At 49.7% G+C, this 141,777-nt stretch overlaps 2 protein-coding genes across 2 annotated transcripts; one reads left to right on the forward strand and one right to left on the reverse strand.

Moving 5' to 3' along the window:
- Positions 1–7,805: 7,805 nt before the first annotated feature.
- Positions 7,806–25,301, reverse strand: LSM4 (LSM4 homolog, U6 small nuclear RNA and mRNA degradation associated). The gene is made up of 5 exons (XM_060233427.1): positions 25,203–25,301; positions 21,882–21,923; positions 17,384–17,482; positions 10,136–10,319; positions 7,806–9,146 (listed from the first exon to the last, which is right to left on the reverse strand). The coding sequence occupies exons 1-5, from the start codon at positions 25,203–25,205 to the stop codon at positions 9,055–9,057; spliced, it is 420 nt and encodes a 139-aa protein (XP_060089410.1). The 5' UTR covers positions 25,206–25,301; the 3' UTR covers positions 7,806–9,054.
- Positions 25,302–30,637: 5,336 nt separating this feature from the next.
- Positions 30,638–95,209, forward strand: PGPEP1 (pyroglutamyl-peptidase I). Its single transcript, XM_060233428.1, has 5 exons — positions 30,638–30,771; positions 50,117–50,169; positions 86,683–86,799; positions 89,542–89,774; positions 94,388–95,209. The coding sequence occupies exons 1-5, from the start codon at positions 30,738–30,740 to the stop codon at positions 94,578–94,580; spliced, it is 630 nt and encodes a 209-aa protein (XP_060089411.1). The 5' UTR covers positions 30,638–30,737; the 3' UTR covers positions 94,581–95,209.
- Positions 95,210–141,777: the final 46,568 nt, after the last annotated feature.

Below are 141,777 nucleotides of genomic sequence, written 5' to 3' on the forward strand. Positions count from 1 at the left end.
GGTCCACCGTCTGTATCCTTTCGTGCGAATTCGTGCAAACCGAAGAGACATAACATGTCATGTGAGCTCTTGCCTTAAGCACGGTCCCAGAACATAAGGCGGCCAAAAGGAGGGTGCATGAAACATAGACTGAACCTGTTGCCGCACCTGTTGGATTTCGGACTGCTACCCAAGCAAGAAGTAGCACATTTATTGGTACTGTACACGTCTATCAACGAAAGGATACAGAGAGTGGACTTTGGTACCATTACAGCAATCGGAAATTAATTTGTATTTCGAGTTGTGCTGCACTCATGGACATTTGTAAGAATTTTGGTGAAGAATACATGAACAGGATATAAGAAATTGTGGAGCAATTATTTGCAGTATATAAGTTACGCAGTGGTTTCTTTCAGTTGTTACCCGCCTGTGTAGGGCTGCCAAGTCCAATTCAAGAAATATCTGGGGACTTTGGGGGTGGAGCCAAGAGACTTTGGGGGTGGAGCCAGGAGACTTTGGGGGTGGAGCCAAGATCAAGGCTGTGACAAGCATAATTGAACTCCAAAGGGAGTTCCGGCCATCACATTTAAAGGTACAGCACACCTTTTCAATGCCTGCCTTCCATAGGAAATAATGAAGGATAGGGGCACCTTCTTTTGGGGCTCATAGAATTGGACCCCCTGGTCCAATCTTTTTGAAACTTGGTGGGTATTTTGGGGAGAGGCACTAGATGCTATACTGAAAATTCGGTGCCTCTACCCCAAAAAACAGCCCCCCCCCCCGGAGCCCCAGATACCCGCGGTTCAATTCTCCATGATTTTCTATGGAATAAATCTCCATAGGGTATAACAGAGTTCCCAGCAGACATTTCCCTCCCCTCCCCCCCCCCCCGCTTTCTGACAACCCTGAAGCGGGGGGAGGGCCTCCAAACCGGGGGATCCCCTGCCCCCACCTGGGGGTTGGCAATCCTTGCCCCCCCCCCCCAGCCTGAGTTGTCCCTCGGCCTGGCCCCTTTGCACATGGCGTCTCCTCCCCCTCCCCAATTGGAGGCTACTAAATGAAAAGCAGCTGGCAGCAGGGTCTGCAATCTCTCCCAGGCCTCTCTTGGCAGCCACCCAGGGATGAGAGCAGCTTTCGGAGAGGGAGGGAAGGAGAGGGCCCGGCCCCTGCTGGAGTTGCTATTCGACTGCCCAGGCACCTGGCAATTAAACAGCAGGCGTTCCCCGCTCTCCCCCTCCGGGGAGGCTGGCAACGGCCCTGGGTGTCCATGGCAACCAGGTTGCGCCAGAGCCCCGCTGGTGATGCCTTGGGATCCCGTCTTCCCCCGGCTGCGGGGGTTCGGAGACAGGCAACTGGGGCAGGGAGAATGAGGCTCCAGCAGCAAGCAAACAGGCCGGGGAGCCAAGAGCTGTTTCTGGCGGGGGGGGGGGATCTTATGTGCGTGCTGGGGGACACACCCACCCCTCTCTGGTGGAAGTCAGCCCAAAAGTGAACAGATGGTGGTAGGGGGGAGTGCAGTATGAGGCCAGAACTTTTGGTGATGGGCCATACAAAAGCAGCAACGGACCGCTGGCTATTTCCAGCTCGACAACTCAAAGCAGGCCCTGCTGGCCGTTGTTGTTTCTTTTCCTTCTTCTCCTTCTCCTTCTCCTCCTCCTCCTCCTGATGTAAGATTCAGGGACACTTTCCTTTGGTCAGCCAGGCCGGTGTAGTGGTGACGTGCGCAGACTCTTCTCTGGGAGAACCGGGTTTGATTCCCCACTCCTCCACTTGCACCTGCTGGAATGGCCTTGGGTCAGCCAGAGCTCTTATCTGGGAGAACCAGGTTTGATTCCCCACTCCTCCACTTGCACCTGCTGGAATGGCCTTGCGTCAGCCAGAGCTCTCTTATCTGGGAGAACCGGGTTTGATTCCCCACTCCTCCACTTGCACCTGCTGGAATGGCCTTGCGTCAGCCAGAGCTCTCTTATCTGGGAGAACCGGGTTTGATTCCCCACTCCTCCACTTGCACCTGCTGGAATGGCCTTGCGTCAGCCAGAGCTCTCTTATCTGGGAGAACCAGGTTTGATTCCCCACTCCTCCACTTGCAACTGCTGGAATGGCCTTGGGTCAGCCATAGCTTCTCGGGAGTTGTCCTTGGAAGGGCAGCTTCTGGGAGAGCTCTCTCAGCCCCACCCACCTCACGGGGCGTCTGTTGTGGGGGAGAAAGATAAAGGAGATTGTAGGCCGCTCTGAGACTCTGTCCTTGAAAGGGCAGCTTCTGGGAGAGCTCTCTCAGCCCCACCCACCTCAGAGGGTGTCTGTTGTGGGGGAGGAAGGAAAAGGAGATTGTAGGCCGCTCTGAGACTCTGTCCTTGGAAGGGCAGCTTCTGGGAGAGCTCTCTCAGCCCCACCCACCTCACAGGGCGTCTGTTGTGGGGGAGAAAGATAAAGGAGATTGTAGGCCGCTCTGAGACTCTGTCCTTGAAAGGGCAGCTTCTGGGAGAGCTCTCTCAGCCCCACCCACCTCAGAGGGTGTCTGTTGTGGGGGAGGAAGGAAAAGGAGATTGTAGGCCGCTCTGAGACTCTGTCCTTGAAAGGGCAGCTTCTGGGAGAGCTCTCTCAGCCCCACCCACCTCAGAGGGTGTCTGTTGTGGGGGAGGAAGGAAAAGGAGATTGTAGGATGCTCTGAGCCTCTATCCTTGAAAGTGCAGCTTCTGGGAGAGTCCTCTCAGCCCCACCTGCTTCACAGGGTGTCTGTTGTGAGGGAGGAAGGGAAAGGAGATTGTAGGCTGCTCTGAGGCTCTGTCCTTGAAAGTGCAGCTTCTGGGAGAGCCCTCTCAGCCCCACCTGCCTCACAGGGTGTCTGTTGTGGGGGAGGAAGGGAAAGGAGATTGTAGGCTGCTCTGAGCCTCTGTCCTTGAAAGTGCAGCTTCTGGGAGAGCCCTCTCAGCCCCACCTGCTTCACAGGGTGTCTGTTGTGGGGGAGGAAGGGAAAGGAGATTGTAGGCTGCTCTGAGACTCTGTCCTTGAAAGTGCAGCTTCTGGGAGAGCCCTCTCAGCCCCACCTGCTTCACAGGGTGTTTGTTGTGGGGGAGGAAGGGAAAGGAGATTGTGAGCTGCTCTGAGCCTCTGTCCTTGAAAGGGCAGCTTCTGGGAGAGCTCTCTCAGCCCCTCCATAGGGAATAATAGAGTTCCCAGCAGACATTTCCCTCCCCTCCCCCCGCTTTCTGACGACTCTGAAGCGGGGGGACGGTCTCCAAACCGGGGGATCCCCTGCCCTCACCTGGGGATTGGCAACCCTACTCTGGGGTGACATCGCTCTCACAACGTTTTCACGGCAGACTTTTTATGGGGTGGTTTGCCATTGCCTTCCCCAGTCATCTACACTTTCTCCCCAGCAAGCTGGGGACTCATTTTACTGACCTCAGAAGGATGGAAGGCTGAGTCAACCTCGAGTCAACCTGAAAACCCAGCTTCCGCCGGGGATCGAACTCAGGTCGTGAGCAGAGCTTAGGACTGCAGTACTGCAGCTATAACACTCTGTGCCACGGGGCTCTCTAAGATGGCTGCAACTTGATGGCAAAAAAAAGCAAGCACCCAAAGTAAAAGCTCCTCGACACGGATGGGAAGAAGGGGAGAAACGGAGGCCGGGGCACCATGGATCTGATACCAACCTCTTACTGTTTAGAACCCAGGGCCCTTGGCCTTCAGCTGGGTGGCATTTCCTGGCCTCTGTGGCTTAAGAATCTTTTCGTTCTTTCTTTGGAGGTCTGGGTGGGACATTTCTGGCCCCAGAACCTGGGGGTATATATTGCGTCTGCCTTTGCTTCTGTCTGATGCCCTCGTGCCCCATAGGACATGACCATCCCATACCTGCCTTTGCCGTTGTTTGGGGTTTTTCAGACTAAGAAAAAACAGAGAGGGAAAAGAAACTTAACCCAAAAACTGGCGTAAGAAACCTAAAAGGTTCATATGCAATCAGAGGGCCAAACATTAAAAGCAAACTGTATAATAAATCATATGCAAATGTACATGCATTTATTATAGAAAGCTAAAACCGTTTAGCCTCTATAGAGCCCCGTGGCGCAGTGTTAAAGCTGCAGTACTGCAGTCCTAAGCTCTGCTCACGACCTGAGTTCGATCCCGGCGGAAGCTGGGTTTAGGTAGCCGGCTCAGGGTTGACTCAGCCTTCCATCCTTCCGAGGTCGGTCAAAGGAGTACCCAGCTTGCTGGTGGGGGGAAGCGTAGAGGACTGGGGAAAGCAATGGTAATCCACCCTGTACAAAAAGTCTGCGTGAAAATGTTGTGAAAGCAACGTCACCCCAGAGTCGGAAACGACTGGTGCTTGCACAGGGGACCTTTCCTTTTCCATTACCCTCTATCGTTTGAACAATCAAAAAAGCACAATGGGAACCCCCTTAACGTAACCTGACTTGTCAGGTCGAGTTAAGTGGGTTCCCAAGGTCCCCCAGCTCTTGCTCCCCATTCCTGCTCCCCTCCCTCACTGGAGACAAACCTTCCTCCTCCCCGCTCCACATCCTGAGGGTGAGGTTGCCAAGTTCCATTCAAGAAATCTCTGGGGACTTGGGGGGTGGAGCCAGGAGAGTTTGGGGGTAGGGCCAGGAGCAAGGTTGGGACAAGCATCAAGGAACTCCAAAGGGAGTTCCGGCCATCACATTGAAAGGATTTGCACACCTTTTCAATGCCTTCCCTCCATTGGAAATAATGAAGGACGGGGGCACCTTCTTTGGGGGCTCATAGAATTGGACCCCCTAGCCCAATCCTTTTGAAACCTGGAGAGTGTTTTGATGATGATGATATTGGATTTATTTCCCGCCCTCAACTCTGAAGAGTCTCAGAGCGGCTCACAATCTCCGTTACCTTCCTCCTCCACAACAGGCACCCTGTGAGGTGGGTGGGGCTGAGAGAGCTCTCTCAGAAGCTGCCCTTTCAAGGACAGAGTCTCAGAGCGGCTCACAATCTCCTTTCCCTTCCTCCCCCACAACAGACACCCTGTGAGGTGGGTGGGGCTGAGAGAGCTCTCACAGCAGCTGCCCTTTCAAGAACAGAGTCTCAGAGCGGCTTACAATCTCCTATATCTCCTCCCTCCACAACAGACACCCTGTGAGGTGGGTGGGGCTGAGAGAGCTCTCCCAGAAGCTGCCCTTTCAAGGACAGAGTCTCAGAGCGGCCTACAATCTCCTTTCCCTTCCTCCCCCACAACAGACACCCTGTGAGGTGGGTGGGGCTGGAGAGGGCTCTCACAGCAGCTGCCCTTTCAAGGACAACCTCTGCCAGAGCTCTGGCTGACCCAAGGCCATGCCAGCAGGTGCAAGTGGAGTGGGGAATCAAACCCGGTTCTCCCAGATAAGAGTCCGCACACTTAGCCACTACACCAAGCTGGCCCTCCACTACACCAACCTGGATGCCGTGCTGCAAGCGCGGTGCCTCTACCTCAAAAAGCAGCCCCACCAGAGCCCCAAATAATGGCAGGTCAATTCTGCATTACACTGTATGGGAATTGGTCTCCACAGGGAACAATGGCGTGTCCGGCAGACATGTCCCCCCCCCCCCCGTCCTGCTTTCTGATGACCCTGAAGCAGGGGGAGGGTCTCCAAACCGGGGCACCCCCTTCCCCCACCTGGGGATTGGCAACCCTATGGGGGGGGGGAAGGGAGGGCCCAATGCCACCCTCCCTGGGCTTGCTAGGCAGGCGGAGACGAAAGGGCAGCAGCAGGCGGCGTTATTTTTAGCCCCCCACCGCCAGCAGCCGGCGCCTCCCCCCTCCTGGCCGGCTGGGAACGGCTGAGTCACCACCAAGCGGAGCCCCCGGGGACAGGGGTGGGGTCAAGAGGCCCAGGCGTCGGCAGGGTTGCCAATCCCCAGGTGGGGGCAGGGGATCTACCGGTTTGGAGGCCCTCCCCCAGCTTCAGGGTCATCTGAAAGCGAGGGAGGGGGAGGGAGATGTCTGCAGGGCGCTCCGTTGTTCCCTGTGGAGAGTGCTTCCCATAGTAGAATGCAAAACTGATCCGCGGGTCTCTGGAGCGGCTGTTCTTTGAGGTAGAGGCAACAAATTTTCAGGGTAGCATCCAGTGCCTCTCCTCAGAACACCCTCCAAGTCCCAAAGAGATCGGACCAGGGAGTCCAATTCTATGAGCCCTCAAAGGTGTAGCTATTTTACATTATTTCCAATGGAGGGAAGAATTGCAGATTTATACTCCATCCTTCTGAATCAGAGAGGCTCACAATCTCCTGTATCTTCTCCCCCACGCAACAGACACCCTGTGAGGTGGATAGGGCTGAGGGAGCTCTCCCAGAAGCTGCCCTTTCAAGGACAGAGAATCAGAGCGGTCACCATCTCCTTTCCTTCCTCCCCCACAACAGACCCCCTGTGAGGCGGGTGGGGCTGAGAGGGCTCTCACAGCAGCTGCCCTTTCAGGGACAACTCCTACAAGAGCTATGGCTGGCCCAAGGTCATTCCAGCAGGTGCAAGGAGCAGAGGAGTGGGGAATCAAACCCAGTTCTCCCAGATAAGAGTCCACATACTTCACCAAACTGGCTCTCTGGAAGGCATTGAAAATGTGTGCGGTCCCTTTCAATACGATGGCCAGAACTCCCTTTGGAGTTCAGTGATGCTTGTCACAACCTTGCTTCTGGCTGTACCCCGAAATTGGACTTGGCAACCCTGGGACTCTGATTCCAGCCCAGGAGCCCCCAACACGGTTTTTTGGGGAGGGGGAAGGGGAGGTGTACACTTTTCAGATTCAAGGCCTGGATTCTCAACAGGTCCTATTCCCCAGATCTTGTTAGCCTCTAAAGTGCTCCCAGGCTTGAATCTATACCTTTGCTTCCACTTTTGCATGTGATATCATTTGTCACCTGCCCTCTCACAGGGTCTCTAGGCTGATTGCATTGTATGAGGAAGATGATGATATTGGATTTATATCCTGCCCTCCACTCCGAAGAGTCAGAGCGGCTCACAATCTCCTTTCCCTTCTTCCCTCACGACAGACACCCTGAGGTGGGTGGGGCTCTCCCAAAAGCTGCCCTTTCAAGGACAGTGTCAGAGCCGCCTACAATCTCCTTTACCTTCCTCCCCCACAACAGACACCCCGTGAGGTGGGTGGGGCGCGAGAGGGCTCTCACAGCAGCTGCCCTTTCAAGGACAGAGTTTCAGAGCGGCCTACGATCTCCTTTCCCTTCCTCCCCCACAACAGACACCCTGAGGTGAATGGGGCTGACAGAGCTCTCCCAAAAGCTGCCCTTTCAAGGACAGTCTCAGAGAGGTCTACAATCTCCTTTACCTTCCTCCCCCACAACAGACATCCTGTGAAGTGGGTGGGGCTGAGAAAGCTCTCCTGGAGGCTGTCCTCAGTAGCCTACAATCTGCTTTTCCCCTCCCCCACAACAGACACCTTGTGAGGTGGGTGGGGCTGCAGAGGGCTCTCACAGCAGCTGCCCTTTCAAGGACAACCTCTGCCAGAGCTATGGCTGACCCAAGGCCATTCCAGCAGATGCAAGTGGAGGAGTGGGGAATCAAACCCGGTTCTCCCAGATAAGCGTCCACACACTTAACCGCTACACCAAACTGGCTCTCCAATGTGGGGCAATCAAACAACACGGGGCGTTTAGGGTTGCAGAAGTCTGGAACTGAAAGCAGTCCACATGAGACACACTCCGTGACTTCAGCCTCCACACTGGCAGGGTTGGGCTTCATTGAGAACATGAGGAGCGGGGAGGGGGGCACCTCACTGCAAGTCCATCCCGAGCGAGGGAAATGGGGGGGGGGGCACCTCACTGCAAGTCCATCCCGAGCGAGGGAAACAAAACAAAACAGGAGAGACTTCAAATTAACAAAGTTTATTTCACTCCCAGTGGGTTAAGAAACCTAGTTAACAACAAAAAAGGATCTTTTTACAAACAACGTGAATGTGGTAGAATGTTTATTCCGCTCTAACAGCAAATGGCAGAGTGATGCTTGTACAGCTGGGATGCCACCTTTGACGTGGTGGGGGGGAGGAAGGACCTGATTTCCCTCCTGTCCTTGCAGTCAAGCCCACCCAGGGGCTCTCTGAGCATCAACAGGCCGCCTCTTCTGCCCTCAGGATGGGAAAAGGGAAAGCGCTGCTGGATCCCAAGGGCAGGCCCCTCCCGCAGAGACCGCTCACCCAGGAGGTCCTTGGGGAAATCTCCATCTGATTAGGTGATGCAGCTCTGGGTAGATGCCCACAAGTCCAAAGGCAAAGCATTCCTGGCACTGGAAGCGCTGAAGTGGAGTATCAAACAAGGCTCAATGCAAAGAGATCTGATACGGACACGCTCGCCAACGACGGCGAGCCAGAAGGAAGCCAGATTTGTTAGATGCAAACACAGGCATGTACACGCAGAGGGGATGGCTGGTTTATCCGTCTGCCTTCACAAGAAGCAACGGCCTCAGTTCATTCTTTTAAGTGAGGGGGGAAAGTCGTATCTGGTAAGAGCTCTTAGAAGTCCTACTTGGAGGCCACCTTGCTTTATTTTGCACAGTGGTGAGCACAGATTGCCTTTATGGGGCCAAGCCTGTAAACAACAAAAAGGAACGACTTGGTTTAAACATAGTTTGCACAAGGGAGAAACTCAGGCGTGTTCGTAAATATGGCAACCGTTTTCAGTGCCACTGTTTCGAAAGGTTACTAACCTCCGTTTGCACCAAAGCTATCCCAAAAGAGAAACAAAGGGGAAATGTCCCTGAAAGACTACAGAATCCAAGTTATACTGAACCAAACAGGGCTTGGTGGGGGGGGGGGGGGGAGAGGGGAGAAACACAACCAGGCACAATGGCAGGTGTCTACTGAAGCTGGCTTTTGGAGGGAAGCAAGGAGAAAGGACCCAGAATATCCCCAGGAATAATTTTTCATTACAAATTTTGTCTAAAATCTCTAACAAAGGCTTTGTGTGTAGGGTAGGGTAGTGAGCCATCACTTCTGGACCTCTGAAAGAAACACTGAAGAATCTAGAACTTGTTTTACGGGGAGACAGCGGGAGACGGCAGCTCCGTCTCTCGTAAGCACACGGGACTGGAATCCAGCGCAGTCTTTGAGAATCAGCCGCCTCTCACTGTTTCGCTGGCTGCCTCCCTGGCTTCTTCTCTTGCTGTCCTCGGCCACTCCCAGGAATCCCACCTCGGCCACGGCCACCAAACACCCCTGGGAGGAAAAAGGAGAAAAAGAAGGTGACATTGGATTTGTATTCCACTCTCCACTCAGAGTGGCTCACAATCTCCTTTCTCTTCCTCCCCCGCAACAGACACCCTGTGAGGTAGGCAGGGCTGAGAGATCTCTCCCAGAAGCTGCCCTTTCAAGGACAGAGTCTCAGAGTGGCCTACAATCTCCTTTCCCTTCCTCCCCCACCACAGACACCCTGTGAGGCGGGTGGGGCTGAGAGAGCTCTCCCAGAAGCTGCCCTTTCAAGGACGGAGTCTCAGAGCGGCCTACAATCTCCTTCCCCTTCCTCCCCCACAACAGACACCCTGTGAGGCAGGTGGGGCTGAGAGAGCTCTCCCAGAAGCTGCCCTTTCAAGGACAGAGTCTAGAGTGGCCTACAATCTCCTTTCCCTCCCTCCCCCACAACAGACACCCTGTGAGGTGGTTGGGGCTGAGAGAGCTCTCCCAGAAGTTGCTCTTTCAAGGAGAGAGTCTCAGAGCGGCCTACAATCTCCTTTCTCTTCCTCCCCCACAACAGACACCCTGTGAGGCAGGTGGGGCTGAGGGAGCTCTCCCAGAAGCTGTCCTTTCAAGGACAGAGTCTCAGAGCGGCCTACAATCTCCTTTCCCTTCCTCCCCCACAACAGACACCCTGTGAGATGGGTGGGGCTGAGAGAGCTATCTCAGAAGCTGCCCTTTCAAGGACAACTCCTGCCAGCAGCTGCAAGCGGAGGAGTGGGGAATCAAACCCGGTTCTCCCAGATAAGAGTCCGCGCACTTCACCACTACACCAAACTGGCTCTGATCCAGTATTCAGTGCTGGCAGGGTCTAACTCCTGAAAGCATCTGAAGTGGCCTTTTCCACACCTGCCGCAGGGCTGCCCAAAGGGGGCTGCAGCAGACGGGCCAAAGAGGGCCAGGCCTGGTCTGCTCTGAAGCAGGAGGCTCTCCTGAAAAGCTAGGCCCCCCCCCCCAAAACGCTGAGGTGCTACCTCGTCCTGTGCCGCCGATCCCACGCCCCTTCTGCTGCTTCTGCTGCTGCATCCCGCCCCGGCCTCGGCCCTTCGACACCACTTCCTCTTTCACCATGTCGATGATCTCGTCTGGGATGCGCAAGTACTTGATGGTGCTGCCGCGGATGTAGCACTCCGGCATCCTCCAGAACTTGTCTCCGTCCTGCCAGGGAGAGAGAAGAGGAGGGCAGCACAAAATTACCCCCCTGTAAGAATCAGCGAGAGAGAGAGCATGACTCTAGAATAGGGGTGTCAAATGTGCAGCCCAGGGGCTGAATCAGGCCCCCGAGCGACTGGCTGTCATCTGCTTCCTTCTGCATCACAGCTTGCTTTGCCAGGCTTGCTCAATCGCACAGGAGCTACGGAGCAAAGCCTCTATTTTCTCCATTGGCTCAGGCTCCTCCTTTGGGGAGGAAGGGGGCAGAGGGATAGCTTGCTTTGCCAGGCTCTCTGAATTGCACAGCAGAGCTACTGAGTCAAGCCTCTCTTCCTTCTATTGGCTGAGGCTCCTCCCCCTCCCGGTCCCCTGGGGAAGGAAGGAAAGAGCCAGAGCTTCCTTTGCCCAGTTCCCTGGATCCCAACGGAGAAATACAAAGAAAACACCTTTCAGACCAACAAGTGCTAACATTTTAAGAATGTTTTAAGTTTTTTTTTTTTAAAAAACCTTTGTGTTTGCCTGTCCTCTATAAAGTTTATGTCTCTGCTACCTAATCTTAAATAGGTACACACATGGTTTGATCCAACATGGGCTGGCCCAGCCCGACAAGGTCTCATTTATGTCAGATTTGGCCCTCATAACAAATGAGTTTGACACCCCTGCTTTAGGCTGATCCTGCAAGGACTCCGGGTGTCAAACATGTGGCCCGGAGGCCGAATCAGGCCCCCGAGCAACTGGCTGTCACCTGCTTCCTTCTCCCTCTTGCTTTCTTCCTTTTGTGTTTCGGCTTGCTTTGCCAGGCTTGCTCAATCACACAAGAGCCTCTATTTTCTCCATTGGCTGAAGCTCCTTCCTTAAGGGGGGGGAGGGACAGCTTGTTTTGCCAGCCTCTCTCAGTTGCACAGCAGAGCTACTGAGCCAAGCCTCTCTTCCTTCTATTGGCTGAGGCTCCTCTCCCTCCTGGTCCCCTGGGGAAGGAAGGACCAGTTCCCTGGATCTGATAGGAGGGATAAAAGAAAGCAACTTTAAGCCTGGCGAGTGCTGTTTTAAGCATTTTTTTTTATTTTAAGTTTTTTTTTTTAATCTTTGTGTTTGTATGTTTTACAAAATTTATCTCTCTGCTACCTGGCATTACATTTTATGACACACCTGGCCTGGCAAGCTCTCATTCACGTCAGATCTGGCCCTCATAACAATTGAGTTCGACGCCCCTTCTCTAGAAAGTGACTGAAGGAACACCAGGGCATACAATGACCTGTCATAAAGGTCAAGGTAGCCCCCTGTGCAAGCACCAGTCGTTTCCGACTCTGGGGTGACGTCACATCATGACGTTTTCACGGCAGACTTTTTATGGTGTGGTTTGCCATTGCCTTTCCTGGTCCTCTACACTTCTCCCCCAGCAAGCTGGGACTCATTTGACCGACCCCGGAAGGGTGGAAGGCCGAGTCAACCTCGAGCTGGCTACCTGAACCCAGCTTCCACCGGGATCGAACTCAGGTCGTGAGCAGAGAGCTCGGACTGCAGTATTGCAGCTTTACCACTCTGCGCCATGGGGCTGCCCTGAGCAAAAAGAGTTTGTTCGTTACCAGCCCCAGTCTTATCCAACCACCATCTTCCCTTTGTTCATCCCTCAAACAAAAGAGTGGTAAAGCAGCAGTACTGCAGTACTGTGATCTGAACTCTCTGCTCGCGACCTGAGTTCTATCCCAGCGAAAGCTGGTTCAGGTAGTCGGCCCGAGGTTGACTCAGCCTTCCATCCTTCTGAGGTCGGTCAAAGGAGTCCCCAGCTTTCTGGGGGGAAAGTGTAAAAAAGACTGGGGAAGGCAATGGCAAACCACCCTGTAAAAAGTCTGCCGTGAAAACGCTGTGAAAGCAACGTCACCCCAGAGTCGGAAACGACTGGTGCTTGCACAGGGGACTTTTCCTTTCCAAACAAATGCCAAAATTACTTTGGTCTTCAGAGGATCCGGCCCCTCCCCGAAGGCTCCTCACGTCCCACCCAACAGCTTGTCCTTTGCTTGCTTCTGGAAGACTCAACCGGCAGACCTGTCTTGCCCAAAGGGGAACCTGAAGCCTTCCACTGCCCCCTAGTGGAAACAAAACCAGGACAAGTCAGACTCCTAAAGGGTAAGGCGGGGTGTGGAGGGAGGCTTGTTTACAACGCGCCCCACGTCAGAGATTTTAACCACCTGACTTTACATTAGGGCGACAGCTGCTAGAGAAGGCAAACCACCTGGCAGTTTCTGGCTGCCGGGCTTCCTGGGACGGGCGGCACAAGCAGCTCACACCCCAACCCCCACCTGGCCGTCACTGCTGCCGGGCAGCCATCTTCTTCTGTTTCGAAAGGCACTGTTGCAGCCGGGCAACGAGGCTGGCAAGCGCCTTCTGCCTCTACCCTCAGGTCTGCTGTAGAAGCAGAAGAGCCTGCCTGCACTTGGAATATGCGCTTCTCAAAGGCGGCAGGAAAAGACTTAAGAAAAACTAAAGGGCAGCAAACCGAGTGGCAACCCGGTATATTACAGGGGTGTCAAACTTATTTGTTATGAGGGCCGGATCTGACATAAATGAGACCTTGCTGGGCCAGGCCATGTGTGCATCCATTAAAGATTAGGTAGCAGAGATATAAACTTCATAAAGGATACAAACAAACACAATTAAATTTAAAAACAAAAAACCTTAAAATATGCTTAGAACGTTAGCACTCATTGGTCCTAAAGGTGCTTTCTTGGTATCTCTCCCATGGGATCCAGGGAACTGGGCAAAGGAAGCTCTGGCTCTTTCCTTCCTTCCCCAGGGGACTGGGGGGGGGGGGCGACGAGCCTCAGCCAATAGAAGGAAGAGAGGCTTGACTCAGTAGCTCTGCTGTGCGATTCAGAGAGCCTGGCAATGCAAGCTATCCCTCTGCCCCCTTCCTCCCCAAAGGAGGAGCCTGAGCCCATGGAGAAAACAGAGGCTTTTAATAGAGGGGGAGGAGCCTCAGCCAATAGAAGGAAGAGAGGCTTAGCTCAGTAGCTCTGCTGTGCCATTGAGAGAGCCTGGAGAAACAAGCTCTGCCTTTCCCAAGGGAGGAGCCTCAGCCAATGGAGAAAACAGAGGTTTTGCTCTGTAGCTCCTGTGCGACTCAGCAAGCCTTGCAAAGCAAGGTGTGATGCAGAAGGAAGCAGATGACAGCCAGTTGCTCAGGGGGCCTGATAGGAGCCCTCCAGGAGCCTGATTTGGCCCCCAGGGGGCATGTTGACACTCCTGGTATATTGCACAGTAAAACAAGCAGCAGCAACTGTGTAGATAAATAAAGAATTTATAAATTCTAACTGAAAATCTAACTGTTCTTTCTTATCAATGATACCACAAAACACAGAATGAAAATATTTCTACAAGAGGGTGGTGACTCTGCTGTTGAAATATATAAACTCCAGTATCATTTGAAAAACAGTCCAAACTCCTATGTACCGCAAGGTGATCGTTGAGCTTTTGCCTAATGGAAAAGGCATGAAGAATTTTTTGCTTGACGGCCATTGATTTATATTACAGCTATGCTTTGTCATTGGTTAAAATATTTTTTTAACTTAATGGAATCTTTTCTAGTTTGGATTGCTGCATTCTATAGAACAGACGGGCTCTAGAAAAAGCATTTCTGCTGCGAAATGTGGTCGTTAGTCGACTGGCACATAAGGAAGAACTTTTGCCTTTAAGGAAACTGGATTCCACACAGAAAAATTCCTGCGAAGGACTGTGACAGACTGTATGTCTCTTGTGAACTATTTAATGTATGAGTTTGGACTGCTTTTCAAATGATATTGGACTACGCACGTTTCAACAGTGGCGTCACCACCCCCTTGTAAAAATATTTTCATTCTGTGTATTGTGGTATCGTTGATAAGAAAGAACAATTAGGATTTTCAAGATTTATAAATTCTTTATTTTTATATACACGGTCGCTGCTGCTTGTTTTACTCAAGAAAAATTCAAGAGCAGAAAGTCTGTACAAAACGGCCACCCCTGAGTTTTTCCCAGCTGGTGGGGGAGACAGAGACAAGTTGGCAGGATCTGGGTGTGTGAACCAAGAGGACAGAGCGATCGATCGCTCAGCCTCCGTCAAGGCATTCATTATGAGTCAATTTGGAAATCCCCTTCATTATCTTCAAGGATACTCAATATTAGATATCAGCGAAAATCTTAAGGTGGTATATACCCCCTACAAAATATTTTCATAAAGGTACCTTATACAACCCCTGGTGTCATAAGAAATGTAGTCAAAAAGTCATATATTTTTTTCATAACTGGTGGACATGTCCAAAGATCCAAGCCTACTGAACTATAATAAAAGGAAACTGAAAAGATTACTCAACTGAAAGTACCACTGAAGCCTGAAGTAATTTTAACAGATCTTATAAAGAGATTTCAAAGGATAAGAAATAATTTCTTGACTGATCACCGTTGCTCGACTAGTGGTAGCCTCACATTGGACGTCAGAACATCAACCAAATAGGGACTTGTGGTTTCAAAAATTATGGGATTATTTCGTAATATATAAAATAACAGCAAAGCAAGAAGGGGATTATACTAGCAATCAATATCAGACGTTCTTAGATGTATGGTATCCGATACACTTATCTGACTGAAAGAGATATCCTGCCAGAAAACGAAAAGTTAGAGTTTTTTTGTATCTTTAAATGTTTAGAATATTCACATTGAGAGGAGATGGAAATAGGTCTTATTATGTAAATTCCCAATTCCCCGAGATAACTATATGAGATGGATTTGCTTGGAAGAAACTGATTTGAAAGAAGGTTAAACGTTTAGCTGTGGGGAGGGAAAGTGGCTCAGTGGTAGAGCATCTGCTTGGTGAGCAGAAGGTTCCAGGTTCAATCCCCAGCATCTCCAACTCAAAAGGGTCCAGGCAAGTCGGCGTGAAAAACCTCCTCTTGAGACCCTGGAGAGCCGCTTCCAGTCTGAGTAGACAAGACTGACTTTGAGGGACCGAGGGTCTGATTCAGGAGAAGGCAGCTTCATATGTTCATATGTTCAATATAGTGCTACAGGATAGATTATAGTTTTAAATAATGTGTTGTTTTTTACTATCCTTCTTGTTATCTCCAAATAGTATTTTTTACACAATTTAGTAAATAAAATTTATTTTAAAAAAGAGTTCCGGAGGCATATCAAGGGCAAGCAACTGGGGGCAGGGCTCCACCAGCCCTGCATCCGGATCTGTGTGTGGCAAGACAGAGACCTGGGCTCGAATCCACACACCCTCTCAGCCTACCCTACCTCACTGGGCCAAGCGTAAATGAGAACGGGACAATCCAATACGTCACAATGAACTTCTTAAGAGGAAGGGTGGGACAAATATACAGTCACTAGTCATTGTTCCAAGAATTTTGGCCTTTGTTTGCAAATCCAAAATATGGAAGTAGACCATGTGGATTCCAGTAAAGACAAGAAACAGATTGCACAGGACGAAAGTCAGCCCGCAGTGTTCGTGGCATTCCTTAACAATTGTTCATTAGCCGACCACGGCTGCCTGACCCTTCAGGGAGACATCAGCTTCACAACAGACGTGCTAGGCAGCCAAGGCCCCTCCTTGAAAATGGTACAGCTAAACAGGGATTGGGACACAGGCCTCCTCACCTGAGCCCTGGACTCCCCCACAGTGGACTAGATCCTGGCACCAACCATTTTACACAGTTCCAGAGGGGGGTCCTGTTGGTCTCTAATGGATAAATGGGTCCCAATACTAGTCTCTGAATGGCATTTTAGCTCTTTTAAGTCATATATTCCGAAGTATTTACATCATAGTCTGATATTGTTTTTTTGATCTGCTATTATCATATTTTGAATTGAATTATGGCATGGATTCCTTTTCTTTCTTTTGTCCTCCTTTTTGTTAATAAGTTATGCATTAACTGATCACAGTATATAAAGAACATAAGAGAAGCCATGTTGGATCAGGCCAATGGCCCATCCGGCCCAACACTCTGTGTCACACAGTGGCCAAAAGCCCCAGGTGCCATCAGGAGGTCCATCAGTGGGGCCAGGACACTAGAAGCCCTCCCACTGTACCCCCCCCCCCCAAGCACCAAGAATACAGAGCATCACTGCCCCAGACATAAGAGAAGCCATGTTGGATCAGGCCAATGGCCCATCCAGTCCAACACTCTGTGTCACAGAGTGGCCAAAAAACACAGGTGCCATCAGGAGGTCCACCAGTGGGGCCAGGACACTAGAAGCCCTCCCACTGTTGCTCCCCCCCACAAGCACCAAGAATGCAGAGCATCACTGCCCCAGACATAAGAACATAAGAGAAGCCATGTTGGGTCAGGCCAATGGCCCATCCAGCCCAACACTCTGTGTCACACAGTGGCCAAAAAACCCAGGTGCCAACAGGAGGTCCATCAGTGGAGCCAGGACGTTAGAAGCCCTTTCACTGTCCTCCCCACGCACCAAGAATACAGAGCATCACTTGCCCCAGACATAAGAGAAGCCATGTTGGATCAGGCCAATGGCCCATCCAGTCCAACACTCTGTGTCACACAGTGGCCAAAAACCCCAAGGGCCATCAGGAGGTCCATCAGTGGGGCGAGGACACTAGAAACCCTCCCACTGTTGCTCCCCACCCAAGCACTAAGGATACAGGGCATCACTGCCCCAGAGAGTTCCGATGATACAGTATGGCTAATAGCCACTGATGGACCTCTGCTCCATATTTTTACCCAATCCCCTCTTGAAGCTGGCTATGCTTGCAGCCGCCGCCACCTCCTGCGGCAGTGATTCCACCTGCTAATCACCCTTTGGGTGAAGAAGTGCCTCCTTTCATCCGTTCTAACCCGACTGCTCAGCCGTTTCATTGAACGCCCACGAGTGATGCGATTTATTGATTTATTGATTTATTACCTGCCATGTATGCCGTTATGCGATTCTATTGATTTTACTAATAGTTTGTTTTCTTCTTTTAAAAAAAGGAGCAACACCCCTTTCCCCAAGCTCGTTTCCCTGTTCAGCTGCTTAGAGGCTGCAGCCTCCGTCCACACTGGCAGCTACCCAATGGCCACGAGGGAAGCCGGCCTTACCCTGGAGGTACAGATGACTTCTCGGAGGTTGATGTTCATCCAGTTGTCACAGCTCACCAGGTGACCGTTGTAAGTCTCTCCGTTTTTCAGTTCCACCAACTGGAAAGACAACGTTACTAAATCTACCGTAAGAGGCCGGAGCAGCCTTAAGCCCAGTTCTCCCAGACATAAGGAGGGCTTCAAACAAAGGACGGGGGGGGCTCAAAGGAAGGAAAGCTCGCAAGAAACCACCCGTTGAAAATCTCTGCACAAAGAAAAATAGCCTATCGTGGAGGAGGATTCCAGCTCCGCACTCTCTCGTACGTCAGCTTTCTGTGGGGGAGCAGCCCTTAATTCGTAACCTCCCCCCACCCCCGCCAACTTGTAGTTTGAAGCAATGCAGCCTTGGCAGTCTCATCTGCTGGGTGGGAGACACAAGCCCGACTCACCAGCTTTCCTGCAGCTTCCTCGTTCGGGAGTTTGGGTACGATCCTTGATGCTTTCCTCCTATTGGAGGTTCGGGTCACAAATATGGCCGGGACAGTGTTTTTCCATCTCCACCAAGCCCAGCGACTGATCTGCTACCTGTTCTGCACTGACCTAGCCACATTGATCCGTGCAAAGGTTATCTCTAGATTAGACTACTGTAATCCACTCTACGCAGGGCTGCCCTTGAACTTGCTCTGGACACTGCAACAGGTCCAAGATGCAGCAGCGCGAGTCCTTGGACACTGCAACAGGTCCAAGATGCAGCAGCGCGTGTCCTTGGACACTGCAACAGGTCCAAGATGCAGCAGCGCGAGTCCCTTTGAGAGGTCCTATATAACTTCTGCCCTATCAGCTGCAATGGCTCCAGACTGAGTATCAAAATCAGGTTAAGTCAAGTCTTCTTATTTTAATCTGTATGTATTAAGAGATAGCTTAAATTCGTTGTGTTTAACTTGATATGTTTTATTTATTGTTACTCTACTGTTTTAACGTTGTAAGCCGCCCTGAGCCCGCTTTGTGGGATAGGGCGGGGTATAAATCGCCAATTAAATTAAAATTAAAAAAAAATTAAAGGTTTTGGTACTTACCTTCAAAGCCCTACATGGTATGGGACCATCATACTCATGGGACCACCTCTCCCTATATACCCTTCATTGAAGAAGAAGAGATTGGATTTATACCACGTCCTTCGCTTGGAATCTCAGAGCGGCTTACAATCTCCTTTCCCTTCCTCTCCCTGCAACAGACACCCTGAGGCTGTGAGAACTCTTTTGAGAAGTGCCCTTGAGGGCAGTTCTTTCAAGAACTGTGACTGACCCAAGGTCACACAGCAGGTGAATGTGAAGGGAGTGGGGATTCAAACCCAGTTCTCCCAGATCAGAGTCCAGTTCTCCCAGATTAGAGTCCAGATTAATCACTACCCCAAACTGCCTCTCAAGCAGTGTTCCCTCTAAGCTGAGTTAGTGTGAGCTAGCTCACTGATTTTTAGCCTCCAGCTCACACTTTTTTGTCTTAGCTCAGGAAAAATGGCCCCAGAGCACTATAATTTATGCAGCAGCTCACAACTTTAATGCCAGTAGCTCACAAAGTAGAATTTTTGTTCACAAGACACTGCAGCTTAGAGGGAACGTTGCTCTCAAGAGAACATCATGCTCATTTAGTAACAACTTGCTGGAAATCCCTGGCCCCAGAACCGTTTGGCTGTCCTTGACAGGGCCTTTTTGGCTCTGGCCCCAACCTGGTGGAACAGTCATGTTAGAACTGAGCCCCAGCTTTGCAGGACCTGTGAGACTGAAATGTTCCACCAGGTGTATGGCTGAGGACAGTGGTGGCTAGAAAGACTACCTGGCCCCTGCCTTATTGGGCTGCGTATCTTGCTGTACTGGCTGCCCCGTAGTTATTCACCCTGAAGGCTTGTGAGGGCGCCATCTCATGTGACAGACTTATTAAGCTGAACGAAGCAGGAGTCGTGGCACCTTTAAGACCAACTAAGTTTTACTCAGAACGTAAGCTTTTGTGTGCTAAAAACACACCTCATCGGAAGAAGTGTGTTTTTAGCACACAAAAGCTTACGTTCTGAGTAAAACTTAGTTGGTCTTAAAGGTGCCACTTGACTCCTGCTTTATTCAACTGCTTCAGACCAACACGGCTGCCCGCTTGATTATTAAGTTCTAACTGCAGGTTTTTAGCTTGAATCCTGATGCTGATTTTATTGTATCCCCCAACTGATGGGAGCTGCCCTGAGTGAGCCCTGCGTGGAGAGGAAAGGAGTGGGATAAAAGTTGGGTAAATAAAAACAACTTTATGCTGTGAAGCTACAACCAGTTTATGGCAACCCCATGAAGTTCCTCACCAAGAGATATGCAGGGGGGGGGGGGTTGCCTTTGCCTGCCTCTGTGTAGCAACTCTGGACTTCCCAGGTGGTCTCCCATCCAAGTACAGACCAAAGCCAAGACCACCCAGCTTTCAGGCTCTGACAAACTTGGCCTAGTCAGGGCTGTGTAGGCTGCTGCAGCGCTGATTGTGAATTCATGTACTGCAACAGCAGTTAAGAACATAAGAGAAGCCCTGTTGGATCAGGTCAATGGCCCCTCCAGTCCAACACTCTGTGTCACATAAGAACATAAGAGAAGCCCTGCTGGATCAGGCCAGTGGCCCCTCCAGTCCAACATTCTGTGTTAGATAAGAACATAAGAGAAGCCATGTTGGATCAGGCCAATGGCCCTGCCAGTGTAACACTCTGTGTCACATAAGAACATAAGAGAAGCCCTGATGGATCAGGTCAATGGCCCCTCCAGTCCAACACTGTGTCTCATAAGAACATAAGAGAAGCCATGTTGGATCAGGCCAATGGCCCATCCAGTCCAACACTCTGAGTCACATAAGAACATAAGAGAAGCCATGTTGGATCAGGCCAGTGGCCCATCCAGTCCAACACTCTGTGTCACATAAGAACATAAGAGAAGCCATGTTGGATCAGGCCAGTGGCCCATCCAGTCCAACACTCTGTGTCACATAAGAACATAAGAGAAGCCATGTTGGATCAGGCCAGTGGCCCATCCAGTCCAACACTCTGTGTCACATAAGAACATAAGAGAAGCCATGTTGGATCAGGCCAGTGGCCCATCCAGTCCAACACTCTGTGTCACATAAGAACATAAGAGAAGCCATGTTGGATCAGGCCAATGGCCCATCCAGTCCAACACTCTGTGTCACATAAGAACATAAGAGAAGCCATGTTGGATCAGGCCAATGGCCCATCCAGCCCAACACTGTGTCTCATAAGAACATAAGAGAAGCCATGTTGGATCAGGCCAGTGGCCCCTCCAGTCCAACACTCTGTGTCACACAGTGGCCATAAAAAAAGGAGGTTCACAAGTGGGGCTAGAAGCCCTTTCACTTTGCCCCCCCCCCCAAAGCACCAAGGATACAGAGCATCACTGCCCCAGACATAAGAACAAAATAGAAGCCATGTTGGATCAGGCCAGTGGTCCATCCAGTCCAACACTCTGTGTCACACAGTGGCCAAAAAACCCGAGTGCCATCAGGAGGTCCATCAGTGGGGCCAGGACACTTGAAGCCCTCCCACTGTGCCCCTCCAAACACCAAGACTACAGAGCATCACTGCCCCAGACATAAGAACATAAGGAAAGCCATGTTGGATCAGGCCAATGGCCCATCCAGTCCAACACTGTGTCACACAGTGGCAAAAAAAAAGGAGGTCCACCAGTGGAGCTAGAAGCCCTTCCACTTTGCCCCCCCTCCCAAGCACCAAGAATACAGAGCATCACTACCCCAGACAGTTCCAATAATATGCTGTGGCTAATAGCCACTGATGGACCTCTGCTCCATATGTTTCTCCAATCCCCTCTGGAAGCTGGCTATGCTTGTAGCTGCCACCACCTCCTGTGGCAGTGAATTCCACGTGTTCATCACCCTTTGGGTGAAGAAATACTTCCTTTTATCCGTTCTAACCCGACTGCTCAGCAATTAAGATAGTCATAGTGTTATATAAACACACACAAATAAAGGATTCTTTTTAAAGACTGCACCAACTTAGAGTGGCCTCCAGGCCTCTTCTATTCAGGCTCCCTTCCTTCTGCACCACCTTAGTTTAGTTTATTCGATTTATATTCTGCCCTCCCTCCCAAAGCAGCTCAGGGCGGCTCACAGTTCACAGTAAATCACAATAAAACAATGTAGATAAACATTAAGTTAAAACAATTTGATGCTAATTTCCATTTAGTAGATGGCATGCGATGTTCTTAGACGTCCTTCCAGCAGCAGGGGCTCCCAAGCCGCCTACAAACATGGGGCATGTACGTGCATACATGAAAAGGAGCAAAAGTCGAACAGAAATGGGGAGGTGGGGGTCAGGGAAGATCAGGTGGACTTCCCATAAATTCCTCTTTCCGAAAGAGGGACCTGCGGCAAGCATTTTGGATGCTGATTTTCAAAAATCCACAAAACTGGCTGGGCCCCACAAGCGCCACAAATTTTGGGGGGGCTGAAAACAGCCCTGGTTACTCACCATGGGGTGGTTCTGTGCCGTCTTCAGCAAGGACAAGGGAAGCTGCAAGGGGAGACGAATTGGAAAGCTGGAGAAATAGGCCAACAGAACGAGTCAGCTCCCTGAACCTAGCGCATGTCCTAAGGCATGTTTATGTCCTCTCCAGTATGTGAGCAGAGTTGGCACAGCAGACCTCTGCCACTACTGTTGCCAGGATCCCGCCCTCAGCTTTTACAAGCAGCCCATTCCCTCCCACCCAAGCCTGGAGTCACAGCCTGCCAGTACCTACTATGCCACCAGGTTTCTTCTCCACAAAGAACCCACATTAAGAGGACATCAAGTCATCCTCAACCATTCAAGAGGCCAGAACCCCAAAATGGCTCTTCCTGCCTCTTTTGCCACTCAACAGGGGATATTGAGTCCTTGCAGCAGTCAGTGGCAGAGCATCTGCTTGGTAAGCAGAAGGTCCCAGGTTCAATCCCCAGCATCTCCAACTAAAAAGGGTCCAGGCAAGTAGGCATGAAAAACCTCAGCCTGAGACCCTGGAGAGCCGCTGCCAGTCTGAGCAGACAATACTGACTTTAGGGATGGATGGTGGCTCAGTGGTAGAGCATATGCTTGGCAAGCAAAAGGTCCCAGGTTCAATCCCTGGCATCTCCAACTAAAAAGGGTCCAGGCGAGTAGGCGTGAAAAACCTCAGCTTGAGACCCCGGAGAGCCGCTGCCAGTCTGAGTAGACAATACTGACTTTGAGGGGGGGCGGGGTCTGATTCAGTATAAGGCAGCTTCATACGTTCATACACAAGAGCTAGAACACAGTCAGAGCACTGCAGTTTATTCATCTGAAAACACCAAGAAGAGATTGGATTTATACCCCACCCTTCACTTGCAGTCTTAGAGCAACTTACAAGCTTCTTCCCTTCCTTTCCCCAGAGCAGACACCCTGAAGTAGGTAGGGCTGAGAGAGAGAACAGCTCTGTAAGAACTGCGGCTGACCCAAAATCACCCAGTAGCTGCATGTAGAGGAGTGGGGAATCAAACCCAGTTCTCCCAGATTAGAGTCTGCACATTTAACCACAACACCAAACTGGCTATCGGATTCCTCGTCTGTGCTTAGACAGCACCCAAAAGCTTACGTTCTGAATAAAACTAAGCTGGTCTTAAAGGTGCAACTTGACTCCTCTTTTGTTTGGCTACTCCGAGCAGAGCAAAGTCTGAGGCCAGGGGGCACCTTGCAGACTACAAAGCTTCAGCGTGCGCACTCTTGTGCGGCAACTTGCAACTAAGGTGCGCAGAAAAGCTTCTCCCTAGAATAAACTCTGCTGGTCTTAAAGGCGCCCCCTGGCCTCAAACTTTGTCAAAAGAAAAAGCCGCTGCATTATTACCTGGTTATTACCTTTAAAGCCCTATATGGCTGAGGACCTGCCTACCTGAGGGACCGTCTCTCCCCATACGAACCCCAGAGAGCACTGAGGTCAGCAGGGAAGAACCAGCTGGCTATCCCTGGACCAAAGGGGGCCAAACTCCAAACCACCCGTACACGAGCCTTCTCCATCGCAGCTCCACAATTATGGAACCAGCTCCCGGAGGAAGTGCGAGCCCTGCGGTTCCTTGACCAGTTCCGCAGGGCCTGCAAGACCACCCTTTTCAAAATGGCCTTTGCTGGCTGAGAGACCGCTGTTGGGTGACTTTCGCTATTATCATTTATAAATGGAATTAGCCCCTGGAAACTTGTATAATACTTGATTAATTGGAATGTTTTAAAGCTAATGTGATTTTAAACTCTGTATAATTTTTATGAAATGTTGTTAGCTGCCCTGAGCCCGCCTTGGCGGGGAGGGCAGGATACAAATAAAATTTTATTATTATTATTATTTTGTGGGGGAGTTGGTGCAGCTTAGCGGTTGAGATGGGAGCCCAGGGGACCTAGCCTATTATGTTGTTTATGCTAGTGCTCTGTATAACAATGAACTGAAGTTAACTTAGCATAGTCATATACTTAATTTTAGTGTGGGTTCTTATGAGCTTAACAGCAATCCTTTCAGGGAGGCTAACATAATTAGTGTCGTAGGAGGAAAGGGCAGGGTATAAATCTTCTTCTTCTTCTATTACTTAAGACCAAGCCCCTCTTTTTAAGAGCATCTAGGCAGAGTTTCTCCAACTGGACACAAAAGCTCCTCAGAGCAGGCACCAGGCTGGCATGGTCTTAGGCAAACCTCCCACAGCACCGCAATCAGTAACACAGAGAAGGCTCCACCTCCAGAGCAGACCTCCTTGAAGCACCCCCTGCTATGGCTGTCAATCCCCAGATGGTGGTAGGAGATCATATGAACATATATGAACATATGAAGCTGCCTTATACTGAATCAGACCCTTGGTCCATCAAAGTCAGTATTGTCTTCTCAGACTGGCAGCGGCTCTCCAGGGTCTCAAGCTGAGGGTATTTCACCCCTTTTTGCCTGGACCCTTTTTTGGAGATGCCGGGGATTGAACCTGGGACCTTCTGCTTCCCAAGCAGATGCTCTACCACTGAGCCACCGTCCCTCCCCAGATCTCCCAGTTTGGAGGCCCTCTGCCTGCTTCAGGGTCATCAGAAATTGGGAGGGGGGGGGAATGTCTGCTGGGTATCCCATTATTCCCTAGGGAGACTGATTCCTATAGGGTAGGGGCCCCAAAACCCAGGCCAAGGACCAGTACCGGTCCATGGCCTGTTAGCAACCAGGCCATGAGTTGTGTAATTATTTCATTATATATTACAATGCAATAATGGAAATAAAGTATACAATTGTATCATCCCGAAATCATTGCTCCCATCTCTGGTCCATGGAAAAATTGTCTTCCATGAAACCGGTCCCTGGTGCCAAAAAGGTTGGGGACTGCTGCCATAGGGTACAATGGAGAATTGATCCGCGGATATCTGGAGCTCTGTGCAGGCTGTTTTTTTGAGATAGAGGCACCAAATTCGCAGGGTAGCATTCAACACCATTCCTAAAAATGCCCTCCAGGTTTCAAAAAGGTTGGACCAGGGGGTCCAATTCTATGATCTCCCAAAGAAGGTGCCCCTATCCTTATTTCCAGTGGAGGGAAGGCATTTAAAAGGTTCCCTTTAAATGTGATGGCCAGAATTCCCAATTATGCTTGTCACACCCTTGCTCCTGGCTCCGCCCCCAAATATTTCTTGCATTGGACTTGGCACCCCCACCCACTGCATGCACGACCACCCCTCTGCTAACCCCAGCCCCCTTCCCCTCACGCGCCCCCCCCTTTAAGAGCAATGGGGCGGATTGGGGAAGAAGCGCGCCGAGGGGGCCACGACAGCCCCTCTCCCACCTCCCAGCCTCACCATCTTCCCGCTCAGACACCGGCCCAAGCCACGCCAACTTCCGTTTCCGGCGCCACTTCCGTTAGCTCTAGGCTTCCCGGTGCACCAGCGAGCTCTTGAGTGCCCAGCCCCGCCTATGGGAGGGAGGGAAGCTTCGGAACGCGATGACGCAGCAAGCGGGAAACGCCTTTTACCCACAATGCTGCGCGGTGAGCCGCTAATTAAAGGAGACGCGAGAAGGGGCAGGTTACCCACAATGCCCCGGGGCAGGAGACGCTTAATGGTCGCTGTGGCTTTCTGAGGGGGAATAAAATCGCCTCCACTGCTGTCAACACATGTAGACCACTGTTCCCTCTCAATCATTCAAATACATCAAATGCATAATAAAGCCAAAGTACATACAAATTATTTTTTTTGCCTACTCTGTACATAAATAGGGTGTGTTACAAATAATATATCAAACTAAGGGAATAAAACTATTTAAGCAATTGGTTTCTTTTGATACATGTTAGCCCTAGACAACTTAGCATAAAACTAAAAGTGAGAGGTATTCTTCATGGGTTAATGAGGATGAATTAGCGTGAGCTAGCTCACAGATTTTTAGCCTCCAGCTCACACCTTTTTGTCTTAGCTCAGGAAAAATGGCCCCAGAGCACAATCATTGATGCAGGTCACAACTTTAATGCACAAAGTAGAATTTTTGCTCACGACTCCGCAACTTAGAGGGAGTATTGCTTGTGACCAGTGTTCCCTCTACATTTTAGCCCTAGACAACTTAGCATAAAACTAAAAGTGAGAGGTATTCTTCATGGGTTAATGAGGATGAATTAGTGTGAGCTAGTTCAGTTTTTTAGCCTCTGGCTCACACATTTTTGTCTTAGCTCAGGAAAAATGGCCCCAGAGCACAATTTATGCAATAGCTCACAACTTTCATGCCAGTAGCTCACAAACTAGAATTTTTGCTTTCAAGACTTCACAGCTAAGAAGGAACATTGATGTAGACATAGATTACTTATGTATTTACTTAATTTAGATCTGACTTTTCTCTCCAACGGGGACCCAAAGCAGTCTTCATCATACTCCTTTCATACATTTTATTCTCACTACAACCTTGTGAGGTGGATTAGCCAGACAGTGTGAAGGGCTCAAGGTAAAAAATATAGCAGCTGCAACACACGTATTTTTAAACTTATTTCAGTTATGTGAGAGATACACAAAGCATACATGCAGAAAACGGCAGTCAATAAAACCAATAACACAAATACTAAATTAAATGTTAACTTTTTTTTACAGTTATTATATGATTTGTTTTGCAGTTTTACAAATATGTGTTTATATATTCACAAAGTTTGTCTCCAGCGGCACCTTTAAGACCAACCAAGTCTTACTCAAGGTATATGCTTTTGTGTGCATGCATACTTCTTCAGTTACAATGAAATGAAAATTACCAGCCCCTACATATAGAAAGAGGGTGAGTAAATTAGCATAATGAAGAAGTTTTAACAGATTCAAGGATCAAACAGCTTAGATTATATGTTTTTATTTATCTAAACAAGCTTAGATTATATGTTTTTATTTATTTATTTAGTGAATTTATATTCCTCCCTTTCCCATAACAGGCTCATAATGGTTACAATTTGTTTGGGATTAATTCTGGGGGGGAAACATATTGAAGGAAATAAATATGTCAGAATTGGAGACTGATGTGTAAATGTACCCTTTTTAATTGTGGATGCTGAGAGTAATTAATTGAGACATTGTTGTTATGCTCTATCAGTTTCCTCTCAAGATGGAGGCGACCTTACAGCTAGGGTTGCCAAGTCCAACCCCAGAAATATCTGGGGACTTTGGGGGTGGAGCCAGGAGACACTGGGGTGGAGCTAGGGGGGAGGGGGGAAACGGCGCCGGGGAGCATGGCGAGCCGCCCCGCAGCTGCCGCCTCTTCTCGGCTCACCGTGGCTGGTCCTCTGAGATGGGCTCAACCTGAGCCCATCTCGGAGGAGCAGCGAGCGGAGAAGAGGCGGCAGTGGCGTGGCGGCCTCTTCTCCGCTCGCCGTGGCTGCTCCTCCGAGATGGGCTCAGCCTGAGGAACAGCCACGGCGAGCCTTGGAGGAACAGCCACGGCGAGCCGAGAAGAGGCGGCAGCGGCGCGGCGGCCTCGCCCGCTCGGCCTCTGGGGTGGAAGCGGAGGGGGGGGGTGGAGGCGGGCCGGGGGCGTGGCGAGCCGCAAGTCCGGGTCCTAGAAGGGCCCGGATTCGCGGCTCGCCATGCTTCTGGTTTGCCTCGCCCTCCCCTGCTGCCGCCTCTTGGCTGCTCCTCCGAGATGGGCTCAGCCTGGGCCCATCTCGGAGGAGCAACTGCGGTGGGCGGGGAGGGGGCGGCAGCAGTGCGGCACGGCGGCCTCGCCCGCTCCAGGATCGGGCGGCTCACCGTTTCCCCCCTCTCCCCCCGCTTCCATTTTTTTGTGGAGCGGGGGAAGAGGGTGGAAATCCTGGGGTCCCCCGCCAGGGCGGGAGGGTTGGGAAGCCTACTTACAGCATCTTCTTTGAAATGGGGTGATTGGCTGTGTAGAATTATCCCCCCTGTTCCCAGACCAGAGAAATCTATCATTCCAAATTATGTTACATTCTACTATTCATCATGTTACATGACCATCTACTCTTCTAATCTGTTATTCTAAATAAGAAATAAAATAAAGAGGATATATGGCCCTGCTGGGAGATTGGTGAGAATTCAATTGTAAGGAATGGAGGAGGTTAGCATATGTAGTGAGATAAGAAACCAATATCCCTGTTAAGCCCTGGGGATTCTGTTGTGCTAAGTGCTGTAATCACTTGTAATTCAGCAATTCCCCTTTCTGGTCTAAGCGGGCAGCTGTATTGGTCTGAAGCAGCTGAACAAAGGAGGGGTCAAGTTGCACCTTTAAGACCAACCAATTTTTATTTGGAACGTAAGCTTTCGTGTGCTCTTAAGCACACTTCATCAGATGAGGAATCCGGCACAGATTCTGGTCTGTTCTTGAAGTCCCTTTGCAATAAAATGGCTACTTTGAGGTCACCTGTTGAATGTCCTTTGTTCAATACTGTGCACACATACATAACATCCTGGAAGGTTAAAGAGTTCTCCTACAGGCTTCTCAGTCTTGTGATTCTAGATGTCAGATTTGTGTGCATTTATCCTTTGTCATAGGCTAAGGCTGATGGACTATACCATTTCAGACTGCTGGAGGGGGGAAAGAGAAATTGGATTGTGTCTCAGTGTTCCCTTATGTTGAAATCTCCTACAAACCATTTGAAAAGAAAGCTGGTAGCATCATCTGCTGGTCAAAACTCCCATAACACTAATTAAAGGGAGCTTTCACTGTCACTGCCCCGTGGCGCAGAGTGGTAAAACTGCAGTACTGCAGTCGGAGCCCTCTGCTCACGACCTGAGTTCGATCCCAGCGAAAGCTGGTTCAGGTAGCCGGCTCCAGGTTGACTCAGCCTTCCGTCCTTCTGAGGTCAGTCAAATGAATCCCCAGCTTGCTGGGGGGAAAGTGTAGATGACCAGGGAAGGCAACGTGACCCCAGAGTCAAAAACGACTGGTGCTTGCACAGGGGACTACCTTTACCTTTACTTCACTGGGGGAGAGAGGGGGTCTTCAGGGAGTCAACTAAGTGTTATCTCAGCGCATCCTGGAGTTACACTGGTGTATTAGGTCTATACTACTTATTTTTGACTATGTTGCTTATAATACCACTGTGTATACATCCAACTGGGCAGCCATGTTGGTCTGAAGCAGTTGTACAAAGCAGGAGAAGTTGCACTTTTAAGACCAACAAAGTTTTTGCTCAGAACATAAGCTTTCGTGTGCTAAAAGCACACTTTTTCAGATGAGGGGATCGGGTACAGTGTGCTGAAATACATACAGTTTGTCGATTAAGAGGGCAAACTGATACAGAGCTGGGATCGCATGGTGGAACAGTGTGACAATTCAGAAGGCCATTTGGTCTGGATAGCCATAAGAGGTAATAAAAGTTGCCTGCCAATTGGTGTTTTTGCAAGTCTAGGTAAATCGCAGAAGAATAGATGCTTTCGAGCTGTGGTGCTGGAGAAGAATCTTGCGAGTCCCTTGGACTGCAAGATGATCCAATCAGTCCGTCCTAAAGGAAATCAACCCAGACTGTTCCCTGGAAGGTCAGATGCTGAAGCTGAAGCTCAAATCCTTTGGCCATCAAAGCAGAAGGGAGCACTCACTGGAGAAGACCCTGATGCTGGGAAAGACAGAAGGCCAAAGAAGAAGGGGACAGCAAAAGAGGAGATGGCTGGACAGCGTTACTGATGTAACTAACACAAATTTGAGCAGACTTCAGGGGATGGTAGAAGACAGGAGGGCCTGGCGTGACTTGGTCCATGGGGTGGCAAAGAGTCAGACTCAACTGTGCAACTGAACAAGAAAAAACGGTAAATTACAAAAGGACATGTATTTTGGGCTCTTCTTCCTTGGAGGTTTTGAAACAGAGACTAGATGGCCATATGACAGCAATGAAGATCCTGTGAATTTAGGGGGAGGTATTTGTGAGTCTCCTGCATTGTGCAGGGGGTTGGACTAGAAGACCCTGGAGGTCCCTTCCAACTCTAGGATTCTACGATTCCTTGTTGTCCACCTAATTTACTTCTCAACATCAATCTGTACACTCAACATACAATGTATACACGATATCACCAGGCCTCGGACTCAGTGGGAGCTCACATGGCGCAGAGTGGTAAAGCAGCAGTACTGCAGTATTGTGGGTCTGAAGTCTCTGCTCATGACCTGAGTTCGATTCCGGCGGAAGCTAGATTCAGGTAGCCAGCCCAAGGTTGACTCAGCCTTCCATCCTTCCGAGGTTGGTAAAATGAGTCCCCAGCTTGCTGGGGGGAAAGTGTAAAAGACTGGGGAAGGCAATGGCAAACCACCCCGAAAAAAGTCTGCCATGAAAACGTTGTGAAAGCAACATCACCCCAGAGTCGGAAATAATTGGTGCTTGCACAGGGGACCTTTCCTTTCCACAGGAGCACAGCTCCTGAACCTTTCTGAGAGTTCCACCTCCTTGTCCATTGAATAGTAGGCGCAGCTGCATAACAATCCCTGGATGAGCTCCACCACCTGTTTTTCTACAAAACGACCCCTGGATACCACCGTGTGTATTTATTGATTTCTTTATTATTGTCTTGCTTATTATTGTTTCTAAATTATCCTTTAATGCTTTGTTTTGAAATTTTAAAACAATTTTTTTTTCAAACTGGAAAGAAAAACAACTGTTTGGGACTTGTCGACACTTTCCTTTGGGGGGCTCTCAACAGAAGGGGAAGGGGAGCCACGCACAGCCGTTCTACTTCCGCCAAGTCCTCTCTATGGTCTTCCTCAGACCGTTACGGGCCTGCTGGGCGGGGCCGGGCGAGGTCACGTGGCCGCCTGGGGGCGGGGCCCGCGGGCCCTGAGGGGGGCGGGCGCGCCGCTCAGTTAGTCAGTCAGTCGCCTCAAGTTGCTCGGGCAGGAGGAGGAGGAGGAAGGCGAGGCAGGGAAGGGCGGCCATGGACAAGCCCCGGCGGGCCGTGGTGGTGACGGGTAAGGGAGGGGCCCGACGGTGGGGGGGGGGGTTTAGAAACAATTCGAGGGGGGGACATTTTCCAGCAGGGGACTTTTCGGTCCCTTCTCAAAACTCTCCCCCCTTCAACGAGGTCCCCCCCGGAACCGTTCCGCCCGATTGTCGTTCCCCCCCCCCCCCCCCCCCCTGGAAATCTCCACCCTGCCAGAAACTTCGGCTGCGGTGCTGCGGCAATTCAGGGTGGGGCGGGGATAAACTTGGTGGGTTAGCTGCCCTGCTTAGTGGCACGTAACGGTTACTACTAACAAGCCCCACCCGAGAGTTAATTGTTTGCAACTCGCCACCTCTCAGACTGGCGCCTGACCTCCGTTTGTCCCACTTGCTCACCGCTTCTCTCCGTCTGCCCTGGCCCAGCAATCCCTCCTTGGAGCAAGAAGGGCTGCCTTGATTTTGCTGCCTCTGAAAACTTTCCCATGCTTTTACCCCCCCCCCCCCGCGGATTTTATTTCTGATATGGTTTGTCTTCTAAAAAGCCTTCAATAAGTGAGCACCTTACTGCATTGCATGCTCCCCGCCCCGTGGATCATTCCCCTTCTCTTTGCTCCAGCATAGGGTGGCCAAACTGTGGCTCGGGAGCCACATGTGGCTCTTTCACACATGTTGTGTGACTCTTGAAGCCTGCCCCGCCCCCCCATAACCCAGCTTGGAAAAACATCTCTTTAAATCAGGGGTGGCCAATGGTAGCTCTCCAGATGTTTTTTTGCCTACAACTCCCATCAGCCCCAGCCAGCATGGCCAATGGCTGGGGCTGATGGGAGTTGTAGGCAAAAAACATCTGGAGAGCTACCGTTGGCCACCCCAGCTTTAAATCATTTCTCCAAGCCAAGTCAGCTGGTGGCTTAAAAATGTATTTAAAGTTGCTTTCTTTCCTCCTCCCCCTCCCGCCTCCATCTTTTTGCTTTTCTCCCTCCCTCTCTTCCTTCTTTAATGACGTGGCTCTCAAACATTTGATGTTCATGTCTTGCGGCTCTCAAACATCTGACGTTTATTCTAGTGGCTCTTACATTAAGCAAGTTTGGCCACCCTTCTCCTAACTTTCTGTACCAGGGGTGTGCGAACTTGCTTAACGTAAGAGCCACATAGACTAAACGTCAGATGTTTGAGAACTGCAAGACATTAATGTCAGATGTTTGAGGGAAGGAAGGAAGGAAAATAGGGGGGATGGAGAGGTAGAAAGAAAGCAACTTCAAATGTATTCTCCAAGCCAGTTGATGGGGCAGTGGAGGCTTTGAGAGCCACACAATATGTGTAAAAGAAACCCATGTGGCTCCTGAGCCACAGTTTGGCCACCCCTGTTTTGTACTTTGATTTTGTCCCCTCCCCCCATATTTAGTCCTAGACATGTTTTTGTGGAGGTGATGGAGAGCTGAGTGGTCCCATCTGAAAAGTCAGCAGTGGGGCGGCTTGTTGCTGGCTCCACCACTCAGTTTTTTTCCTTATCTGTGGGAAATAAAGGGCGAATTATCTTGTCTAGATAAAGTTGTCTTGCTTACTCAGTGGGTAAAAAGAACAAGTGGGGAGAGATGGTGGCTCAGTGGCAGAGCATCTGCTTGGTAAGCGGAAGATCCCAGGTTCAGTCCCCCGCATCTCCCAACTAAAAAGGGTCCAGGCAAGTAGGAGGGGAAAACCTCAGTTTGAGACCCTGGAGAGCCGCTGCCAGTCTGGGTAGACAAGACTAACTTTGATGGACCCGGGGGGGGGTCTGATTCAGTAGAAGGCAGCTTCATATGTTCAAGTTCCTTGTTCTCCCGGAACATGATTGTGCATGTATTTGAGAAGCAAGGCCCCTGCAACCCTTGAATGCAAGAGGGTAACCTGGTTTCAGATCCTCTGCAGTCACCACCCTGCTTTTGGGTCGCTTTCTGTGGGTTGTAGAAAGCTGGGTGTCAGCTGGCACTTTGGGATGGGGTGGAGCGAGTCACATGGTATGTTTCTTGGGGAGGGACGGTGGCTCAGTGGCAGAGCATCTGCTTGGGAAGCAGAAGGTCCCAGGTTCAATCCCTGGCATCTCCACTAAAAAAGGGTCCAGGCAAATAGGCGTGAAAAACCTCAGCTTGAGACCCTGGAGAGCCGCTGCCAGTCTGAGTAGACAATACTGACTTTGATGGACTGAGGGTCTGATTCAGTATAAGGCAGCTTCATATGTTCATGTGTTCCCCTCCTTATCCCTGACCCCCAAGATCAGCACCCCCCTCAAACCACGTCCTGGGAAGGAGGCGCTTTGCAAGCCATATGGACTGCTCCTGGCTGGTTGTTGGCTCCCCCAGGTCTTGTCTGGAAGGACGCATTGTATCTGGAGGAGGAGCAAAAGCTGAAGGGATTTGTTTGCCAGCTTGATTTATAGTCCACTTTTCTTGCTGAGACTGAAGGTGAATTATGAAATAGAGAGCAGGGCACTCAGACAGCCTAAGACAGCCAGTGAGCAGTTCTGGCTGGAGCACAAAACAGTTCAGGGGTGTGGGGGGTAGTTGGTGGGAACTGCCTGTTGGCTCTGTGTGTGTGTCTGCGGGAGGGGGTGAACTCAGGAACGATGCAGTCCCTGGTCTGTCTGCACGAGCCATGTTAGTGGGCCAGTGCCTTCCTGTTTGGTGAGAGCCAGTTTGGTGTAGTGGTTAAGTGTGCAGACTCTTATCTGGGAGAACCGTGTTTGATTCCCCACTCCTCCACTTGCACCTGCTGGAATGGCCTTGGGTCAGCCATAGCTATCACAGGAGTTGTCCTTGAAAGGGCAGCTGCTGTGAGAGCCCTCTCAGCCCCACCTGCCTCATAGGGTGTCTGTTGGGGAGGAAGGGAAAGGAGATTGTAAGCTGCTCTGAGTCTCTGATTCAGAGAGAATGGCAGGGTATAAATCTGCAGTCTTCTTCCTGAGCCCTCAAGTGCAGGCCTGGGAAAGTTGGGTTAGCTCTTGCCAGGGAACAGGTGTGAAGCATCTGGCCAGATGTGGAGCCTGAAACAGGAAAACTTGACAGGCTGAGACCTGCCAATGTTCTGCTGCCGATGTTCTGGCACACCTGCGGAGTGTGGCTTCACCAGCGTGCTCTTGTCGACTTGTCAGGCTCATTTGTGTATTTGACAGTATAATTTGTTCTTTTCTTATGAGGAGGAGTTTTTCCTTTTTCTCCAATGAGATTGTTGGCAAGGAGTGTAAGCACATAACCTGCCGTACGCTTGTCGGGATAATCCCTTCCCAACTTGGCAGCTGGGAGCAGCTGGTTAACTGCTAATTAGCTTGTAGGCCTCTGGTGCAAAGGCCTGAGGAAGGGTGGAGGCACAAAAGAGTCCTGAGAGGGAGGGTGAGAGCCAGGCTGTGTTTTCTGTCTCATGAGGCCAAGCTGTAGAGTCATGGGCACCTGTAGCATTGCTGCTGCGGTAGTTTGGGATAGGATATCAGCAGGTCGGGCTCCTGAGCTCTCGCAGAGGGGGCAAAAGGCAGAAAACGTGCAAGGAGCTTCAGGACAAGGACACGCGCAAGCTATTTTTGTAGAAATTGAAAGCGCTGGAGCAAATAGCGCAGGCTTGCAAAGGATCATTCGCCTTGGGCGAGTCAGAATGTCCTGCGGATGACTGTGCCTGAAGAAGTCTGACTTTAGGCCAGGCGTGATTCTCGGGAGTGGCCTGGTGAGCAGAAACAGCTCTAAGGCTCATCATTTATGGAGTTCTGGGCTCCCACGACACAGGCTAGTGGCTTGCTTATAATTCTGTGCAACCCATCCTACGATCTCAAGATAGCCTCTAAGCAACCAAGCAGGGAAGGATTTTGTTCGTTAACGGGAAGAAAGTTGATGGTTTCCTGTTTGCTGGGCTGAATGTGTGCCAGAGGCATGAGTGAGCAAAGGGAGGCTTGTCGGAGTTTTCTTGTAGGGCAAGTTAAACTGTTTTGGGGTCCGCTGCCCCTTTATCGTCTAGCACAGGGGTGTCGAACTCCGTTGTTATGAGGACCGGATCTGACATGGAACATATGAACATATGAAGCTGCCTTATACTGAATCAGACCCTCGGTCCATCAAAGTCAGTCTTGTCTTCTCAGACTGGCAGTGGCTCTCCAGGGTCTCAAGCTGAGGTTTTTCACACCATTTTGCCTGGACCCTTTTTTGGAGATGCCGGGGATTGAACCTGGGACCTTCTGCTTCCCAAGCAGATGCTCTACCACTGAGCCACCGTCCCTCCCCTGACATAAATGAGACCTTGTTGGGCCGGGCCATGTGTGCCATCGAATGTAATGCCAGGTAGCAGAGATATAAAATTTATACATGCTTAAAACATTAGCACTCATTAGTCTTAGAGGTGCTTTCTTTGTATCGCTCCCATGGGATCCAGGGAATTGGGGGAAGGGGAGCCTCAGTCAATAGAAGGAAGAGAGGCTTGGCTCAGTAGCTCCCCTGGCAGAGCAAGCTCTCCCTCCCCCCTTCCTCCCCAAGGGAGGAGTCTCAGCCAATGGAAAAAATTAGAGGCTTTGCTCTGTAGCTCCTGGGCGATTGAGCAGACCTGGCAAAGCAAGCTGTGATGTGGAAGAAAGCAAGAGAGAAGGTAGCAGATGACAGCCAGTTGCTCGGGGGCCTGATAGGAGCCCTCCAGGGGCCTGATTTGGCCCCCGGGCTGCATGTTTTACACCCCTGGTCTAGCACATCTTTATGCCACCCTTCCTTAAAGAAGCCCCGTGGCGCAGAGTGGTAAAGCTGCAGTACTGCAGTCGGAGCCCTCTGCTCACGACCTGAGTTCGATCCCGGCGAAAGCTGGTTCAGGTAGCCGGCCCAAGGTTGACTCAGCCTTCCATCCTTCCGAGGTCGGTCAAAGGAGTCCCCAGCTTGCTGGGGGGAAAGTGTAGATGACTGGGGAAGGCAATGGCAAACCACCCCGTTAAAAGTCTGCCGTGAAAACGTTGTGAAAGCAGCATCACCCCGCAGTCAGAAACGACTGGTGCTTGCACAGGGGACGACCTTTACCTTTTACCTTTATTTTCCTTAAAGAAGCACAGGGCGGGGTCAGTGGTTTTCCCGTCTTCATTTTATCCTCCTGACACCCCCCCTCCCCTCTGAGGCAGATCTGTCTGAGCGTGTCTGGCCAAGAACTTCCAGCAAGATTCCCTGGAGGGCGAATGAGGAGGGGTTCTGAAAACTCTCTTTAACAGCCCCTGCAAACACCACGCTGCTTGTTGCACGCTGATGAGAAACCACATCAATGTTACGATGGACTTCTAAGTTTTGGGGAAACACTTACCAAGTCTTGTGCGAGATTTCAGTTGAGCCACAGATTCCATCCATTATGAAGAGATAATCAGAGCATGTCAGTACCGCAGATTGGGGGGACGGGGTGAGGTGTGAGAACTAGCCTACAGATGTGACTCCCGTCCATGTGTCACATGACCTGCAAATGGCATAAGAACATAAGAGAAGCCTTGTTGGATTAAGCCAATGGCCCATCCAGTCCAACACTATGTCACATAAGAACAGAAGAGAAGCCATGTTGGATTAAGCCAATGGCTCCTTCAGTCCAACACTGTTTCACACAGTGGCCAATATGTGTGTGTGTGTATATATATATATATATATACACACACACACATACATATACACAAATATATATACACACACATACACACACACAAACACATATATACATATATATATACATATATGTGTATATATATATATACACATATAAACACACACACACACTGTGGCTAATAGCCACTGATGGACCTCTGCTACATATTTTTATCCAATCCCCTCTTAAAGCTGGCTATGCTTGTAGCCGCCACCACCTCCTGTGGCAGTGAATTCCACATGTGAATCACCCTTTGGGTGAAGAAGGACTTCCTTTTATCATTCTACTCCGACTGGTCAGCAATTTCATGGAATGCTCATGAGTTCTTGTATTGTGAGAAAGGGAGAAAAGGACTTCTTTCTCTACTTTCTCCATCCCGTGCATAATCTTGTAAACCTCTCTCATGTCACCCCGCAGTCGACGTTTCTCCAAGCTAAAGAGCCCCAAGCGTTTTAACCTTTCTTCATAGGGAAAGTGTTCCAAAGCATCCCAGAGAGAATCGATGGACCACTTCCTGTGGCTTGCCACGCCTTAGCTCGCCTTTGCACTTTGCACTGTAGTTCCCCTGTGGTTCTTGGCTAGGCCTTCCTTTGGTGGGACGGTGGTACAGGCACTCCAGTTTCTTGTTGGGCCGAGAGAAACCTCTTGCTTCCGAGTGACACCTTAAAAAATGGCCTAGGAAGGCAGCAAGCATTTGTCAGGCTTCTGGGTGTGCTACCGTCTGTTTTTTTCTTTTTTTACATTTCAAGTATTTTATTTTTTAAATGATATATGACATAAACAGAAACAACAGCACAACAACAGTAACACAAACATTATAACAATGCAAAAACAATAAATAACAACCCCCCCCATATAAACAAACATTTTGGGGAAGAGAACTTTGATCTAATTCTATCAGTTTGATCAGACCTTCTTTTCCATCACCCCTCTCCTTTATTACAACTGTTTCTACCTACTCAACCAATCGTATACGGGCTGCCAAACTTCTTTACGTTGATTTCACTTTGTTGCAAGCAGTTTGGCTGAAAGAAAGTCCATTTCAGCTATTTCCAACAGTTTTTGCGCAAATTCTTCTTTCTTAGGTGGGAGTTATTGGGCTCAAATACATACTTGGCTACAAAAAAATACTTAAAACAAATATAATCCACCTACCCGAACTTTATCTTTTGAGTATATGTCAAACCCCTACTTCTAAGACACAAGCTAGATTTTTATAATTACGGCTGCAAGAATTATATATGCTAGGTATTGGAAGACACCACGAGTAATACCTGGGTGTGCCCTCTTCATGGTGGGAAAGATGATCTGTCTGGGGGGTGCATGTGGAATGTCCAAAGTCCTGTAAGCACGGAGGTAGCAAGAAACTTTCTATATTTTCCACCTCTTAGAACTCGCTTGTTACGAGGGCCGGATCTGACATAAATGAGACCTTGTTGGACCAGGTCATAGATCCAAGTGGGCAGCCGTGTTGGCCTGAAGTAGCAGAACAAAATAGGAGTCAATCGCACCTTTAAGACCAACTTAATTTGGTCTTAGTGGCGTGCTTAGATAGCACACGGAAGCTTACGTTCTGAATAAAACTAAGTTGGTCTTAAAGGTGAAATTGACTCCTACTTTGTTCTACTATTTAAGATTAGGTAGCAGAGATATAAAGTTTACAAAAAAACCCCACAAACATAAATATATATATTGTTTTAAAAATTAAAACGTGCTTAAAACGTTAGCACTCATTGGTCTTAAAGGTGCTTTCTTTGTATTTCTCCCATGGGATCTGGGGGAACTGGGAAAAGAAGCTCTGGTTCTTTCCTTCCTTCCCCAGGGGACTGGAGGGGGGGGGGAGTCTCAGCCAATAGAAGGAAGAGAGGCTTGGCTCAGTAGCTCTGCTGTGTGATTGATAGAGCCTGACAAAGCAAGCTCTCCCCCCCCCCTTTCTCCCCAAGGGAGAGAGCTCAGCCAGTGGAGAAAATAGAGGTTTTGCTCTGTAGCTCTGTGCAGTTGAGCAAGCCTGGCAAAGCAAGCTGTGATGCAAAATCAGAATCCTAGAGTTGGAAGGGGCCTCCAGGGTCATCTAGTCCAACCCCCTGCACAATGCAGGGAACTCACAAACGCCTCCCCCCAAATTCACAGGAGCTCAGAAGGAAGCAAGAGAGAGGGAGAAGGAAGCAGATGACAGCCAGTTGCTCGGGGGCCTGATAGGAGCCCTCTGGAGGCCTGATTCAGCACCAAACTGCATGTTTGAAACCCTTGTCTTAGAGTTTCCCATTAGCTTATTTGTGTGTGCACAGAATGAAACCTCTTTTTCAGTTTGTTCTTTGATTATCTTTTCTCCTGAGCCTGTTGCTTATTCATAGTCTACCCCTTAAGGCAGGGGTGTCAAAACATGCATCCTGGGGGCCGAATCAGACCCCCGGAGGACTCCTATCAGGCCCCCGAGCAACTGGCTGTCATCTGCTTCCTTCTTCCTATATGTTGCTTCCTTCTGCATCACAGGTTGCTTTGCAAGGCTTGCTCAATCGCACAGCAGAGCTACAGAGCAAAACCTCTGTTTTCCCCATTGGCTGAGGCTCCTCCCTTGGGAAAGGCGGAGCTTGTTTCTCCAGGCTCTCTCAACGGCACAGCAGAGCTACTGAGCTAAGCCTCCCTTCCCTCTGTTGGCTGAGGCTCGCCCCCCCCCCCCCCCCCCAGTCCCCTGGGCAAGGAAGGAAAGAGCCAGAGCTTCCTTTGCCCATTCCCTGGATCTCATGGGAGAGAGACCAAGAAAGCACCTTTAAGACAAATGAACAGGTAAACACATAGCCCAGCCCAACAAGGTCTTATTTAAGTGAGATCCGACCCTTATGAGTTTGACACCCCTGCCTTAAGTGGCCAAGTTTGCAGATGATACTAAATTGTTCAGGGTGGGGAGAACCAGAGAGGATTGTGGGGTACTCCAAAGGGATCTGTTGAGGCTGGGTGAGTGGGCGTCAACGTGGCAGATGAGGTTCAATGCGGCCAAGTGCAAAGTAATGCACATTGGGGCCAAGAATCCAAGCTACAAATGCAAGTTGATGGGGTGTGAACTGGCAGAGACTGACCAAGAGAGAGATCTTGGGGTCATGGTAGATAACTCACTGAAAATGTCGAGACAGTGTGCGATTGCAATAAAAAAGGCCAACGCCATGCTGGGAATTAATAGGAAGGGAATTGAAAACAAATCAGCCAGTATCATAATGCCCCTGTATAAATCGATGGTGCGGTCTCATTTGGAATACTGTGTGCAGTTCTGGTCACCGCACCTCAAAGAGGATATTATAGCATTGGAAAAAGTCCAGAAAAGGGCAACTAGAATGATTAAAGGGTTGGAACACTTTCCCTATGAAGAAAGGTTAAAACGCTTGGGGCTCTTTAGCTTGGAGAAACGTCGACTGCGGGGTGACATGATAGAGGTTGACAAGATTATGCATGGGATGGAGAAAGTAGAGAAAGAAGTACGTTTCTCCCTTTCTCGCAATACAAGAACTCATGGGCATTCGATGAAATTGCTAAGCAGTCGGGTTAAAACGGATAAAAGGAAGTCCTTCATCCAAAGGGTGATTCACATGTGGAATTCACTGCCACAGGAGGTGGTGGTGGCTACAAGCATAGCCAGCTTCAAGAGAGGATTGGATAAAAATATGGAGCAGAGGTCCATCAGTGGCTATTAGCCACAGTATATATATGTGTGTGTGAATATATATATGTATATGTATACACACACACATATATTGGCCACTGTGTGACACACAGTGTTGGACTGGACGGGCCATTGGCCTGATCCAACATGGCTTCTCTTATGTTCTTATGTGACACAGAGTGTTGGGACTGGATGGGCATTGGCCTGATCCAACATGGCTTCTCTTATGTTCTTATGTGACGCAGAGTGTTGGACTGGACGGGCCATTGGCCTGATCCAACATGGCTTCTCTTATGTTCTTATGTGACGCAGAGTGTTGGACTGGATGGGCATTGGCCTGATCCAACATGGCTTCTCTTATGTTCTTATGTGACGCAGAGTGTTGGACTGGACGGGCCATTGGCCTGATCCAACATGGCTTCTCTTATGTTCTTATGTGACACAGAGTGTTGGACTGGCGGGGCCATTGGCCTGATCCAACATGGCTTCTCTTATGTGACACAGAGTGTTGGACTGGAGGGGCCACTGGCCTGATCCAACATGGCTTCTCTTATGTTCTTATTGTAAGTGAAGGATGCGGTGGTGGTGGTGGTGGGGGTTTGCAATCTCTCCCCTTGCCTCTCACGTGCATCTAAACTACATTCCGTAGGGAATGTGATTGGCTGTCTTGGAGCAGTCAGTTATAGATTTCTAAAATCTCTTTAAGCAGTGGCAGATTCTTCTGCAGGCATCTGGTTACCTCCATGAAGTCTCAGCTGTGCTTATGCAGCGAATCTAGGCTACAGGTAACTGTTAACACCCGGAACTGCCTGATTCTGTCGTCTCGGCGCAAAGACTGAGAGATTCTTATTCGGTCACGGCGATCGAGGCTTACTGGTTAACTTCAGTTATTCATTAGAGGCCAGGAGCTCGGTCGCGAACAGTGATTGGCAGGACTCTGTTGCAACCTTTGTGTCTGAGCTGTATTCTTTCGTAATTCTTCTTTGTCCGAGGAAATGTTTGACTAAGTGTGCTGTGGTTCATAGACAGGGTGTTGGGGCTGGGAGATTCATGTCTCTGCTGGGCCATGAAGTTCACTGGGTGGTGTCAGGTCAAGTTCTTCTCTCTTAGCTTAGTGGACCTCCTGGAAAAGGTTAGTATCACGGGGCTGAAGCAGGGAGAGCCAGTTTGGTGCAGTGGTGAAGTGTGCGACTCTTATCTGGGAGAACCGGTTTGAATTCCCACTCCTCCACTTGCGCCTGCTGGAATGGCCTTGGGTCAGCCATCGCTCTGGCAGAGGTTGTCCTTGAAAGGGCAGCTGCTGTGGGAGCCCTCTCAGGCCCCACCTGCCTCACAGGGTGTCTGTTGTGGGAGGAGGAAGGGAAAGGAGATTGTAGACCTCTCTGAGACTCTGTCCTTGAAAGGGCAGCTGCTGGGAGAGCTCTCTCAGCCTCACCCACCTCACAGAGTGTTTGTTGTGGGAGGAGGAAGGGAAAGGAGATTGTAGGCCGCTCTTGAGACTCTGTCCTTCCTTGAAAGGGCAGCTTCTGGGAGAGCTCTCTCAGCCAACCCACCTCACAGGTGTCTGTTGTGGGGGAGGAAGGGAAAGGAGATTGTAGGCCGCTCTGAGAGACTGTCCTTGAAAGGGCAGCGGCTGTGAGAGCTCTCTCACGCCCACCTACCTCACAGGGTGTCTGTTGTGGGGGGAGGAAGGTAAAGGAGGATTGTAGGGCGCTCTGAGACTCTGAAAGATATTTTAGCAGATATGTTGAGCTGTACTGATTCAGGCAAAGGCTACAGACTTCTAAATGACACCTGCTCTAGATAACTTTAACGGTTGCCGAATTTCTTCAGCAGGCCATGGAAATCCGACATAGTGGCTCTGGAATGACCATATTTGTTTTATTCATTTAATTTTGTTGAAATTTCATATATTTTACTCATTTATGTATATTAGCTCCCATGTGTACTCTATTATCCAGGATTTATATTTACTTGCATTGTTATTTGTACTGCTAAATCTGTTTTTATGCCAATAAAGGCTTGTTATTGTTGATTCTGTCCTTGAAAGGGCAGCTGCTGTGAGAGCCCTCTCAGCCCCACCTATCTCACAGGGTGTCTGTTGTGGGGGAGGAAGGGAGAGGAGATTGTAGGCCGCTCTGAGACTCTGTCCTTGAAAGGGCAGCTTCTGGGAGTGTCCTCTCAGCCCCACCCACCTCACAGGGTGTCTGTTGTGGGAGGAGAAGATATTAGGAGATTGTAAGCCGCTCTGAGTCTCTGATTCAGAGAGAAGGGCGGAGTATAAATCTCAGTCTTCTTCTTATGCCCACGTGGCATAAGAATGCATTGGAAAAATGCATTGGAAAAATATATACTGTTCTCATTTCTTCCCCAGTTTTGATTAAATCTGATGCAACCCTGTGATCAGGTATAAAGCTTATTAAGAGATCTTGGGTGTTTCCTTCAATCTCACCCACCTCACAGGGTCATTGTGAAGCTCAAGCAAAAGGCCACTCCCATCACCCCAGATCTTTTTGGCAGCTGGTAAATTCTCCCTTTTGTTAGGTGAGGGTTGTTGTCAATATTCCCTCTAAGCTGCAGAGTCTTGTGAGCAAAAGTTCTAGTTTGTGAGCTACTGCATTAAAGTTGTGCGCTAATGGCATTAAAACTGTGAGCTACTGCATAAATTAGAAGAAGAAGAAGACTGCAGATTTATACCCTGCCCTTCTCTCTGAATCAGAGACTCGGAACAGCTTACAATCTTCTATATCACGGTTTCCAATTTGCAGGGTTGGGACCTGGTATCAGGCCATGGAAGCCTCACTACTGGGTCATAAGAAAAAGCCAAAGCTAGCCCCGCCCCCAGCAAAGCATGACCGCTGCTCTGCTCTGCTTCCTTCCTTCCCCCATCTGTTGCTGAAAGTAGCCTGAATAGCCTTGACACAGGCTGCAAAGCCTGAGCTCCATTTGACTTCCTTCCTTCTCCCATCTCAGTGTTGTGCAGAGAAAAGCAGCCTTGAAGACTGACACAGGCTGCAAAACCTGAGCTCCATTTGGCTTCCATTTTTTTCAACTGGGAGGGTGGGAGTGGCATTCCATTAGCTATTTTTTTAACAAACACCCTGGGCAGAATTGTTCTGCTAGGTCGGTCATCTGATGTGAGGAAGGCTTTTTTCCTTTGCCCTCCCTTCCTTCCTCCTTCCTTCCTCCTCCCTTCCCTTCCTTCCTTCCTTCCTTCCTTCCTTCCTTCCTTCCTTCCTTCCTTCCTTCCTTCCTTCCTTCCTTCCTTCCTTCCTTCCTCCTCCCTCTCTCTTCCTCTCTCTCTCTTTTCTCTCTCTCTTTTTCTCATCTCTTTCCCTGCAAGTGATGCTCTGTATGCTTGGTGCTGGCAATGGGGGGAAGCAACAGTGGAGGGCTTCTAGTGCCCTGGCCCCACTGTGGACATTCTGTGCTTTTGGCATTGTATGAAAGAATTTTGACTGGATGGTCCACTGGTCTTATATTCTTCCTTTCCTTTCCTTTCCTTTCCTTTCCTTTCCTTTCCTTTCCTTTCCTTTCCTTTCTTTCCTTTCCTTTCCTTTCCTTTCTTTCCTTTCCTTCCTTTCCTTTCCTTTCCTTTCCTTTCCTTTCCTTCCTTCCCCTCCCTTCCCCTTCCCCTTCCCCTTCCCCTTCCCTTCCCCTTCCCCTTCCTTCCCCTTCCCCTTTCCCCTTCCCCTTCCCCTTCTCCCTTCCCTCTTCCCTTCCCCTTTCCCCTTTCCCTTTCCCTTTCCTTTCCTTTCCCTTTCCCCTTCCCTTTCCCTTCCCCTTTCCCCTTCCCCTTCCCCTTCCTTTCTTTCCTTCCGTTTTTACTGGATGAAACTTTTCTGTTCATCATACCATTGTTGCAGACATAGGAGCTCTGCCAATGAAAAGTTGGCACCCCCAGTGTAGCCAGCTGGCCTTTCTATGAGATTTCTGTGTGAGTGAGTGAAGGTTAGAGGTGTGGGGCAGAAAGAGATTATTGGAGATTACTGCTGTATATCTCAACAGCACTAAAAGTGATGGTACTATAAACCTGGTACCATTTTACTGGTCCTGCTTTTAACAGCTGTCTGGTACCAAAATTAAACTCCTCCTGTAGATATTAAAAAGGATGAAAGAAGTTCACTGGCTAAATATCTGCACAACGGTTGCTTTGAAAGGCATGGAAACGCAGCCAGTAAAAAGCTGCAAGCCCCTCATAAATATCCTTTTTGGGATAACTGCAGAAAAGCGTGTATGAACTTTATATAACTTGAAATTAATTCATTAATTGCAGTACAATTCTCTGCTACCTTTACAACAATTTCCTAGTGTTTTAGTCAAGGAAAAGCATGAAAAATAGCTGTCAAAAAGATTTTCTTGCTTGGTTGTAGCTTGAGGCAGGGTTCCAGTAGTAGCAGCTGAAGGAAGGGGCCTACTAAATGTGTCAACATATTTTGAGATAGAGCAGGTGCCAGGGCCCAGTGTGGGTGGTACACAGTGCTGGCATTCCTGATGGCAATAGCAACAGCACTCCCAACTGCATACACTGGCCAGTGCTGTTGAGGAAGGGGTGTGTAGGTGGTGCAGACAATTGAACATGGGCATTAGGAGTGCTTGCAAGCTGGAGAAGAACACACAAATCTCCTTTCCTTCCTCCCCCACAACAGACACCCTTTGAGGCGGGTGGGGCTGAGAGAGCTCTCACAGCAGCTGCCCTTTCAAAGGACGACAACTACGAGAGCTATGGCTGACCCAAGGCCATCCCAGTAGCTGCAAGTGGAGGAGTGGGGATTGAACCTGGTTCTCCCAGATAAGAGTCCTCACACTTAACCACCACACCAAACTGGCTCTGGGGTCATCCTTCCTGAGCTAAGACAGAGATGTGTGAGCTGGAGGGTAAAAAATCTGTGAGCTAGCTCACGCTAAGTCAGGTTAGAGGGAACACTGATGGTTGTTTAATGGGGGCATCTGCAGTTGTTTAATGGGGACGTCTGTCCTTTGGCACATTGGCACAAACAGTAGCTATTATCAAATGCTTGCTGTCAGCTATTATCAAACGCTTGCTGTCAGTCCTGCGTGCGGCAGGGAGGAGGGCGCGGGGGAGTCTGAAATTGCTCCGAATAAGTCGATCACCGAAGTAGCAGCTTGCTCGTTTTCAAATGCATACCCACCATTCTATATCCAGGGTGGCTTAACATCAGTCTTAAAAGAAATTAAAAAAAAAACAACTAAATCAACCTTTTATCACCTTCGACTGATAAGGCAGTCGGTCCCCTGCCTCGATTCGAACGCAACGACTCGGCCACAGTGATCCCTGCCGCGGTCGCATCGAGACTGGATTACTGCAATGCCCTCTACATGGGGCTTTCCCTTGTCTCAAACCCGGAAGCTTCAGCTAGTGCAGAATGCTGCAGCCAGGCTGTTAATGGGCCTTCCCTTGTGGGAGCACATTCAACTTGTGCTGAAAGCATTGCACTGGCTGCCCATTGCATACCGGATTCGTTTTCAAGGTGCTGGTTCTTACCTTTAGAGCCCTAAATGGCCAAAGACCTGCATTCCTTAGGGACCGCCTTTCCCCATATGTTCCCTAGAGAGCACTTCGGTCAGGGTAACAAAACCTGCTCTCAGTCCCTGGCCTTAAAGACCAAGCTCATGACAACTGGAGCCAGGGGCCTTTTCTGTTGTAGCCCCTGGGTGGAACAAGCTCCCTGAGGAGGTTAGGGGCCTGCAAGAGCTCACACAGTTCCACAGGGCCTGTAAGATGGTGCTCTTCCACCAGGCATTTGTAAATTAAGATCATAGGCTACAACAGACTCCGAAACAACTGGGCCACCTCATATGAACATATTAACCTGCCTTATACTGAATCAGACCCTTGGTCCATCAAAGTCAGTATTGTCTCCTCAGACTGGCAGCGGCTCTCCAGGGTCTCCAGCTGGGGTTTTTTCATGCCTACTTGCCTGGACCCTTTTTTGGAGATGCCAGGGATTGAACCTGGGACCTTCTGCTTCCCAAGCAGATGCTCTACCACTGAGCCACTGTCCCTCGAGCATGAACCTGAGATGGGTCTTTCTATAGAACACCCAGCTGGAACAACAAATAGAAAATTTTAAAGATCGTTATAAGCACTTGAAATGGTTTTTATGTTAAGAACATAAGAGAATCCATGTTGGGTCAGGCCAAACTCAGTGTGGTTTTACATGGGTGTGTAAGAACAAAAGAGAAGCCATGTTGGATCAGGCCAATGGCCCCATCTAATCCAACACTCTGTCACACAGTGGCCAAAAAAATTCAGTTGCCATCAGGAGGTCCATTAGTGGGGTCAGGACACTAGAAGCCCTTCCACTGTGCCCCCCCAAGCACCAAGAATACAGAGCATCACTGCCCCAGACATAAGAACATAAGGGAAGCCATGTTGGATCAGGCCAATGACCATCCAGTCCAATGCTCTGTGTCACACAGTGGCCAAAAAACCCGGTGCCATCAGGAGGTTTATCAGTGGGGCCAGGACACCAGAAGCCCTCCCACTGTGCCCCCCCCCCCAGCACCAAGAATACAGAGCATCACTGCCCCAGACATAAGAACATAAGAGAAGCCATGTTGGATCAGGCCAGTGGCCCATCCAGTCCAACACACTGTGTCACGCAGTGGCCAAAACCAAGTGCCATCAAGAGGTCCACCAGTGGGCTAGAAGCCCTCCCACTGTGCCCCCCCCCCAGCACAAGAATACAGAGCATCACTGCCCCAGACAGAGAGTTCAGCAATATGCTTTGGCTAATAGCCACTGATGGACTTCTGCTCCATATGTTTATCCAACCCCCTCTTGAAGCCGTCTATGCCTGTAGCCGCCACCCCTCCTGTGGCAGTGAATTCCACATGTTAATCACCCTTTGGGTGAAGAAGGACTTCTTTTTATTCATCCTAACCCGACTGCTCAGCAATTTCATCGAATGCCCACGAGTTCTCGTATTGTGAGAAAGGAGAAAAGGACTTCTTTCTCCACCTTCTCCATCCCATGCCTAATCTTGTAAACCTCTATCATGTCACCCCGCAGTCGATGTTTCTCCAAACTAAAAGCTGGCCTGAGCCTGCTTTTGCGGGGAGGGCGGGATATAAATGGAATAAAACAAACAACAAAATAAATAAAACAAATTAAAGAAGTACAAAGTGTCAGTGAATCATTAAAACCCCCTGCAAAATAAGACCGTTTCTCATTCACTGGCCGCAAAGGAGCATCGCTGTACGTCTTCTGGGTGGGCAGGCCGCGGAGTGGGTGGGTGGGTGGGTGGGGGGTGCTACCGAGAAGGCATTGCCGCCCTTTGAACTAGCAAGTTGAATGATGCCGTTGGCAAGTCCTGCCGAGAGGATCTAAGACGGCTTCATGCTGAGGAAAGAGGGTCTTCAGGTACGTGGGTCAGTCTCAGGTGACGAAGGGGCCTGCATTTGGCAAGAAGCATTGAACGTGGAACCCCTGCAGCGGTTTCCGAATCGAGGGATAGCGGTGTCCCCTGCAATGTAGCTAGCAGGCCGGGGCTGTGTTTTTGACCTCCTGAAGCTTCCAAATCGTCCTTGAGGGCAGCCTCACATAGAGCGTGTTGCCGTGGCTCGTTTCCTCCCACCCTGCTGCACTAATAGTAGCACCTTCCTTCCCGCTCGGTGAGGATCAGAGGCCTCCTTGTGCTATGGTGACCAGTGCCCAAGTGGGTGAAAATTGAAAAGAACGCTGTGAACACTGTGTATAGATCCAGGTGGGCAGCCGCGTTGGTCTGAAGCAATAGAACAAAGCAGTAGACAAGTGACACCTTTGAGACCGAACGAAGTTTTATTCAGAATGTAAGCTTTTGTAAGCTCTAAGCCAGGGGTGTCAAACATGCATCCCGGGGGCCGAATCAGGCCCTCGAAGGGCTCCTATCAGGCCCTCGAGCAACTGGCTGTCGTCTGCTTCCTTCTTCCTCTCTCTGGCTTCCTTCTGCATCACCGCTTGCTTTGCCAGGCTTGCTCAGTTGCACAGGAGCTACAGAGCAAAGCCTCTATTTTCTCTATTGGCTGAGCCTCCTCCCTTGGGCAGGAATAGCTTGCTTTGTTAGGCTCTCTCCATCACACAGCAGAGCTACTGAGCCAAGCCTCTCTTCCTTCTATTGGCTGAGGCTCCACCCCTCCTGGTCCCCTGGGGAAGGAAGGAAAGAGCCAGAGCTTCCTTTGCCCAGTTCCCTCGATCCATGGGAGAGATACCAAGAAAGCACCTTTAAGACCGATGAATAGGTAAAGACATGGCCCGGCCCAACAAGGTCTTATTTATGTCAAATCCGGCCCTTATAACAATTGAGTTTGGCACCCCTGCTCTAAGCAGACTCCATCAGTATGCTTAGAGCACACGGAAGCTTAGCTGAATAAAACATTGTTGGTCTCAAAGGTGCAACTTGTCTACTGCTAGGAAACCGCGTGCTGCAAGAATTGCTAAGCAAATTTCTTTCATGCAAAACTCATATATTGTTTACTTGAATTCTACAAACCAAAATTCTTTTTACTGTCCATGAATGAAGCACAATTCAAAGTAAAGATCCAACTGTATGTTTTAGAGAAAAGGTACCAAAGTCTACTTTCTTAATGCTCCTCTTTTTGATAGACGCAGACGGTACCAATAAATGTGCGCGTCTTCCTTGGGTAGCAGTCCTCAATCCGATAGGTGCGACTTTGATCTCTCTCTCTTTTTTTAAAGCATACAGAGTTGGATCTTACTTCGAACCGTGCTTCATTCAGGGACCGTAGAGAAACATTTGGTTTGTGGAATTCAAGTAAATAATGTATTAGTTGTGCGTGAAAGAAATTTGCTTAGCAATTATTTGCAACGTACAGGACCGTATTCATCATCATCATAGACCTTTATTGGCATTAATATAAGAATACCGTATACTTTAAAACCAGCAGTGACACTATAGAGTATAATAAAAATTATATAATATAAAACCAGCAAAAGTTAAATGACATAAATAGCTGTGGGCTATGCATGAGTAAAAGCCTCTCTGATTCGGATCGCAACCTGTAAAAAGCAAGCACGTGAGTGGTGACAAAGTTGTGTTTCCCGTGGAGTAAAAAGCGGACCTTGGCATTGTCAGAAAGGCCTTGATGGTCAGAGAGCAGAGCATCTAGGTATCTTGCTCGTGGGCTGCTATAGAAAGGGCAGTCCAGAAGAACGTGAGGGACCGTTTCGATGACTCCTTGGCTACAAGGGCATCGTCTAAGATTGCGGGGGATTCTGTGGTATCTTCCGGAGAGGATGGCCGATGGTAGTGCATTAAATCTAGCCAGCATGAGTGCTCTTCTTTGGTGAGGATCAGTTAAAAGAGGAAACAGGGAGCTAAAAGCCCAGGAGTCTGGGATAGACCCAGATAGCAACGTACAGGTTCGCAGTGTTCTTTCAAATTTTACTAATCTGTACACTGTGGTTTCCGGTTTGTCTAATCCCCAGGTGGGGGCAGGGAATCCCCCGGTTTTGGAGGCCCCCCACCCCGCTTCAAGGTCATCAGAAAGCGGGGGGGGGGGAGGGAAATGTCTGCTGGGCACACCATTATTCCCTAGGGAGACGATTCCCATAGGGTAGAATGGAGAATTGATCCACGGGTATCTGGGCCTCTGGGAGGGCGTTTTTTTTTTAGCAAGGGGCACCAAATTTTCAGCTTAGCACCCAATACCTCTACTCAAAACACCCTCCCAAGTTTCAATAGGATTGGGCCAGGGGTCCAATTCTATGAGCCCCCAAAGATGGTGCCCCCATGCTTCATAATTTCCAGTGGAGAGAAGGCATTGAAAAGGTGTGCGGTCCCTTTCAATGTGACGGCCAGAACTCCCTTTGGAGTTCAATTATGCTTGTCGCAGCCTGGCTCCTGGCTCCTCCCCCAACATCTGGTCCCACCCCCAAAGACTCCAGATATTTCTTGAATTGGCAACCCTACCTTGTGCTCTTGAATAGGGCTTGGAGGGTGAGAGCTGGGTGCGGGCTTGATGCAAGGGGTAGCATTTCATGGGCCTGTAGTTGGCGATTTCCTCCCGTTCCAACAGCTTGTTCTACTTGCATATTCTGGGAACAGCCTCAACTATCTGGAAATGTCTTTCTGTCGTTCCAGGATTCGGCCCATTCGGAGAGCATTCTGTCAACGCCAGCTGGATAGCAGTTCAGGTAAACCAATGAAGCTTTCAAGGGCTTCTTCCCGACACGGCTGTTCCACTTGAACTTTCTGCTCCTGTCCCGCTTCTGTCTCCCCAACCAAGTCTGTCCTCTCTGGACACTCCACCAAAAGTGAAATCAGTAAAGTTCTAATCCAGAGCCAGTTGGGTGTAATGGTTAAGCGCGTGGACTCTTACCTGGGAGAACTGGGTTAGATTCCTCACTCCTCCACTTGCAGCTGCTGGAATGGCCTTGGGTCAGCCATAGCTGTCGTACGAGTTGTCCTTGAAAGAGCAGCTTCTGTCAGAGCTCTCTCAGCCCCAGCTACCTCACAGGGTGTCTGTAAAGAGATTGTAAGCTGCTCTGAGATTCTGTCCTTAAAAGGGCACCTTCTGGGAGAGCACTCTCAGCCCCACCTGCCTCACCGGGTGTCTGTTGTGGGGGAGGAAGGGAAAGGAGACTGTAGGCTTCTCTGAGACTCTGTCCTTGAAAGAGCAGCTGCTGTGAGAGCTCTCTCAGCCCCACCTGCCTCACAAGGTGTCTGTTGTGGGGGAGGAAGGGAAAGGAGATTGTAGGCCGCCCTGAGACTCTGTCCTTGAAAGGGCAGCTTCTGGGAGAGCCCTCTTAGCCCCACTCACCTCACAGGGTGTCTGTTGTGGGAGAGGAAGGGAGAGGAGATTGTAGGGTGCTCTGAGACTCTGTCCTTGAAAGGGCAGCTTCTGAGAGAGGTCTCTCAGCTCCACCCGCCTCACAGGCTGTCTGTTGTGGGGGAAGAAAGGAAAGGAGATTGTAGGCTGCTCTGAGAATTGGTCCTTGAAAGGGCAGCTTCTGAGAGAGCTCTCTCAGCCCCACCCGCCTCACAGGGTGTTTGTTGTGGGGGAGGAAGGGAGAGGAGATTGTAGGCTGCTCTGAGACTCTGTCCTTGAAAGCACAGCTTCTGAGAGAGCTCTCTCAGCCCCTCCTGCCTCACAGGGTGTCTGTTGTAGGGAAGGAAGGGAAAGGAGATTATAGGCTGCTCTGAGACTCTGTCCTTGAAAGGGCAGCTTCTGGGAGAGCTCTCTCAGCCCATCTGCTCCACAGGGTGTCTGTTGTGGGAGAGGAAGGCAAAGGAGATTGTAGGCCACTCTTTCCTTGAGAGGGCAGCTGCTCTGAGAGGCCTCTCAGCTCCACCCACTTCACAGGTGTCTGTTGTGGGGGAAGAAGGTAAAGGAGATTGTAGGCTGCTCTGAGACTCTGAGATTCAGAGTGAAGGGCGGGATATAAATCCAATATCATCATCTTCTTTTGAGTTAAGTTTTGTTTTGAACAAAAGTGGCATTTGCTGGAAGACTCCCGCTTTTGTTTTCTTGGTTTGTGTAATTGCAAGATACACTGTCCGCACATCCCACAATCAGAAGGACTAGGAACTCCCTCCCAATTTATTTTCTCTCTCCTTTTTCCCCTCTGCATATTTTTAAGCTGAGGTTTCAGGGACTGGAATTCTGTGCCCAGTTCTGCCCCATGGAAAAACTGGGGCAACGCTCAACACACAGTCCTGAAGGAGTGGGCCGTTTTCGGCCAGCTGGTCTGACCAAGCAGGGAGCCCGTCTCCTCTTCCCTGCCTCTTCTCATCAGGAGCTCTGGGAATACTCCTCGCAAAGGCTTCCAAATTAAATCCCAGTCGGAATCAATTGCAGCTCTCTTGAGTGGCAGCCAGCCAGACGTCTGGAGGTGGAGTTGTGCGAGAGAAGAGCCCTCTCTCTCTCTCTGTCCCCCGCCCCCTTATTTTGTAAAATGCAGCAGTGCTCTGGGGGCTGGGGTAGATCAGAGCCCGGGGGGGGTTGGATGATTCTGGTTACCTGTATTAGCCAGAAGGAAAGGCCTATCAGTTCGATCTCATAAGCGCGCCACTTCTCTGTTACCAGCAAGAGAAGCAGACAGGCACCTTTCTCCTGTCTAAACGGCCGGTGGGGCACGTTCCTCGTATGAAGCGCTTTGCTGGTGCTCTAGGCGCTCCTCCTTTGGAGCTGCAGAAAGCCGTTGAATAGCTTTTTTATTTCCCCCTTCGCCCGCCACACACACCGTGACTGATGGTGCAGTCCTAAGAAAAGTGACTCCAGTCACTCACAGCCCATCTTATTTCAGTGCAAATTACCAATAAACAGTAATAATTTCACACTGTTTTGTGTGCACTTGCGATCTTGTTTAAGTGTAATGTGATGATTGATGATGATGATGATGTTGGATGTATATCCTGCCCTATTCTCTGAATCTCAGAGCGGTCACTATCTCCTTTACCTCCCCCCCATCCACAACAGACACCCTGTGAGGGCAGGTGGGGCTGAGAGAGCTCTCCCAGAAGCTGCCTTTCAAGGACAGAGTCTCAGAGCGGCCGACAATCTCCTCTCCCTTCCTCCCCCACAACAGACACCCTGTGAGGTGAGTGGGGCTGAGAGAGCTCTCCCAGAAGCTGCCCTTTCAAAGACAGAGTCTCAGAGCGGCCGACAATCTCCTTTCCCTTCCTCACCCACAGCAGACACCTGTGAGGCGGGTGGGGCTTTCCCAGAAGCTGCCCTTTCCAGGACAGAGGGGCCTACAATCTCCTTTCCCCTTCCTCCCCCACAACAGACCCACTGTGAGGCAGGTAATGCTGAGAGAGCTCTCCCAGAAGCTGCCCTTTCAAGGACAGAGTCTCAGAGCGCCTACAATCTCCTCTCCCCTCCTCCCCCATAACAGACACCCTGTGAGGTGGGTGGGCTGAGAGGGCTCTCACAGCAGCTGCCCTTTCAAGGACCACTCCTGCGAGAGCTCTGGCTGACCCAAGGCCGTTCCAGCAGCTGCAAGTGGAGGAGTGGGGAATCAGATCCAGTTCTCTCAGATAAGAGTTTGTGCACTTAACCACTATACCAGGGAGTTATTTCCTCCTCAAACTAGTTACTAAAACATTTCATTAAGGCCTTAATGAGGGGAATAACTCCTTGTGTTCCTTTATTTTGTTTTATATTGCACTAAACAGAACGCATGCACAACAAACAGTGTGAATTATTGTTTACTGGTCATTTGCGCTGTACGTATTCTTTCCACATACACCAGTACCAGTTATCTGTATTGTTGTATCATTTATTTCAGTGGGCTGAGACCAGAGTAACTCTGTTTAGGATTTCACCGTAACTCTTCTGTCTTAATGGTTCAGTCGTGTTGCATTTCTGTTCATTATCCTAAGGAAATTGGAAACAAGGGGATTTGTTTTGAAGAAAGGCCCAGTTTTTTTTTTTTAAAAAAAAGGTCAACCAATTGTATGTTGGATTATATGCAATCAGTTCAGTTTGTGTAAAACTGCGTCTGGGGTTTAAAAAAAAAAAAAGTTAAAAATACAAGAACCTGGATTTTGGCCGCTGCACAGAGGTCGTTCTTAAAGAGGCCTGGGTACAAAAGTCCGCTTCTAAGATAGTGCCTGCCGCCTGTACTTTTGGAAACCTGAAACACTTAATATTCTTTCAAGAAATCTGCTGCCCTGTTGAATGGCTTGGTCTAATGAACGCTTCCGTTTGAGGGCCTCCGCTTCCAAGGAGAGGAATTTGTAGCAAGTTCTCCCGCATTCAGCGGCATCTCAGCCCAGAGGAGTTCCCCCGGGAGGGGCAGGGTCCGCCAGGGATATGCTTCCCCCCTTCACTCTGCCGGAGCTTTGGAGAGGCTCAGACAAAAAGGAACAGCATGCCTTTGAAGGCGTGTGCGTGGAGGCATTGTGCCATCTCAGACAGGACTTCATGGGGCTGAAGTGGACACAAAGCCGAGTGTCTGAGTCTCGGAGCCCCAGACAGTGTGATCTGCATCTTAATAGACAAAAAATCAATTAAACAATCTTAGCAAATCCTCAGCTTGTTGGGGGGGGGGGTGCGGCTCCAGCGAAACTGCTGCTTTGTTTCATCTCCGGCAGTCTCTTGCAGCTCGGGCTTTGGTGGTGGGGTGGGGAAGGGGAGTCCCTTATTTGAAAGGCTTTCTTTTTGTCCTGAGGTGGAATGTCTGCCCCAGCTGACAGGCTGAGCAGAACTGGGGGAGAATCTCAGCTCTGTGTCCAGACAGCAGAACAGGTGGAGAGCTCCGTCTCTTAAGGAGGTGGAAACATGAGTTTTTCAGACCTGCGGGGTGGCTTCTCTTTCTCCACTGAGTCTTGGCAAACTCTTGCACTTCTCCTTTAAAAATGAGCAACGGGGGGGGGGTATCTTTTTCTTTTCGCGTTGGATTTAATTAAATTGCAGATTTATACCCCACCCTTCTCCCTGAATCAGAGACTCAGAGCGACTTACAATCTCCTGTGTCTTCTCCCCCCACTACAGACACTCTGTGAGGTGGGTGGGCTGAGAGAGCTCTCCAGAAGCTGCCCTTTCAAGGACAGGGTCTCAGAACAGCCTACAATCTCCTTTCTCTTCTTCCCCCACAACAGACACCCTGTGAGGCAGGTGGGGCTGAGAGAGCTCTCCAGAAAGCTGCCCTTTCAAGGACAGAGTCTCAGAGCAGCCTACAATCTCCTTTCCCTTCCTCCCCCACAACAGACACCTGTGAGGCGGGTGGGGCTGAGAGAGCTCTCCCAGAAGCTGCCCTTTCAAGGACAGAGTCTCAGAGTGGCTTACAATCTCCTTATCTTCTCCCCCCACACAACAGACACCCTGTGAGGTGGGTGGGGCTGAGAGAGCTTCACAGCAGCTGCCCTTTCAAAGACAAGTCCTGCAATAGGTATGGCTAACCCAAGGCCATTCCAGCAAGTGCAAGTGGAGAGTGGGGAATCAAACCCAGTTCTCCCAGATAAGAGTCCACACACTTAACCACTACACTAAACTGGCTTAATGCTTGCAAGGAACGGAAAGGTCCCCTGTGCAAGCACAGTCGTTTCCGACTCTTGAGGTGATGTTGCTTCACAACGTTTTCACGGCAGACTTTTAAGGGGTGGTTGCGATTGCCTTGCCCAGTCCTCTGCACTTTCCCACCAGCAAGCTGGGGACTCCTTTGAGCAACCTCGGAAGGATGGAAGGCTGAGTCAACCTCGAGCTGGCTGCCTGAAAAGCCCAGCTTCCACCGGGAATCGATCTCAGGTCATGAACAGAGCTTAGGCCTGCAGTACTGCAACTTCAGCACTGTGCCACGGGGCTCCTAAGGTAAAGGTAGTCCCCTGTGTAGGCACCAGTCCGACTCTGGGGTGACATTGCTTTCACGACGTTTTCATGGCAGATTTTTTACGGGGTGGTTTGCCATTGCCTTCCCAGTCCTCTACACTTAGCTTAGGCCTGCAGTACTGCAGCTCGAACGCTCTGCGGCGCGGGGCTCTCCAACGCTTGCAAACGCCGTAACCATTCTTCTTGCACGCTGGAAGCTCAGCGCCGTTCCGCAAAGCGAGACGAGCGCTCCACGCGCTGGCGTTCTCCTAGCTCTGTTCATGCCTCCTTTCCTTCGTGTAGGTTGCTGGAGGTCCAGGTGTGCCCTGCAGTCGGTGAAGCTAAATGGCTCCTACACCCATCCTCCCCCCCCCCTCCGCCCCAGCGGCCCCCAGCATGTGTTTTTCTGCCTGAGCGGAGCGAGGTCAGTGTGTTCTGACATTCGTGTGGACAATTGCTGTCAGGGCGTCTAGACAGCCCAGATAAGGATATTAGAAGCTCACAATGGAGTCCATTGTTGAGGGGTCAGGGAATCGGTCAAACCCCCGTTCGGGTTCCCCCCCCCCCCCCCCCGCAGTGTTTGTCAGGTATATGGGACGGCCGACCGGTTGTTTGGCTGCCGAAGGGTTCGTTCTCTTGTCTGATATAAGGCAAGCCCAGAGATGGGTCAAAATCCTTGAAAAAATTGTAAAAACCTGTGTGTGCGAGGTCGGGCAGGTAGCGTTGCAAATGGTTTCCAGCTTCAGTTTCTGTGCACCAGGGAATGGCGCACGATCCCTTCCCCCCCCCCCTTTTAAATTTTTTTTGCAGCCACTTATCCTAATTAAACAGGCTTGATTTGTCTTCCGAGAGCAAAAACAGCCATGCTTTCTCCACAGACCACACTTTAAAAAAGCAGTGCGTTCCTAAGGGCAGAAAGTCACGGGGAAGAGGCAGCCGCCGGCATCACAGTTGATAAGAAGATAGAGAAGAAAATATCCACCTTAGGTTTATCTATGGGTTCTCTATACATGGTCCCTTTTACAAATGCCTGTAAGACAGTCCTCTTCCGGTTGGCATACAACTGACCGGCATCTGAATATTTTAAGGAAGACTGCGGGATAGCACACTGCTGAATTGCGTTTATTTTATTGTGTAAATTACTAATGTATTTTAATTCTTAATTTTATTGTTAGAATTTTTATGCTGTGAGCCGCCCTGAGCCCACTTCGGTGGGGTAGGGCGGGATAGAAATCGAAATAAATAAATAAATGTATTTTATATATATATATAAAATCTAGGAAGCCAGTTTGGTGTAGTGGTTATATATATATATTTATTATCTAGGGAGCCAGTTTGGTGTAATGGTTAAGCGCGCGGACTCTTATATGGGAGAACTGGGTTTGATTCTTCTGCTTGCAACTGCTGGAATTGCCTTGGGTCAGTCAGACCCTCGCAGAGTTGTCCTTGAAAGGGCAGCTTCTGGGAGAGCTCTCTCAGCCCCACCCGCCTCACAGGGTGTCTGTTGTGGGGGAGGAAGGGAATGGAGATTGAAGGCCGCTCTGAGACTCTGCCCTTGAAAGGGCAGCTTCTGGGAGAGCTCTCTGAGCCCCACCCACCTCACAGGGTGTCTATTGTGGGGGAGGAAGGGAACGGAGATTGTAGGCCGCTCTGAGCCTCTGTCCTTGAAAGAGCAGCTTCTGGGAGAGCTCTCTCAGCCCCACCCGCCTCACAGGGTATCTGTTGTGGGGTAGGAAGGGAAAGGAGATTGAAGGCCTCTCTCTGTCCTTGAAAGGGCAGCTTCTGGGAGAGCTCTCTCAGCCGCACCCGCCTCACAGGGTGTCTGTTGTGGGGTAGGAAGGGAAAGGAGATTGAAGGCCACTCTGAGACTCTGTCCTTGAAAGGGCAGCTTCTGGGAGAGCTCTCTCTTAGCCCCACCCACTTCACAGGGTGTCTGTTGTGGGGAGGAAGGGAAAGGAGATTGAAGGCCGCTCTGAGACTCTGTCCTTGAAAAGGCAGCTTCTGGGAGAGCTCTCTCATCCCCACCCACCTCACAGAGTGTCTGTTGTGGGAGGAAGGGAAAGGAGATTGTGAGCCACTCTGAGACTCTGATTCAGAGAGAAGGGCAGGTATAAATCTGCAGTCGTCTTCTTCCTCTTCTTCTATATAGAATTGCAAAAAAAATAATCAATGCCGCAAATACATCTTGCTCCCCTTTGAATTTTGGAATTTCCCCAATCATTCGTCATCTGCCTTCTGATCTGTCAACTCTCCGAGTTCCACAATTGTGCAGAGCGCTTACTCTTGCCAGATGTAATGCTATCCCATCAGCACTTACCTATGGTAGATATAAAAAAAAATCCCACTCTCATTAAGACTTTGTGGAAGCAACTTAAAACAAGTTGACTAGTTGTCCCATGTTCTTCTTTCCTGCCCCAGTATGATACTATACACCTTAGGTTTTCTAGACCCAGTTCTGCTCCACATGACAAGTTGCTCAGACGCTGCAAAGGTCTGCCGTCTTCTGAATGATTTGTCATCTGCAATAACTGAAAAGGTTGCTTTATTCTTGAGCCTGGAAATCAAAGATCGATTGTCCAGTGTGTATAGCTGTATATGACTGGCGTATTTTGTTAATTTCTGTTATCTCTTTTTTGCCTTATTTATAATTTATTTTAGTTTATTTTATTTGTAATTTGTATCCCGCCCTTCCCACCAGATGGCTCAGGGCGGCTTACAGCATATAAAATCTAACATAGGAATATAACAATTTAGACATTTCACACAGTTTACATAGTTAAAATTAAACATTTCACCCAATTTACATAGTTAAAACATTAAAAACATACAGAATCTAAGATTTTTCAAAAATTCCATTTTTTGGAGGGAAACAGAAGGAAAATACATTTAAAAAAAAAAGAAAAAAAGACAGCCCAATTGTGGGGCTGGCTTGGCTTTGCCTGCAGCACAGTATAAGCTGTGCTGCAGGAAAAGCTGCCCGAGGATCTGTGAGTCACACGGCGGTCTCTCCCTGCCACACAGAGATCCTGGGTGGATGGCTTCTTCTGCAGAGCAGATTAAACAGCGCTGCAGGACAAGCTGGCCCCAGGATCTGTGATAATCTGATATATGCCGATAAAAGCTTGTGCTTGTGATGAGAACAAAGTAGGAGTCCCGTTGCACCTTTAAGACCTACAAAGCTTAATTCAGAAGGCCAGCTTTCGTGTGCTCTAAGTCGATAAGACAAGTAGAAGCACGGCGAGCGGTCAGTCCTGCAGTAGTGGATGCAGCAAGGCGTGCCTGGAGAAACTTTTAACTGATGAAAATCCTCTTCTCTCCAGACAAATAGCTAAATTCTGTTACCATAAGGGTGCAATTTCACTATAAGAAACACGATTCTGTATGATTGGTATGACCTGCTCGCCGGGGTGGAATACCAGAGTCTGGACCTCCTTGGAATACCAGAGTCTGGAGGCAGGGGCAGGCTTTATTCAGCCACCTCTCTGAATTTCCTCCAGGCCCCCAGTAGGGACGGTCACCAGAGGTCAACATGACTTCCAGGAATTCTAGCAGGAGCTCCTTTGCATATTAGGCCACACCCCTCGATGTAGCCAGTCCTCCAAGACCTTACAAGGCTCTTTTTTGTAAGCTCTTGGAGGATTGGCTACATTGGGGGGTGTAGCCTAATATGCAAAGGAGCTCCTGCTAGAATTCCACCTCTGGCTGAACCCCCCCCCCCGATGTAGCCAATCCTCCTAGAGCTTACAAAAAGAGCCTTGTAAGCTCTTGGAGGATTGGCTACATCAGGAGGGTGTGGCCTAATATGCAAAAGAGCTTTTGCTAGAATCCCACCCCTGCCTGCCTGAATTGTGTGATTTATATGATTTTATAGGCATTTGATATTTGACATTTTAGACTTATTTTAGCCTTTTAGATTTTTTAACAGGGTTTGAAGGTTTTTATGATCAAATATACTTTTTGGAATATTTTTGGTGGTGTTCATAGGGATGTATTATGGTTGCGATTGCCTGTGGCTTGTAAATAATGGTCTTTGACTGCAAATAAATATCCAGTCAGTCAGTCCGTCTGTCCTGAGTCAGGAAGAGAAAACAGGTAGTCAGCTGAAGATCTGACTTTCCAAAGTCTTGAGTCAGGCCCTGACCAGAGTAGCCCAGGAGGCAAGCCTGACCTCGTCAGATCTTGGCAGCTCAGCAGGATTGACTCTGGCAAGTACATGGGGCGGAAGACCTCCTTGGAATACCAGAGTCTGGAGGCAGGGGCAGGCTTTATTCAGCCACCTCTCTGAATTTCCTCCAGGCCCCCAGTAGGGGACGGTCACCAGAGGTCAACATGACTTCCAGGTGTGCGTGCAGGTATTTTAAAAAATACACCTCCCCCCCCCCCCAAAAAAGTTCTCAGGTTGGAAGAAGATGATGATATTGGATTATATCCCGCCCCCCCACTCCAAGAGGCTCACAATCTCCTTTATTTCCCTCCCCCCATCACAGACATCCTGTGAGGTGGGTGGGGCTGAGAGAGCTCTCCCAGAAGTTGCCCTTTCAAGGACAGTGTCTCAGAGTGGCCTACAATTTCCTTTCCCTTCCTACCCCACAACAGACACCCTGTGAGGTGGATGGGGCTGAGAGAGCTCTCCCAGAAGCTGCCCTTTCAAGGACAGAGTCTCAGAGCAGCCTACAATCTCCTTCCCCTTCCTCCCCCACAACAGACACCCTGTGAAGTGGGTGGGGTTAAGAGAGAGCTCTCCCAGAAGCTGCCCTTTCAAGGACAGACTCTCAGAGCAGCCTACAATCTCCGTTACCTTCCTCCTCCACAACAGACACCCTGTGTGGTGGGTGGGGCTGTGGGAGCTCTGAAAGAAACTGCCATTTCAAGGACAACTCTTATGAGAGCTATGGCTGACCCAAGGCCATTCCAGCAGGTGCAAGTGGAGGAGTGGGGAATCAAAACCGGTTCTCCCAGATAAGAGTCCGCACACTTAACCACTACACCAAACTGGCTCTCAAGAAGGTTGTCTTGAACACATCGGCTTTCCTTATACTGAATCAGACCATTGGTCGGTATTGGCACCCCCTCCGTGGCATTGCTGGGTGGGCTTCCAACAGGGGAGCAGGAGTGGTTTGCGCAGGGGGCAAACAAAATGGGAGGACGAAGGGTGAATCCACACATCTCTGGGTACCTGGGTATTCCTGCCGCCAGCCCCTTTGAGCACCCAAAGACCTAGAACCAGGCCTCCAGCACTTCCTGGGTCTAGGCGAGAAACCGACCCTGTAAAGTTGCGCACTCCCGAAACCAAATTACTTTAGTAGCTGTAGCTGACTTGGGTTAAAATAACAGAAGTGAAATAACCAGTCCTAGATACTTATGAGCAGTGGTTCTCAAAATCCGGAGGGTATTTAAGGAGGCAGGGCTCAAGATAGTTTCAGAGTCCACCATCCTGCCCCCTCCCTCCCCAGTCCTAAAGCAAGACCTTGGACCAAGAGCCTGGCCAAGCCCTCAGACTATGGCAGGAGCTCCAAGTTATGGTGAAGGACATAAAACTAGCAAGATGGATCATTGCTTTATGCCTTTTGACTTGCTCTCAGAATGCAAAACAACTGTGCCTGAAATATACACTTGACACATATGAACATATGAAGCTGCCTTCTACTGAATCAGACCCTCGGCCCATCAAAGTCAGTATTGTCTGCTCAGACTGGCAGCGGCTCTCCAGGGTCTCAAACTGAGGCTTTTCACGCCTACTTGCCTGGACCCTTTTTAGCTGGAGATGATGGGGATTGAACCTGGGACTTTCTTCTTACCAAGCAGAGGCTCTACCACTGAACCACCGTCCCTCCCCATGAACATATGAAGCTGCCTTATACTGAATCAAACCCTCGGTCCATCAAAGTCAGTATTGTCTACTCAGACTGGCAGCAGCTCTCCAGGGTCTCAAGCTGAGGCTTTTCACGCCTACTTGCCTGGACCCTTTTTAGCTGGAGATACCAGGGATTGAACCTGGGACTTTCTTCTTACCAAGCAGAGGCTCTACCACTGAACCACCGTCCCTCCCCATGAACATATGAAGCTGCCTTCTACTGAATCAGACCCTCGGTCCATCAAAGTCAGTATTGTCTACTCAGACTGGAAGCGGCTCTCCAAGGTTTCAAGCGAAGGTTTTTCACACCTATTTGCCTGGACCCATTTAGTTGGAGATGCCAGTGGGGATTGAACCTGGGACCTTCTGCTTAGCAAGCAGATGCTCTACCACTGAGCCACCGTCCCTCCTTAAAAGTGGAAACATTCAAAAACCTTTTTATAAATCTACAAACATCAATGTATCGACAATACAGTTACAAAACTCAGAAGCGCAGAGTCCCACAGAGAACAAGTCAGTTTCACTGTGTGACTCCAGAAAAATTCTCCGTCCTTGAAGGGCTGTAGAAAATCCCAAATAAATCTCTTTCTCTCGGCTTGACTTTGCGAACGAAGATTTAAGAAGGGTGCAGTAGTCCACGTCTGCTGCAGGCTCGCTGGTGGCTGACAATGCGGGACAGGCAGATCCGGCCACAGTGGCTGCAGGGAAAAGTCTGATTTGGGGTTGGTGCTGTAGCAGTGCGATTCTTCCTCAATCTCCTTTTGTCCTCAAGACCAGCTATGCGTGCATTCTCAAAAGAAGAGACAGCCTGGTGGATGGTTTGCCTCCATGCTTTGCGATCTGAGGCTAGGTCAGACCACTGGTGATGGTTGATGCAACAGGTGCCAAGGGATTTCTTCAAGGAGTCCTTGTACCTCTTCTTTGGTGCCCCTCTATTTCGATGGCCGGTGGAAAGTTCGCCATACAGAGCAATCTTGGGAAGGCGGTGGTTTTCCCTCCTGGAAATATGCCCTGCCCAGCGCAGCTGCGTCTTCAACAGCAGTGCCTCGATGCTTGTAACCTCCGCCCTCTTGAGGACTTTAGTGTTGGTCACAAAGTCACTCCAGTGGATGTTAAGGATCTGGTCCCCCCAGTTTCTCACAGAGTTTGCCACGTCATGGTGCGACCGAAATCTCTTAACGCGGAGTCTAACTGCAAAAGTTGGCTCCAGAGGGAAATTTGCCTTCACGTGATCGCCAGCTCGAAATAGCACGTTTCGGTGAATGCAGCTTTTTCATAAGCCAAATGAATAATTGCACACGCCCATCTCTCGCAGTATAATTCTCAAATGTCGGCCGTGTGCAAGAGAGAGTCTATAAGTAATATTTGTACTTTTGCAATTAGACTCCGTGTTAACAATTTATTTGGGATTTCCTGCAGCCCTTCAAGGATGGATAACTTTTCTGGACTCACGCAGTGAAATTGACTTCTTCTTTACGAGACTCTGTGCTTTTGAGTTTTGTAATTGTATTGTTGATACACTGATGTCTGTATATTTGTGAAAAGGTTTTTGAATGTTTCCACTTTAAGGATGTGTTAAGTGTATGTTTCAGGCACAGTTGTTATGTATTCTGATTTTCCACTGTTCTCTTTGCTTTAATTCTGGCCTGCTCTGGCATGATTTGGGCTAGCCAATCAGATGTAGGCTTAGTGATGTAACCCAACTGGCCGCTGGTGCTATGACCAGGTGATGTAAATCAGGGGTCCCCAACCTCCGATCTGTGAGCTCTCCCAGAAGTTGCCTTTTCAAGGACAGAGTCTCAGAGTGCCCTAAAATCTCCTTTCCCTTCCTCCCCCACAACAGACACCCTGTGAGGCAGGTGGGGCTGAGAGAGCTCCCCCAGAAGCTGCCCTTTTAAGGACAGAGTCTCAGAGCAGCCTACAATCTCCTTTCCCTTCCTCCCCCACAACAGACACCCTATGAGGCGAGTGGGGCTGAGAGAGCTCCCCCAGAAGCTGACCTTTCAAGGACAGAGTCTCAGAGTGGCCTACAATCTCCTTTCCCTTCCTCCCCCACAACAGACACTGTGAGGCGAGTGGGGCTGAGAGAGCCCCCCCAGAAGCTGCCATTTCAAGGACAGGGTCTCAGAGCAGCCTACACTTTCCTTTCCTCCCCCACAGCAGACACCCTGTGAGGTGAGTGGGACTGAGAGAGCTCCCCCAGAAGCTGCCTTTTCAAGGACAGAGTCTCAGAGCGGCCTACAATCTCCTTTCCCTTCCTCCCCGACAACAGACACCCTATGAGGCGAGTGGGGCTGAGAGAGCTCTCCCAGGAGCTTCCCTTTTAAGGACAGATTCTCAGAGTGGCCTACAGTCTAATTTCCCTTACTTCCCCACAACAGACACCCTGTGAGGCAGGTGGGGCTGAGAGAGCTCTCCCAGAAACTGCTTTTTCAAGGTCAGAGGCTCAGAGCAGCCTACAATCTCCTTTCCCTTCGTCCCCCCCACAACAGACACCCTGTGAGGCAGTTGGGGCTGAGAGAGCTCTCCCAGAAGCTGCCCTTTCAAGGACAGAGTCTCAGAGCGGCCTACACTCTCCTTTCCCTTCCTCCTCCACAGCAGACACCCTGTGAGGTAGATGGGGCTGAGAGAGCTCTCCCAGAAGCTGCCCTTTCAAGGACAGAGTCTCAGAGCGGCCTACAATCTCCTTTCCCTTCCTCCCCGACAACAGACACCCTATGAGGCGAGTGGGGCTGAGAGAGCTCTCCCAGGAGCTTCCCTTTTAAGGACAGATTCTCAGAGTGGCCTACAGTCTAATTTCCCTTACTTCCCCACAACAGACACCCTGTGAGGCAGGTGGGGCTGAGAGAGCTCTCCCAGAAACTGCTTTTTCAAGGACAGAGTCTCAGAGCAGCCTACAATCTCCTTTCCCTTCCTCCCCCACAACAGACACCCTGTGAGGCAGTTGGGGCTGAGAGAGCTCTCCCAGAAGCTGCCCTTTCAAGGACAGAGTCTCAGAGCGGCCTACACTCTCCTTTCCCTTCCTCCTCCACAGCAGACACCCTGTGAGGTAGATGGGGCTGAGAGGGCTCTCCCAGAAGCTGCCCGTTCAAGTCTGCACACTTAACCACCGCACCAAAATAAAGAGCACAATTGTTTCATCCTAAAACCATCATGTTGCCCCCCCACCCCCGCTCCAGTTCGTGGAAAAATTGTCTTCCTCAAAATCCTGTGTCAAAAAGTTTGGGGACCGCTGATGTGTGTGATTGCCAGTTAGTATCTGGTATTCTCAGTTACATCAGATGCAATCAACAGGCTCCTATAAATCTGTATGTTAACTAGATGGAATGCGTGGGCCCCGGCAGGGTGGCCTTGAAATGTTTTGAGTTGATACTAGGACACCCTTGCCCCTGTGAGTTGCCTCCCGCCCTCCCTCTGAGTCACTGTCTGCTTGGCCTTGGCGCTAAGGAGAATGTTCCATGTTCTGCAGGCCTCATGCCTGAACCAAAGTTTGAACAAGAGACAAATGAAGTCACCCAGTCTCTCGGCAGGTATGGTCTGGCAGACTGGCAGGGGTTCTGGGTGGAATCGGACAGAGAAAGGTCTTTCGCATCACCTACTGCTAGATCCTTTGTCTGGAGATGCGGCACGCTGGTGGCTCCGTCTCTCTTAAAAGCAGCTGTCAGATTTGGCAACAGGCAGGTGGCTATGGGGCCAACTTAAGAACGTAGAGCAGGGGGGGCCAAACTGTGGCTCGGGAGCCACATATGGCTCTTTCACACTTATTGTGAGGCTCTCAAAGCCCCCACCACCCTGGTAGCTAACTTAGAAAAGGCATTTCTCTCTTTGAATCATTTCTCCAAGCCAAGACAGCTGGCAGCTTGGAGAAGGCATTTAAAGTTGAAGTTGCTTTCTTTCCACCTCTCCCTCCCTCCCTCCTTCCTTCCTTCCGTCTTGTGGCTCTCAAGCATGTGATGTTCACCTCTTGCGGCTCTCAAACGTCTGACGTTCACCTGTTGGGGCTCTCAAACATCTTGAAAGGGCAGTTTCTGGGAGAGCTCTCTTAGCCCCACCTGCCTCACAGGGTGTCTGTTGTGAGGGAGGAAGGGAAAGGAGATTGCGCTCTGAGACTCTGTCCTTGAAAAGACAGCTTCTGGGAGAGCTCTCTCAGCCCCACCCGCCTCCCAGGGTGTCTGTTGTAGGGGAGGAAGGGCAAAGAGATTGTAGGCCGCTCTGAGATTCTGTCCTTGAAAGGGCAGCTTCTGGAGAGCTCTTTCAGCCCCACAAGCCTCACAGGGTGTCCGTTGTGGGGGAGGAAGGGAAAGGAGATTGTAGGCCGCTCTGAGACTCTGTTCTTGAAAGGGCAGCTTCTGCGAGAGCCCTCAGCCCCAACCACCTCACAGGGTGTCTGTTGGGGGGGAGGAAGGGAAAGGAGATTGTAGGCCGCTCTGAGACTCTGTTCTTGAAAGGGCAGCTTCTGGGAGAGCTCTCTAAGCCCCACCTGTCTCACAGGGTGTCTGTTGTGGGGGAGGAAGGGAAAGGGGATTGTAGGTCGCTCTGAGACTCTGTCCTTGAAAGGGCAGCTTCTGGGAGAGCTCTCTAAGCCCCACCTGTCTCACAGGGTGTCTGTTGTGGGGGAGGAAGGGAAAGGGGATTGTAGGCCGCTCTGAGACTCTGTCCTTGAAAGGGCAGCTTCTGGGAGAGCTCTCTAAGCCCCACCTGTCTCACAGGGTGTCTGTTGTGGGGGAGGAAGGGAAAGGGGATTGTAGGCCGCTCTGAGACTCTGTCCTTGAAAGGGCAGCTTCTGGGAGAGCTCTCTCAGCCCCACCTGTCTCACAGGGTGTCTGTTGTGGGGGAGGAAGGGAAAGGGGATTGTAGGCCGCTCTGAGACTCTGTTCTTGAAAGGGCAGCTTCTGGGAGAGCTCTCTAAGCCCCACCTGTCTCACAGGGTGTCTGTTGTGGGGGAGGAAGGGAAAGGGGATTGTAGGTCGCTCTGAGACTCTGTTCTTGAAAGGGCAGCTTCTGGGACAGCTCTCTCAGCCCCACCTGTCTCACAGGGTGTCTGTTGTGGGGGAGGAAGGGAAAGGGGATTGTAGGCCGCTCTGAGACTCTGTTCTTGAAAGGGCAGCTTCTGGGAGAACTCTCTCAGCCCCACCTGCCTCACAGGGTGTCTATTTTGGGGGAGGAAGGGAAAAGAAATTGTAGGCCACTCTGAGACTCTGATTCAGAGAGAAGAGCGGGGTATAAATCTGCAATTCTTCTTTTTCTAGTGCTGTCTGGGAAAGAAACACAGATTGAGACCAGTTTCCTCAAACTTTTAACTTTCATAAAGCAGCAGCAACAGCAGGATCTTGGGAGTGAGGAGACAGAGGCTGTGAGGTCTCACCTGTCTGGAGATTTCTAGGCTGTGTATGACTCCCACCTTCTCTGCATAACTAGCAAACAAAAACGCATTCTGGAGAATCATTTGAATAATTGATACATGCTGCACGGACTTCGCTTAGCGCAGTGAGGGCCCTCCATCAGGGGTGTGTGACTTGATGGGGATGAGACTTTTTCCAAGGCTTTTTTGCCCGACTGTCCCAGGTTTCCTAGTTGTCACCCTTTGATTTGTCAAAACCAGGGCATGGGAGGCGCAGTGGTATTGTGGTTTCCCAGTGACCCCGCCCCACACGCTTTAAATGAGAAATGCAGTATTGTGAGAGCTCTGTGGACATTCATTTCTTAAAGCTGCAGATGTTTCTGTTATTTCGGGGAGTTATAATCCTCCAGCACAGGGGCGGCCAACGGTAGCTCTCCAGATGTTTTTTTTGCTTACAACTCCCATCAGCCCCAGCCATTGGCCATGCCGGCTGGGGCTGATGGGAGTTGTAGGCCAAAAAAAAAACATCTGGAGAGCTACCGTTGGGCATCCCTGCTCCAGCACATACTTTTGAAGATTTTTTCTGCAAACCTGGGGTTTTTCCCTGACGTTTGTAGAGAAACCTTCCCGCCCTTCTTGCTCCCACCCCTGGTTCCATTGTGTGCATTTTTAAACCCACAGTCTGTGGTCTAGTTCAGAGTTAGATATATGATGGGGCAGGCTTCCTGTGAAAACACCTTCTGCTGAAGCCATCTCTTAATGCTAGGCCAGAAGGGCCAAGAAAGGGGGGTGGGGGTACCACATGAACAGTCTTTCCTGGGATCCTGGGAAAGGTCTTCCCCCCCACACAGCTGCTTGGTAGGAGTCACGTAGCACCTTTAAGACCAACAAAGTTTTATTCCAAGGGTGTCAAACTCATTTGTTATGAAGGCTGGATCTGAAATAAATGAGACCAGGTCAGGCCAGGCCATGTGTGTACCTATTTAAGATTAGAAGAAGAAGATTGCAGATTTATCCCCCGCCCTTCTTTCTGAATCAGAGACTCAGAGCGGCTTACAATCTCCCATATCTTCTCCCCCCACAACAGACACCCTGTGAGGCAGGTGGGGCTGAGAGAGCTCTCCCCGGAAGCTGCCCTTTCAAGGACAGAGGCTCAGAGCGGCCTACAATCTCCTTCCCCTTCCTCCCCCACAACGGACACCCTGTGAGTTGGATGGGGCTGGAGAGGGCTCTCACAGCAGCTGCCCTTTCAAGGACAAGGCTCAGAGCAGCCTACAATCTCCTTTCCCTTCCTCCCCCACAACAGACACCCTGTGAGGCGGGTGGGGCTGAGAGAGCTCTCCCAGAAGCTGCCCTTTCAAGGACAGCGACTCAGAGCGGCCTACAATCTCCTTTCCCTTCGTCCCCCACAACAAGCACCCTGTGAGGTAGGTGGGGCTGAGAGAGCTCTTACAGCAGCTGCCCTTTCAAGGACAATTCTGCCCGAGCTATGGCTGACCCAAGGCCATTCCAGCAACTGCAAGTGGAGGAGTGGGGAATCAAACCCGATTCTCCCAGATAAGAGTCCACACACTTAACTACTACACCAAACTGGCTCTAGGTAGCAGATACACAAACTTTTTAAAGGACACAGACAAAGACGACTAAAGGGTTTTTTCCCCTTAAAAATAAAACATGCTTAAAACGTTCGCATTTGTTGGTCTTAAAGGTGCTTCCTTTGCATGTCTCCCATGGGATCCAGGGAACTGGGCAAAGAAAGCTCCGGCTCTTTCCTTCCTTCCCAGGGGATCAGGAGGGGGAGGAGCCTCAGCCAATGGAGAAAACGGAGGTTTTTCCTCTGTAGCTCCTTTGCGATTGAGCAAGGCTTGCAAAGCAAGCTGAGGTGCAGAGAAGGAAGCAAGAGAGAGGGAGAAGGAAGCAGACAAGAACCAGTTGCTTGGGGGCCTGATAGGAGCCCTCCGACGGCCTGATTTGGTCCCCTGGGCCGCATGTTTGACACCCCTGTTTTATTCACTTCTCCTTAGTTCTGCTGCTTCAGACCAACACGGCTGCATATCTGCTAGGTGAGATCCTTGAACCGGGGACCTTCCGCCTGCCAGGCTGGTGCTGCGTCACAGCCCTTTCCTCAGTACTCCTGGACAGGGTGATTTGGTCACAGCATGTCATGGAATTGGGGGAGCTCCCAGGTTCTGAAGCAACACTGCAATCCAGCCAGCCCCACCTAGGGCTTCAGTCGGCCCGCGGGGCTCTCTTCTCCCCCCCCCCCTCCTGCCAGCACCCTGTGAGGTTGCAACTACCTTCCCCGCTCCTTTTGCCTTCTCTTTGCAGAGGCTAAAGCTGAAAGCGAAGCTGCAAAGAAAATGCGGAATGGATTTTTCTGTTCAGGCCTCTGGGCGCAGCAGACCTGAATGGAAAATCCACTCCACGTTTTCCTTGCAACTTTGTCTGTTTGTTTTAATGGGGAGGAGCTCTGCTTAGGAAGTTCTTCCTGATGTTGAGCCAGAAACTCTTCTGATTTAATTTCAACCCGTTGGTTTCCGGTCCTACCTTTTGGGGCAACAGAAAACAATTCCACCCCATCCTCTATTTGACAGCCCTTCAAGTCCTTGAAGATGGTGATCCTATCACCTCTCAGCCGCCTCCTCTCCAGGCTAAACATCCCCAGCTCCTTCAGCCTTTCTTCATAGGACTTGGTCTTCATAAGAACATAGAATCATAGAACCATAGAGTTGGAAGGGACCTCCGGGGTCATCTAGTCCAACCCCCTGCACAATGCAGGAAACTCACAAACACCTCCCCCTAAATTCACAGGATCTTCATTGCTGTCAGATGGCCATCTAGCCTCTGTTGAAAAACCTCCAGGGAAGGAGAGCCCACCCCCTCCTGAGGAAGCCTGTTCCACTGAGGAATCGCTCGAACAGTCAGGAAGTTCTTCCTAATGTTGAGCTAGAAACCCTTATGATTTAATTTCAACCTGTTGGTTCTGGTCCTACCTTCTGGGGCCACAGAAAACAATTCCACCCCATCCTCTATATGCCAGCCCTTCGAGGACTTGAAGATGGTGATCCTATTGTCTCTCAGCCGCCTCCTCTCCAGGCTAAACTTGCATTTTGTGGGAACTTATCAGGGGGCGATACCTTGGCACCATGCAGTGGTTTTTGCCGTAGTCCGTGCGGTACTGACTATACAGAAGATAGAAATTTTCTGCAGAATACTCATCGAAGAGAGCAAGTCCAGCCGCTGCCTTCTTTGGCGTCGCTGTGCACTGAAAATGCCTCCTGGTTTTAACTTGACACCTCCTTTTTTAGTAAGAGGGGAAAGGAATTCCAGATGTGTCTCTTATTTTTCTTTGCCCCCAGCTGAATGCTGCCTTGGCCTCACCTCTGGGGCCTCACACTTTCCCCCCGGAAAGCTTGAAGGTCAGGCAGCTGCTGGTCTGGGCGTTGCTTGTCCTCCTCAGCTCTCCTGCGTCTCGTTTTCCCCTTTTGAGATGTGTTTTCCACTCCTCCCTCATCTTTTAAGGGGCAGGAGCCTCTCTTCTGAGGCTCTGAAAGGAGCTGAGAGCAATTTATTCCAGTGTGAGCTTTTGTGAATCAGAGGCTGCTTATATGAAGGAAGAGGAGGAGGAGCAGATTTATACCCCGCCCTTCTCTCTGAATCAGAATCTCAGCGGCCTACAATCTCCTTTCCCTTCCTCCCCCACAACAGACACCCTGTGAGGTGGGTGGGGCTGAGAGGGCTCTCCCAGCAGCTGCCCTTTCAAGGACAGTCTCGGAGCAGCCTACAATCTCCTTTCCCTTCCTCCCCCACAACAGACACCCTGTGAGGTAGGTGGGGCTGAGAGAGCTCTCCCAGAAGCTGCCCTTTCAAGGACTGAGTCTCAGAGTGGCCTGCAATCTCCTTTCCCTTCCTCCCCCACAACAGGCACCCTGTGAGGCGGGTGGGGCTGGAGAGGGCTCTCACAGCAGCTGCCCTTTCAAGGACAGAAAGTCAGAGCTAAGGCTGACCCAAGGCCATTCCAGCGGCTGCAAGTGGAGGAGTGGGGAGTCAAGCCCAGTTCTTCCAGATAAAGAGTCCGCAGACTTAACCACGGTACCAAACTGAAAGGCTGCACAGGTGCATTCTCAAAATGCACACTCGTCAAGGGAAGAGTTTAAAAAGAAATGCCCCTAGGTGGATTGCTGACACAGCAAGTCTGTTTCCCTGGGGCACCTCCAGCTGCCCAAACAGAGAAGACGCCGGGGCTGCCGGAGGACGCGGCTGGCCGTCTGCTGCTGGGACGGAGGGGAGGCCGCTTTCCCGGGCTGCTTCCTCTCTTCTGTCTGGAAAGATGTGCTGAGTGCGAGGGACGCAGGTGCGGGAGGTGGGGAGGGCCTTCTGAGCATGTCAACAGGCTGAGGGTGACATAACTTCCGGTGTTTTCACCCCAGTCTTGTCAGGCTTGAGGCCGCCGGCAGCAACCGCAGTAGCCGCACGGTTCCTTAGAAACAAAGCAGAACAGCGGGTGCCTCTGGAACCAGCAGGAGGCTGCAGGGCTGCACTGCTCCTGGGGATGGAGGCTCCATTTAGCCAAGAAAAAAAAAAAAAAGGCCAGGAGCTCCTTTAGAAACTGAGAGCAATTTATTTCAGCATGAGTTTTTGTGAATCGGAGGCTGCTTAAATGGAAGTACCGGCAGATCTTGAGAGGTGGCTGAGAGGTGATAGGATCACCATCTTCAAGGACTTGAAGGGCTGTCCTATAGAGGATGGGGTGGAATTGTTTTCTGTGGCCCCAGAAGGAAGGACCAGAACCAATGGGTTGAAATTAAATTAGAAGAGTTTCCGGCTCAACATTAGGAAGAACTTTCTGACCGTTCGAGCGGTTCCTCAGTGGAACAGGCTTCCTCCTTCGGAGGTGGTGGGCTCTCCTTCCTTGGAGGTTTTTAAGCAGAGGCTGGATGGCCATCTGGCAGCAATAAAGATCCTGTGAATTTAGGGGGAAGTGTTTGTGAGTTTAGAGTGGTTCCTCAGTGGAACAGGCTTCCTCCTTCGGAGGTGGTGGGCTCTCCTTCCTTGGAGGTTTTTAAGCAGAGGCTGGATGGCCCTCTGACAGCGATGAAGATCCTGTGAATTTACGGGGAGGTGTTTGTGAGTTTAGAGCGGTTCCTCAGTGGAACAGGCTTCCTCCTTCGGAGGTGGTGGGCTCTCCTTCCTTGGAGGTTTTGAAGCAGAGGCTAGATGGCCCTCTGACAGCGATGAAGATCCTGTGAATTTACGGGGAGGTGTTTGTGAGTTTAGAGCGGTTCCTCAGTGGAACAGGCTTCCTCCTTCGGAGGTGGTGGGCTCTCCTTCCTTGGAGGTTTTTAAGCAGAGGCTGGATGGCCCTCTGACAGCGATGAAGATCCTGTGAATTTACGGGGAGGTGTTTGTGAGTTTAGAGCGGTTCCTCAGTGGAACAGGCTTCCTCCTTCGGAGGTGGTGGGCTCTCCTTCCTTGGAGGTTTTGAAGCAGAGGCTAGATGGCCCTCTGACAGCAATGAGGATCCTGTGAATTTAGGGGGAGGTGTTTGTGAGTTTCCTGCATTGTGCAGGGGGTTGGACTAGATGACCCTGGAGGTCCCTTCCAACTCTAGGATTCTATGATCTTGGGGGGCAAGTTAGGATGGAGAGAGGCTGTGAGTGGGTGAGGATTGGCCCTTGAGTTTTCTAGTGCAAGTTGCCAGGCCAGGGGGGAGTTGGGGGAGAAAGGTCAGACATGAGTCCCATCATAAATGAGCAGATACTGGCAGTCAGGCACACTGCATGGCCAAGAAGGTTGGAGTTTGGAACCGATAAGAGGTAGAACAAAGTCTGAGTCCAGGCAGGCACCTTAACGACCAACCAAGTTTAATTCAGGGCATCAGCTTTCATGTGCATGCCCAGAATTAAACGTTTTGGGTTTTAAATGTGCCACTAGATCAAGAGTCCCCAACCCCTGGTCCCTGTCCTGTTAGCAACCGGGCCGTGAGTTGTGTGGTTATTTCATTATATATAACAATGTAGTAATAATAATAAGACAACGACATTGCATTTATATCCTGCTCTCCACTACGAATCTCAGAGTGGCTCACAATCTCTTTTTTCTTCCTCCCCCACAACAGACACCCTGTGAGGTGGGTGGGGCTGAGAGAGCTCTCCCAGAAGCTGCCCTTTCAAGGCAGAGTCTCAGAGCGGCCTACAATCTCTTTTCCCTTCCTCCCCCACAACAGACACCCTGTGAGATGGGTCGGGCTGAGAGAGCTCTCCCAGGAGCTGCCCTTTCAAGGCAGAGTCTCAGAGCGGCCTGCAATCTCCTTTCCCTTCCTTCCGCCCAACAGACACCCTGTGAGGTGTGTGGGACTGAGAGAGCTTTCCCAGAAGCTGCCCTTTCAAGGACAGAGTCTCAGAGCGGCCTACAATCTCCTTTCCCTTCCTCCCCCACAACAGACACCCTGTAAGGTGCGTGGGACTGAGAGAGCTCTCCCAGAAGCTTCCCTTTCAAGGACAGAGTCTCAGAGCGGCCTACAATCTCCTTTCTCTTCCTTTTCCACAACAGACACCTTGTGAGGTGGGTGGGACTGAGAGAGCTCTCTCAGAAGCTTCCCTTTCAAGGACAGAGTCTCAGAGCGGCCTACAATCTCCTTTCTCTTCCTTTTCCACAACAGACACCTTGTGAGGTGGGTGGGGCTGGAGAGGGCTCTCACAGCAGCTGCCCTTTCAAGGACAGAGTCTCAGAGCGGCCTACAATCTCCTCTCCCTTCCCCCCCACCCACAACAGACACCCTGTGAGGCAGGTGGGGCTGAGAGAGCTCTCCCAGAAGCTGCCCATTCAAGGACAGAGACTCAGAGCAGCCTACAAACTCCTTTCCCTTCCTCCCCCACAAAAGACACCCTGTGAGGTGGGTCGGGCTGAGAGAGCTCTCCCAGGAGCTGCCCTTTCAAGGCAGAGTCTCAGAGCGGCCTGCAATCTCCTTTCCCTTCCTTCCGCCCAACAGACACCCTGTGAGGTGTGTGGGACTGAGAGAGCTTTCCCAGAAGCTGCCCTTTCAAGGACAGAGTCTCAGAGCGGCCTGCAATCTCCTTTCCCTTCCTCCCCCACAACAGACACCCTGTAAGGTGCGTGGGACTGAGAGAGCTCTCCCAGAAGCTGCCCTTTCAAGGACAGAGTCTCAGAGCGGCCTGCAATCTCCTTTCCCTTCCTCCCCCACAACAGACACCCTGTAAGGTGCGTGGGACTGAGAGAGCTCTCCCAGAAGCTGCCCTTTCAAGGACAGAGTCTCAGAGCGGCCTACAATCTCCTTTCCCTTTCTTCCCCACAACAGACACCCTGTAAGGTGCGTGGGACTGAGAGAGCTCTCCCAGAAGCTTCCCTTTCAAGGACAGAGTCTCAGAGCGGCCTACAATCTCCTTTCTCTTCCTTTTCCACAACAGACACCTTGTGAGGTGGGTGGGGCTGGAGAGGGCTCTCACAGCAGCTGCCCTTTCAAGGACAGAGTCTCAGAGCGGCCTACAATCTCCTTTCTCTTCCTTCCCCACAACAGACACCCTGTGAGTCGGGTGGGGCTGAGAGGGCTCTCCCAGAAGCTGCCCTTTCAAGGAGAACTCTTAACGAGAGCTCTTGCTGACCCGAGGCCATTCCAGCAACTGCAAGTGGAGGAGCGGGGAATCCAACTCGGTTCTCCCAGATAAGAGTCTGCAGACTTAACCAGCACGCCAAGACATAGTGCACAATTGTATCATCCCGAAACCATCGCCCCTCCCCCCCCCAGGGTTTGTGGAAAAATTGTCTTCCGCAAAAGCAGTCCCTGGTGGCAAAAGCGTCAGGGACTGCTGCGCTAGACAAGCGGACCCTGCAGTTTGTGGTGACTGAGGACATCTAAGTGTCCGTGGCAGGGTGGCATGTGGCATCTGACTTTTTATTCTGATCCAGCACTCCCCTTTTGAAGCTTTTTCAGTAGAGCAGTGACTTCCAGGTCTTTCATGGTGTGTCCAGAGAGATTAGAATGTTCCCGTACTGGTTTCTGAACGCTGATAGATTTCTTGGGTCTCATTTTGCAAAACACCCTGCAGACTACAAATCGCAGAAGGCCACAGAACAACCAACACATTCCAGAGAACGATCAGCACAATCAACAACCATCTTCCTTATCTTCACACCCCTTCCAGCCCTCCCAGCAATCAACACAGAACAATGGTCGCGTTCCACAGCCAATTCCCTTATCACCGCCCTTCCAGGAAGCCCCACCAAACAATGGGTACATTCACAAACCCCAATTGCCCTCTCACCTCACCCCCTCCAGCCTAGAAATAGCAGCTCTCCAGCAGCCCTGGCCTCACTCAATGCACAGCAGCCAAGAAGGTCGGAACGCCTGCTCCGGCTGCAACGCCACTGAAGATGTCCGCAGCTTAGAACGAAACGTCTGGAAGAAAAACTTTCTCCAGTAGAACACGGCACTTGAGCCCGAAAGCCCTCATGATGATGCCAGCCGTGAAAACCTGAAATCTTTCATTTTGCATTCATTCATATTTTCACACACGGATCCGATATGTTTTGTCCAGTGTAGACAAGAAGGGCGTTGTGGGCATGCGGCATTAGCTGGGCAAGACACAAATCTACTCTTTCTGGGTAAGGTAGTCGAGAGGGCAGTGACCAAGGAACTCCAGGTTTTCTTGGGTGACGCGTCTATCCTTGTCTCCTTCCAGTCCGGTTTCCGCCCTGGTCACTGTCGGGAGACGGTGCTGGTCGGCCTTACAGATGACCTCCGGAGTCACCTGGATCAGGGCAGGTTGGCACCGCTGTTCTTGTTAGATCTAACGGCAGCATTCAACACTGTTGACTAGGATCTTATGACCCCCTCGCTTTACCAGGTTTGGGGGATTGCCCTGCTCTGTGGTGCTCTGCGAGAGGGTCTCCCTGTGACACCCACTTGAGTGTGCCGTGCCTCGGGGGGTGATCCTCTTGCCAGTGTAGTTTAAGGTGCTGGTTATGACCTTTAAAGCCCTATGTGGCCAGGGACCCTTTCTACCTCCGGGATCGCCTTTCCCCACATGAGCCTCAGAGAGCACTGCGACCGAGCTCGCAAAATCTCGGAACGATCCCCGGGCTGTCCGCCACCAGGGCAAGAGCCTTTTCGGTGGCGGCCCCTACCCTCTGGAATGCTCTTCTAGAAAACATCAGGGCCCTGCAGGACTCGCCACAATTCCCCAGGGCCTGTAAGGCAGAACCGTTTAAGCAGGCTTTTAACATCTAAATGGAGGCGACCAGTACTTCACCTTATACTGAATCAGACCCTCGGTCCATCAAAGTCAGTATTGTCTGCTCAGACTGGCAGCTGCTCTCCAGGGTCTCAAGTGGAGGTTTTTCACTCCTACTTGCCTGGACCCTTTTGAGTTGGAGATGCTGGAGATTGAACCTGGGACCTTCTGCTTACCAAGCAGATGCTCTACCACTGAGCCACCATCTCTCCCTAAAGTCAGTCTTGTCTCCTCAGACTGGCAGCGGCTCTCCAGGGTCTCCAGCTAAGGTTTTTCACACCTACTTGCCTGGACCCTTTTTAGTTGGAGATGCCAGGGATTGAACCTGGGACCTTCTGCTTCCCAAGCAGATGCTCTACCACTGAGCCACCATCCCTCCCCTATGAATATCTTAACCCGACCCAAACAGAATGTAAGGCGCTCGATAACATTCGATAGCATCGCGGCCAACAGCACTGATCGAGAATTAATAACAACGCCATCTAGGGATTAAAACTGTTTGGGATGTCTTAATCATCTATTGTGATTTTATTGGAATGGTTTAATTTTTTTTGTGGTTTTAATTGTCGTTCGTTGCCCTGAGCCCACCAGAGGAGGGCGGGATATAAATAAAATAAAAAATAATTAATATCTACGTGACGCCCCCCTCGCCCAGTCGGTCTGTGAGTTTGGGTTGGGGGGCGTCACCGATATGCAGATGACAACCGACTCTGTCTGCTGTCGGGCCAGAGTGTCGGAAGCCGTTTCTGGTTGGTTGCAACAGAGCCGGTGGAAGCTCAGTCCAGCGAAGACAGAGATCCTGTATCTGAGTTTGGAGGGGGTTGAGGTGGGGGTCGGCCTGGATGGTGAAGCGCTTGAGCCAGCCCGGAAGGTGGGGGGCCTCAGGGTGGTCCCAGGTGATCACAGTTGCCTGGTCTGCCTTTTTCTGTCTTTGGCTGATCAGGCAATTGGCCCCCTCCCTCTCCTTCCGGGGCTTGGCTACAGTGACCCGTGCAATGGTCACTTCCGGGCTTGATTACTGTAATTCACTTTACGTGGGCCTGCCCTTGAGACCCATGCAGAAACTTCAGGCGCTACAGAATACGGCAGCGCCCCTGCCGACGGCATCGCCTGTGTGGGCATGCGTTCGGCGGGTATTTCGCCACTTACACTGACCACCGGTTGAGCACTGGATCCACATCAGGGTGCTGGTATTAACCTTTGGAGCCTTACGTGGCCTGGGACTGGCGTATTTGAAGGACCACCTCTCCCCATATGTGCCATGAGCCTTGCGCTCATTGGATCGACACCTGCTGGCGACCTCTGGCCCAAGGGATATCTGCTTAGCCTCGACCAGGCCTGGTGGAATCGGCTGCCACTGGAGATTAGGGCCCTGTGGGATCTTTTATCCTTGAGCAGGGCCTGTAAAACGGAGCTGTTCCGCCAGACATCCATCTTAGTTGGCCTCCCTCCTCTATTTACCAGTGTACCCAAGCACCCATTGATTCCACCTACGTGGCCCTAATAGGTTATAGAACCATAGTGTTGGAAGAGGCCTCCAGGGTCATCTAGTCAAACTCCCTGCACGATGCAGGAAATTCACAAGTACCTTCACCCTACACAGACACACACACACCACACACAAGTGACCCCCGCGTTAAGTCTAGAAGATGGCAAAAAAGGGGGGCGAGGCTATGAACATATATGAACATATGAAGCTGCCTTCTACTGAATCAGACCCATCGAAGTCAGTATTGTCTACTCAGACTGGCAGCGGCTCTCCAGGGTCTCAAGCGGAGGTTTTTCACGCCTACTTGCCTGGGCCGTTTTTAGTTGGAGATGCCAGGGATTGAACCTGGGACCTTCTGCTTACCAAGCAGATGCTCTACCACTGAGCCACCGTCCCTCCCTAACATATATCAAGCTGCCTTCTACTGAATCAGACCCCCTCGGTCCATCAAAGTCAGTATTGTCCACTCAGACTGGCAGCAGCTCTCCAGGGTCTCAAGCTGAGGTTTTCCATGCCTACTTGCCTGGACCGTTTTTAGTTGGAGATGCCGGGGATTGAACCTGGGATCTCCCGCTTACCAAGCAGATGCTCTACCACTGAGCCACCGTCCTTCCCCTGGCCAAACTGAGGATCCCTGGCCAAACTGAGCTGGAGAAAAATAGCTGCCTAACCCCATAGTGGCAATCACTGGGTTTGTAAGAAGGGGCCACCAGAACCTAGTGCTGATGCAGCCCTTCCTGCCCACCCTCCCTCCCATGAACTGCCCAAGTTCACAGAATTAGCATTGCTGTCAGATGGCCCTCTAGCCTCTGTTGAAAAACCTCTAAGGAAGTAGAGCCCACCACCTCCCGAGGAAGCCTGTTCCACTGAGGAACTGCTCTAACAGTCAGGAAGTTCTTCCTCATGTTGAGCCGGAAACTCTTAATTTCAGCCCATTGCTTCTGGGGCCGCAGAAAACAACTCTGCACCATCCTCCTCTATATGAAAGCCCTTCAAGTACTTGATGATGGTAATCCTATTGTAAGGTTCTGCTAGTTATTGTCCCAAACAACCAATTCTCATAGCAAAAGAGAGTAAAAGGTTTATTGGTATCATATACAGAGCATAGCCTTGTGCTGTTGGCAGCCAAAGCCAGGAATGATGAAGAAAATGTGGTTACACGACATTATAGTCAAAAAGTGTGTGTCTGGGGCCGCAGAAAACAACTCTGCACCATCCTCCTCTATATGACAGCCCTTCAAGTACTTGATGATGGTAATCCTATTGTAAGGTTCTGCCAGTTATTGATCCAAACAACCAATTCTCATAGCAAAAGAGAGTAAAAGGTTTATTGGTATCGTATACAGAGCATAGCCTTGTGCTGTTGGCAGCCAAAGCCAGGAATGATGAAGAAAATATGGTTACGCGACATTATAGTCAAAAGTGTGTGCAGAACTTCTCCCACAGCACTTGTTCCTGCGGAAGGTGGTACCTAAAGGTGTTTAGAGTATCAAGGTCAATGGCTGAGTCTTCTTTGTTGTTAGAGCGACACAGTAGCTAGCTAGCCATGACTGGAACACAATCAACTACAAAGCCAGTCTGAGGAGACAATACTGACTTTGATGGATTGAGAGTCTGATTCATTGTAAGGCAGCTTCATATGTAGGGGAGAGACGGTGGCTCAGTGGTAGAGCATCTGCTTGGTAAGCCGAAGGTCCCAGGCTCAATCCCCGGCATCTCCAACTAAAAAGGGTCCAGGCAAATAGGTGTGAAAAACCTCCGCTGGAGACCCTGGAGAGCTGCTGCCAGTCTGAGGAGACAATACTGACTTTGATGGATTGAGAGTGATTCAGTGTAAGGCAGCTTCATATGTAGGGGAGGGACGGTGGCTCAGTGATAGAGCATCTGCTTGGTGAGCAGAAGGTCCCAGGTTCAATCCCCGGCATCTCCAACTCAAAAGGGTCCAGGCAGTAGGTGATGGAAATGGAGGGACGGTGGCTCAGTGGTAGAGCATCTGCTTGGTGAGCAGAAGGTCCCAGGTTCAGTCCCCGGAATCTCCAACTCAAAAGGATCCAGGCAAATACGCATGGAAAACCTCCGCTGGAGACCCTGGAGAGCCGCTGCCAGTCTGAGGAGACAAGACTGACTTTGATGGACCCAGGAGGGTCTGATTCAGTAGAAGGCAGCTTCATATGTTCAAATAAAATAAAAATAAATGAGCCCAGGATGATGTAGCAGATATTATTACCTCTTGTAATAGTATTGCCTGTGTATATGTGGGAACAGTTGGTGTCTAGGTTTGTTGAGAGTTTGTTTCCTGGGTGTAGTGTTGTAGGTAAGAAACTGTTGTAATCAGGGTGGAGGGCTCTACATGGGCAGGGTATAAATCTGCAGTCCCTCTTCTTCTTTCTTTCTCCTTCTCCCCCCCCCTCCCCCCGGGATGACAGCCTCACCTTCTTGATTATGATGTTGGGATCGTTTCAAAGGCTGTTCAGTTCATCTTATCCAGTACGGTTCTAATGATACCACAAATAGTGCTTATTGATGATGATTTCAGTTTGACCCAGCCGTCACTGATAGGCCTTTCCTTCTCTGTGAACTTTGTTAACCTCTTGAAACTGTCTATGCCAGCGGCCGCTTCTTGTGGCAGTGAGTTCCACTGAAGAAGGTGCCCCCTTTTGTCCTGAGCCTGTGGCTCATTGCTTTCATGGGGGCCCCCTGAATTCTGACTTTCTGGTTCAAGGGAAAAGTCCTCTTTCCCCCACTTTCTTTTATCTTGTGCATAATAAATTTGTCGCGCCTCTGCTGCATCCTCCCATAGCTGTCTTTTCCTAAACGGCCAAGCCCAGCTCCTTAGCCCAAGGGTGTCGAACTCATTTGTTATGAGTGAGCAGTGAAGTGGCCAAGTTTGCGGATGACACTAAATTGTTCAGGGTGGTGAGAACCAGAAAGGATTGTGAGGCACTCCAAAGGGATCTGTCGAGGCTGGTTGAGTGGGCGTCAACGTGGCAGATGCGGTTCAGTGTGGCCAAGTGCAAAGTAATGCACATTGGGGCCAAGAATCCCAGCTACAAATACAAGTTGATGGGGTGTGAACTGGCAGAGACTGACCAAGAGAGAGATCTTGGGGTCGTGGTAGAGAACTCACTGAAAATGTCAAGACAGTGTGCGTTTGCAATAAAAAAGGCCAACGCCATGCTGGGAATTATTAGGAAGGGAATTGAAAACAAATCAGCCAGTATCATAATGCCCCTGTATAAATCGATGGTGCGGTCTCATTTGGAGTACTGTGTGCAGTTCTGGTTGCCGCACCTCAAAAAGGATATTATAGCATTGGAGAAAGTCCAGAGAAGGGCAACTAGAATGATTAAAGGGCTGGAACACTTTCCCTATGAAGAAAGGTTGAAACGCTTGGGGCTCTTTAGCTTGGAGAAACGTCGACTGCGGGGTGACATGATAGAGGTTTACAAGATAATGCATGGGATGGAGAAAGTAGAGAAAGAAGTACTTTTCTCCCTTTCTCACAATACAAGAAATCGTGGGCATTCGATGAAATTGCTGAGCAGACAGGTTAAAACGGATAAAAGGAAGTACTTCTTCACCCAAAAGGTGATTAACGTGGAATTCACTGCCACAGGAGGTGGTGGCGGCCACAAGCATAGCCACCTTCAAGAGGGGGTTAGATAAAAATATGGAGCAGAGGTCCATCAATGTGTGTGTGTGTGTATATAATTTTTTTTTTGGCCACTGTGTGACACATAGTGTTGGACTGGATGGGCCATTGGCCTGATCTAACATGGCTTCTCTTACGTTCTTATGTTCTTATAAATGAGACCTTGTCGGGTTGAACTATGTTGGGCCGCATGCATGTACCTATTTCAGATTAGGTAGCAGAGATATAAATTTTATAAAGAACGCAGGCAGACACAAATATGTATTTTTAAAAAACTTGAAACATGCTTAAAACATTAGCATTCATTGGTCTTAAAGATGCTTTCTTTGTATTTCTCTCATGGGATGCAGGGAACTGGGCAAAGGAAGCTCTGGCTCTTTCCTTCCTTCCCCAAGGAACCAGAAGGTGGAGGAGCCTCAGCCAGTAAAAGGAAGAGAGGCTTGGCTCAGTAGCTCTGCTGTGCGATTGAGAGAGCCTGGCAAAGCAAGCTATTCCTCCCCAAGGGAGGAGCCTCGGCCAATGGAGAAAATAGAGGTTTTGCTCTGTAGCTCTGCTGTGTGATTGAGCAAGCCTGGCAAAGCAAGCTGTTACGCAGAAGAAAGCAAATATAGGGAGAAGGAAGCAGATGACAGCCAGTTGCTCGGGGGCCTGATAGGAGTCCTCTGGGGGCCTGATTTGGCCCCCGAACTATATGTTTGACACCCCTGCTTTAGCCCTTTCTGCATTCCCAAGGTGGCTTCATCATCCGTACAAAGGCAGATTTCTCTTTACTTCTTCCGCAAACTTTTTCTGTCAGTCGGACTTGAGGGCAAATAGCGAGCAGGTGTTTTTCTCTAGGAAGGGAAGCCTTTCTGTCAAGCTTGCGGGTTCAATGACAAGTCGAAGTTGATACAAAGACTACGTTTATTGATAGACCGATACTTTGGTGTAACAGGTTCTTGAGAGTAATGCTGACAATACATTGATACAATACTTTTAAAGCTTACTTCAAAAGGATTCCAAGGGATGGGGTTGCGGGCTAGCATTCACACATAAACTATCATAAATGTCTACATTCCCATAGTGTTATCAGGACTGCGTCCTTGCTTTCTCCAGATGGCTCGTACTCCCTTACAGGAATGTATGGGAAGGTGCTGATTACTTTGTTTCAGTTCTCACTACTTCTGATTATAAGCCATAAAGCAAGAGGGGCGGGGGGAAGGGAAAGAATAACAAGTTAGCAAAGGTGGATCCTCCATGATACTTCACAGACCAGGTTAGGCAGGACCCTAAAACAATCAATTAACAGTGGAATTTCCCCATGGTTGACACTTTCCTCCAGAGTTAGAGGTTGCTGCTCATGTATAATTTGCGCCCCCCCCCCAGGACTCAAGGTGAATTACAGACTAGGAAAACAATGCGAAAAAGGCCAAGTATAATAGACAGAAGATGATGATACTTGATTTATATCCCGCCCTCCGCAGAGAATTCCAGAGTCTCAGAGCAGCCTACAGTCTCCTTTCCCTTCCTCCCCCACAACAGATACCCGGTGGGGCTGAGATAGCTCAAGGACAGACTCTCAGAGCAGCCTACAATCTCCTTTCCCTTTTTCCTCCACAACAGACACCCTGTGAGGTGAATGGGGCTGAGAGAGCTCTCCCAGAAGCTGCCCTTTCAAGGACAGAGTCTCAGAGCGGCCCACCATCTCCTTTCCCTTCCTCCCCCACAACAGACACCCTGTGAGGTGGGTGGGGCTGAGAGGGCTCTCCCAGAAGCTGCCCTTTCAAGGACAGAGTCTCAAAAGCAGCCTGCAATCTCCTTTCCTGCCCCTTCAAGGACAACTACAAGATATAGATGGCTGACCCAAGGCCATTCCAGCAAGTGCAAGTGGAGGAATGGGGAATCAAACCCAGTTCTCCCAGATAAGAGTTCGCACACTTCACCACTGCACCAAACTGGCTCTTAGGGAATGCAGGAAAACTGGATGCCAAAACCAGAGACCAATGAAACAAAACAGATATATCCAATAAGCAGTTTTCCCTGCAGATGTTAAAACTGCTACCCTGTTTCCTGATTCATTCCGTTTCGCCATTCTGTTTTCTCTTTACGGCAAAGGGGTACCCCAAGGCGTTTCTAGGAAAAAGCTGTTGTGGGGAGGTGTGACTATAAATCTCTTGGGCATTCCGTGGGTTTGGGGTGGAAGACGGGCTCTCCCCCTGTTGCCCCCCTTCTTTGCCACGTGAGAAGCCTCTTTGTGGATTTCTGGGGGGAGGGGGGGAAGGTATGAAAGGCCCCCAGTCTCCTTGCAGCACGGCTAGCCAGAACAAGGGCCTCCAGTATTTCCACATGTAATGCAAACCACACCGAAGGAAGGCAGGCGGCCGTCTGGGAGAGAAACCCCTCTAACAAAGCCCTCCCCCGCCCCTGGAGCAGCGTAGGGGGTAGGGGAGTGTGTCTTGCTGACTCCCAACCAACATGGCCTGGTTAGAGAGCCAGTTTGGTGTAGTGGTTAAGTGTGCGGACTCTTATCTGGGAGAACCGGGTTTGATTCCCCACTCCTCCACTTGCACCTGCTAGCATGGCCTTGGATCAGCCATAGCTCTGGCAGAGGTTGTCCTTGAAAGGGCAGCTGCTATGAGAGCCCTCTCCAGCCCCACCCACCTCACAGGGTGTTTTTTGTGGGGGAGGAAGGTAAAGGAGATTGTGAGCCGCTCTGAGACTCTTCGGAGTGGAGGGCGGGATATAAATCCAATATCTTCTATCTTCATCTTCATCTTAGGCAACTTAAAGTCCCAAAGGCTATAGAACAGAGGTGGACAACGATTGCTCTCCAGATGTTTTTTGCCTACAACTCCCATCCGCCCCAGCCATTGGCCATGCTGGCTGGGGCTGATGGGAGTTGTAGGCAAAAAAAAAACATCTGGAGAGCTACCGTTGGCCGCCCCTGCTATAGAAGAAACGGAAGGGTTGGTTGGAAAACAGACCTGTAAAAATTGTCTGGGCCTCGCCGATGGCAGTACAGCAAAGCAGTCGACAAGTGCCACCTTTAAGTCCGACCAAGTTTTATTCAGAACGGAAGCTTTCGTATGCTCTAAGCAGGCTTCATCAGACAAAAGCGGAACGGCAAGCAATCCTAGATACAGAGAAAGTGGGCAGTGAGTTGGTACGTAGAGTCGTGGGAATGTTTTCAGCAGATTAAAAGAATCACAAATTGGGGATCCGTGTTTGTTAGTTCGTGTTGTTAAGCGGGCTGAAACAACAGTGGAGGGCGATAAAAAGAAATTTAAAGTTCTTAGGTGGGAAGGGAGGCCTGGTGCAAGCGTGACTCTAGAATCTGGATTTGTGAACCAAGCTTGGAGCTGGAGATAATTTTGCTCAGCTCCCCCCACCCCCCTCCAGTTTTCCAGCAGGTTAGTGTAGGGTCAAAAACAGCAGCAACTGGGACTGAAGGCCGTAGGGCAGGGGTGGCTAATGGTAGCTCTCCAGATGTTTTTTGTCTACAATTCCCATCAGCCCCAGCCATTGGCCATGCTGGCTGGGGCTGATTGGAGTTGTATGCAAAAAAAACACCTGGAGAGCTACTGTTGGCCACCCCTGACGCAGGTTTTGGGCTGAGAGCAAAATAGCTCCCCCCCCCCCCTTCCCTGCCTTGTGTGGTGAACTAAAGTATACAAAACAAACAGCTTCCAGTGTATAATATCCACAAGTGACAAATAAGAAATCTGCACAACATTCTGGAAAGATCACATAGTATCCAATGTTCCGTGTAAGCTGCAGGGGTCTTGAGAGCAAAAATTCTACTTTGTGAGCTACTAGCCTTAAAAGTGGTGAGCTCCTGCATAAATGATTGTGCTCTGGGGCCATTTTCCCTGAGCTAAGACAAAAATGTGTGAGCTGGAGGCTTCAAATCTGTGAGCTAGCTCACGCCAACTCAGCTGAGAGGGAACGCTGGTAGTGTCTATATCAGGGGTGGCCGAAGTTGCTTAACGTAAGAGCCATGTAGAGGAAATGTCAGATGTCTGAGAGCTGCAAGACATGAACATCAGATTTTGAGAGCTGGAAGGAAGGAAGGAAGGAAGGAAGGAAGGAAGGAAGGAAGGAAGGAAGGAAGGAAGGAAGGAAGGAAGGAAAACAGATGGGGGAGGAGGGAGGGAGAGGTGGAAAGGAAGCAATTTTAACTTTATAATGCATTCTCCAAGCTGCTGACTGACTTGACTTTGAGAAGTGTTTAAAAGAGACAAATGCCTTCTCACTGGGGGCTTGAAGAGCCGCACAATATGTGTGAAAGAGCCACAGTTTGGCCACCTGTGGTCTATATTAGCATCAGCAGCATCTGCTAACGGAGTATATCTAAAGTAATAAAATATAAACGTGCAGCCACAAAAACGTCCGTATTTGATAGCTTCCATCTGTCTGGAGGTATCTGTCTCTTAAAGGTGTAGTAGTCCCCAAGTTTATTCCGAAGCCCTGCTTCTTTGATTTCTTACGCTCGTTTTGCTTGGATCGTGCTGACTTCCGCTATCCCTTTAAGAGAGCAGATACTTCCGGACGGAAGCTATCAAATACGGACGTTTTTGTGGCTGCGCGTTTATATTGTATTACTTTAGATGTACTCTGTTAGGAGATGTTGTTGATGTTCGTATCGGCACTGCGGGATCTTTTCAGAGTGTCGTGTATTTCGGTGCAGATTTGTTATTTGTGACTTGTGTGGTGAACGGGCTGGAGTGTTGTCCTAGCGCAGGGGTGGCCAAACTGTGGCTCAGAAGCCACATGTGACTCTTTCGCACGTGTTGTGTGGCTTTCAAAGCCCCCATTGCCCTGTTGGCTGGCTTGGAGAAAGCGTTTGCCTATTTACATCATTTCTTCAAGCCAAGCCACAGCCAGCAGCTTGGAGAATGCATTTAAACTTAAAGTTGTTTTCTTTCCACCTCCCACCATCTAGTTTCCTTCCTTTCCTTTCCTTTCCTTTCCTTTCCTTTCCTTTCCTTCCCTTCCCTTCCCTTCCCTTCCCTTCCCTTCCCTCTCCTTCCCTCCCCTTCCCTTCCCTTCCCTTCCCTTCCCTTCCTTTCCCTTCCCTCCCCTCCCCTCCCCTCCCCTCCCCTCCCCTCCCCCTCCCCTCCCCTCCCTCCTTGGGGGAGGTCTTTGTGAGTTTCGTGCGTTGTGCAGGGGGTTGGACTAGATGAACCTGGAGGTCCCTTCCAACTCTATGATTTCTTCCTTCCTTCCTTGGGGAAGGTATTTGTGAGTTTCCTGCATTGTGCAGGGGGTTGGCCTAGATGACCCTGGAGGTCCCTTCCAACTCTATGATTCCTTCCTTCCTTGGGGGAGGTATTTGTGAGTTTCCTGCATTGTGCAGGGGGTTGGACTAGATGACCCTGGAGGTCCCTTGCAGCTCTATGATTCCTTCCTTGGGGGAGGTCTTCATGATTTTCCTGCATTGTGCAGGGGGTTGGACTAGATGACCCTGGAGGTCTCTTCCAACTCTATGATTCCTTCCTTCCTTCAACATCTGACATTCATGTTTTGTGGCTCTCAGACATCAGACGTTTAGTGTATGTGGCTCTTAAGCAGGTTTGGCCACCCCCGTCCTAGGGTCTGGGAGGCTGGAATTCCAAGTCCCTGGCAAGCCACGGAATTACTGATTAACCTTGGGACTGTTCCGTTCTCCCTGCCCAAACTGCCTTGCCGAGTTGTGAAGATAAAAGGGGCGAGGGAGTGCCGTGATGCCACTCTGAGCGCCTCCAAGAAATGTGCTGTGGAAAAGGTACCCGAAAGAGCGTTCAGCTTGACCGCAGCGGTTCTTTCTCTCGACTTCCCCTTGGACTTGTAGGAGCTGGAGAAGCTGGGCCTGGGGGACGACGTGGACCTCTACGTCTATGAAATCCCCGTCGAGTACCAAGCGGTGCAGAGACTGATCCCCGCCCTGTGGAAGAAACACAGTCCTCAAGTGAGTGAGTAAAACCCAGTGGCAAGAGTTGGGACTGGGCACGAAGGGCAGGCCTCTGAGAAGCTAGGAGGGGCTTGGGCACCACCTAGAAAAGCTAGACTGGTCACCCAGGCCGTGGCACCCTCGCTCGTGTCTCCGCAGTCCAGAATTTGAGCTGAGACGAACAGACTTTGCAGCGGGTGCGAGCGATGCCCCTTGAGGGATGGCGGCAAAGAGCTGTTCCCCTGTGGTGCATCGGGGAATCAGACAAGGGAGATATTTGGTTGCTTCCAGGCTAATCTTTCCCATAGGGTATTACTAGGGTTGCCAGTCCCCAGGTGGAAGTCATACACGACAGGAAACCACGACGTACAGATAAATCAGAAACACACAAAACGTTGTATATAACGCATTTCAAATATTTATGCCGTAGTCATTCAAAATTAGTGACAGACTTCGCATTTCTGGGGTCCAAGATCGCTGCAGATGGTGACTGCAGCCATGAAATCAAAAGACGTTTGCTCCTTGAGAGGACGGCTATGGTGAACCTGGGCAGTATAATAAAAAGTAGAGACATCACCCTGCCAACAAAATCCATATAGTCAAAGCGATGGTATTCCCAGTAGTCATGTATGGCTGTGAGAGTTGGACCATAAGGAAGGCCGAGCACAGAATAATAGATTCTTTCGAGCTGTGGTGCTGGAGAAGACTCTTGAGAGTCCCTTGGACTACAAGAAGATCCAATCAGTCAGTCCTAAGGGAAATCAACCCTGACTGTTCCCTGGAAGGTCAGATGCTGAAGCTGAAGCTCAAATACTTTGGCCACCCAATGAGAAGGGAGCACTCCCTGGAGAAGACCCTGATGCTGGGAAAGACAGAAGGCAGAAGATGAGATGGCTGGACAGTGTTACTGATGTAACAAACACGAATTTGAGCAGACTTTGGAGGATGGTGGAAGACATGGGGGTCTGGTGTGACTTGGTCCTGGGGGTCGCAAAGCTCATCCTTTGGCCACTAAATGAGAAGGGAGCACTCCCTGGAGAAGACCCTGATGCTGGGAAAGACAGAAGGCCAAAGAAGAAGGGGATGGCAAAAGATGAGATGGCTGGACAGCGTTACTGGTGTAACAAACATGAATCTGAGCAGATTTCGGAGGAGGGTGGAAGACAGGAGGGCCTGGCGTGACTTTGTCCAGGGGGTCGCAAAGAGTCAGACTCGACTGTGCGGCCGAACCACAACAACATTCAAAATTTCATTTACCCCTAGTTATTCTTGTTCATAATTCATATAACATTTCAGTCCAACTCATAATCCAAAGTTCATAAATCAACTCAAAAGGGAAATCCAATCCTGGATGCTGGAAGTCAGAAAGGTACCGTTCCCTGCTGTATCTTCAACTTTCTGACGCAGGTAGTACCGTATAAATGTTTATTTTCTTTAGACAGCAGTCCTCCGTCCAACCAGTGCGGTGACAAGATTCCGGCTATTTTCGTGTTTCATTTGCCGCTTCCACGGGCCGCAATGGTAAACTCGGAACCCGTGCTAAGGCAGCCGCTCTCAAACGCTTAGTCTCATTGCTCTCAATTGCCCAAATAGGTTATTAGCTGAGAAAGTCACAAAAACTCATCATCGTGTTAACTGGTGTCGATGGGGACAAAGTGGAAGTCCTTCTATCTGCCCATCAGAAAGATTTCTTCTCAGTTTTAAAATCTGGATTGACCCGTGGTTTAATTTAGCACGTGAAAATGGGTCAAATTGATACCGTTGTGAAGAAATGCCATAGTTCTCTAAGTGTAGAAAGGGATGCTAAACTAGATAGAATCACCTTGGTCTGATCTAGCAGGGCCGTTCTTGCGTTCTTCAAAGTCCACCCACTCTAGCATCCTGTCTCCAGCAGTGCCTGTGTAATTCATGACTACTCTTTGTAAATCTGTGCTTTGCCTCCGTCTGTCACGCCCGCCCACCCACGTACCCCTTTCGCATTTTGTTGTTGGGAAGGAAAAAAACAGGACACGGCGTTCCCTCTAAGCTGCAGAGTCTTGTGAGCAAACATTCTACTTTGTGAGCTGCAGGCTTTAAAGCGGTGAGCTGCTGCATCGATTATTGTGCTCTGGGGTCCTCCTTCGTGAGCTAAGACAAAAATCGGTGAGCTGGAGGCTAAAAATCTGTGAGCTAGCTCACGCTCACTCAGTTCAGAGGGAACGCTGCACGTAGCAGCGCCAGTACATTTTGCATTTGCCTGGAGCAGAGGTCCCCCACCTTTTTGGAGCCTGTGGCCACATTTGGAACTTTGAGAGGGGATGCTGAGCTCCCCCCACCAAAGCATGTTTTCCATAAGAGGTGGAGCCAAACACCACATGGCTTCCTTAGGAGGTGGAGCCAAATAGGATGCCTCCCCCTTTCGCACCTCCTGCGGAAAAAGGAAAGCCTGAAGGAGGAGTTGAACAACACAAGGACTGAAGGAAGCCCAGGCACTCCCCAGGTCTCCCCGTCCTCCCATGGAAAACCCTTCCCTTTGAAGGAAGGCAGCCAATAGCAAGCCCTGACTTCCAGTGGCCCCCCCCCCCCTTTTTAAAAAGCTTGGTGGACACCAAGGGAGCTACGGGTGGGTGCCCTGAGGCGATCCCTGGCTGGCCTAGAGAAATCCTGTTGCAGACGAGCCTGAGGTTACCCGTGGTGGGTAGGTGGGCGGGTGCAAAAGGCGTGCAGCACAATTGTTCTCACTTTGGACCTGTCCCTCCTCTCTCTTTTTTTTTTTTACAGCTGGTGGTTCATGTTGGGTTGTCCGGCATGGCCACCACAGTGACACTGGAGAAATGCGGCCACAACGTAGGCTACCGGGGCTTGGACAACTGCCGCTTCTGCCCGGGCTCACACTGCTGCGTGGAAGGAGGCCCGGAATGCATCGACTCGGTGATCGACATGGACCAGGTGTGCAAGAGGGTCTCCGATCTGGACTTGGACGTTCTCGTGACGATATCCAAGGACGCCGGCAGGTACGGGGGGACCCTCACAGACCGAGAGGGGAGAGCTGCGTCCGGCCCTTCTTTGCTCTCGCTGGGTTTCTGTCCTATTCTTCAGCTTCCCCCAAGAGCCAAACAAACCCAAACGAACAATTGAAAACCACTTAAATGTTTTTTTTTTTAAAGAATCCAGCAGTCGGAGAAGCGAGCATAACTTAAAGGGACAGGCAGAATTCAACGTAGGTCTTTAAGAAGCCAAATGTATTTCTTTATGTTTTATTGTAATCATGGTATATACCAGGGGTCCTCAAACTTTTTAAACAGGGGGCCAGTTCACTGTCCCTCAGACTGTTGGAGGGCCGGACTGTTGCGGTGGCTGCCGTTACTGTACAAGGCCGCGGGCCGTCAGTTCTCCGTCTTCTGCATCTCTCTCCCTTCCCCACACCCCGGCCTGGGAACTCACCTCACCTCGGTATCACCTCACACTCTGTCTCCGCCGCCTCAGCCCAGTGCCGGAAGTGTGCGTTGCTAACGCAAGTTTAGGTCGAATGTCACTTCCGGTCTGATTTTGCCATAACCCGGCGGGCCGCATAAACGTCCTCAGCGGGCCGCAGTTTGAGGACCCCTGGTATATACCATGTCCTGTGAGCCGCCCTGAGCCTGCCTTGGCGGGGGAGGGCGGGATATAAAAATAAATTTATTATTATTATTATTTATTTGTCAGATTCATATCCATTTTAAAAAGTTTTATTAGTTTCAGAAAAAAAGTAAGGGTAGGGGATAGGGGGGAATAGAGAGCACAGTACATTTTGATCTTTATTTGATACTTTCAGAAAATACAAGCTTACGTCTACGATGCTTTCTTTACCTAGTTCGTCCCATATTATTATTCTCTAAACGAAACGTCGTCAACGTTATAAAATTTTGTATTATAAATCTTTTCGTTAAGTTACCTATTAGTTTTGACAATTCCGGTAAAGGCAATTTTGTAGTATAAAATACAGGGAAATAAAAAAAAAGAAGCAAGCTCACGCCAAGTCAGATTTATATCCCACCTTCCATCGACAGGCTCAGGGCAGCTAACAACAGTTCTAAATAGGGTTGCCAAGTCCAATCCCAGAAATATCTGGGGACTTTGGGGGTGGAGCCAGGAGACACTGGGGTGGAGCTAGGGGGAGGGGGGGAAATGGCGCCGGGGAGCGTGGCGAGCTGCCCCGTCTCGGAGCAGGCGATGCCGCTGCGCAGCTGCTGCCTCTTCTCCACTTGCCGTGGCTGCTCCTCCGAGATGGGCTCAGGCTGAGCCCATCTCGGAGGAGCAGCTGCGGTGGGGCGGGGGGGGGGGGTGGCAGCGGCGCGGCGGCCTCGCCCGCTCCGCCTCTGGGGTGGAATTGGAGGGGGGGTGGAGGCGGGTCGGGGGCGTGGCGAGCCGCGAGTCCAGGTCCTAGAAGGGCCCGGATTCGCGGCTCGCCATGCTCCTGGCCTGCCTCCGCCCTTCCCTTCTCTTCTCTGGTTTTGCCTGCGCTGCTGCTGCCTCTTGGCTGCTCCTCCGAGATGGGCTCAGCCTGGGCCCATCTCGGAGGAGCAGTTGCGGTGGGCGGGGGCAGCAGCGGCGCAGCGGCCTCGCCCGCTCCGGGATGGGGCGGCTCGCCATGCTCCCCGGCGCCATTTCCCCCCCTCCCTCCACTTCTGTTTTTTTGGGGAGCGGGAAAAGAGGGTGGAAATCCAGGGGTCCCCCGCCAGGGCGGGAGGGTTGGGAAGCCTAGTTCTAAAACATTAGCAATTTACAAACATATTAAATATATAAAAAACATTTCCATACATATTAAAAATCCAAGATGGCAAGCTTCTGAGTTCCATTATATTCGTTCATTAAGATTCTCGGTGCTGAAGGTAATAGCCGCCTCCTCCTAACCATTAAAGGCAAGTTTGAATAGTTTGGTCTTACAGGCCCTGCGGAACAGTGTCAGATCCTACAGGGCCCTGACGTTTTCGGGGAGGGCATTCCACAAAGTGGGGCTATTACTGAGAACGCTCTGGCTTCTTTCGCTCTAGGGATCTTAAGGAGATGTTGAGACCCTGAACATAGTGCTTTCTGGGGTACGTATAGGGAAAGGCAGTCCAGAAGGTAGACAGGTCCCAGGCTATATAGGGCTTTAAAGGTTATAACCAGCACCTCGAAGCAAATCCGGAACCCCACAGGCAACCAGTGTAATGCTTTCAGCACGGGTTGAATGTGCTCCCGTACAGGTAACTCCGTTAGCAACCTGGCTGCTGCGTTTTCCAACAGTTGCGATCGTCCCTCCCTTTTGTAGCCTTCAGAAAAGAGAGGGCCAGAAAAACTCAGCTGTGTTGATCCTGTGAACTTGGGAGGCGGGAAGGTTTTTCCCCCTGCCCCGGTTTATACGGTATGTATTTTATTGAAATTTTGAAAGGGGTAGGGGGATACAGAAGTGGGAAGGGGAAAAGGGGGAAAAGTAAAACAAAGCCAATATCAGTTTCTCTGCATCATTAAAATGCATAATAATACTCTTAGTTTTAACAAGTTTATAGGTAAGTTATACTAAATAGTTTGCTGCTATAGCTTCAACCATATCAGTGAGAAATACATTAGAAAGTGCAACACGTAATATACCAAATCAAGTTCATACATTAAGCCGTTCATAAAAAAGGTTTCCAAAGATCTTCTCCATCTTTTGATAACCTGCTCTTAAGACGAAGTGCAAGTATGTTAGATATGTTTTAAGTCGCCAACTTGGCTGGAGGGGCAGGAGGTGAGGCCAAGACCATAGCAGGGGGTGGGGAGAGGAGAGAAGAATGAGAAGTGGAGGGAAAGGAATGAAGGAAGATTATGAAAGAGAAGGAAGGAGGAGATTCGGATCAGGACCTTCCGGGGGAGCCCCGTGGAGGGTTTTGCCCCGGGGCCCAGGGTAGCTCTTCGTTGGGAGTGGGAAGAAGAAGACTGCAGATTTATAACCCGCCCTTCTCTCTGAAGCAGAGACACAGAGCGACTTACAATCTCCTTTCCCTTCCTCCCCCACAACAGACACCCTGTGGGGCAGGTGAGGCTGAGAGAGCTCTCCCAGACGCTGCCCTTTCAAGGACAGAGTCTCAGAGCAGCCTACAATCTCCTTTCCCTTCCTCCCCCGCAACAAACACCCTGTGGGGCGGGTGGGGCTGAGAGAGCTCTCCCAGCAGCTGCCCTTTCAAGGACAGAGACTCAGAGCGGCCTACAATCTCCTTTCCCTTCCTTCCCCACAACAGACACTCTGTGAGGTGGGTGGGGCTGAGAGAGCTCTCTCAGAAGCTGCTCTTTAAAGGACGGAGTCTCAGAGCGGCCTACAATCTCCTTTCCCTTTCTTCCCCACAACAGACACCCTGTGAGGCGGGTGCAGCTGAGAGAGCTCTCCCAGAAGCTGCCCTTTCAAGGACAGTCTCAGAGCGGCCTACAATCTCCTTTCCCTTCCTCCCCCACAACAAACACCCTGTGGGGCGGGTGGGGCTGAGAGAGCTCTCCCAGAAGCTGCCCTTTCAAGGACAAAGACTCAGAGCGGTCCACCATCTCCTTTCCCTTCCTTCCCCACAACAGACACTCTGTGAGGTGGGTGGGGCTGAGAGAGCTCTCTCAGAAGCTGCCTTTTAAAGGACAGAGTCTCAGAGTGGCCTACAATCTCCTTTCCCTTTCTCCCCCACAACAGACACCCTGTGAGGCGGGTGGAGCTAAGAGAGCTCTCCCAGAAGCTGTCCTTTCAAGGACAGAGCGGCCTACAATCTCCTTTCCCTTCCTCCCCCACAACAGACACCCTGTGAGGTGGGTGGGGCTAAGAGAGCTCTCCCAGAAGCTGCCCTTTCAAGGACAGAGCGGCCTACAATCTCCTTTCCCTTCCTCTCCCACAACAGACACCCTGTGAGGTGGGTGGGGCTTAGAGAGCTCTCCCAGAAGCTGCCCTTTAAGGACAGAGTCTCAGAGCGGCCTACAATCTCCTTTCCCTTCCTTCCCCACAACAGACACCCTGTGAGGCGGGTGGAGCTGAGAGAGCTCTCCCAGAAGCTGCCCTTTCAAGGACAGTCTCAGAGCGGCCTACAATCTCCTTTCCCTTCCTTCCCCACAACAGACACCCTGTGAAGTGGGTGGGGCTGGAGAGGGCTCTCCCAGCAGCTGTCCTTTCAAGGACAGCTCTGCCAGAGCTATGGCTGACCCAAGGCCATTCCAGCAGCTGCAAGGGGAGGAGAAGAAGTAGACTGCAGATTTATACCCCACCCTTCTCTCTGAATCTGAGCCTCAGAGCGGCTCACAATCTCCTTTACCTTCCTCCCCCACAACAGACACCCTGTGAGGTGGGTGGGGCTGAGAGGGCTCTCCCAGTAGCTGCCCTTTCAAGGACAACCTCTGCCAGAGCTGTGGCTGACCCAAGGCCATTCCAGCAGGTGCAAGTGGAGGAGTGGGGAATCAAACCCGGTTCTCCCAGATAAGAGTCCGCACACTTAACCACTACATCCTGCTGGCTGTCTGGGAAAGGAGGGGCTTTGGGCCCCAGGCAGAGGGGAGATGCAGGGAGGGACTGATTCCACAGGGTGTTCCTGGGTCACGAGCTGGGAGGGGGCAGAGCCTGGTTTGCTGACTTCCCTGCCCTCTTGTTCTCCTGCAGGTACCTCTGTGACTTCACGTACTACACTTCCTTGTACCAGAGCCACGGCCGGTCGGCTTTTGTGCACGTACCTCCGCTGGGGAAGCCGTACACCGCCGAGCAGCTGGGCCGGGCACTGCAGGCTATCATAGAGGAGATGCTCCATGTCTTGGAACACTCGGAGAGCGACATAAACTGCCACAATGAGCACTGAGCCCGAGCCAGAGACCCCCCCCTTTTCTTCCTCACTGTTGCACTTCCAAAGCGTCCCGCTGTCTTTACAGAATCCTGGGGAGGGGAGGAGAGAGCAACACACCCGGAAACGCCCGCAGGGAGAACGGGGAACTTGACCCGCTGCCCGCCCCGGCCTGCGTCTTCCTTTCGGAGACCGCTGAGCTTTGACGGCCTCTGGACATCGCTGGGCAAACCAGCCCGACCGACTTGGCTTCCCGCGGAGGACCCCTGGTGGATCGCGAGAACGGGCGTGTCCGGAATGGAGGATCTCCCGGAAGAATCCAAGGCGGGAGCCGGCAGGCCCGGCCCCAGCAGCTGCGCGCTCGGAACGGCTCCCGTTCGTTTCGCACGCGCCGGTTCCACACGGCTGCGTTGCTCAAAGCGGGAAGAGCCGATGGCCGCCGATTGAAACCCGGGGGAGGGTTACTCAGCCGACCTGCTGGAAATTCATCACGGGGCTCTCATCTTCTCGGCGAACATCTGGCGGTGGAAGACATGCAGAGAGGGGAGCCTCCGCCTTCCCTCGGTCTGCTTCACGTCACGCCGAGCATCAGAATCGGGGTGGGGGGGGAGAGGTTTGGTTTTTAAAGAAACCTCTTTTGAACACTGCCTTTTGTGTACTCTGTAACTGTGTACCTCCATGTGCGGGAATGCACGGCTTCAGGCCTCTTTCTGAGACGTGTTCACACCCGGTGGGGTGGGGCGGGGGGGTGTTATGCTTTATCCTCTTCCCGCCCCTCTCCTAGTGCCTCAAGCCCTCTCGTACCTTAGGAAATCATGCGGCGTTCGTACTTGCGTAGACTTTTCTGCTCTGCCGGCAAGCCGAGGACGTGGTAACAAGCCGAAATGGTGTCAGCCCCTCGGATCGCTCCTCCTGCGTGCGGGCGTTTTCTCGGGCTCCCCGCGCCCCACCTTGTGACCGTTTCAGGGCAGGGTGCCGCTGGCAGCTCTGCGTAAAACACACGGCACTTTTGAGCCATGGTTGTGGGGAGAGGGAGTTGGGGGAGCCGGGAGTAGACGCTTGTTTTCACTGGGGCTGTGCAAACTTCACTCTAAACACGTAGACGGTTGGAGCAGCTTCTGGTACCGAGACCGAACTGAGCTGCGGTGAAGCCGTGTGACTCGAGGGGGGGGGGGGTCCCGTTTAAAACGGGGGTCTGCCTAGAAGGGAAGGTCTTCGCTGAACGAGAAAAGAGACCTGTGAAATGAAATCTCTAAGAGCTTGCGCTTTCTTTCAAAGAAATGTTTGTTGCTCCCCTAGTCTTTTTCTTTTATGGCTATGCTTTATTCTGCTCTTGTTAATAACCCTTTGTCGAGCTGTTTTTGTGTTGACCTTCTTTAGGCTCTGGGTTGGGGAAATACTTGGAGATTTGGTGGGGGGGTTTGGAGCAGGTTTGGGGAGAGGCTCCATTGGTGGTGCAATGCCATAGAGGCCCTCTTCCGAAACAACGATTTTGTCCAGGCGAACTGATCTCTGTTGCATTGAGATCAGTTGTTGTGGCAGGGGACCTCCAGCTGCCACCTGGAGGTTGGCAACCCTAAACTCTCCTTATCCCCGGTTGTTTGGATGGATTTCTGGGCCCACAGCCTGCTTTTTTGGAATTGGCCTTTAGATCTCACCCCCCCCCCCCCCCCGGCATCTTGCAGGCCTCCAGATTCTAAGCCGTTCTCAAGAGAGGGCTGCCCCCTTCGTAACGTTTCATTTTATAATTTATTATATTTAAAAAAAATTTTATCCATATGATGGTGACATCTGTACTTGGGTTTCTTTCAGTCTCTCTCTCTTTCTCTCTCCTTTTAATGTTTGGCCACGATCTGCAATTTGTTTTTGGTTCTGCAGGCAGTGAGGAACATGTTGGATCAGGCCCATGGCCCATCCAGTCCAACACTCTGCGTCACACAGTGGTCAAAAAAATCAGGTGCCCTCAGGAGGTCCATCAGTGGGGCCAGGACACTAGAAGCCCTCACACTGTGCCTCCCCAAGCAGCAAGAATACAGAGCATCACTGCCCCAGACATAAGAACATAAGGGAAGCCATGTTGGATCAGGCCAAAGGGCCATTCAATCCAACTCTCTGTGTCACACGGTGGTCAAAACGCCCAGGTGCCATCAGGAGGTCCATCAGTGGGGCCAGGACACTAGAAGCCCTCCCACTGTGCCTCCCCAAGCACCAAGAATACAGAGCATCCCTGCCCCAGACATAAGAACATAAGGGAAGCCATGTTGGATCAGGCCAAAGGGCCATTCAATCCAACTCTCTGTGTCACACAGTGGTCAAAAAAACCAGGTGCCCTCAGAAGGTCCCTCAGTGGGGCCAGGACACTAGAAGCCCTCCCACTGTGCCTCCCCAAGCACCAAGAATACAGAGCATCACTGCCCCAGACATAAGAACATAAGGGAAGCCATGTTGGATCAGGCCAAAGGGCCATTCAATCCAACTCTCTGTGTCACACGGTGGTCAAAACGCCCAGGTGCCATCAGGAGGTCCATCAGTGGGGCCAGGACACTAGAAGCCCTCCCACTGTGCCTCCCCAAGCACCAAGAATACAGAGCATCCCTGCCCCAGACATAAGAACATAAGGGAAGCCATGTTGGATCAGGCCAAAGGGCCATTCAATCCAACTCTCTGTGTCACACGGTGGCCAAAACGCCCAGGTGCCATCAGGAGGTCCATCAGTGGGGCCAGGACACTAGAAGCCCTCCCAGTGTTCCCCTTCCCAAGCACCAAGAATACGGAGCATCACATGCCCCAGACAGAAGAACATAAGGGAAGCTATATTGGATCAGGCCAAAGGGCCATTCAATCCAACTCTCTGTGTCACACGGTGGCCAAAGAACCAGGTGCCATCAGGAGGTTCATCAGTGGGGCTAGGACATTATAAGTCCTCCCACTCTTGCTCCCGTCCCCCCAAGCACCAAGAATACAGAGCTTCTCTGCCCCAGACATAAGAACATAAGAGAAGCCATGTTGGATCAGGCCCATGACCCATCCAGCCCAACACTCTGTGTCACACAGTGGCCAAAAAAACCAGGTGCCATCAGGAGGTCCATCAGTGGGGCCAGGAGACTAGAAGCCCTCCCCGTGTTGCCCCTCCCAAGCATCAAGAATACAGAGCTTCATTGCCCCAGACAGAAGAACATAAGAGAAGCCATGTTGGATCAGGCCAATGGCCCATCCAGTCCAACACTTTGTGTCACACAGTGGCCAAAAAAACCAGGTGCCATGAGGAGATCCATCAGGGGGGCCGGGACACTAGAAGCCCTCCCCGTGTTGCCCCTCCCAAGCATCAAGAATACAGAGCTTCACTGCCCCAGACAGAGTTCCATCAATACCCTGAGGCTAATAGCTACTGTAAGAGCCCCGAGGCGCAGAGTGGTAAAGCTGCAGTACTAAGCTCTGCTCACAACCTGAGTTCGATCCCTGCGAAAGCTGGGTTCAGGTAGCCAGCTCGAGGTTGACTCAGCCTTCCATCCTTCTGAGGTCGGTCAAATGAGTCCTCAGCTTGCTTGGGGGAAAGTGTAGAGGACTGCGGAAGGCAACGGCAAACCACCCCGTAAAAAATCTGCCATGAAAACGTGATGCGACGTCACCCCAGAGTCGGAAACGACTGGTACTTGCGCAGGGGACGACCTTGACCTTTCAAAAGATGGGTTGGTGTGGTGTGGAAGCCCGGGAGGCTCAAAATGCAGTATTGCTTTCCAAGATGACCTCCTCCCCCCCCCCCCTCTCAAACTGAGTTGCACCCGCTGGAGCCTCTTTTTGGAGGAGCCGACGACTGCGCAGACTGAATGGCAGAGAATGGCCAGCCCACTAGCGCCCCACGGTTCTCCAAGGGAGGCCCTCTCAGCAGAGGTCTGGCACGATCCCCTGTGGACTTGCCGGTGCCTTGGTGGGAACGGAGAGGCAAAGAGCTGAGCCTCCAATCACTTGAGAACCGACGAAGCCCAGAGATTAGTTCTGGAACAAGATCCGGGAGACCCGCGTTCCAATCCCCGTTTGCTCTGCTGGGCAAGCTCGCGGAGTGTTGACGGACTACTTCTGGCCTAACCTTCCTCTTAGGCAGGGATCGTTTTGTAGAAAAATAGGTGGCGGAGCTCATCAGCATAACTCATTAGCATATGCCACCATCCCCCAGCCAAAAGCAACCCGACGCAAGAAAAGAGAGTGCCAGGCGAGCGAGGCCTGCTCGGGTTGGCTGGAGATCCAGCCAGCCCAAGCAGGCCTCGCTCTCCTGTGGCTCTCCTGCCCCCCTCCACAGTCAAAAGGCCAGCAAGCCATCCATCGCCCCAAATTACATCAGAAGTGTAGAAAGGGTGGCGTGGGCTTCTCCAGGGGTTCACGAGGGCTGCTGGGGGTGTGGCTGGCTGGCTGCCCGCTCTCCTAATCCAGGGATTGTTATGCAGCTGCACCTCCTATTCAATGAACAAGGGAGGTGGGGAGGAGGAGGGGGAATACCTCAGAAAGGTTCTGGAGATGCGCTCCTGCTGAATTCAAGGCCCACTCTCAGGGTTCCTGCTGTGAAAATGAAACAGACGGGGAGGGGGAGAAGGCTGTTGAAAACTGCTTTTGCGGGGGGGGGGGGGGTGTCCCATTAAGGAGAAAAACATACACATCTCTAAACAATTTCTCTGTGGACCAGTTGAAGTGGTTATGTGCCCTGGCCAGCTATTGGATGTAGATCAAACTAACACTGATTTTTTGGGATGGGGGGGGGTGGGGAGAGCCAATTTGGTGTAGTGGTTCAGTGCGCGGACTCTTATCTGCGAGAACTGGGTTTGATTCCCCACTCCTCCACTTGCACCTGCTAGCATGGCCTTGCATCTGCCATAGCTTTCACAGAGGTTGTCCTTGAAAGGGCAGCTTCTGGGAGAGCTCTCTCAGCCCTACCCGCCTCACAGGGTGTCTGTTGTGGGGGAGGGAAGGCAAAGGAGATGGTAGGCCGCTCTGAGACTCTGTCCTTGAAAGGGCAGCTTCTGGGAGAGCTCCCTCAGCCCCACCCACCTCACAGGGTGCCTGTTGTGGGGGAGGAAGGGAGAGGAGATTGTAGGCCACTCTGAGACTCTGTCCTTGAAAGGGCAGCGTCTGGAAGAGCTCTCTCAGCCCCACCCACCTCACACGGTGTCTGTTGTGGGGGGAGAAGATATAGGAGATTGTAAGCCGCTCTGAGTCTCTGATTCAAAGAGAAGGGCGGGGTATGAATCTGAAGTCTTCTGTCTACCCCTCTCCCCTTTCCACCAAATTCTCCTTTCCTGAGCTGGTTGGGTCAGTTCTTGATTTCTCCCACCCTGGTTTTGCCAGTTTCCTTCCCTGATCTGCCCCTTGAACTTAGCAGCAGATCTCCAGTTGAATTTTTTTTTTCCACAACAGGCCCCTTTCTAGAGCAAAGCCCTCTGTTTGCTTTGGGAGTTAAAAAACAATCCAACACAGGGGCTGTCAAAAGCCGTCCTTCCCACTAACCTGTTTCAGGTTTCTGCCCCCCCTTCCTCATTTTTTTTTTTTTGCTTTGCTTGAACAGTCTTGGCCTTTCCTCGGGAGTTTCTGTTAAGGCCTGGCTCAATCGCTTTTCGTTATTTTGCTAGGCAGAGAATATAATTTATTCTGTAATCTGGGTTTTGCAAGCACGTTAATTTAGGGGACCGCCTTTTCTCAAGCAGCTGATGTCTTAAGTAGGAAGCACTTGTATAATTTTTAAAGTTGCATTAAACTCATTTTATTCTGTTATAAATTGTAATTTTTTTGTCTCCCCCCCACCCCTGCTCCCCATTTCACTAACTCGTAATTTCTCACCGAGACAGCCTAGCTGTGATACAACATGGCCCCCTTGACTGGTGTCCAGATCTTGTATTCTCATCCCCACCCCACCCAGAGGGTGCCCACCCCCCCTTTGTCAGCTGACTTATGGGTGCTGCCTGCCACACAGGCGCAAGCCTTTGACTGGGCAAGCCAGTTTGGAGTAGTAATTAAGTGCATGGACTCTTATCTGGGAGAACTGAGTTTGATTCCCCCCTCCTCCGCTTGCACCTGCTGTAATGGCCTTGGGTCAGCCATAGCTCTGGCAGAGCTGTCCTTGAAAAGGCAGCTTCTGGGAGAGTTCTCTCAGCCCCACCCACCTCACAGAATGTCTGTTGTGGGGGCAGGAAGGGAAAGAAGATTGTAGGCCTCTCTGAGACTGTCCTTGAAAGGGCAGCTTCTGGGAGAGTTCTCTCAGCCCCACCCACCTCACAGGGTGTCTGTTGGGGGGGCAGCAAGGGAAAGGAGATTGTAGGCCGCTCTGAGACTCTGTCCTTGAAAGGGCAGCTTCTGGGAGAGCTCTCTCAGCCTCACCCACCTCACAGAGTGTCTGTTGTGGGGGAGGAAGGGAGAGGAGATTGTAGACCGCTCTGAGACTCTGTCCTTGAAAGGGCAGCTTCTGGGAGAGCTTTCTCAGCCCCACCCTCCTCACAGGGTGTCTGTTGTGGGGGAAGAAGGGAAAGGAGATTGTAGGCCGCTCTGAGTCTCTGTCCTTGAAAGGGTAGCTTCTGGGAGAGCTCTCTCAGCCCCACCCACCTCACAGGGTGTCTGTTGTGGGGGAGGAAGGGAAAGGAGATTGTAGGCCGCTCTGAGTCTCTGTCCTTGAAAGGGCAGCTTCTGGGAGAGCTCTCTCAGCCCCACCCACTTCACAGGGTGTCTGTTGTGGGGGAAGAAGGGAAAGGAGATTGTAGGCCGCTCTGAGTCTCTGTCCTTGAAAGGGCAGCTTCTGGGAGAGCTCTCTCAGCCCCACCCACCTCACAGGGTGTCGGCTGAGGGGGAGGAAGGGAAAGGAGATTGTAGGCCGCTCTGAGTCTCTGTCCTTGAAAGGGCAGCTTCTGGGAGAGCCTTCTCAGCCCCACCCACCTCACAGGGTGTCTGTTGTGGGGGAGGAAGGGAAAGGAGATTGTAGGCCGCTCTGAGTCTCTGTCCTTGAAAGGGCAGCTTCTGGGAGAGCCCTCTCAGCCCCACCCACCTCACAGGGTGTCTGTTGTGGGGGGAGAAGTTATAGGGGATTGTGAGCCACTCTGAGTCTCTAATTCAGGGAGAAGGGCGGGGTATCAAGCTGCAGTTCTCAGCCGCTCAAGAAGGCATGGCACGAGGGTGGGGGGGGGAGAGGCCAAGCAAAACAGCAGTGCAGGAGGGCAGGGTTGCCAATCCCCGGGTGGGGGCAGGGAATCCCCGGTTTGGAGGCCCTTCCCCCACTCAGAGTCGTCAGAAAGAGGGAGGGGAGGGGACTGTCTGCTGGGCACTGTGTTATTCCCTATGGGGACCAATTCCCATAGGGCAGGGGTGGCCAACGGTAGCCCTCCCATCAGCCCCAGCCAGCATGGTCAATGGCTGGGGCTGATGGGAGTTGTAGGCAAAAACGCATCTGGAGAGCTACCGTTGGCCACCCCTGCCATAGGGTATAATGGAGAACTGATCTGGGGCTCTGGGGAAGCTGTTTTTCGACGTACCACATTTTCAGCGTAGCATCCAGTGCTTTCCCCCCAAAACACTGGCCGAGTTTCAAAAGGATCGGGCTACGGGTTCCAATTCTATGAGCCCCCAAAGAAGGTACCCCTATCCTTCATTATTTCCAATGGAGGGAAGGCATTTAGGAGGTGTGCAGTCCCTATAAATGCAGCCAGAACACTCTTTGGAGTTCAATTATGCTTGTCACACCCTTGCTCCTGGCCCCACCCCCAATGTCTCCTGGCCCCACCCCCCAGAGTCTCCTGACTCCACCCCCAAATCCCCAGATATTTCTTGAATTGGACTTGGCAACCAAGAAAGGAGATGTGGAATCAAGATTCCAGCCCAGTTTTTCTTTGCAGGGGGGGGGGCGGGGGAGAGACTTCCGGCCTCGTTCCACTTTTTTCTTTCTTTTAGAAAAAACCCAAGTGAATTGACAAAAAAGATTGCGGCAGGGCGTTACTTAGAAAAGAGGCCTGCGCCACTGAACCTCCTATCATTTTTAGAAGCCCTTGGATGTCTCCTGCCCCTTTCACGGGGGAGGGGAGCAAGGAAGCCTTTTGCGGTGAGCTTGCCGCCCTTCTGATGTGCCCCCAAAGAATCCCACAGTCAGCAGTCGGGAAAGGGGCCGGGGAGTTTCTAGCTGTATTTCTGCACCTTTGCTCCATGGTCAAGGCAGCAGGATTTGAAATTCAAATTGGCTTTTTTATCACCCTGAATGGGGGAACTGTCTGGATTTTCACTCTGCAGCATGAAACAGGTCTATGCAGGGGTGGGATTCTAGCAGGAACTCCTTTGCATGTTAAGCCGCACACCCCTGATGGAGCCAGTCCTCCAACAGCTTACAAGGTTTTATTTTGTAAGCTCCAGGATGATTGCCTCCATCAGGGGGTGTGGCCTAATATGCAAAGGAGCCCCTGCTAGAATGGCATCTTGGGGGGTCAATGAGGGAAAGGTATTGATTTATTTTTATTTTATTTAGTAGACTTATATTCAGCCTTTCCCCCTAAACGGGCTCAAGACGGATTGCAACGTATAAGAATAACAATGGAAATCTATATATCAAAGTTAAAACTCAAAATTAACAAAACGCCCTTTGGGGAAGGGACGGTGGCTCAGTGGTAGAGCATCTGCTTGGGAAGCAGAAGGTCCCAGGTTCAATCCCTGGCATCTCCAAAAGAGGGTCCAGGCAAATAGGTGTGAAAAACCTCAGCTTGAGACCCTGGAGAGCCGCTGCCAGTCTGAGAAGACAATACTGACTTTGATGGACCCAGGAGGGTCTGATTCAGTATAAGGCAGCTTCATATGTTCATATGTTCACTACCGGCGGACCGGGCACAGCATATCAACAGCCAGTTGTAGGCCCGCCTTAAACGATGGTAATAACAATAGGATAGCATTGTAATAAAGCATGACGTCACCACAAGGGCCCCGGGGCGCAGAGTGGAAAAGCAGTGGAACTGCGATCTGAACTCTCTGCTCACGACCCGAGTTCGATCCCCGATGGAAGCTGGGTTTTCAGGTCGCCGGCTCCAGGTTGACTCAGCCTTCTATCCTTCCGAGATCGGTCAAATGAGGACCCAGCTTGCTGGGGGGAAAGCGTAGATGACTGGGGAAGGCGATGGCAAACCACCTCATAAAACTGCCGTGAAAACGTTGTGAAAGCAACGTCGCTCCAGAGTCGGAAACGACTGGTGCTTGCGCAGGGGACCTTTCCTTTTTCCTTTCCACCACAAGGGAGGCCAAATGATGGGACGCCCGCTGCCTCAACCATCGGCCCGGGGAACAGCTCTGTCTCGCAGGCCCTACGAAATGGCAGTACATATGAACATATGAAGCTGTCTTATACTGAATCAGACCTCTGGTCCATCAAAGTCAGTATTGTCTTCTCAGACTGGCAGCGGCTCTCCAGGGTCTCAAGCTGAGGTTTTTCACACCTATTTGCCTGGACCCTTTTTTGGAGATGCCGGGGATTGAACCTGGGACCTTCTGCTTCCCAAGCAGATGCTCTACCACTGAGCCACCATCCCTCCCCAATTCAGGTAAGCCTTCTGATCCCAAACTGGTAAGTCCATGGCCCCCGTCACACACCTATGTTGATCAAAATTGTTTTTCTCCTTGTCTTCTGTTTCCGGTTTTGTCCAAGACTTTGCACTATGTGGCTTCCACGTGTGTGATGTACGACGGGGCTGCCATGGGGACCCGGCAGGGTGTAGTGGTAAGTGTGTTGGACTCGGGGAGACCCAGGTTTGAATTCCCCACTTTGCCATAAGAGCCAGCTGCGTGACCTTGGGCCAGTCACACGCTTACAGCCCCACCTACCTCACAGGGTTGTTGTGAGGACAAAATGGAGAAGGGGGAGAATATTGTAAGCCGCATTGGGTTTCCATTGGAGGAGAGAAAAGTAGGGTATAAATGCAGTAAACAAAATAAATGCCTCGCTCTTTTGTTCAACAGCATATTTCTTTAGAAAAGCCGGTGCTGCAGAAGGGCCATGTAAAGTGAGAGAAGAATGTGCTTGAGAACAGCAGAGCCGGGTGCAAAAATCCGGGCTGGCTAAATACAAAGCATTGCAGGGGGCTGGACTAGATGATTCTGGGGGGGGGTACCTTCCCACTCTAGGATTCTATGAATTATTTACTCTCTGGTGTCATTTGGCGTCATACAGGGTTGGTTTGTGAGAGGGAGGGACATTCCTCTCTCCCCAAGTTCTTGTCCTGCCTTTGTCCTGATGCAAGTCCCCAAAGATCTTCATGTAATTTTGTGTTTTCAAAAAGGCTCCTAGCCATTACAAAAGAGCCCTGTGGTGCAGAGTGGTAAAGCTGCAGTATTGCAGTCCGAGCTCTCTGCTCATGACCTGAGTTCGATCCTGGTGGAAGCTGGGTTCAGGTAGCTGGCTCCAGGTTGACTCAGCCTTCCATCCTTCCGAGGTCAATCAAAGGAGTCCCCAGCTTGCTGGGGGGAAAGCGTAGATGACTGCGGAAGGCAAGGGCAAACCACTCCGTAAAGATGTCTGCCGTGATGCGACGTCACCCCAGAGTCGGAAACAACTGGTGCTTGCACAGGGCACTGCCGTGACCTTTACTCCAGCCATTACAACAAAGTAGGTGTCAAGTAGCTTCTTTAAGACCAACAAAGTTTTATTCAAAGTAGGAGTCAAACGGCACCTTTAAGACCAACGAAGTTTTATTCAGAACGTAAGCCTTCATGTGCTCTAAGCACCACACTCCAAGCATCAGGTACAATGATATAGCTGGTAGGCAGTGGTTTAGAATGCAAAACGGTGCAAATTTAAGATCCAGTGACAGAATAGTAAAATTAACAAATTGAGCATGAGTATGAGAAAGCAATAAAACAAGTAATATGTCAAAATGTGAGAATGTCTGTTAATCGCTCCATTGTTATAAGCCTGGGCCAAAAAGGGCATTTCTATCTCAGAAGTTTTTCCCAACCAACTAATTTACCTTTGAACATGTAAATAAACATCATTCTAGTTTGCCATTAGGAAAAAAGAATACAATAAAACATAGTGAAAATGGTTTAAGTATATGCAACGAGATAAACAGCCCATATCCCTATTTTGAGTATGTAAATTCCAAAAAATGATTCTGATAACACTATTCTAAAAGAGAGATACGTTGGAATACTGTTGGATGTATAACTATACTCAGTCAGATCCAAATAGGCAGCCGTGTTGGTCTGAAGTAGTAGAACAAAATAGGAGTCGATTTCAACTTTAAAAGCAATGTAGCTTACGTTCTGAATAAAATTATGTTGGTCTTAAAGGTGAAATTGACTCCTATTTTGTTATACACAGAGAATGTAAGCTTTCTGTCTGCATTGCATGCTCCAGCCACCAGGGGGCTCTGCAGGATAGCAGATGACCACAGTCTCTCCCCTCCCCCTTGGTTTGGCCTTTTCCTGCTGCTGCTGCCCCCAGGGGGGAGGAAATTTAGGGAAAGTGGGCTGCTTTCGAGGAGTTTATCTTATTTTGAGAAGGTGCTGGGTCTCTGTAATGGTCATCAGATCAAGGTGGGGTGTCCAAATCCAGAATCCCGTTTCCAACAGCAGTTCCACATTTGGGGGGAGAGACGGTGGCTCAGTGGTAGAGCTTCTGCTTGGAAAGCAGAAGATCCCAGGTTCAATCCCCAGCATCTCCAACTCAAAAGGGTCCAGGCAGATAGGCAAGAAAAACCGCTGCTTGAAACCCTGGAGAGCAGCAGTTGAGAGAGCTCTCTCAGCCCCACCCACCTCACAGGGTGTCTGTTGTGGGGGAGGAAGGGAAAGGAGATTGTAGGCCACTCTGAGCCTCTGTCCTTGAAAGGGCAGCTTCTGGGAGAGCCCTCTCCCAGGGTGTCTGTTGTGGGGGAGGAAGGGAAAGGAGATTGTGAGCCGCTCTGAGACTCTGTCCTTGAAAGGGCAGCTTCTTGGAGAGCTCTCTCAGCCCCACACACCTCACAGGGTGTCTATTGTGGGGGAGGAAGGGAAAGGAGATTGTAGGCCGCTCTGAGACTCTGTCCTTGAAAGGGCAGCTTCTAGGAGAGCTCTCTCAGCCCCACCCACCTCACAGGGTGTCTGTTGTGGGGGAGGAAGGGAAAGGAGATTGTAGGCTGCTCTGAGACTCTGTCCTTGGAAGGGCAGCTTCTGGGAGAGTCCTCTCAGCCCCACCCGCCTCACAGGGTGTCTGTTGCAGGGAAGGAAGGGAAAGGAGATTTTAGGCTGCTCTGAGACTCTGTCCTTGAAAGGGCAGCTTCTGGGAGAGCTCTCTCAGCCCCACCCACCTCTGCTGTAATAAAATAGAAGCCAAGATTCTGTTGTAGGATCAGTTGTGGTGCTATACACACAACAAACCTAAGATGTTGTTCAAGTGTACTTCTTGCTAGGAATTAAATTATCTGCTATAGGAAGACTATCTAGATCAGGGGTGTCAAACATGTGACTTGGGGGCAAAACCAGGCCTCCTATCAGGCCCAACTGCCTGTCATCTGCTTCCTTCTCCCTCTCTCTTGCTTCTTTCTGCGTAACAGCTTGCTTTGTAAGGCTTGCTCAACTGTACAGGAGCTACAGAACAAAGCCTCTGTTTTCTCCATTGGCTGAGGCTCCTCCCTTGGGAAGGAATAGCTTGCTTTGCCAGGCTCTCTCAATCGCACAGCAGAACTACTGAGCCAAGCCTCCCTTCCTTCTATTGGCTGAGGCTCCTCCCCCTCCCGGTCCCCTGGGGAAGGAAAGAAAGAGCCGGAGCTTCCTTTGCCCAGTTCCATGGATCCCATAGAAGAGATACGAAGAAAGCACCTTTAAGACCAAGGAGTGCTATCATTTTAAGCATGTTTTAACGTTGTTGTTTTTTTAAATGTGCACGTGTCCTTTCTAAATTTTATACCCCTGCTATCTAATGTTAAATAGGTAAAGACATAGCCTGGCCCAGCAAGGTCTCGCTTATGTCAGATCCGCCCTCATGACAAATGAGTTTGACACCCCTGATGTTCAAGTCTTAATAATAAAACCTAAACCTAAGAGGAGGAGGAGGTTGGATTTATATCCCGCTCTTCAAATGAAGTCTCAGAGCGGCCTACAATCTCCTTTCCCTTCCTCCCCACAACAGACACCCGGTGAGGCAGTTGGGGCTGAGACTCTCCCAGAAGCTGCCCCTTCAAGGACAGTCTCAGAGCGGCCTACAATCTCCTTTCCCTTCCTCCCCCACAGCAGACACCCTGTGAGGTGGGTGGGGCTGAGAGAGCTCTCCCAGAAGCTGCCCTTTCAAGGACAGAGTCTCAGAGTGGCCTACAATCTTCTTTCCCTTCCTCCCCCACAACAGACACCCTGTGAGGTGGGTGGGGCTGGAGAGGGCTTTTACAGCAGCTGCCCTTTCAAGGACAACCCCTGCCAGAGCTCTGGCTGACCCAAGGCCATTCCAGCTGCTGCAAATGGAGGAGTGGGGAATCAAACCTGGTTCTCCCAGATCAGAGTCCACACACTTAACCACTACACCAAACTGGCTCCCAGTCAATGCTGCTTATAGGCTTTAAATATCGTCTACTGACTATAGCTGGCTGCTGATAAGTGTCACATTCTTGGCGAACTAATTTATAACTTCAAACAGTTATCTGCACTTGAATATCTATTAGTACGTTCTTGCTGCCGTTTATCATAATGTAGTCCGTGTAAAAACAGAGATTACAAGATTCCCACGCGTCTGTTGGCTCTCAACCAGTCTTCTGCATCTTTGAACGATGCTTTCGGCTCGTAGAACAAAGCAAGAGTCAAGTGGCACCTTTAAGACCAAAAAGGTGCCACTTGGCTCTTGCTTTGTTCTACTGCTTCAGGCCAACACGGCTGCCCACCTGGATCTGTCCACCTGGACCTAGCTTTTAGCACGTGTGGCTGAGAGGCAGGACTTGTCTTGGGTGTGTGAACATCTTCCATGATCTTTCTGACCGAGTCCAGCAATTGTTCCTTTATGTTCCTGCCCATGTCTGTGGCAGCCCTGTTGTTTAACTATCTAAATCAGGGATGTCAAACATACAGCCCGAGGGCCAAATCATGCCCCCGGAGGGCTCCTATCAGCCCCCCCCCCCGAGCAACACTCTGGGCGGTTTCCCACAGAGCTTACCTCGGAGCGACGTCCCTCTTCACCGCGCAGCGTCTGCGCGGATTTCCCACCAACTGCTTCGCATAACCAGGAAGAGCCACGGCTTTTGTGTTGCTAACGTAAACTGGTTTTTAGCAGTTTACATCTGTGACGCAAAAGGTCCGGCACTTCCTGGTTATGCGGAGCAGTTGGTGGGAAATCCGCGCAGACGCTGCACGGTGAAGAGGGACGTCACTCCGAGGTAAGCTCTGTGGGAAAACGCCCTCTGTCATCTGCTTCCTTCTCTCTCTCTCTTGCTTCCTTCTGCATCACAGCTTGCTTTGCAAGGCTTTGCTCAGCCGCACAGGAGCTACAGAGCAAAGCCTCTATGTTCTCCATTGGCTGAGCCTCCTCCCTTGGGGAGGCAGAGCTTGTTTTTCCAGGCTCCCTCAATCACACAGCAGAGCTACTGAACTAAGTTCCCTCTATTGGCTGAGGATCCTTCCCCTCCAGGGAAAGGAAGGAAAGAGCCAGAGCTTCCTTTGCCCAGCTCCCTGGATCCCATGGAAGAAAGTCAAAGAAAGCGCTTTTAAGCCCAAGGAGTGCTAATGTTTGAAGCATGTTTGAAGTTTTTTCTTTAAGTCTTTAATTGTGTTTGTCTGTGTCCTTTATAAAGTTTACATCTCTGCTACCGAATCTTAAATAGGTATACACGTGGCCCAACCTGATGTGGCCCAGCCCAACCAGGTCTCATTTATATCAGATCCGGCCCTCATAACTAATGAGTTCAACATCTAGGGTTGCCAAGTCTAACTCAATAAATATCTGGGGACTTTGGGGGTGGAGCCAGGAGCAAAGGTGTGGCAAGCATCATTGAACTCCAAAGGGAGTTCTGGCCATCGCACCTTTTAAATAACTTCCCTCCATTGGAAATAGGGTTGCCAAGTCTAACTCAATAAATATCTGTGGACTTTGGGGGTGGAGCCAGGAGGCTTTGGGGGTGGAGCCAGGAGCAAGGGTGTGGCAAGCATCATTGAACTCCAAAGGGAGTTCTGCCCATTGCATTTAAAGGGACTGCACACCTTTGAAACGCCTTCTCTCCACTGGAAATAATGAAGGATTGGGGCACCTTCTTTTGGGGGCTCATAGAATTGGACCCCCCAGTCCAATCTTTTTGAAACTGGGGGGGGGGGCGTTTTGAGGAGAGTCACCAGATGCTATGCTGAAAGTTTAGTGTCTCTACCTCAAATAACAGCCCCCCCCAGACACCCACAGATCCATTTTCCATTATAACCTATGGGAATCAGTCTCCCTAGGTTATAATGGAGTGCCCAGCAGACATTTCCCTCCCCCCTCCACTTTCTGATGACCCTGAAGCGGGGGGGAGGGGCTCCAAACCGGGGGATCCCCTGCCCCACCTGGGGATTGGCAACCCTATCAACACCCCCCGATCTAAATCTTGTCTCCTGACTGCCTAAGTTTGCTCAGATTTCTTTCCTCTTCGCTTGCTGCGATGTCCTGCATGACTCAAAGGCTCACCGTCCTTGCCGGTGTGGCGTGGAGGACAGAGTGATGAAATAGGATCGGAGAGACCTGGGTTCAGGTCTCTGCTCTGCCAAGGAAACTTGCAGCTGCACGTCTCCACCTCACTTACCTTGCGAGAACGATATGGAGGAAATGCAAATGATGTGAGTTGATTTGGGGAGAAGGGTGGGGTAGGAATGAAACTAATAATATGCCCCGCTCTGGCATAGAGGAGGGGTGACTGGGTGGAGGGGGAGGTAAGATGTGAATGAGTCTAGATGACCCTTGCGGGCTCCCTTCCAGCTCCTTTTGTAAGTAATAAACATGATTTTTGTTCTTTTCAGGTCCAACACTTATCCTGGATTTGGGGAACAGATGGAGAAAACAGGGCAGTTCCTGGCAACTCTTGGAAGGAAACCTCTCTCTGTGTGTGTCTGTTTGAGAGAAATGGCAGGTGTAGAGGTCAGAGGATTCCCAAGTCCAATTCAAGAAATATCTGGGGAATTTGGGGGTGGAGCCAGGAGACTCTGGGGGTGGAGCTAGGAGCAAGGATGTGAAAGCGTCATTGAACTCTAAAGGGAGTTCTGGCCATTACATTTAAAGGCACCGCACACCTTTGAAACGCCTTCCCTCCATTGGAAATAATGAAGGATAGGGGCACCTTCTTTGGCGGCTCATAGAATTGGACCCCCTGGTCCCATCCTTTTGAAACTTGGAGAGTATTTAGGGGAGAGGCACTGGATGCTATGCTGAAAATGTGGTGCCTCTACCTCAGAAAACAGCCCCGCCCCAGAGCCCCAGATACCCGCGGATCAATTCTTCATTATACCCTATGGGAATCGGTCTCCATAGGGAATAATGGAGTGCCCGGCAGACATTTCCCTCCCCCCCCCCTTTCTGATGCAACAGAAAAAAGTCACGCTGGAGGCAAAGAATAAGCAACAGCTCATGTATAGTTATACCTCTTGTCGATTTCCTTTCTTAAAAATCCACTCCACAATTTTAATGGTTTGTTTCAAATTTTTGCTGATGACAATAAGTCTGGATTTGCACCATGTATCCATAGGGTTGCCAATCCCCAGGTGGGGGCAGGGGATCCCCCGGTTTGGAGACCCTTTCCCCGCTTCAGGGTCATCAGAAAGCGGGGGGAGGGGAGGGAAATGTCTGCTGGGAACTCTGTTATTCCCTAGGGAGATTTATTCCCATAGAAAATCATGGAGAATTGATCCACGGGTATCTGGGGCTCTGGGGGGGCTGTTTTATGGGGTAGAGGCAGCAAATTTTCAGTACAGCATCTAGTGCCTCTCCCCCAAATACCCCCCAAGTTTCAAAAAGATTGGACCAGGGGGTCCAATTCTATGAGCCCCCAAAGAAGGTGACCCTACCCTTCATTGTTTCCTGTGGAAGGAAGGCCTTGAAAAGGTGTGCCGTCCCTTTAAATGCGATGGCCAGAACTCCCTTTGGAGTTCAATGATGCTTGTCACAGCCTTGATCTTGGCTCCACCCCTAATGTCTCCTGGCTCCACCCCCAAAGTCTCCTGGCTCCACCCCCAAAGCCCCCAGATATTTCTTGAATTGGACTCGGCAACCCTGTGTATGCACAGGATACTTCCATATATTTATAAGTATCCGCTTACATGTATAACCAGTTTACTATATTCCTGTTTCGCGATATTGCTTTATCCAAGCCACAATTTAAACCAATGATCTGCTCGTTTCCTTCACATCTCTTAAAACCTTGCTCGGTAAATTCATTCCAACCTTCAACGGTGAACTTCTTGGTACATGTTTCACATCAAGATGCTTTCTTGTGGAGCCAATCCTGAAGAAAATTTTTCACAGGAATATTTCTCCACTGATGTCAAGCTTGTGACTTCACACAACTTACCAAAGGCACACGCTCATCATGATGAGCGTGTGTCTTTTGTAAGTTGTAAGAAGTCGACAGGATCATTAAGGATATATCAACCTTTGGAGCCTTCTTTTGAGGGGATCCGCTTCTTCTACTGAGGTAAAAAGGTCAAGGTCGTCCCCTGTGCAAGCACCAGTCGTTTCCGACTCTGGGGTGACGTCGCATCACAATGTTTTCACGGCAGACTTTTTTATGGGGTGGTTTGCCATTGCCTTCCCCAGTCATCTACGCTTCCCCCCCCCCCCCCCAGCAAGCTCATTTGACCGACCTCGGAAGGATGGAAGGCTGAGTCAACCTGGAGCCGGTGATCTGAACCCAGCTTCCTCTGGGCTTGTACTCAGGTCGTGAGTAGAGGGCTCCGACTGCACTACTGCAGCTTTACCACTCTGTGCCACGGGGCTCTTGTAAAGTGATATAGAGGCTGGTTATCACAGAAACCTTATGGTTTACTCTCGTCACCACCTGGAGGTTGGCAACCCTGTTAGGTGCAGGAGGAAGAGGATGGCCTGGAGAGGGTGGGGTTGCAGTGGGGTTTCCCCTTTGGCGTCCCGTTTATGTCCCCCCCTTGTTTGGCACCTCTGCCCTTTAGCAGCAGTGCGTGTGCTGGCTGGGAAATGAAGTCACCCTCCCTTCCCCGCCCGCTGCTGGCCTCTTTCACGCTTCTGATTCATCCATTCTTGGCTGGGGAAGAGGCGGCCTTTGGAAAGGAGGAGGGAAGATGCCAGGCAAAGTTTGCCCAGACTTCCCACCCCTGCGTGGCAGGCTTTTTGTTTTTTTTTTAATTTTCAAAAATGTATTAACATTTTAAAGGTTTACAACAAACTGAATAAAATCAACTTTTGGAAATGTAGATAGATCCAAGCGGGCAGCCGTGTTGGTCTGAAGCAGCAGAACAAAATAGGAGTCCAGTGGCACCTTTAAGACCAACCAACTTCTAAGCTTTCGTATGCTCTAAGTGTGCTTCGTCAGACCAGGAATCCGGTACGGTGAGCAGAGCCACACATAGCTGGTAGGCAGTGGCTGAGAAGAAGAAGATATTGGATTTATATCCCGCCCTCCACTCCGAAGAGTCTCAGAGCGGCTCACAATCTCCTTTCCCTTCCTCCCCCACAACAGACACCCTGTGAGGTAGATGAAGATATTGGATTTATATCCCGCCCTCCACTCCGAAGAGTCTCAGAGCGGCTCACATTCTCCTTTCCCTTCCTCCCCCACAACAGACACCCTGTGAGGTAGATGAAGATATTGGATTTATATCCCGCCCTCCACTCCGAAGAGTCTCAGAGCGGCTCACATTCTCCTTTCCCTTCCTCCCCCACAACAGACACCCTGTGAGGTAGATGAAGATATTGGATTTATATCCCGCCCTCCACTCTGAAGAGAATCAGAGCGGCTCACAATCTCCTTTCCCTTCCTCCCCCACAACAGACACCCTGTGAGGTGGGTGGGGCTGGAGAGGGCTCTCCCAGCAGCTGCCCTTTCAAGGACAACCTCTGCCAGAGCTATGGCTGACCCAAGGCCATGCTAGCAGGTGCAAGCGGAGGAGTGGGGAATCAAACCCGGTTCTCTCAGATAAGAGTCCGCACACTTCACCACTACACCAAACTGGCAAAATGGTACAAATTTAAGATCCAAGGACCAAACTGGCAAAATGGTACAAATTTAAGATCCAAGGACAGAATAACAAAATTATCTGGTAGGCAGTGATTTAGAATGCAAACCATTTTGCATTCTAAACTTCCTTCCTTCCTGGAGGGATAAAGGAAGGAGGGAAGGAAAGAAGACAGGAGTTTAGAATGCAAAATGGAAGGAAGGAGGGAAGGAACGAAAATAGATGGAAGAGGGAAGGAGAGGTGGAAAGAAATCAACTTTAAATGCATCCTCCAAGCCGCTGGCTGGCTTGGCTTGGATAAGTGGTTTAAAGAGACAAATGCCTTCTCCAAGCTGGCTGACGGGGCAGTGGGGGCTTCAAGAGCCACACGATATGTGTGAAAGAGCCACAGTTTGGCCACCCCTGGGCTGGAGCCAAGCCACGGAAGTTACAGGAAGGGCCTTTGCAGAGGGGGCTCCAGAAACCTGGAACTGGCTCTGCCCCAACAGGTGGCAGCACAACCTGACAGCTGCTCTTCCTCACATCTCCGAAGGAGGAGGGAGCAACAGGGCTCCCGAAACTTCACCCCCTTCTTGGTTTCTAAGGTGCTGCTAGGCTGGAATCTAGAGCTGTTCTTCAGCACCGTCTACCCTCAGACTCAGCCAACCCTTCGATGTGAGCAGGGGTCGTTTCATAGAAAAATAGGTGGCGGAGCTCATTGGTGTAACTCATTAGCATATCCCCCCCCCGCCAAAAGCAAACCAATGCAAGAAAGGAGAGCCCCGGGCGAGCGAGGCCTGCTCGAGATCCAGCCAGCCCAAGGAGGCCTCACTCAACTGGGGCTCTCCTGGGCCACCCCCCCCACCCCCACAGTCAAAAGGCCAGCAAGCCACCTGCCACCCAGAATCACATAAGAAGAAGTGGAGAAAGGGTGGCAGGGGCTTCTCCAGGGGTTAATGTGGGATGCTGGGGGCGTGGCAAAACTCCTGGTGGCTGGCTGGCTGCCCGCTCTCCTAATCCAGGGATTGTTATGCAGCTGCACCTACTATTCCATGGACAAGGTAGGGAGGGAGGAGGAGGGGGAACCCTCAGAAAGGATCAGGAGCTTATGCTGATATTCTTTTAAATTCTGTAATTGATTGATTACGGCATCTTGCATAACTTGCTGTTAATCTACTTGCGACGTTTCCTACCTTTTCTTTTCTTGTTTATACATCATGCGGCTGTTATGTTCTTATCCAACACGATTTATAGCTTGTTCACACATACTTCTTACTTAGCTATAGTCAATATTATTTACTGCCCTGCAATGTTATTTACATCCTTGTTCCTTTGCATTCTTGGGGTTTTTTTTTTTCGGTATTGGAAAATTCCAATTAAATGTTAATTATCAAAAAGGTTCAGGAGCGGCACTCCTGTGAGCTCTTGCTGAATCTGAGGCCTGGATGTCATTAAGTGTATTCAGGAAAACGCAGGACTCGGACAGGGCCGGATTAACAGTTAGGCCAAATAAAGCACTGCCCATTGGAGCCCCAGTGTCAAGCATTGGTATTTCGAATAACCCAAGTTTTGTTTTAATTCAAAGACTCGTTTTATTGATAAGCCAACACTTGCTCCAAGGAAGGATACCTTGGAAGTGATGCATAGTTTCGCAGGGCATGGAATCTGAAAGGATACTTCCAAGGCACAATAGCAGATAGCTTCAAAAATGTAACATGCAGATGTGAATTGCATAGAAGGTTCTGTCAGACTTTGGAACGTCAAATAAGAACGAATCATTTTGTTGCAAAATTAATCCATTTATTTGAGAACAAGTGGTCTGGGACAGAAGCAGATTGAGTTTGATACATGCCCAAGGCGTCCTTGGGTTTTTGTAGTTTACACATAGCATAACAATAAATTCATTCTCACACTTCGAGCGACAGTTGTCTGTTCCCATACTCTCTTATCTCTTCCCCAGGATGGTTCCCTGCTGGTTACCTTGAGGCATGCCATCTTCAAAGGCTTAAGGCGCCTGTGGCTGCCAAGTGAGGAATTCCTCCCATGAGATTTACAACGGTCTCTCTCTGTTTGAAATGCACATCTTTATTCTCAGGGTTAGTAATAGCAAACAAAATGGCGTTAGTCAGGTCAAGAGAAACTCAGCTAAGCAGTCTATGCTTTAAGACAGTTACAATGTCTGACAGGTTCAAAGGGTACTATTACCTATTCATTTGGTCACTACAGCATCTCCTAGTTCCCACACATTCTTGGCTTACTGATAAGACGTACGGATGGGAACTGGTGGGAGAGGCAATTCGCTTACAAAGACAAGGTTACTTGCATATTCTGAATCCTTTCGTGTTACCAGGTAGGGGGGGAAAGCTTTGAAGGGTAATCTTATGCAGGGAAGGAAAAGAGAAAGAGGGTTCACTAATACATGTTGATTCAATAACCAGAAATATCATGCTTGACATCCAGGCCGACTTCTCCCCCCCCCCCCCGATTCCCCCCCTGCTTGCAGCCCTCCCAGCCTGCATGCATAGCCAGCCACTGAGCCGCTCTTTGCCCGACTTGCCCAGTGCGGCTGCTGCTGGTATCGTGGCCAAGTTTGCCTCTCTCTGCCTCTCCCCCGCAGCTTTGTCAAGGGGGCTTTTGAGAAGGGGCCCCAGGCTGCAGGCAACTCTGAGATAATTCGCGAGGGGGGCCCCCAAGGCTTTGACTGCCTAGGAGGGGCCTCCACAGGGTTTAGTCTGGCCCTGCACTCAGATGTCTCAAACCTTCTCAGCACACTGAGGAGTTTTGGGGTTCTTCTCAAGGCCCAAACAATGACACACACAAATAAAATCTCTGACTCCGGCAGAGGTGATGTATTCGGGAGCAGCTACAATAAAAACACTTTCTGGGCAGAATTGGATTCCAGGATCAAATATGGTGAGGCATTTGCTTCCAGCCCAGGGGAGTGGGGGGTGGGGTGTCTGTGTCTGTCCGCTTTCTTCTGTTGTGTCCTGGGCTGGTGCCGAGGACCGTTCGGGAATCCAGGGTGGAATGAAGCCCCCTGTCTGCGATCTCACTGGAGAGACAATTTAATGGAGGCATTGTCCAGATTCGTTCTGTCCTGATGTGTGGCGTGTTTTACGGTGATGCTGGGCTTGTAAATTGCCACGGCCCTGGATGGCTGGATGTTTTTGGGCAGGACAGTCTGTAACTCAAGGAACTTTTCCAACTGACCGAATTGGAGCTGAGTCAAGGGCTTGCAATGCGAAGCCGCACAAAGACCTTTCCGCCTGGAATCTTCGCTGGGGTTCGTTTCCCAGGAGCGTCTTGCTGAATCACTCCCCTTTTTCTGGAACCTGCTCTGGCAACTTGGGAAAGAGTCTCCAGGGTTGCCCACTGGGCAGGGGCGGCGGTGGGGGGAGCCCAACCAGTGGGCTTATTTCTGGACAGTAGGGTTGCCAAGTCTGACTCAAGAAATATCTGGGAACTTTGGGGGTGGAGCCAGGAGACTTCGGGAGTGGAGCCAGGAGCAAGGGTGTGACAAGCATGATTGAATTCCAAAGGGAGTTCTAGCAGTAACATTTAAAGGGACCATATTCCTTTTAAATGCCTTCCCTCCATTTGGAATAATGAAGAATAGGGGCACCTTCATCTGGCGCTCATAGAATTCGACCTCCTGGCCCAATCTTTTTGAAACTTGGGGGGTTTTTTGAGGAGAAGCATCAGATGCTATCTTAAAAGTTTTGTGCCTCTACCTTAAAAAACAGCCTCCCCAGAACCCCAGATACCCACAGATCAATTTTCCATTATATCCCATGGGAATCGGTATCCATAGGGAATAATGGAGGGCCCAGCAGTCATATCCCTCCCCTCCCCACTTTCTGATGATCTTTAAGTGGGTGGAGGGCCTCCAAACCAGGGAATCCCCCTGCCCCCAACTGGGGATTGTAACATATAACTGTTACTCACAAGTAATACTGGCTTGCTATAATGCTTATTTTTCTTTACTCCTAAAAATTGATCACTTTGTGCTTACCGTATATCATGAAGAAAAAGATATTGGATTTATATCCCACCCTGCACTCCGAAGAGTCTCAGAGTGGCTCACAATCTCCTTTCCCTTCCTCCCCCACAACAGATACCCTGTGAGATGGGTGGGGCTGAGAGGGCTCTCACAGCAGCTGCCCTTTCAAGGACAGAGTCTCAGAGCGGCCTACAATCTCCTTTCCTTTCCTCCCCCACAACAGACACTCTGTGAGGTGGATGGGGCTGGAGAGAGCTCTCCAAAGAGCTACCCTTTCAAGGATAGTCTCAGAGCAGCCTACAATCTCCTTTCCCTTCCTCCCCCACAAGAGACACCCTGTGAGGTAAATGAAGATATTGGATTTATATCCTGCCCTCCTCTAAGAGTCCCAGAGCGGCTCACAATCTCCTTGTGAGCCAGTTTGGTGTAGTGGTTAAGTGTGTGGACTCTTATCTGGGAGAACCAGGTTTGATTCCCCACTCCTCCACTTGCACCTGCTGGAATGGCCTTGGGTCAGCCATAGCTCTGGCAGAGGTTGTCCTTGAAAGGGCAGCTGCTGTGAGAGCCCTCTCCAGCCCCACCCACCTCACAGGGTGTTTGTTGTGGGGGAGGAAGGTAAAGGAGATTGTGAGCCGCTCTGAGACTCTTCGGAGTGGAGGGCGGGATATAAATCCAATATCTTCTATCTTCTTCTTCTTCTTTCTCTTCCTACCCCACAACAGACACCTTGTGAGGCAGGTGGGGCTGAGAGAGCTCTCCCAGAAGCTGCCCTTTCAAGGACAGAGTCTCAGAACGGCCTACAATCTCCTTTCCCTTCCTCCCCCACAACAGACACCTTGTGAGGTGGGTGGGGTTGAGAGAGCTCTCCCAGAAGCTGCCCTTTCAAGGACAGCTCTGCCAGAGCTATGGCTGACTCAAGGCCATTCCAGCAGCTGCAAGTGGAGGAGTGGGGAATAAAACCCGGTTCTCCCAGATAAGAGTCCACACACTTAACCACTACACCAAACTGGCTCTCCTTGGCCACCCATGCTCTCTGCTTTTTAGTTTTTAAGAGGTCATGCAAGGGGTGAAATGGAGCTTTTCTGTTTCAAAATAATTTCAGCATTCTGCTCATCCCCCAGGCAGTCCGTGACCCTTCAGCAAGCAACATGCGCTTTTCGAACGTGCATACACAGAAGTATACACTACATGTCTGAAGATACATTCTTCTTATAGAGGACGGATAATTCCTGCTTTGAGTAATTGACCAGGGGTGCGTTCAGACGTACCATTAGTGGCGACACAGCTCCGTCTCGCTGACGGATTAAATGTGTTCGTTCAGACATCCACATCTGGCAATTGAGCGACATCCAGGGTCATTCTGACTTGCTGCGGATCAGTGCCGCATTAATTCTGACAGCACAGAAAGTCCGGCCCTTTTTCAAAACAGCGGCACAAAATCGGCTTTTTCCTGTTCGGACAGCTCACGCGCGATACTGGAATGTTTAGCGCCCCTCCCACCTTTAAAAAAAAAAAAAAAAAAAGCCCCAGCAGACATGCGCATTGCCAGATCATCCGGGAATTTGAGGTGACGTTTCTGCTTCTCCAATCAACACAGGATCGGAGGGGGGGGGGGGAACGTTATCCCACTCTTCAGAACAGGAAAAAAAAATCTTTTTTTTCCAATGTGGAGGATTTCCAGATATCATTGTCACTGCCAATTTCTAGGAAATTAATTCCTGGCAGTTTCCTGGTTTGAATCCGCAATGTTAATTCCGGAAATTTCCCCCCTTCCCCCCTGCCTCTGAAGCATTGTTTGATTTCTCACCTCCAAACAGTTGGGCGCATGTTCAATGGACCCCCCGTCCCAGAAATCAACATCTGATCACGCATGCTCCAAGAAAAGAGCGTGATAGTTTTGCATGTGTGATCGCTCAACAACAGAATGAGTCGCATTCTTGGATGCTCGTCTGAACAGCCCTGCATCGACTCAATATTCAGCGGTTCAAATTTGAGCGCTACACACCCGCTTTTAATGTGAGGTATGGCCGCACCCCAGGAGCACTGTGTTTGTAGCCTATAGAGCTCTGGTTCCAGACTAATTACTCAATCAATCAATCAATCAATCAATCAATCAACCTTTAATGGCAAGTAAAAACAGGTTAAAAGAACAATGGGTTGAAAAACAGAAAATAGGTTAAAATACTGGACATCAGGACTAATTACTATCAGCCTGCGGCTATGAGCTGCCAATAAGAACTGTTGCCTTGTGAAATTGACCTAGATTTACTTTAAATTGAGCTGTGATTCCAGAGAAATTAATCTCTTTTGTCAGACGAAGAATCGTATTCGAATGATTCAAGGGTTGGAACACTTTCCCTATGAAGAAAGGTTAAAACGCTTGGGGCTGTTTAGCTTGGAGAAACGTCGACTGCAGGGTGACATGAGAGAGGTTGACAAGATTATGCATGGGATAGAGAAAGTAGAGAAAGAAGTCCTTTTCTCCCTTTCTCACAATACAAGAACTCGTGCGCATTCAATGAAATTGCTCAGCAGTTGGGTTAGAACGGATAAAAGGAAGTCCTTCTACACCCAAAGGGTGATTAACATGTGGAATTCACTGCCACAGGAGGTGGCGGCGGCTACAAGCATAGCCAGCTTCAAGAGGGGATTGGATAAGCATATGGAGCAGAGGTCCATCAGTGGCTATTAGCCACAGTATATTACTGGAACTGTCTGGGGCAGTGATGCTCTGTATTCTTGGTGCTTGGTGGGGAGAGCCACAGCGGAAGGGCTTCTGGACCCACTTGTGAACCTCCTGCTGGCACTTGAGGTTTTTTTTTTTGGGGGGGGGGGTGGCCATTGTGTGACACAGAGTGTTGGACTGGATGGGCCATTGGCCTGATCCAACATGGCTTCTCTTATGTTCTTATGAAACATGTATATTACTGGAAATGTGTCACAAACAACTCAGTTTCTGGATGAGAAACTTTGGCACCTTTATATAAGTTTTCATGTATACATTGTTGTTTTTCTACCAGTGGACTATACATGGAATTTATTGTAATTTGAATGTACCTTCAGACATGTAGTATATACTTCTGTGTATGTAAGTTCATGATATAGGTGCAAAGCGATCAGTTTTTAGGAGTAAACAAAAATAAGCATTATAACAAACTAGTATTACTTGTGGGTAACAGTTGTAGGTGCTGGCAGATTTAACACTTTCAACATGGTTTTCTCCTAGAACAGAGAGCCAGTTTGGTGTAGTGGTTAAGTGTGCGGACTCTTATCTGGGAAAACCGGGTTTGATTCCCCACTCCTCCACTTGCACCTGCTGGAATGGCCTTGGGTCAGCCATAGCTCTGGCAGAGGTTGTCCTTGAAAGGGCAGCTGCTGTGAGAGCCCTCTCCAGCCCTACCCACATCACAGAGTGTCTGTTGTTGGGGAGGAAGGGAAAGGAGATTGTGAGCCGCTGTGAGACTCTTCGGAGTGGAGGGCGGGATATAAATCCAATATCTTCATCTACCTCACAGGGTGTCTGTTGTGGGTGAGGAAGGGAAAGGAGATTGTGAGCTGCTCTGAGACTCTTCGGAGTGGAGGGCAGGATATAAATCCAATAACTTCTTCTTCTAGTCTCTACCCTTCAGTGTATTTCCCCCCTTTTTTGCCAGCCCTACTGGATAACCGCCAGAAAAGTGAGCCCAAAGCCGTTCTCTCTGCTTTTAGTTTTTAAGAGGTCGTGCAAGGGGTGAAATGGAGCTTTTTTTGTATCAAAACAATTTCAGTATTCTGCTCATCCCCCAGGCAGGCTGTGGTCCTTCAGCAAACAACATACGCTTTTTGAAGAGCCTAAAGAACTCCAGCAGGGAGATCTGCCTCAGCCGGAGCAAAAAAAAAAGGGAATCGGGTCCCCAAAGCCCTAGAGAGGGGGGGAAAGAAAACGCCTTGATGAGGTAATTTCCGCAGAAGGGTGTTCCACAGGTGCAGCACCACCTCTGATTCTGAAAAGGATAACAGGGAAGGCCTGTTTTGCATACAATGCCAGTACCTGGCAACTCCCATCTAGCAATGGCCTCAAGGTACTGCTGATGTCGGGAGGATGCTGTAGATGGCAGCGAGTCAGCATGGAGCTGGTCTAGGGTTGCCAAGTCCAATTCAAGAAATATCTGGGGACTTGGGGGGTGGAGCCAGGAGACTTTGGGGGCGGAGTCAGGAGACTTTGGGGGTGGGACCAGGAGCAAGGATGTGGCAAGCACCATTGGACGTCAATGGGAGTTCTGGCCATCACATTTAAAGGGACAGCACACCTTTTAAAATGTCTTCCTTCCATTGGAAATAATGAAGGATAGGGGCACCTTCTTTTGGGGCTTATAGAATTGGACCCCTTTGTCCAATCGTTTTGGAACTTCGGGGGGGGGGGTTCCTTTGGGGAAAGGCACTAGATACTATGCTGAAAATTTGGTGCCTCTACCTCAAAAAAACAGCTCCCCCAGAGCCCCCAAAACCTCCAGATCAATTCCCCATTATACCCTATGAGAATCGATCTCCACACAGGGAATAATGAAGTGCTCAGCAGACGAGTTGCTGCCAACTTCTTCCAAGTAACACAGACACCCCATCCCAAGAGGAAGCCTTTCAATCGGAGACTGAAGCCTCCAGAGGTGGAAAGGCACATGGTGGCTTTGGGGGCGGGGCTCCCCCCACCTGTTGGCCCGCTGACTGGGGGCAGGAAGGAGCCTGGGAAAGCGGAAGAACCTCCACTGGGACCTGGGGATTGGCAAGCCTAAACTGGGCGGACCGAGGATCTGATTCAGGACAAGATTACTGGGGGGAGGTGCTGACGGCTCATGTGCTAGTGTGTCTCTCTTCCCTATCCAAATGCAATTTTGGGCTGTATCCACAGAAGTCGAGCGTCCAGATCACGTGAAGTGATGGTGTCGCTTTACTCTGCTCTGGTAAGACCTCACCAGGAGTCTTGTGTTCAGTTTTGAGCAAAACATTTTAAGAAGGATCTAGACAAGCTGGAACGGGGTCCAGAGGAGGGCGACGAAGATGGTGAGGGGTCTGGAGACCAAGTCCTATGAAGAAAGGATGAAGGAGCTGGGGATGTTTAGCCTGGAGAGGAGGCGGCTGAGAGGTGATAGGATCACCATCTTCAAGGACTTGAAGAGCTATCCTAAAGAGAATGGAGTGGAATTGTTTTCTGTGGCCCCAGAAGGTAGGACCAGAACCAGTGGGTTGAAATTAAATCAGAAGAGTTTCTGGCTCAACATTAGGAAGAACTTCCTGATCGTTAGAGCGATTCCTCAGTGGAACAGGCTTCCTCCTTGGGAGGTGGTGGGCTCTCCTTCCTTGACGGTTTTTCAACAGAGGCTAGATGGCCATCTGACAACAATGAAGATCCTGTGAATTTAGGGGGAGGTGTTTGTGAGTTTCCTGCATTGTGCAGGGGGTTGGACTAGATGACCCTGGAGGTCCCTTCCAACTCTAGGGTTCTATGATTCTCCTTCCTTGGAGGTTTTCCAACAGAGGCTAGATGGCCATCTGACAGCAATGAAGATCCTGTGGATTTAGGGGGAGGTGTTTGAGAGTTTTCTGCATTATGTAGGGGGTTGGACTAGATGACTCCAGAGGTCCCTTGCAACTCTATGATTCTATCCCACTGACCCATCCTCAGCCTTGGGTTCAATTCAGACTCCCTCTGCCATTTCCCAAATGAAGAAGAAGATAGAAGAAAATATTGGATATATATCCTGCCCTCCACTCCGAAGAGTCTCAGAGCGGCTCACAATCTCCTTTACCTTCCTCCCCCACAACAGACACCCTGTGAGGTTGGTGGGGCTGAGAGGCTCTCACAGCATCTGCCCTTTCAAGGACAACCTCTGCCAGAGCTCTGGCTGACCCAAGGCCATTCCAGCAGGTGCAAGTGGAGGAGTACGAAATCAAACCCGGTTTTCCCAGATAAGAGTCTGCACACTTAACCACTACACCAAACTGGCTCTCCTCTACGTATGCGCAAGTAAATAAGCCATAATGAGATACAAAAAAGGAAAACAGAAGGGGGTGGGATATGCATGTGCACATCTTAAAATATCATACAATATCTCAGAGCAGCCTACAATCGCCTTTCCCTTCTTCCCCCACAACAGACACCCTGTGAGGCGGGTGGGGCTGAGAGAGCTCTCCCAGAAGCTGCCCTTCCAAGGACAGAGTCTTAGAGCGGCCTACAATCTCCTTTCCCTTCCTCCCCCGCAACAGACACCCTGTGAGGCAGGTGGGGCTGAGAGAGCTCTCCTAGAAGCTGCCCTTTCAAGGACAACCTCTGCCAGGGCTATGGCTGACCCCAAGGCCATTCCAGCAGCTGCAAGTGGAGGAGTGGGGAATCAAACCCGGTTCTCGCAGATAAGAGTCCACACACTTAACCACTACACCACACTGGTATTCACAAATACACTACCTTTGAATGTGGAGCTTCTGTTTAGCTCTTCTGGCTAATGCTTGTTGATCCATCTTCTGTGAAATATCTGGTTCTTATTTTTTTTAAAATCTAAACCAGTGACAGCAAAGTTAATTCAGATGGGCAGCTGTGTTGGTCTGAAGCAGTAGAACAAAGCAGGAGTCAAGATGCACCTTTAAGACCAACAAAGTCTTATTCAGAAGGTAAGCTTTCGTGTGCTAAAAGCACACTTCTCCAGATGAGGGAATGGGGTACAGTGAGCAGTGTCATGGGTACTGGGGACCCTGCAGAAGAAGCTGAGCCTGCAGAAGAAACTGTGCCCCTGCCACCTGCACCAGTGCCCCTGCCTCCTGCTGGAGAAGATCCAAGCCCCCCTGCCTCGCCCTCTCGGGTGGCTTGTGTGCGTGACCGCCTTCGTCAGGACCTCAGGGATCGGAGGAGGGCGGCACGCTCACGAGCAAGACGCTCCCTGAGCCCTGAGTTTTGAAAGGATTCTGGCCCTTCTAGGAGTGAGGATGCTTGAGTCTCAGCAGGATCCTGGCTGCCTCTCTGAGCCAGCAATTAGCCCAAATGGGCAACAGACAGCAGAGGGCTATATAGCTGTGGGCTTTGGGAGGAGGCTTTGTGGAAGCAACTAGTCACTTACCTGACGTTCTAGCAGCCACTTCGGCTTTTGACTTTGGCTTCTGGACCCCCTGACTTTGGCTTTGACTTCTGGACCCCCTGACTTCGGCTTCTGAACCTCTGACCTGCGATACCTGGACTGTGATTCGGTTTTGGCGCCTTGGACCCTCTTTGCTCACCGGCTACAGACCTTGGACTGCCCCTGGACTTCGCCTGACCCGGCCCCAGCCCGTGACAAGCAGAGCTACATATAGCTGGTGGGGTTTAGAATACAAAGTGGTACAAAGCTAGGATCAAATGCCAAACAGTGAAATAGACAAATTGGAAGGACATTTGGTCTGGATAGCATTTGTGTGGGAAACCAATAAAGGGTAATAAAAGCTGCCTGTTAATTGCTCTGTTGCTAGCAAGATTCAGTTGGGCAGCTGTGTTGGTCTGAAGCAGTAGAACAAAGCAGGAGTCAAGGAGCACCTTTAAGACCAAACACTTTTATTCAGAATGTAAGCTTTTGTGTGTTCCAAGCACACTTCCTCAGAAGAGGAATCTGGTACAGTGAACAGAGCTACATATAGCTGGTAAGCAGTGTTTTAGAATGCAAAATGGTACAAATTTAAGATCCAATAGCAGAATAGTAAAATTAACACATTCAGAAAACCTTTGATCTGGGTTGCATTCTGATATGTCACTGTCCTGTTGGTTTCCCACGCTAATGCCACCCAGCTCAAAGGTTTTCTGAATGTGTTAATTTTACTATTTTTACCAGAAGGTAGGACCAGAACCAGTGGGTTGAAACTGAATCAGAAGAGTTTCTGGTTCAACATTAGGAAGATTTCACTGTTTTATTGGAGTCAAGGAGACCATTAGAGCGGTTCCTCAGTAAAGAGGCTTCCTTGGGAGGTGGTGGGCTCTCTTTCCTTGGAGGAAGAACTTCCTAACCGTTAGAGTGGTTCCTCAGTAAAGAGGCTTCTTTGGGAGGTGGTGGGCTCTCCTTCCTTGGAGGTTTTGAAACAGAGGCTAGATGGTCATCTGACAGCAATGAAGATCCTGTGAATTTAGGGGGAGGTGTTTCTGAGTTTCCTGCATTGTGCAGGGGGTTGGATGAGATGACCCTGGAGGTCCCTTCCAACTCTAGGATTCTATGATTCTCCTTTCTTGGAGGTTTTCCAACAGAGGCTAGATGGCCATCTGACAGCAATGAGGATCCTGTGAATATAGGGGGAGGTGTTTGTGAGTTTCCTGCATTGTGCAGGGGGTTGGACTAGATGACCCTGGGGGAACCTTCCAAGTCTAGGATTCTAAGAGGACTTCCGGGGTTGGAAAATGCTGAGCTGAATTGCTTCTCAGAAGGGGAGCAGGCTGTGGCTTCTGTTCGGGGTAGTGGAGGGCAATTTAATGCCTACTGCCTACTTTTCTCAGTCAGAAATCAGTCCAAGATATGCACAGGAAACTCTGAGGAGTTTTACCTTGGCTAAAAGGGAGTCCCCGGGGGGGGGGCTCCTTTGAGGCTTTGAGGGGTCTCCAGAGACGAGTTGCATATTCATCATCTGCAGAAGTTTCCAGAGTCATTTATTTGACATAAGCTCGACAAGATCCTAACCTTCTTTGAGACTGCTAAACATCTAAAGCTATACAAGACCAATGTTGGATCTGGATAACTGCAGAAAAAGGTACTGATGACTATCTTCATTCTGGGACTATTTAAAGTTAAACAAAATAAAATCAGAAGGTGGGAAATAGAGATTCAAAAAGCTTGGAATAAGAAGGGGAGAAGGGGCGAAATTTGAATTTTGTAAATTTAAAGGAACGTGCAAAAAAGTGGAAAGGAATTTATTGTTTTGTCTATTTGCGGTTTTGGTGAAAAAGCCCCATCGTCACAGATTTGCAGCTCTCACAGTCAACACAGGAAATACGTCAAACAATGCGAGATCTTTTTACCAGTGAAAACGGGATTTGGTGGCAAGAAAAGCAGGAAGTGTCAGATGGAAAAGGGAAATCATTGAAGCAGCTAGCCTACTCTAGGACTATAATATCATAGAAAAACATCAGCGCCCATTGCTAGGAGGTCAAAATTTAACCAAAGTTTTTAAAGTGTTCGGGACATTAAAAATTGGTGAAGCTGACAGAGGTGACAATTATAAGGTAAATCTCTCTCTCGGCTTGGCTTCGCGAACGAAGATTTAAGAAGGGTGCAGTGGACTACTGCACCCATAAGGTAAATACTATTGGACATTATCGCTGATAATTATTTTAGAAGCCTTTTGAAGGAAAATTTTTTTAAAGGGAAGCAGAAAGTCACGACCGCCATTTTGGAAGAAATAAAAACTTTAAAAATTAATATCTGAGCCCAGGAGGCTCTGAGGATGGCTAAATTAGGCTTATTGAAAAGGGCAAGCCTTACTCTATCAAACCTGATAGTTTAAATTTAATTTGGAGAGGTCAAAATTTTCGGGTTTTTTTTAGATGTCAGAGCATAAGTTAACCCGTGCAAGGGCTGCCTCAATGGAAAAAATGCAAGAGCAATTAGAAGCAATGGAAGCCAGGATGATGAAAGGGGTGAGAGACATGATAACTGCTTCTAAAAAAGAAATTAGAAAAGACATTGAAGAGCTAAGGAAAGATATAGAAGATCTCAGAAATGAGACTGTGGTCTCTCTCTCTTGGCTTGGCTTCGCGAACGAAGATTTAAGAAGGGTGCAATAGTCCACGTTTGCTGCAGGCTCGCTGGTGGCTGACAAGACCAATGTGGGACAGGCAGGTCCGGCCACAGCGGCTGCAGGGAAAAGTCTGATTTAGGGTTGGTCCTGTAGCAGTGCGATTCTTCCTCAATCTCCTTTTGTCCTCAAGACCAGCTATGCGTGTGTTCTCAAAGGAAGAGACAGCCTGGTGGATGGTGTGCCTCCATGCTTTGCGATCTGAGGCTAGGTCAGACCACTGGTGATGGTTGATGTGACAGGTGCTAAGGGATTTCTTCAAGGAGTCCTTGTACCTCTTCTTTGGTGCCCCTCTATTTCGATGGCCGGTGGAGAGTTCGCCATACAGGGCAATCTTGGGAAGGCGGTGGTTTTCCATCCTAGAAATATGCCCTGCCCAGCGCAGCTGCGTCTTCAAAAGCAGTGCCTCGATGCTGGTAACCTCTGCCCGCTTGAGGACTTCAGTGTTGGTCACAAAGTCACTCCAGTGGATGTTGAGGATGGTGCGAAGGCAGCGCTGATGAAAGCGCTCAAGGAGTCGCAGGTGATGACGGTATAAAACCCACGATTCGGAGCCATAGATGAGGGTTGTCATCACAACCGCTTTGTAAACATTGATCTTTGTGCCTTTTTTCAGATGCTTGTTGCTCCACACTCTTTTGTGCAGTCGGCCAAATGCATGGTTTGCCTTTGCCAGCCTGTTGTCAATCTCCTTGTCGATCTTGGCATCTGAGGAGATGATGCACCCCAGGTAGCTGAACTGCTGGACTGTCTTCAGAACTGATTCACCCACAGTGATGCAGGGAGGGTGATAATCTTCCTGGGGTGCAGGCTGGTGGAGAACTTCTGTCTTCTTCAGACTAACTTCTAGGCCGAATAGCTTGGCAGCCTCTGCAAAGCAGGACGTCATATGCTGCAGAGCTGATACCGAGTGGGAGACGAGTGCAGCATCATCAGCAAACAGTAGCTCTCGGATGAGTTTTTCCATTGTCTTGGAGTGTGCCTTTAGTCGCCTCAGGTTGAACAGGCTGCCATCAGTGCGATAGCGGATGTAGACACCATCGTCCTCATCTAGATCTACTGCGGCTCTTTGAAGCATCATGCTAAAGAAGATCGTAAAGAGAGTTGGCGCGAGAACGCAGCCTTGCTTTACACCTGTGCCTATTGGGAAGGGCTCCGAGAGGTCGTTGCAGTGTCTGACTTGGCCTCGCTGGTCTTCGTGTAGCTGGATGATCATGCTGAGGAACCTTGGGGGACATCCTAAACGTTCCAAGATTTGCCACAGGCCTTTCCTGCTAACGGTATCGAAAGCTTTGGTAAGGTCGACAAAAGTCACATACAGACCCTTGTTCTGTTCCCTGCATTTCTCTTGGAGCTGCCTGAGAACAAATACCATGTCGGTGGTGCTCCTGTTAGCTCTGAAGCCGCACTGGCTCTCTGGGAGGAGTTCTTCTGCAATGGTGGGCACCAGTCTGTTCAGGAGTATTCTGGCAAGGATTTTGCCTGCGATGGAGAGCAGGGTTATCCCCCGGTAGTTGGAGCAGTCTGACTTTTCCCCTTTGTTCTTGTATAGGGTGATGATGATTGCATCGCGAAAGTCCTGTGGTAATTTGCCTTGTTCCCAGCAGGTGACAAGTACTTTGTGAAGTGAGCTATGTAGTACTGTGCCCCCATGCTTCCAGATCTCTGGTGGAATTCCATCAACTCCTGCTGCCTTGCCACTTTTCAGTTGCTTGATGGCTTTAACAGTCTCTTCTAGGGTGGGGATCTCATCCAACTCTGTTTTCACCGGTTGAAGTGGGGTGAGGTGGATTGCTGAATCTTGAACTACGCGGTTGGCACTGAAGAGAACCTGAAAATACTCCGACCACCGGTTCAGTATGGATGCCTTGTCTGTGAGGAGCACTTGGCCGTCTGCACTATGCAAGGGACTCTGAGCCTGATATGATGGACCATATACTGCCTTCAGGGCTTCGTAGAACCCTCTTAAATCACCAGTGTCTGCACACAGCTGGGTTCTCTCTGCAAGCTTGGTCCACCACTCGTTCTGAATGTCTCGAAGCTTGCGCTGGAGGTTGCTACATGCAGCGCGAAAGGTTGCTTTTTTCACAGGACAGGAGGGCTGAGCAAGATGTGCTTGGTAGGCAGATCTCTTTTTTGCCAGTAATTCTTGGATCTCTTGATTGTTCTCATCAAACCAGTCCTTGTTCTTCCTTGTGGAGAACCCGAGGACTTCTTCAGAGATCTGCAGGACGGTAGTTTTTAGGTGTTCCCAGAGTGCTTCTGGAGAAGGGTCTGTGGGGCAACTGAGGTCCTCAATTCTTGACTGGAGTTTTGCCTGGAAGGCAGCTTTAACTTCGGCTGACTGGAGGCTGCCAACCTGAAACTTCCTCCGAGGGATACCTCCTCTCCTGGGTGTGGGTTTAAAGTGAAGACGGAGATTGCAGCGTACAAGACGATGATCCGTATGACATTCTGCGCTGGGCATTACTCGGGTGTGTAAGACATCTCGAAGGTCTCTCTGGCGCACCAGAATGTAGTCGATAAGGTGCCAATGCTTGGACCGTGGGTGCATCCAGGTTGTCTTCAGACTGTTCTTCTGCTGGAAGATAGTGTTGGTGATGGTGAGCTGGTGCTCCATGCAGAATTCTAGCAGGAGGCGCCCGTTGTCGTTGCAGTTGCCAATGCCGTGTTTGCCAAGTACTCCTTTCCAGGCTTCCGAGTCTTTACCTACTCTGGCATTGAAATCGCCAAGGATGATCACCTTGTCCTCTGTAGGGGTCTTCCGTACGAGGTTGCGTAGATCAGCATAGAACTTGTTCTTTTCTGCAGGATCTGCTTGAAGGGTTGGGGCATACACACTGAAGAGTGTTGCATGCTGCTTGTTTTGAAGTGGGAGGCGCATGGACATGATGCGATCTGAGTGACCTGTTGGAAGGTTTTCGAGTTTGGAGGCAATGGAGTTCCTGACCATGAAGCCAACGCCAGAAAGGCGGCTCTCAGCCTTTGACTTACCCGACCAGTAGAGGGTATAGCCAGCACCGTGTTCTTGAAGACTACCTTCCTCAGGGAAACGGACCTCACTGAGAGCTGCTATGTCGATATTCAACCTGAGAAGTTCGTGGGCAACTAGAGCAGAGCGTCGTTCAGGGCGACCACTGCCTACTGTGTCAAGCATAGTTCTGATGTTCCAACACGCAAGCTTTAGTCTTTGCACACTTTGTGAGGCAGGTGCATGCCTTTTCTTTGTTGTTATTTTTCGACCGCAAGTAAGGATGCCCGTTGACCGCGGCTAGCCAACTGGGGTGGGGGAGACGAGCTTTGTTTAGGCCACCTTTTCTAGGCCCCTCTCCGTGTGGAGCAAGCAGTGCTGTCCCTAGATAAGGCTGCTTGGTCGTTCAGGGTGCTGCCGAAAGATGCTTTCGTCTCCGGGTTAGCATCAGGCGACCAATATCCTGAACCGCCTACATGCAGGATCGGGACTGCGGCTTCCAGTGGCACCTTCCACCTGCCGTTTCGCCCCTTGCCTATCGCTGCAGGACTTGATGCGTTGTGGGTTGTGTGTGTGGATATGCCCTTCAGGCCTGCGCAGAGGAATTTTTTAGGTGAAGCGCAGTGTGCGCGGTACTGGCTCCACCCTTTCACCTGGGGGTCATCTGCCATGGCCCAGTAAGCTGGGACGCCGGCAGTGAGTCCTCCAGGTGGTAGGTGTTACATTAACGAGCTCTATCTGCCCGGGTTTGATGTTAGAGTTTTCCTTCTCTTAGGCTGACGAAGTTGGTGGGCCCAGCCTGCCCATCCGGTTATACCGCCGGACAATTCGGTCGCACCATGACGTAGCAAACTCTGTGAAAACGGGGGGGACCAGCGAGAAGGTGTTGCTACGGATGCAGTAATGCAGGAGAGGCCATTGCAGTGACCATCTGCCAGGCATAGCCAGACAGTGACCACGCGGCGTTCACTACACCGGGAGAGGAGAGGCTATGTATTGCGCATGCACTTTCCCTGGGAGGGTAGGATTCCCAGAGGGAGCCCACCCCCCACCACCCCCCGAGACTGTGGTAACATCAAAGAAAGTGCAAGAGGTGGAAGAGAGAGTGAAAGTACACGATTCCACCTTGCTAAAAATGCAAGAAAAGGCGGCAATTCATGACTGCAAATTGATGGAGACTGTGGTAACATCAAAGAAAGTGCAAGAGGTGGAAGAGAGAGTGAAAGTACACGATTCCACCTTGCTAAAAATGCAAGAAAAGGCGGCAATTCATGACTGCAAATTGATGGAAACCCAGATACGTCTGAGAGGAGTATCTGAGAATGAAGAGACTGATTTGAAAGGATATATAACAAGAATAATTGCAGAATTTTTGGAGGAAGATCCTGAAGGAACTAGAGGCATGTATGACTATATGTATAGAGTGAACTCACTATATGCCAAGAAAAATAATCTACCAAGAGATGTGGTTATAAGATATATGACAAAGGAAATGGTGGGGAAAATCTTGAATAAAAATTTTGAAAAGACATTGATAGTGGGAGGCAGCAGAGTAAGAATCATGAAAGAATTGCCAAGACAAGTGATAAATGACAGAAAAGCATACAAAAAATTGACAGAAAAACTACGTGACAATGAAATGAGGTATAGATGGATAATACCTGAAGGTCTGAGTTTTGAGCTGCAAGGAAAAAGGATTATAATTACAAGCACACAGGAACTGCGTAGGTTTTATGAAGAACATAAAGAATTTGCACCATGATGGATTACAAATTATTATCTTGGAATGTAAATGGACTAAATTCACCACAAAAAGGAAAGGCAATGTTTCATTGGATTAAAAAACAAAATTGTAATATAGTTTGTTTACAAGAAGTGCATATCAAACAAAAGGATTACAAATTTTTATGGAATAAACAACTGGGACTAGAATTTTATTCATTGGCTGAACAGAAGAAAAGGGGAGTGATTTGCTATATTAAACAAGAATTGGAGCTAAAATTAGTGTTTAAAGATAAAGATGGAAGATTTGTAGCGGTAGAAATAATATTAAATGCAAAAAACCCCGTTGTTATTGGGACTGTATGCACCAAATGGTGCAAAGGATGCTTTTTTAAAAGACATTATACAACAATTTGATGAACTGACTTATGACCAAGTTTTGATAATGGGGGACTTTAATGGAACAATTAAGAACACACTGGATAGGTCTGGGGGTAAAAAAAATAATAAGGAAGGAAAATTGGCGGTCTTTTTTTGAATTGGTCAAACAAGAAAATTTGGAGGATATATGGAGGAAATTTAATCCTGAAGTGCAAGAGTATCCCTTTTTTTTCAACAAGACATCAAACTTTTTCCAGAATTGACATGTTGTGGGGCACTAAAGACTTAGGCCTTATAACAAAGAAAATAGAGATTTTACCTAAAAATGGGGTTGACCATAACCCAATAATGTGGATTACAAAATTGTTTAAGAAGTTGAGAAGATGGAGATTGAATGAAGATTTACTACAGAATAAAGAAATAGTGACATCTCAAGAAAATGAAACTAAAGCTTTCTTCCAAATAAACGATAAAGAGGATATAGAATTTCAGATGGTCTGGGATGCTTATAAAGCAGTAATGAGAGGAATATTGATTACACTGAATAACAAAGATAAGAGGGCAAAAGAAAAACAGATGTTGGACATTCAAAATGAAATAAAGAAAAAAGAAGGAGAACTGAGAAAAAGGCCAGGGGGGAAAATAATTATAAGGGAGATTACAATATTACAAACCCAAATGAGACATTTGTTAAATAAAGAACTGGAATGGAATCTGAAAAGATTGCAGCAGAAATCTTTTGAGGGAGCAAACAAACTCGGAAAATATTTGGCCTGGCAACTGAAGAAAAAGAGAGAAAGTAAAATTATTAATAAAATTGTGGTGGATGGAAGAAAGGTGGTAGATCAAGAAGGAATAAAAAGAGAATTCTTTAAGTATTATGCAAATTTATTTAAAGGTATTAAAATAAGGAAAGGAAAGATGGATGAGTACTTACAAAAGATAAAAATAGCACCCTTAGCAGAAAATATGCAAAAAGTTTTGAACCATCCAATTGAAAAAAAAAGAAATTGAAGCAGCAATTAATGCAATGAAAAATGGAAAAGCACCTGGGCCAGATGGATATACAGCTAAATTTTTTAAAACCCTAAGAGAAGTTAATCCCGAAACTTCAGAAATTGATGAATATGATAAGAACAAAAGGGAAAATACCAAATACATGGAAGGAAGCTGCTATTTCGTTGATTCCAAAGGAAGATAGAGATGTTACGAACGTAAAAAATTATAGACCAATTTCATTATTAAATAATGGCTATAAAATATATACAAGAATCTTGGCAGAACGGTTGAAACAATATTTGATAAATTTTATAAAGGAAGATCAAGCAGGGTTTCTTCCCAAAAGGCAAATAAGAGACAATATCAGAACTATTGTAAATATTGTAGAATATTATGAAAGACATCCAGAAAAGGAAGTAGCATTATTCTTTGCGGACGCAGAGAAAGCATTTGACAATTTAAATTGGGATTTTATGTTTGCAGTAATGGAGAAAATGGAGCTGGGAGAAAGCTTTATAAGAATGATAAAAGCAATATATACTGAACAACGTGCAAGGCTATGTATAAATGCTGATCTTACAGAAGACATGATAATTAGTAAAGGTACAAGACAAGATTGTCCGCTTTCCCCACTGTTGTTTATAATGACTCTTGAAATATTACTGATGCAAATTCAAGAAGATAAAGAAATAGGATTAAAAGTAAAAGGATTTACTTACAAATACAGAGCATTTGCAGATGATAAGAACATAAGAGAAGCCATGTTAGATCAGGCCAATGGCCCATCCAGTCTAACACTCTGTGTCACACAGTGGCAAATTTTTTTATACACACACACACACACACACTGTGGCTAATAGCCACTGATGGACCTCTGCTCCATATTTTTATCTAAACCCCTCTTGAAGGTGGCTATGCTTGTGGCCGCCACCACCTCCTGTGGCAGTGAATTCCACATGTTAAGCACCCTTTGGGTGAAGAAGTACTTCCTTTTATCCGTTTTAACCTGTCTGCTCAGCAATTTCATCGAATGCCCACGAGTTCTTGTATTGTGAGAAAGGGAGAAAAGTACTTTTTTCTCTACTTTCTCCATCCCATGCATTATCTTGTAAACTTCTATCATGTTACCCCACAGTTGACGTTTCTCCAAGCTAAAGAGTCCCAAGCGTTCCAACTTTTCTTCTTAGGGAAAGTGTTCCAGCCCTTTAATCATTCTAGTTGCCCTTTTCTGGACTTTTTCCAATGCTATAATATCTTTTTTGAGGTGCGGCGACCAGAACTGCACACAGTACTCCAAATGAGACCACACCATCAATTTATACAGGGGCATTATGATACTGGCTGATTTGTTTTCAATTCCCTTCCTAATAATTCCCAGCATGGCGTTGGCCTTTTTTATTGCAAATGCACACTGTCTTGACATTTTCAGTGAGTTATCTACCACGACCCCAAGATTTCTCTCTTGGTCAGTCTCTGCCAGTTCACACCCCATCAACTTGTATTTGTAGCTGGGATTCTTGGCCCCAATGTGCATTACTTTGCACTTGGCCACATTGAACCGCATCTGCCACATTGACGCCCACTCACCCAGCCTCAACAGATCCCTTTGGAGTTCCTCACAATCCTCTCTGGTTCTCACCACCCTGAACAATTTAGTGTCATCCGCAAACTTGGCCACTTCACTGCTCACTCCCAACTCTAAATCATTTATGAACAAGTTAAAGAGCATGGGACCCAGTACCGAGCCCTGTGGCACCCCACTGCTTACCGTCCCCCACTGCGAAGACTGCCCATTTATATTCACTCTCTGCTTCCTATTACTCAGCCAGTTTTTGATCTACAAGAGGACCTGTCCTTTTACTCCATGACTCTCAAGCTTTCTAAGGAGCCTTTTCTAAGGAGCCTTCCAAAAGCTTTCTGGAAGTCAAGGTAAACAACATCTATCGGGTCTCCTTTGTCCACATGTTTGTTCACCCCCTCAAAGAAATGTAACAGGTTAGTGAGGCAAGATCTTCCCTTACAGAACCCATGCTGAGTCTTCCTCAATAACCCGTGTCCATCAATGTGCCTACTCATTCTGTCCTTGATGATATAATGTTTATAAATGAAAACCCCATACAAGTCACACCTTTGTTGTTAGCCAAAATACAAGAATATGGGGAGTTGGCGGGACTTTGTATTAATAAAGAAAAATCAAAATTTCTATGTAAAAATATGCAAATAAATAGCAACAAGAATTGCAGAGATTAACAGGCTGTGAAGTTACCTCCAAGGTAAAATATTTGGGTGTGGCGATAACAATGAAGAATATTGATTTGTTAAAAAATAATTATGAGAAGCTATGGCGTAAAATGGATAAAGATATGTTAAAGTGGAATAAACTTAATTTGTCACAGTTGGGTAGAATAGCCGCAATTAAAATGAATATTCTACCAAGAATAATGTATTTGTTTCAAACTATTCCAATTGTGAAAGACAGTAAGCAATTTAATAGATGGCAAAGAAAAATTTCAGAGTTTGTGTGGGTGGGGAAGAAACCAAGAATTAAAATGAAAATTTTAACAGATGTAAAAGAGAGAGGCGGATTTCAATTACCAGACTTAAAATTATATCAAGAAGCAGTTTGCTTAGTATGGATAAAAGAATGGATAATGCTGTTAAACAAAAAACGTTGGAAGGTCATGGAAATAAATTTGGCTGGCACGCTTATATGTATTATGGGGAAAAAAGATAGACAGCTTTTTCTCTCACCATTATATAAGAAACAGCTTTCTAAATACATGGATGAAATATAAGAAATATGGAGATGAGAGAAAACCGTTATGGATAGTGCCAGCCGAAGTGATAAAAATAACAGCTGAGACGGGTGAAGAAAAGTGGTTGTCATATAATCAACTATTAAAAATACAAAGTGGCAAAATAGAATTGAAAACTGCTGAAGAGCTGAATAATAAATATGATTGGTTTCAAAAGCAACAAATAAAGAGCTTGGTGGAGAATGACATTAAAACTGAAGGAATAAGAAAAGAGCAAACAGAAATGGAAAAAGTTCTGCTTGGAGACAATGAAAAATTAATTTCAAAATTATATAAATTACTTTTAAAATGGTCTACGGAAGATGAAGTAGTGAAATCTCAAATGATTAAGTGGGCAATTAATGTAAATAAAGAAATACAGATGGAATCTTGGGAATATTTGTGGAAGAACTCTATGAAGCTTTCGACGTGTCATAGTATTAAAGAGAACTGTTTTAAAATGATGTATAGATGGTATATGACTCCTAAGAAATTGGCAAAGATGAATAATAAGATGTCAGACAGATGTTGGAAATGTAAAAAACATGAAGGTTCTTTCTACTATATGCGGTGGACTTGTGAAAGAGCAAAAAAGTATTGGCAGATGATTCAACAAGAAATTTCTAGGATCTTGGGATATGAATTTAAGAAAGTTGCAGAGACTTTTCTGTTGGGATTACAAATGGAAAAATTTCCAAAAGAAGATAGAACTATAATTTGGTACTTGCTTTCAGCTGCTAGGACATTATATGCGCAATTGTGGAAGCAAGAAAAAATACCAGAGAAATGGGATTGGATTGTAAAAGTTATGACATGGAGTGAAATGGACAAATTAACAAGAATTTTAAGAGACTATGATTTAGAAGTTTTTAAGATGGAGTGGAAAATGTTCAGAAGATATGTAGAAAAAAGAGTGGAAAATAAAAGGACATTGGACAATTTTTGATAATGATTAAGTCTTAGAAAAAAGAAGAATATTAATTTTTGTTTTTATTAGTTAAGGGTACCTTTAAACATTAGTACTTTAAGTAAATAACACCGGCGGGGGTCAAGAAACGGGGGAGGGGTGGGTAGAAAGTAATATATGGGATAGATAAAAGAAGTTATTAATGATGCAAAAAATACAATTTGTTACCATATGTTACCAAATAGAATTGTTTTAACCACCAAGTCTATGATTCTATTTGGGCATTAAAGGGTGGTGTGTAGGCTTCCCAACCCTCCCGCCCTGGCGGGGGACCCCCGAATTTTCAGCCTCCTCCCCCGCTCTTAAAAAATCTGGGGGCGGGGGGAGAGAGAACATACCTGTAGGCATCATGTTGTTTTACAGCTTGGGATCCGTTTTTAAAATGTGTCCCTTTAAGGCTGCACAGGAAACAGGAAACAGGAACGGCCCCTCCCTTTCTTTTCCTGTGCAGCTTGCTTTCGTTTTCACAGCGAGCAAATTCTGCTGGAAGAAGACCAAGTACGGTAAGTATTTGTGTGTGTGAGAGAGAGAGAGAGGGAGGGGGCAGGGAGGGGGGATTCCCTGGTATGAAGCCCCCCCCTTTAGAAAGTGTGGGGGGGGGAGGGAAATGTCTACTAGGCACTCTATTATTCCCTATGGAGAACGATTCCCATAGAGAATAATAGGGAATTGATCCATGGGTATTGGGGGCTCTGGGGGGGGCTATTTTTTGAGGTAGAGGCACCAGATTTTTAGTATAGCAGCTAGTGCCTCTCCCCAAAATACCCCCCAAGTTTCAAAAATATTGGACCAGAGGGTCCAATTCTATGAGCCCCAAAAGATGGTGCCCCTATCCTTAATTATTTCCTATGGAAGAAAGGCATTTAAAAAGGTGTGCTGTCCCTTTAAATGTGATGGCCAGAACTCCCTTGGAGTTCAATTATGCTTGTCACATCCTTGTTCCTGGCTCCACCCCCAAAGTCTCCTGGCTCCGCCCCCAAAGTCCCCAGATTTTTCTTTAATTGGACTTGGCAACCCTAGTGGTGTGGGTACTGCGGGGCATAATAATGGATTAACAGTTAGGAACCTCCGGTGTGTTCTGAATTTACTGACAGTCATTTTCATTGGGCGGCCTTTGAGAAGCAGTAAATATTTCTCCAGGGACTTCGCGACATGGGTCATTTTCATCAGCCTGATGTTCTGGTTGTTGCTTCCGAGGCCTTCCCTAACTCCTTGCTGCCCTTTTTGCAGCGGTTCGATCGTAATTGGGCTTTGTATTCCAATACAGCCAAGCTGGGCCTTGGCAATAACTTTTCTGTTTTAGCCCCAGGCTCCGAATTCCTTTTCCTTCCTGTGGCTGCAGGCTGAGTGGGCAATTTCATTGCTCTTTTCACCATGACCGCAGAACGCGACCCATATTGGTGCCGCTCTTTGGAATAATTTTAGTGCCCCCTGCAGAGATGGGTCACGCCAGCTCTGGATACTGGATGAACACATTAAAGAGCGGCATTCCCACTTTCAGTCCCTGCCTCGCCCCATTGCCCCCCTCGACTTGCTTTGATGTACTTCATATGCATCCCACATGAAGAGCCGGTTTGGTGTAGTGGTTAAGTGTGAGGACTCTTATCTGGAAGAACCGGGTTTGATTCCCCACTCCTCCACTTGCAGCCACTGGAATGGCCTTGGTTCAGTCTTAGCTCTGACAGAGTCTATCCTTGAAAGGGCAGCTGCTGTGAGAGCCCTCTCCAGCCCCACCCACCTCACAGGGTGTTTGTTGTGGGGGAGGAAGGGAAAGGAGATTGTAGGCCGCTCTGAGACTCTGTGCGTGAAAGAGCAGCTTCTGGGAGAGCTCTCTCAGCCCCACACACTTCACAAGGTGTCTATTGTGGGGGAGGAAGGGAAAGGAGATTGTTGGCCACTCTGGGACTCTGTCCTTGAAAGGGCAGCTGCTGTGAGAGCCCTCTCAGCCCCACCCACCTCACAGGGTGTCTGTTGTGGGGGAGGAAGATAAAGAAGATTGTGAGCCGCTCTGAGACTCTTCGGAGTAGAGGGCGGGATATAAATCCAATATCATCTTCTCCTACTACTCAACGGAGACCCAAAATGGCTCACAGCAGTCTTTTTCATTCCAGGGCCATCTGAAGCAATGCAGATTCAGTGACTCACTATGAATCTAGTCAGGTCATGAAGGGGTGAGCCAGGAATTGGCTCAGATTGGCCCAGGGATCCTGGAAAAGGAAAGGAAAAGTCCCCTGTGCAAGAACCAGTCGTTTCCCACTCTGGGATGACGTTGCTTTCACAATGTTTTCACGGCAGACTTCTTTTTTACAGGGTGGTTTGCCATTGCCTTCCCCAGTCATCTACGCTTTCCCCCCAGCGAGTTGGGGACTCATTTTACCGACCTCGGAAAGATGGATTATGCATGGGGTGGAGAAAGAGAAAGAAGTCCTTTTCTCCCTTTCTCACAATACAAGAACTCGTGGGCATTCAATGAAATTGCTGAGCAGTTGGGTTAAAACGGATAAAAGGAAGTCCTTCTTCACCCAAAGGGTGATTAACATGTGGAATTCACTGCCACAGGAGGTGGTGGCGGCTACAAGCATAGCCAGCTTCAAGAGGGGTTAGACACAATCTCCTTTCCCTTCCTCCCTCACAACAGGCACCCTGTGAGGTGGGTGGGGCTGAGAGGGCTCTCCCAGAAGGTGCCCTTTCAAGGCAGGTGGGGCTGAAAGCTCTCCTAAAAGCTGCCCTTTCAAGGACAGAGTCTCAGAGTGGCCTACAATCTCCTTTCCCGTCCTCCCCCACAACAGACACCCTGTGAGGTGGGTGGGGCTGGAGAGGGCTCTCACAGCAGCTGCCCTTTCAAGGACAACCCCTGCCAGGGCTATGGCTGACCCAAGGCCATCCCAGTAGCTGCAAGTGGAGGAGTGGGGAATCAAACCCAGTTCTCCCAGAGAAGAGTCTACACGCTTAACCACTACACTAAGAAGGTCATAGAAGTTACCAGCCCCCTAAGAAGAAAATGTTCTCCCTGCCATCTTACCTTAGAACTGGGCTGGTGCCAGGCTTTTTTGTGCCCTAGGCAAGGCTAACTATTTGCACCCCCCCTCCAGTACTAACCAGCCTTATGGCATGACGCAAATCAAGTGACTGAATGTAAGAATTGTCCCAAAATAGGGTTGCCAAGTCCAATTCAGGAAATATCTGGGGACTTTGGGGGTGGAGCCAGGAGACTTTGGGGGTGGATCCAGGAGACATTGGGGTGGAGCCAAAAGCAAGGGTGTGACAAGCATAATTGAACTTCAAGGGAGTTCTGGGCATCACATTTAAAGAGACTGCACATCTTTTTAAATGCCTTTCTTCCATAGGAAATAATGAAGGATAGGGGCACCTTCTTTTGGGGTTCATAGAATTGGACCCCCTGGTCCAATCTTTCTGAAACTTGGGAGGTATTTTGGGGAGAGGCACTAGATGCTATACTGAAAATTTGGTGCCTCTATCTCAAAAAACAGCCCCCCCCAGAGCCCCTGATACCCGCGGATCAATTTCCCATCATTCCCTATGGGAATTGTTCGTGGAAGTGCATGATGATTGTGGGGGCGGAGCTTCCCCCGCTGGCCAGCTGGCTGGGGGAGGGGGGAAGCCTGTAAAACCGGGAGATCCCCCTCTGGGACCTGGGGATTGGGAAGCCTATCCCAAAACTACACGCCTGACGAAGCTCTGTTGGGAAACGGCTTAGTATTGCCGGCTATCCGTCGTGTATCTTTGCACCAGGACGACTGGGCTGGTTCCTTGATATCTCCATGTGTGCCAGAATAAAATTGCAGCACTCTATTGTATTATAATTTGCTCTTACGCGGACTTACCATTATTGGTCACAAGATTTTTTTGCACTGTCACGTGGACTTTATACATGTGGCTTTCAAGTCTGCAAGTGTGTTCTCAGGCGGTCATCGTACAGCTGTTGTTGATATAAAGTTGTAAGAATTTCACACAATATTTATAGTGCTTTATTGAATATAAACAGGGCTTTTTTGTAGCAGGAGCTCCTTTGCATATTAGGCCACACACCCCTGATGTAGCCAATCCTCCGAGAGCTTCCAGGGCTCTTCGTACAGGGCCTACTGTAAGCTCCAAGAGGATTGGCTACAGGGGTGGAATTCTAGCAGGACCTCCTTTGCATTTTAGGCCACGCACCCCTGATGTAGCCAATCCTTCAGGAGCTTCCAGGGCTCTTCGTACAGGGCCTACTGTAAGCTCCAAGAGGATTGGCTACAGGGGTGGAATTCTAGCAGGACCTCCTTTGCATATTAGGCCATGCACCCCTGATGTAGCCAATCCTCCGAGAGCTTCCAGGGCTCTTCTTCCAGGGCCTACTGTAAGCTGCAGGAGGATTGGCTACATCAGGAGGGCTGTGGCCTAATATGTAAAGGAGTTCCTGCTACAAAAAAAGGCCCGGAATATAACTTGTAAAATATATCGTACATTTTACAGCAGATTGCCGTAAGCTTTCGCTTTTTTAACCAGCC

This window comes from Heteronotia binoei, chromosome 2 (assembly GCF_032191835.1).
Source record: "Heteronotia binoei isolate CCM8104 ecotype False Entrance Well chromosome 2, APGP_CSIRO_Hbin_v1, whole genome shotgun sequence".
Lineage (NCBI taxonomy): Eukaryota > Metazoa > Chordata > Lepidosauria > Squamata > Gekkonidae > Heteronotia > Heteronotia binoei.

Excerpts from the sequence above, each read along its gene's own strand:
- LSM4 (XM_060233427.1), bottom strand. Across the intron at positions 17,483-21,881 it reads CGGCACAGAACCACCCCATG|TTGGTGGAACTGAAAAACGG; the intron begins GTGAGTAACCAG and ends TTGTCTTTCCAG. Across the intron at positions 9,147-10,135 it reads GATCGGCGGCACAGGACGAG|GGGTGTTTGGTGGCCGTGGC; the intron begins GTAGCACCTCAG and ends TTTTCCTCCCAG.
- PGPEP1 (XM_060233428.1), top strand. The coding sequence starts at position 30,738 with ATGGACAAGCCCCGGCGGGCCGTGGTGGTGACGG. Across the intron at positions 30,772-50,116 it reads GCGGGCCGTGGTGGTGACGG|GATTCGGCCCATTCGGAGAG; the intron begins GTAAGGGAGGGG and ends CTGTCGTTCCAG. Across the intron at positions 89,775-94,387 it reads ATATCCAAGGACGCCGGCAG|GTACCTCTGTGACTTCACGT; the intron begins GTACGGGGGGAC and ends GTTCTCCTGCAG.